General features: G+C 43.3%; 2 protein-coding genes and 1 pseudogene across 8 annotated transcripts in view; 2 read left to right on the top strand and 1 right to left on the bottom strand.

The window, feature by feature from the left end:
* Positions 1–41665, top strand: part of ADCY5 (adenylate cyclase 5) — a 149305-nt gene extending 107640 nt beyond the window's left edge. For 2 of the 4 annotated variants that reach the window (XM_053918441.1, XM_053918439.1), the window contains exons 8-22: positions 755–895; positions 7244–7266; positions 8213–8357; positions 9593–9690; positions 12792–12879; positions 13545–13601; positions 19974–20090; positions 20465–20629; positions 23235–23410; positions 25251–25280; positions 26313–26445; positions 32594–32857; positions 33916–34120; positions 37287–37411; positions 39263–41665. In XM_053918441.1, coding sequence (XP_053774416.1) covers positions 755–895; positions 7244–7266; positions 8213–8357; positions 9593–9690; positions 12792–12879; positions 13545–13601; positions 19974–20090; positions 20465–20629; positions 23235–23410; positions 25251–25280; positions 26313–26445; positions 32594–32857; positions 33916–34120; positions 37287–37411; positions 39263–39391 — 1896 coding nt within the window. In that variant the 3' untranslated portion in view covers positions 39392–41665. Of the gene's footprint in view, positions 1–754; positions 896–7243; positions 7267–8212; positions 8358–9592; positions 9691–12791; positions 12880–13544; positions 13602–19973; positions 20091–20464; positions 20630–23234; positions 23411–25250; positions 25281–26312; positions 26446–27098; positions 27230–32593; positions 32858–33915; positions 34121–37286; positions 37412–39262 lie in introns of those variants that run through there. The other 2 variants (XM_024577927.3, XR_008426152.1) reach the window with 2 other exon arrangements.
* Positions 41666–51361: 9696 nt separating this feature from the next.
* Positions 51362–115156, bottom strand: SEC22A (SEC22 homolog A, vesicle trafficking protein). 4 transcript variants are annotated; one of them, XM_024577946.4, is made up of 7 exons: positions 115076–115156; positions 104153–104353; positions 86298–86461; positions 85032–85226; positions 71281–71396; positions 61581–61646; positions 51362–53302 (listed from the first exon to the last, which is right to left on the bottom strand). In XM_024577946.4, exons 2-7 carry the CDS (start codon positions 104332–104334, stop codon positions 53102–53104), a joined length of 924 nt encoding a protein of 307 aa, XP_024433714.1. In that variant the 5' UTR covers positions 104335–104353; positions 115076–115156; the 3' UTR covers positions 51362–53101. The 4 variants fall into 4 exon arrangements, with proteins under 4 accessions (XP_024433714.1, XP_045041800.1, XP_045041801.1 ...); XM_045185865.3 differs by lacking the exon at positions 115076–115156 and adding an exon at positions 114837–114920; XM_045185866.3 differs by lacking the exon at positions 115076–115156 and adding an exon at positions 114787–114807.
* A 9743-nt stretch (positions 115157–124899) lies between these two features.
* Positions 124900–125616, top strand: LOC112320486 (large ribosomal subunit protein bL34m pseudogene; annotated as a pseudogene).
* The last annotated feature ends 18563 nt before the right edge of the window (positions 125617–144179 follow it).

The raw sequence follows: 144179 nt of genomic DNA, 5'->3' as shown, positions 1-144179 counted from the left end.
GAAACAGACACAGACACAGACAGTGACCCCTCCCCCAGCAGTGTCCCCTGAAGCAGTCTGCGTGCCTAACCCTGCATACTTCCCTTCCCAGGCTCAGGGAGGGAGCTGTGGGGAGGCTGCCTCGGGCCTTTTCAGGGGCTCTCCAAACCTTCAGGGGAGCCTATTTGGATGGATGCATAGACAGGTGGATAGAGAGGTTATGGCTGGCACATGGGTGGCAGCCGGGCCCTGTTGTGCGATTGCACCATGCATGCCAGTCCTTGCATCTCATCTTCCAATGACCCAGGCCTATGGGAGCTGCTTTCTGGGCAGCAGGGCCTGCTCTGCTGCCCGCTCTGCTAGGACATGCCTGTAAGTTGAGTGGAGTTGAGAGAAAATCCCAGGTTTTCTGTCCCTCTGTCACCTGGACATCTACAGACCCAGGTTCTGCCCACCCTTGAGAATTGCATGTGAATAGCAGATGTTCCCAGGCCCATTGCTTTCTCATAGGACCCACCTCATTGTCTTGTTCCGCTGTTCCCACCTGGGCCAGCCAGGGCTAGTGCTGGGGAGTCTGGAGGGATTAGGATGCTTTCTTGGGTGAGCTCTAGGATCTTAGCAGACTTCTGGGCTCCAGGCTCTGCAGCAAAGAGAGGAGCAGCTGCCTTAACCCCTGGGCGTCTGGCCAGGCACCTGGGAGGAATGAGAAACTCCACACTGGGGCCCATCTGGTGGGCCCTGGCCACAGGCTGATGCATCTGTGTTGTTCTCCCAGAAAGAAGAGAAGGCCATGATTGCCAAGATGAATCGCCAGAGAACCAACTCCATTGGGCACAACCCACCACACTGGGGGGCCGAGCGCCCCTTCTACAACCACCTGGGTGGCAACCAGGTGTCCAAGGAGATGAAGCGGATGGTGAGTGCCTGGCAGGGCAGTGTGTGGGCTGCACCCTCCAGGGAGGGCCTTCTGGGAGCATGAGGGCTGGGCTGAGGCCCTGCTGCTGCTGAGGGGATCCGGACAGCCACAGAAGGAACCACCGGAAGTGGGCTTACCCCAACTTTGGACTAGGAGCCAGAGTGCCTGACTACTGGCCCCAGGCTCTCCCCGCGAGCTCCACCATCTCCTGGCATGCCGAATTTGGCTTTGGAACAGAGTAGCGATGCTCCTTCTTCCCTGGTGCAGGCTGGAAGCAGGACCAGCTGGCTGGACCCAGGGTGAGGCCCTGGGGAGCTGGGCAGGCATCAGCTGGTGTCTTCCAGCACCTGTGGCATTTGCCAGGCAGTTGAAGCTCATCCTTTGACTCAGATGTTCAGAAATCATCCCAGTACTTTTTGGCAAGTGCCAAGTGCCAGTCACCTTTGCCCACTGTGCTGAGAAACACACCTGCTAACTCCAGCTGGCTGGTGGGTGCGTGCAGGCTGAATGAGTGGAGGCCGAGGTAGGGGGCTACCCCCATCTCAAGGGACCCTGCCTGCCTCGGGGGACAGATACCCTCAGCGTCCCTGCACACAGCAGGGGCGAGCTAATGCAGAATGTGTTGCCCAGGCCCTCAGTGACGACGTAAGGGAATTGGGGAGGCGGGAAGAAGAGGGATGACAGGAGTCAGGTGACAGCATCTGTGTTTCTTTCCTTTCACCTGAGAGCTCAAGGGCAGCCCGGCTTCCAGGCAGAGCCACCTCCCTGCCAAGGGGCCGGGTGAGGAGCGAGGGTGCAGGGATCAGCATGTGGCTGTGCGCCTCGCACAGAGCAGGGTGCGGGGATGAGTGGGGCGCCGCACTAGGGCCCCTAGCTGGGGGTCTGTGGATCAGACTAGGCTTCAGTTGCAGCAGTAGGGGTTAGAGGCAGACTCCTCAGGCATTCAGTGGACAGAGCCAGGGACCTGAGGGAGGGGACAGCTGTGGACCCAAGCACTCTGCTTCTTGCCAGCTAGCAAGTAGCAGATGACAAGGGTTTAAGGAAAATGTACAGGAAAAACAATGAATCAGGTCCAGACCTCCACTTTCTGATGGTAAAGAATTGACTTGCAGGACACCAAGGTTATGAGGAAGCAGAGTGGGAGAGGCCCAGCCTTACTCCTGAGCTTTGAACTTGGACTTCCACAGTGTTGCCCGGGCCTCCAGTGCCCCCCGCCTTCCTTCCTTCAAGGGCCCTCCCAAGAGCAAAGAGCTGTTGGTGGACCCTTGCTGTTCTCACCCCAGCCCTTTACAAATCTTCTAGAGACTCTGTGCCCACAAGACTGGGGTGGTCCAGAGCGGGTGAGGAGAGGAGAGAGACTGAGAGCAGGGTGGAAACAGTGAGGCTCTCATCCTTGCAGGAAGAAAGAAAGGAACAGGGGAGCAGGAAGACAGGAAGAGGGTAAGCGGGGGTGGGGGGCTGGGGGACGGAGGGGTGCAGGAGACATGGGTGTGGGGAAGGGGGAGACGGGAGGAACAAGGGGGGAAGAATTACCAGCGGGCAGGAAAGGTGCCTGGGGATACTTTCTCTGTTTAAAACCTGTGGAAATTTTTTTCTTTAGTGATATTTGGTATAAGTGGGATCTTTGGTTATTTCAGAGCCTCAGAGGCAGTTTGGACAATAAACATCAGTTTGGCAGGCACGTTAGTCAGTGTTAGGACACGGAACTTGGAAGAATTAGCATCAAGGCCGGACCTGGCCAAGGGCTGTCTCAGGGGAGACTAGCTGCAGGCAAGGCTCCTTCAGGGTGTCGATGGGCTCCCCCATCCCTCAGCTGGGCAGAGTCACCCAAGGGGCCGCATCCAAGTACCCACTCCTGGCGTCCTGGGATGCCCAGGCAGTGTCTGGGCTGGGGATGGGACAGGTCGCAGCTGTCCTCAAGCACACCACCGGCAAGAGGAGAGCTTCGACCCTGCCTGCCACTGAAGACAGCCTGGGTGTGGGGTGGGGTTGGGCATCAATGCAGCAGGTGCTGAGAGCAGTTAGAAAGGTGCTAACTTGTGGTCAGAGGTTTATTTCTTCAAATCTTTTTCTAACTTTCAGTCAGCTTTTAAAACAGCCATGGCCTGCCTTGCTGCTGTGTGTCTAGGCACGAGTGTTGTAATAAGGTCCCTAATTTAGTATTAGCTAATCAGGTGGACGGGGTAAGCGTGGAATGACTTCCGAGAGTCTAACCGGGCCTGGGGAAGCTCTGCATGGTGAGGGGGCGGCGGGCTGGGCCCCAGGGCCCAGGGGAGACGAGCAGCGTCACGGTGTAGTGGCGCAAACCCGAGGCTGTGCCTCGGTGTGGACGGCCATGACCTCTGCTTTTGCTTTGGGTCTGAAGGGGAGGATTCGGGAACCACACAAATCCCTGAGCTGAGCTGCTCCCCAGGAGTGCTGAGGCACAAACCGTAGAAACCCATCTGAGGGTCCCCCTTCCTGCCTGAGGACCCTTGTCCTAAAACTAGTAAGCAGGTCGGGGAACTTGAATCCAGCCTCCTCAATGACTGTCTGCCACGGTTTGTGGACCAAAGGGTTTTCTGACGTGTCAGCTTTCCAGCCCTTGCAGATGGACGCTGAGCTCTCTACACCAACACAGCCCCAAGCGTGCTCAGGGTGGGGCCGGCCCAAACACCAGCCCTAGCAGAAGACCAAGGAGCGCTAGACAGTGAGAAACAGGTTTATTGGAAACGTGTCGGGAGTAGTTTTGACCTGTAGAGAGCAGCGTGGACATAGTGAAGCTCGGTCGTTCTCAGCCCCAGAGTGAAGTCATTGCCAGCCCCTGGGCTGGGATTCGAGGGCTCACCACGTCTCTTCATGTTCCACAGGGAGCTGGCCTGTCCAGGCTCCACTGCCTGCTCACATTTGTGCTCTGAGGTCCTTGGGTGTCCAGCAGGGGCCTGCACCAGATGGAGCTCTCACCCGAGGGTCACCAACTCCTCCAGCCTGGGGCTGGGACAGTGAAGTGGGCTGGGTCTTGCAGCCTGGATGGAAGGCCTGGTGATTCTCAGAGGACGGGAGACAGCTGCTGGGCAGCCTGGGAGGAGCTCAGAGCCCCCAGCTGGGCACTTGGCTGTGCCACTAGAGGCTGCTGAGGCCTCTGGAGCCCTCAGCTCAAGGGGTGAGGGTAGCACAGAGACAGAGCCCCTCGATGCCATTTGGACCCCACGGCACTCTTAGTGCCCAGCAGCTCTAGCTCATGGAGACCAACGTAAATCCTGCTTTTGGTATTTTCAAGCCACGGGAATGAAGAGGGGTGTGTTCATTTGGGGTTTGGGCTTACTCAACATATGCCAGCCTCCCTGTCTGTCCAGCAATGTGTCCCTGCTAGGCCACAGAGGTGAGAGGCTGTCCTCTGGCCTCGTCCTGGCAACCTGAGCCTTACTGGAAACTGCCTGTCCTGGGGCTTCTTGTCACCTCCCCGACGGCCTCCGGGATTCCACCGCTTCCTGTTTCAGGGAACCTCCCTCCATTCCTCCACGCTGTGGACTTTACAGATGAACTTGGATTAGGGCTTTGAGTTTGGCAACCAGTAAGGGACTTTCCCACTCTCACCCCAGCCCAGCGTATGTGAGCATCAGAACAGCAGCCAACCCTGGGGCCCGGGGGCCCCTCGCTCCTGGGTCCCCAACCAGCTCTGGTCTTATAAGAATATATGGGTCCTCAGACACCAGAAAAGCTGTTGTGGGTAACCAGAATTTAATTTTAAGTCAAAACTTGTGAACTCCCAGGAGGTTTTATTCATTTTTTAAAAATATATTTTATTGATTATGCTACTACAGTTGTTTCAATTTTTCTCCCTTTCCCCCCCTCTGCCTGGTACCCCCATTCCCACCAGCATTCCCCACCCCTTAGTTCATGTCCATGGGTCGTACATATGAGTTCTTTGGCTTCTCCATTTCCTATACTTTCTTAACATATCCCTGTTCCATTCTGTTCCTACCAATTCGTACTTCTTAATGCACCTTTCCCCCATTCTCCCCCTTCCCCCTTTAACTGATAACCCTTCAAATAAGCTCCATATCTATGATTCTATTTATGATTCTGTTTCTGTTCTGCTTTTTTGCTCTGTTTGGTTTTTAGATTCAATTGTTGATAGTTGTGAATTTATTGCCACTTTAGTGCTCATAGTTTTGATCTTCTTCTTTTTCTTAAATAAGTCCCTTTAACATTTCATATACTAATGGCTTGGTAATGATGAACTCCTTGAGCCTTACCTTTTCTTGGAAGCACTTTATCTGACCTTCCATTCTAAGTGATAGCTTTGCTGGATAGAGGAATCTAGGTTGTAGGTGCTTGCCTTTCACAACTTTGTTACTTCTTGCCAGCCCCTTCCAGCCTGCAAGGTTTCTTTTGAGAAATCAGCTGATGGTTTTATGGGAACTCCTTTGTAGGTAACTCTGCTTTTCTCTTGTTGCTTTTAAGATTCTCTCTTTATCTTTAACCTTTGGCATTTTAATCACAATGTGTCTTGGTGTGGTCCTCTTTGGGTCCATCTTGTTTGGGACTCTCTGTGCTTCCTGGACTTGTATGTCTATTTTCTTCACCAAATTAGGGAAGTTTTCGATTTCTTGCTGTTTCTCTTCTCCTTCTAGCACCCCTATGATTCAAATGTTGGTACATTTGAAGTTGTTCCTTAGCCTATCCTTATTTTTTTGGATTCTTTTTCCTTCTTGCTGATCTAATGGAATGTACATTTCTTTCTTATGTTCCAAATCATTGATTTGAGTCTCAGCTTCATCCACTCCACTGTTAGTTCCCTGTGAATTTTTCTTTATTTCATTTAGAGTAACCTGCATTTCTGGTTGGGTCTTCTTTATGCTGTTGAAGTACCCAGTGAGCTCCTTGAACATCCTTATAACCAGTGTTTTGAACTCTGCATCTGATAGATTACTTATCTCCATTTTGTTTAGTTCTTTTTTTTGAGTTTTGCTCTGTTCTTTCATTTGGGCCATGTTTCTTTGTCTCCTCATTTTGGCAGCCCCCCTGTGTTTGTTTCTGTGTATTAGGTAGGGCTGCTTTGACTCCCTGTCTTAGAAGTGTGGCCTATTGTAGAAAAGTGCACTGGTGAGTTGAATGGGGTGGAGCCTTAATCGCCAGGGCAGGGCAACGCATGTGAAGCAGATTGATGGGGTCTCCAATATGGTGTTGCCATTCTGTGTCTCTGTGTAAGGGAGGGCTCAGGAAGGGAATAATGCCTCTGCCTTGCCTCTGGAGTTTTGTCCAGGAGGAAGCTGTCCCCTGGCACTTACTCTGATGCTAGACATTTCAGTTTCTCCCCATATGTCACTAGTGCCCTTCCAGCTGCTGCCCCAGTGCTGAAGCCCAGAGGGAGTGAGTCTTCACGTAAGTCCTAAGTTCATTGCAGTCCCTTAAAGAGGAGACTTCTAAGAATCCTGCAGTTTCTTCTGCCACCCCAAACCCCACTGGATTTTACAATCAGAAGTGATGGGGACTTATCTTCCTGGCACTGGAATCCTGGGGTGGGTGGTCTGGTGTGGGGCTGGGATCCCTTGCTCCCGAGGTATCCCTCCTGATTTTTATCCACTGCATCTGGGTTTGGGACCTCCCATCCCACATCTCCGCGTTCAGTGCCTCTCCGCATGTCTCTGCCCCTCCTATCTGTCTGGATGAATGTGGCTTCTTTAATTCCTTGGTTGTCAGACTTCCATACAGCTTGATTTTCTGATGATTCTGGGTGATAGTTGTTTTGTAGTCTCATTGAAATTTCTGCCGTGGTTGTGCGAGGAATCGAGCCATGTTTACCTGTGCCTCCATCTTGACTGGAAGTCCCTCCTAGGAGATTTTATATGTGCTCAGTGGGGGTGAGTGTGTGAGTGGGTGTGTGCATGTGTGTGTGCACATATGTGAAGACTGATCAGCTTAGAGGTTTCTCTTATGAGTAAGTGGCAGAATTGGGAGAGGACCCTTCAAGCCCAGGGCCCAGACAGAAGGGGGGGGAGGTTTGGAGAAAATGACAGGAATTGGGTGTGGGGACAGGAAGAGCTTAGACACATGCGTTTTGCCAATGGATGAAATGACAGCGCAGTGCACTCCCAGCATCGAGCACAGAGCCTGTCCCATAGGAAGGACCCAGCTGTATTCGCTGAAGGAAAGAATGAAGGATGGAAAGAAGAAAGAAAGGGAGGGAGGGAGGAAGGAAGGAAGGACTGAAGGACTATTGAATGACACCCTCCCTTATGTTTAAGCTCCTTGGTGAACTGTAGAGAGGAATGAGCTGCCCCCTTCCCACAGACCCAGCTTTGGAAGCCTCCGTATCCAGTCTTCTCTCTTCTCATAGTCCTCTCCTTTCTTTGTCTCTTGTAGGGCTTCGAAGACCCCAAGGACAAGTGAGTAATGTGCCCTTCATTATTCCTGCTTCCAGGCCTGGGGAATATCTTCAAATCTGCCCCATAGCTTTGTTTCCCCACACTCCGTGGGCGAGGAGCCCACACACGGTCTTGACTGAGAGTGTCTGGAGCCCATGGCAGCTGAGGGATGGGTAGTCCAGGAGCACAGGCTGCCCAGTGGAGTCGCTGGGCCCCAGCATTGCCCATACGTAATCTCCACTCCATGCACACACACAACCCCATGCACACACACTCTGCACACGTGTGTGTACATGCACACACACATGTGCATGCAACTCAGAAAAGTGCAGACCTTGCATAGTGGTCACATGCAGCACCTGCCACATCCCAGTGCCCTGACGGAATGTCCTCCTTCTCCACTTCCCAGTTCTCGGGGACTGTCAGAAACTCCACTCAAGGACTGGGCTTCACCCTAATAAATACGTTTTTCTGTTCAGCACCCAGAGCTCATAAAACCTGCCTCCCGGGGAGCCTGAGCCAGGTTAAAGCGACCAGGTGGCTCACAGGCCCTGCTGCTGAAGTCTCCCCTCCTGATCTCAGCCTTTGTTTCTGGATGATGCTACAGCTGGAGAATAGAGCAGAGACTGTTACCTGTGGGGAGAAAACAATTAAGCCTTCCATAATAACTCATTATTATGATGACGTAGTAATCTATCAATAGAGTCAGAAGAGCCTGTTGTCAGTGGGGCCCTCCAGCCAGCGGGTCTGAGACTTAGGTAATTTTCTACGCATACATGCAGTTGTTAAAGAGGGGGCTTGGGCTCCTGGCCATCCTGGCCTCAGTCTCAGCTTCCCTACCCCTTATGAGGGCTGACCTTGGTCTGGTGCTAGGCCTCTCATGAGGCCCCTGTGCATGGGTAGAGTGACTCTGTATAGGCGCCCCCTGGTGGTCAGTGTGTCTTGAATCTGTGCCTCTTGCTCCCAGGAACGCCCAGGAAAGTGCAAACCCTGAGGATGAAGTGGACGAATTTCTGGGCCGTGCCATTGATGCCAGGAGCATTGACAGGCTGCGGTCGGAGCATGTTCGCAAGTTCCTCTTGACCTTCAGGGAGCCTGACTTAGAGAAGAAGGTACAGCACCCTGGGTGGAAGGAGGCTCCAGGCAGAGCCAGGGCCAGCAGGAGGGAAAGAAGGCAGCAGGCACTGCTTCCTGTCTCCATCACTGTTGGAAGAGCCCTTCTTGTCACCCCCTTCCCCCAGCTCTGATGCTGTACTACCCAGGGGGTGGAGGTTTCAGGGAGCCCTCCTTGTCTGGAAGGGATAAATCTTATCCTCCTTGTGCCTCAGTTTCCTTCACTGGAAAATGGAGATATTCAGCACACCTACCTCAAAGGGTCACAGTGAGGATTAGACAAGTCCGTATATGTAAAACACATAAAACAGTGTCTGACACATAGCATATGTTCAATAAATGTTAGTTGCTATTTGTATTATTTTTGTTGCATTATTATCATTGTTGTCATTAGCAGTGGACAGCCTAGTTACACTGAACCTCAAAGTATTCAAATTGGAAGGGGCAGGGAAAATCTCTTGGTCCTGTCTTCTTTAATTGTGACTGAGAGAGCTAAAACTCAGAGTGGCTGCCGTAGTAGATGTGCTCTGGGCCACCCAGTGAAATAGTGGCAGAGCCGGAACCAGTCCCCCTGGTTCGGGATCTTTTGTTCCATGTCCACAGGGTCTCCCTGGTGTTCGGTTACAATGGGCTCAGTGACCCATGTCATCATCGAGGGAAGCAAACCTAATCAGGAGGGAAAGTAATGGAAGGGAACTTACTCTGTTTACCAGCAGTTATGGAGCTGACGTGGACTGCCTTTTCGGGGTGGCTCCGTGCCAACCCAGCCTCTGCTCAGCAGCTGGTTGGTGTTGTGGGAGGAGCTGGGGCTGGGAGTCAAAACCTTGGAGATGAGCTGTGTGATTTTGGACAAGTCTTGTGACCTCTCTGAGCCCCAGCTCACTCATCTCTGAAGCAGAGACGACAGTGGTCCTATGCTTCCTTCCTGGTGTGCTTGCAAGGTGCACAGTGATGCATGTGGACGGTGCTCGGTGATTTAGCATGATCCTTACGAATCACTCTCTTGGTGATCTGGTCTGCAGAAACTGTCTGGCTTGACCCAATTCAACTCCCTTCCCCACGCCTCGCCTTATGGCAGTTTGGACTGGTTTCTCAAGGCCTAAGGCTGGCACTGGTTCTCGGGTCTGCCACATCCTGGGAGTGGGCTGCCCTGACTCTGTCTGGGATGGAAGGGGCTGGAGCAGACATGGCTGGTTGGTGCCTTTGCCCCCTCACTCTGCCTGTGTCCTCTCAGTACTCCAAGCAGGTGGATGACCGATTCGGTGCCTACGTGGCGTGTGCCTCGCTTGTCTTCCTCTTCATCTGCTTTGTCCAGATCACCATCGTGCCCCAGTAAGTATCCTTCCTCCTGGGGTCCCTCCTCTGGCTACAGGGACTGCGGGGGTGTGAGGGAGGTCATGAAGTGGAGCAAAGGTGGGAATCTAGGCTGAACTTGCTTAACAGGGAGAGAGGTTTCCAAACGTGTCCTCGATGGGACCAGGAAGCTGGGAGTCTGGCCCCTCTGTGACAGGGAGGCCGTGTGCTCGTTCCAGGGTGGAAACTCCTCTCTGGGCACCACCAGGTCGCATGGGAGACTCCTCGTCACTCCATCAGCTCACCATCCCATTGGAATCCACACCTCTGGGCCCATCCAGTCACCCCAAGTCTTCGCCAGGCTCGCTTCTGCGTGACCTTTGGTTCTTGCAAAAAAAAAAATCAACACTTCTTCAAAAGATAGAGGGTTTTTTTGCTACTCTGGATATTTTGAAGAATGGAGTTTAGGTTCTGAAGGCTTGCTCAGAGAGATGCTCCTGAACTCTGTTGATCACTGGCTGTGTCTCTGAGAGAGAACTGCGGCTTCCCAGAGGACCACTCTGAGTGGGCAGAGGCTTCTGCAAGTGCTGTGGTTGTTAGTCATTTGCGGTAGGGTCACATCTAGGCCAGAAAGAACTGCTGCACATGCGTCTGTGTGTGTGCATGTACATACATATGTGTGTGCATACATGTGTATGAGACATCTGTTTAACTTTTTATTATGCAGTATTTCACACATACAGAAAAGCAATTGATGTAATTAATACTCATCCTGTAGATATAACAATTGTTGATATTTTGCTTTTCTTTCTGTTTTTCTTTAAAGCTAATTTTAGACACAAGGACATTTTGTCCCTAAAAACCTCAACATTCACCCCTTTTAATGGAGTTTTCCTTCTTCCCCACCTTGCCTTATCCTCCATCTACAGCCATCTGTACCAAGTCCATGGTCGGATTTCCAGCATGTCCGCTATTCTTAGTCTATCCACGGCCATGGTCTACGCGGGACCCCCTGGGTGCACTTGGTTATGTCTTGGAAGTCTAACTTAATGCAGAAGAGTCTCCTCACCCTAATACCTTCTGGTTTTCACTTTGAAATAATTGTAGATTTATAAAAAAGTTACTAAAGTATTGCAGAGTGTTTATATCTTTCATCCAGTCGCCCTAATGGTGGCCACTTACATGACCCAGGCAGAATAGTCAAACCCAGGAAGCTAACACTGGGATGATCCTCCTAACTACGCTGCAGACCGTGCTCTAATTTCACCAGTGTTGCCCCGAATGGCCTTTCTGTGGCCCAAGAGCCAGTGCAGGGCCCCCACGTTGCATCTGGCGGTTGTATCTCTTAGTCCCTCCACGATCCTCTCTCAGCCTTTACTTGTCTTTCGCAGCCTTGGCATTCAGACGCACACTGGCCAGTTAGTGTGTAGACTGTCTCTCCGTTTGGTTGGTCTCACGTTTTCTCATGAGTAGATTGAGGTTATGTTTTTTGATAAGAGTCCCACAGAAGTGATGTGTCCTGTGGTGCATCATGTCAGGAGGTACATGATGTTGACGTGTCTTATTGCTCAACACCTTCTATTTTTAATGGCACTTACTGTTGAAGAGCTGGCTTTTCCCTTTTACCTGCTGTGACTCTGTCAGGATACCATACCCCAGCAGCCAGCTGTCCCTGGTTACACAGGCCTGTTGCCCCTGCACAGAGGCCATGCAGAGCTGGTAGGACTAGGGGTTCTTATGGGCATAGGACCCCACTCTTTCTGAATTGAAGTGGGGCCACAGTTGTAAGTAAGGACTTTCTGTCCTATTGCCAATAAAAGTGTGGGTGCATAATCCTGCCTCCATGCCCCTTTTCTTTTTCTGCAGTGTGGCTCGAGGGCTGGGTTATCCCACTGCCCTGCTCTGCCTCCAGTGGCTTCATTCCCTCCTCAGGCCACACAGCTCCAAGCTGCGAAGGCACTGACGGAGGTCAGTCTCCAGCCGTCTTCTCTCTATGAGAGCTTAAAAGCTACTTTAAAGGTCTTTCTTTTTTTAAAGGTCTCTGAAGCGATTTCTCTCCCCTTGTTCTATTTGTCTAAGGCAGCTAAATGCTGGCTTCTGGGGGAGCCTGAAACAAAGACCCCATTTGAGTGCTCCCATGGTGGTGTCCCCTACCTTCTCAATTCCTTCATTTGCCTACAACCTGCTAAGAGCAACTGACATCTCCAGGCCACTCCCCCTCCCTGAAAGAGGAGGGATTTCTGTGGCCTCCTGTGGTAAGGGGCAGTGTGCTATGCCTGAGCCCGCCTCTGCCCCTGGAGGGCCAGTGCAAGGTACCAGCAGGAAAGTCACTGGAAGCTCTTTTGTTCAAGGATCCTGGCCCATGATGGATGTTAAGACCACCTGTGTTCTGCCTCTGAAGAGATAGGCAGTGGGAGATATGTGGGGGGGGGGTTCTTTTGAACTGGCTGGAACTAGGGGAGCAAAAACTGAGCAGGACTTGTGGGGCCTGGCAGTGGGAAGGGGACAGGGTTTAGGGACTCTGCCTTCCAAAGGGACATATGACTGCTGTGTCTCAGAGTGACTGATTGACCTGCTGACAGATGCATTCCTATAAATGATGGCTGTTTACCAAATCAGTTTTTAGCCTTCAAAGTTACTTATCAAGCAGGCCATCAGTGGCTACTTGGAGGGAATAAGCAAGTGACTTTTTAAGTGCATCCTTCCAAGCTAAATGAAGAGAGTCAATGGATAACTAAGAACTAAGCAAAATGTTGAGCATGTTTCATCCGGTTCTCCATCCGTTGTTCTGTGGGCTGCTGCTCCCCCAGGAAGGCACAGGCAGGTGGGAAGGGCAGGGGCCAGACTTTCATAGAGCAGGCTCCTGAATCCATTTGCAAGGCTGTGTGAGCCCTCCTGAGTGAGTCAGGGGCTAGAAAACCCTGGGCGGTGGGAGCAGAGGAAACGGAGCAACTTCTGTTTCCTTCCAGGGGCTCTCAGGGCCCTAGCCCTCGAGAACTATGAAGACAGACACTGGCAGCCTGCTTGCAGGGCCAGGCCTGGGAAAAGCTGTCACCCCGCTACCTGGATGTCACTTCACTTCCATCCCTGTCATTTCCACCGGCTCCACCCAGAATTCCCCACCTCCTCTCTTCTTCCAGCTCCGTGTTCATGTTGAGTTTCTACCTGACCTGTTTTGTGTTGCTGACCTTGGTGGTATTTGTGTCCGTGATCTACTCCTGCGTGAAGGTGAGTCTGGTTGACACCTGAGCCCACCTCCTTGCTTGTCCCTGCCTTCTCTTCCTTCCCAGCCCACTGAGAGGGACCCTACCAGCAGCCTAATAACTCTGCTTGGGATCAGGGGTGCATGATGCTGGGTTACAACTCTCGACTGGCATTGGCAGCAAGCTAGGCTGCAGGGGCAGTCAGCCAGTGGAGCTGCATGGGGATGGGCTTGGTGACTGGCCTTTGCAGATCTTTGCAGCAAGAAGATGGTGTCGCTCCCTCTTTGCCTGTCCCCTTGGTATCAGGTGGGATGGAGGAAGGGCACCTAGTTCAATGCCTGGCATGAAGCATTGACATTTGCGGAAAGAACAAGTGTGGAAGGGACCTCTCGAAACCCTCTTCAGTGTTCCCACATGCCCTGGAATGGGCCTCGGGGAGGACTGTAGAGATCACGGCTTTGGGCTGCTCAGCATATAGATGAGGAGGGAGGTCCAGAGTGGTTCAGTGTTTCAGTCAGGGCCACACGGCTAGGACTGTTGACATGAAACCCTATCCTTTGCTTTTCTTTGACATCTTCTTTTGGCCATGCTGTGCCCGCAGCCAGCTGCGTCCTCTTCGGGTCTACCTTAGAAAGTACGCAGGTTCCCATTTGCTTTGTCCACCAAACTTTTCCTCATTTCCTCCCCCAGTGGTTTCAGAATTCTCTGACAGGGCCACCCTGGTCCCGGAAAGCATTCTCTTGGCAGGTAGGTCCAGGGCCTCTCCTGCTCCTGCTGTGACCGTGTCTCTGCTCTTCCCTGACACTCACTCAGAGCCCAGCACCTGGGGTGGGGGGGCAGGGGGGCCGGGCTGTGCCCTCACTCCCCACACACTCTGCAATGGGGACCATGTTCTTCTTCCAGAGGGATTGGACCTTTGTCACATCCAAAGTCCCCTTTTATCTCTTTACCCTCCATGAGGTCCTTCATTAGGTTATTAACTGTGTAATCACCTGATGGTCAAGGTCTTGGTGGAGTGATTGTCAGAACCAGAAGGCCTTGGGAATGAAGGATCTGGTGCGGTGCAGCCCTTCCCCTGAGCAGGTGCAGACGTGGCCACCCAGAGAGGGGCAAGTGGGCTGGGGTCTCTTGGCAAGTTAACCATGTTTGAAGCTGGTGGCTTTGTTGCATCATAGGGGCTAATCCTGGTTCCCTGCCTCTCCACCTGGTTCTTCCTCAAGGCTCTGCATTCAGTCACTTCCTGCCTTTTGATCATTTCTTTCATTGTCAGGCCTCTCCCCAAAGCACCCCATCCTCCAGCCTGCCATTTCCCCAGCGGGCAGTCCTACTTTCTCCACCTCATGGCTGTAAAAGCACACGCGTATTCACAATAGGCAAAAGGTGGAAACAACACGAGTGTCCATCGACAGATGAACAGACAACGCAAAGTGGTACATGCGCACAGTGGAACACTGTCAACCCATAAGAAGGAATGAAGTTCTGATGCATGCTCCGGAATGGACGGGCCTTGAAAACATGATGCTGAGTGAGAGAAGCCAGACACAAAAGGACATACATCATACGATTCCTCTTATATGAAATATCTAGAGTAGGCAAATTCGTAGAGACAGAAAGTAGATTACAGGGCCCCAGGGGCTGGAGAGTGGCATGAGAAGTTATCGCCTGACGGGCACAGAGTGTCTGTTCGGAACGATGAAAGGGTCTCGGACACAGGTAACGGTGATGGTCACACAGCACTGTGCCTGGAATTACTGCCGCGGAATCGTGCACTCACAGGTGATTCCAATGGCACGTTTTATGTTACATGCATTTTACCACCATGAAAAGTCATGAGAACAGAAAGGAAACCTACACCATAGCTAACAGAGCCTCTTAAATATTTTTCCAAACACTCAAAAGAATCATTTCTCTTTTTGAGTTATAAACCGAAGCAGTCATTGTTTGTTTGTCTGAGGCACTCACTTAGTCTGTTCAAATCAGAATCAAAGCTGTATGTAGTCTACAGTTGTTCAACGAGAACCTGGGTTTCCCTTTCCTGTTGGCTGCTTGGGTAAACCTGAGCCACAGCTTGTCTTTGGTTTGTGTTCCCCAGTTTGCATGTGTCTTTTGGGTGGGGGAGGAGTAAAAGGAGAGGGCCCACCCGTCCCCCGACCCCCCACCCCACCCTCACCTCCGCCTCTACCTGCACTGGCCATTTTGAATGAGTATTTTGGTCTAGTGAGTTCTTTATGTCCCTGCCACGGTGATTTATGACCATCATTCCTGCCTCCTTTTGCTTTATAGGGTCTGCCTAGTTTGTAATCAGTGTCACATTCAATAAGCTTCTTCTCTATTCCTTCATCCAGAGCAGAGGTTTTTCTGACAGTTCTGAGGAGGGTTTGCTCAGAGGGAGGCTGGCGGATGGAATGCCCACCTCCCCACCCCCAGGTCAACCCCCCGCCCAGCCACACCCACCAACCAGAGGTGACCGCTTCTTCCCTCTTATATAGAACTTCTGTAAAGAATTTGTTCAGGAAAAAATACCCCATGGCTTACCAAGTCAGAAGCCTGCTGATACACCCTAATACCCACCTTGGGGTCCTGGCCGTGTCCTTCTCTCCTTGCCTCTCGATAAGTAGTCTTCCCAGCATTCATCTACTTTCGGGAGAGTAGACCCCGAGCTGAGAAGTTGTTTGTAGTGTGAGCTCCTCTTGTACTTCATCATTCCCCTTTCCTCTTTCATGTTGCCCACTAACCGTGTGCGCAGTCAGAGGAGGGGTAGTTCTCCCCGCAGCAGCGGTGCAGCAGGACACGGGCCTGTTTCCCAGGCCGCCGCGCCCGCCTGCGGGCAGACTGCCTGAGTGGACTTGATCGCCTTTTCAGGTATCGCCCTGACCCTGGACGAGACTTTTCGGCGTCGTTCTCTTTTCCCTCGGAAAACATTTGCCCTGTACCAGAACTCAGAAAATTTTCATCTTGTTTCCACAGTTTCTCAAAGTCACAGCTGGTGGCTTTTCTATGAGATTCGGCAGTTTCTAAATTACCGCATCTGGTACAGGCTCCACAGAATAAAAGTCAAGAGGTTCTGTCAGACATGTTTTCTGTCTCTATTTTATTTACTTTTCCACTTCTCCCAAACAACTCAGACTTACTTTCTCAAGTTAACACTTTTGAAGAGAGCAAAGTGAAGAAAGTGTAGACTGCATTAGCCGTCTCCTATCTGCCAGGGAGCCGTTCGTGGTCCCTTCTGCCGGAAGGTCCCTTCCTACTCATTGACAGCTGTGATGGCCTTTTCGTCTTGGGTGCGCTCGACCCTTTGCTTACATAGCGTGGTCCAGTTCACACACACAGCCCTCACTTTCTCACCGAGGCTGATCTGGTGCCTTGGTCTTCATCTTGTCCCAAAGTCCTGGTCTTGCTCCAGAGCCCATCAGCTGTCCTCCAGAGGCCCGCTGGTTCTGGATGCCTTGCCCTGAAGACTGCCCCCGAGCACCGCCCTGTGGTGACTCTGTCTTGTCTGAACCCGTGCACAGCACTCCTCCTTTCCTCGGCATCGGTGCTGCCCTGGGCCCCAGAGCCGCTTCTCTTAGAGAAAACCATCCCAAATCCCTGCCATCACACGTGGTCCACAGACTCAGAGAATTTCGGACTGGAAGGGGCCCGAGCAATGAGGCAGCCCAGACACCTGCCTGAGACTGGACTCCCTCTATGATAGCCCTGCCAGGGGTGGGCCAGCCTCTGCTTGACCACTACCAGAGACGGTGAGCTCACTCATATTTCCTGGGCACAGTCCCTCCTTCCCTCTTCACCCAGTTCTGACTGCTCCATTGGTCTCCCTGTAGCTCCTGCCCCATCACCTGTGAAGCAGCCCAGGCCTACCCCTGACAGCGCCTCCACTTTTGCCACCACCACCCAAATGAGTCGAAGAGGGTGGCTCCCTCCTTTCCCCACAGGCTGATCTAGGTCTCTGCCTTTACTGTGGCTGATCAGCACATCCTTACTCAGAAGGCCAGACTCCTTTTCTACAGTTCGGGACTTTGGCCCAGACAGGCCCAGAAGGAGTATTCAGCCACATACTTCTCTGTATGTGTGTTTACCTCCACCATCCTCCAGGCCGCTGGCTGCCTCTGAGCCTGCATCCCACTGACCCCTGGGACTTAAGTGTCTGAGTCCCGGGGACCTGAGACCAGAGCTCTTAGGCTCTGTCTGCTCTGTACCGTCACCAGAAAGCCTCTCCTCTCCCCAGAGCCTAACTGTGGCTAAGCCTCACCTTGCTGGCCGTCCTTACCACCACTCCACCTGGCTGCTGCCCACAGCGTCTGAATTAGGGTCCTACTACTGTACCGGCTCCTCTTAAGGTATCCTCCGTCCTGTGAGGACTTGAGAATTCCCACACTCCCCTCTCCACCAGCCGGCTCGGGCACATTTTGTCTATCAGGGAGAGGGTGTGCTGCTGCCAGGCTCGGGTGCAGTGGCTTCTGAGGCAGGACGTCTAGGCTCCAGATCACAGCTGTGCCACTTTGAACTGTGATTCCTGAACCTCTAAGGTAATTTTTATTGCATCCACTTTGCAGATGGAGAAAATAAGGCCCAGTGAGGTGAACAACGGTGCTTTCCCCAGTTCCTGGCGCTAGAAAGTGGTATGGCTGGGGCTTAAGCCCACAGGCTTCTTGACTCCAGAGCCCACAGTCCTTCCCTTAGGGACACTGCCTTTGGTAATATGTCCAGTCGACCCTGCCAGGCCAGGTGATGAGAGCAGCAGTGTGAAGCCTGGTCAGCTTCTGCCTGCCGTGTTGGGCCTCCGAAATTTTCCTATCTTTTAACATATTTTTCTGAAGTAGGAGCTACTGCTTGTTTATTAGCTCCTTGCCAAAAAAAAACTCTGAAACTTTTTGCCATCGGACTTCATCACCTTCGATCTCCGCAGCACCCAGCTCCACAGCACAGACGGGAGCCCGGGCCCCAGGGAAGCCATCGGTTTGCCTGGAGACTTTCAGAGAGGCCAGGATCACAACTGTCGCTCACCCTGTCATGGTTTATTAATTATGTCCCCACTCCTGTTTTTATACTGAATTGATTTGAATTAATTAGATTGTGAATACACTGGTTTGGATTTTTAAAAATTGATTCCTTCTCTGAGTTCTGATTGTGAGCAAGCATGGAGCACTTGGTTTGCACAGATGCAACATTCTGCCGTGAAAAATGCTCTCCTGGTGAGCTTTTTGATTACAGAGGATGAGAAACTATAAACTGATACCAGGGCAGGATGTCACATCTTCTGGAGACTTCAAAAAGCAATACTTCCTGTGTTTTTGCTCAGATTTCAAAGCTAAGAGTGGGTCTTTTGAAAGGGTGACAAGGAAAATTAGCTTGTAGCAAGCCAGTGCATTAAGAAGCATTCATTTATTAGATGTTAGAACAGCATTCCACATTGGATTTTTTTAAAAAGCCTGCAGTTTTCCTTATGGCCTCTGGGTGGCTCCAGTGGGGCTCCCGGTCCTCGTTGACTAGGCATCCCGTGTGCAAATCCTGCTCCAGTCGTTGGTGATTGTGGAATAATGAAGGAAGCCCTTCAATGGATGGATAGTGTAATCAGAAAACAATTTAAGCAACATGGGTGGTGGGGGGGGATGGAGTGGCAAAATTTGAAGCAGACAAAGATTAGGAACCATCTGTCCCATCATTTCAGAGTGAGATCTTGGTGTTAGTGCCAAAAACACTTTCCCCAGCTATGAAACTGAAAATCCCTTTAATAGGAAGCAAGCACTTTCATTCTTATTAGCAGTATGGCTCTTTAAACCACAAATATTAACTAAGCTTTCTACTGAATTTAACAGCTCACAAAGCACTTTAAAATGCATCGTTTCATTGAGTCTCTGTAGCTGCCCTGGGAGATGCTCTTCCCCACTTACTGGTGAGGGGCCTGAGGTGCAGAGCTGCTTATGACCTCCCCAGGGCTAGGCAGCTGGCAGGAGGCTGAGGAGGGTTTATTTAGATGCAATTCGCATGCCATAAAATCCACTTACTAAAGGTGGATGAAATTATGTCATGCAGTAGCTTTTGGTGTATTCATAAAGTCATGCAGCTGTTGTCACTCTCTCACTCCAGGACATTGTCATCATCCCAGAAAGAAACCCCATGCCTCCTAGCAGTCCCTGCTCATTCCTTGCTTGCCGCGGCCCCTGGCAACCTCTGATCTGCTTTCTGAATTTGCCTGTCTGGGCATTTTGTATAAATGCAATCATACAATAGGTGGCCTTTTGAAATTGGCTTCTTTTACTTTGCATAATATTTTCAAGGTTCGTCCATGTCATATACCATCATGTAACAGTCCTTTATTCCTTTTTATGGCCAAAAAAATATTCATTGTGTGGATATATCCCATTTTGTTTAGCCTTTCATCAAATTGGTGGACATTTGGAAAGTTTCCACTTCCCTGGGTCTGCCAGCTTCTTTTTTAGCCTAGGCTGGTTGGGAGGTGACGAGGTGAGATGTGGTGGACAAGGCCAGCAGCGTCAGACTTGGTGGAGCCCCATCACAGTTACCAGAACCGTAGTGAGTCTTTGAGCCGGCATACGGTTTGTCCAGCTGAAGGAAATGCAGGGAGGGCCAGGTGAGGGAAACGGCAGATCCGTGAGCATCCTGCTGAAAAAGCCTCACTGAGTTCATTTGTCCGTGGCCCGTCCTCCCACTCACATGCTGCGCACCCCTTCCTCCACACACCAGGCCCTCTCCGAACCTCAGACCCACAGCTCCCTTCTTCCGAGAAGTCTTCTGACCCTCTGTGACTCCTCAGCTGCCACCTACTGTCCCTGTGCCCCCATTTGTAACTCTCAGAATTCACATAGTAGGTACAAGCGCTGTGTTCTCTGCTTTCCTGTTTCCCTGTCGGGGTCAAGATAGCATCCTTCCTCCTTCCGTCTTGCTTCCCTCACCTGTGAACTCCCCAGGTAGACCCACACCTGGCTGGCCAGCTGCAGGGTCTGGGCTGCTGTTGGCCTGGAAGCAGTGGCTCGCGTTCCGGAAGGGCCCCGGGTCGCGCTGGCCAGAGACGAAGGTGGACGGGAGACCTGGTTGTGCGACGGTTTGTGGAGTGCCCACTGAATTCTGTGCTGTCTCTCTCCCCACCTCGACCCCCAGCTCTTCCCGGCCCCCCTGCAGACCTTCTCCAGGAAGATCGTGCGGTCCAAGATGAACAGCACCCTGGTTGGGGTGTTCACCATCACCCTGGTGTTCCTGTCGGCTTTTGTCAACATGGTGGGTGGTTCCACCTCCCCAGCCCCATTGGCGAAACCCAGGGGAGCCCAGCACCCCAGGAGCATGGGCTGGGAAGAGAGTCTGGAGTTCTCCCTCCCAGAAATTCTTTGGGCCCCACATCAGGTCTGGGATCAGATTTGACTCCCAAAGCCTCTCAGGACTGGAGGAGCTAGGAAGTACTCTGGAAGTCCCCAGGGGATGCTTAGGAGCCCCGCCCGGGGCGGCAGGCAAACCTCACCAGGTACTCAGCCTCCTCCAGGCTCCTCTCCTGTCCCAGGTCAGAGTCAGGCTGCACCCAAGCCACCTGCTGCCCCGTGGAGATGGGCTGCCCTGGCCTGGCCCCTACAGCTGACCCTCCCCTCCCCCGCCCCCAGTTCCTGTGCAACTCCAAGGACCTGTCCGGCTGCCTGGCAGATGAGCATAACATCAGCGCCAGCCAGGTCAACGCGTGCCACGTGGTGGAGTCGGCTGTCAACTACAGCCTGGGGGATGAGCAGGGCTTCTGCGGCAGTGCCTGGCCCAACTGCAACTTCCCCGAGGTACTGGGCAAGGAGGGGCTGGGTGCAGATGGAGAACCCCCTGCCTCCCCGCTTCTCTGGCCTTGGCTGCTCTGAGGGACAGTCAGGGGCTTCAAGCTCCCTGCTGTCCCAGAACCCTCGTTTCCTCAGTGTCTCTCACTCCACCTGCTAGACACGTGAATGAGGCCAGCCTTCAGTGTAACCGTAACAACAGCACCAGCATAGCTCTGGTTTGTTGGCACTCAGAGAGTGTCAGGCGCTGCGCTAAGTGCTTACATGCAGTTCCTTATGTGGTCCTCTCAACAACCCTGGCATGGAGGTGCTCTTACTACCTCCTCTCTGCGAATAAAACAGGCCCAGAGAGGTCACATAACTTGCCCAAGATCACACAGCATCTGGCCGGTTAGTGCTGTGAACCTGAGGCCCTCCCGCACCCAGCGCTGCCCTGGAGAACCTGGCCGAGCCTCCCTGCCGAGGGCCGGAGAGCAGGCTGGGAGAAAGGGCCTGCCACGAGTTCACCCCTGCAAGGCCTGCGGTTCAGTCACGGTTGGTGCCTTCGCAGACCTGTGCAGCCATTGTTGGAATCTAATTTTAGAACATTTTCATCATCCCCAAGAAGAAATCGTGTACCTCTTGCTTATACGGTTTAAGAAGTAGCACTGAGAACCCTTAGAAAGCAACTTGAATTAAATGCCTGTGGCGTGTGGGCTGCTTCCTTCACCTTGCCTGGGGAGCAGCTTTCAAGGGAGCAGCAGGCCAGGCTGCCAACCAAGGGCAACCATCCCATGCACCAGGCGGTTCCCACACCCCAGTTCCCCGCCAGGGGCTCACATGAAACCTGTAATGTGATGGCAGTTTTGCCTTTTTCTGGGGAGAGGGTCCAAGCTTTCATCCAATTCCCAAAGGGGCTGTGCCTGTCAAGGGGCCTCTCCCCACTGGCCCTGGGAGGGAGCCTGGTCTGCCTTGCCTGCCCAGACAGGGCCAAGGAAACCCTGAGCAGTGGGACTCTGCCAAAGCTTCCCAGACCAGTGCTCCCCTCCACCTGTGCCTGGGCCAGGCAGGCAGCCTGGGTGGGCAGGCCTAGGCCTCGCAGGCACCACCCTGCACTCCCTGCCTCTGCTCCCTCTCACATCTGGCCAGGAGTCCACAGGAGCTGCTGCGTGAGGGCTATTTGCTGGGAAGCAGAAGCTGTGTTTGGTCTCATGTGTGTCCCTTGGTGGTTGTTCCACGGAAGAAGTGGGGTGGCGGGGAGATGGCAGTAGCAGAGCCTGTTCCAGGCTCTCATTTGCAGGAGTTGGGTGGTCCAGCTGTCAGCCTTCAGTCCTCCCCAGCCTGCTTACCCTTGCTGGCTGCCAGGCTCTAGGGCCAACCCCACCCCACAGTGTTGTTCGATTCACAAACCCTGAGGCCCTTGGGGGACCCCAGCTTTCAGCCTTAGCCTCCTTGTTGTCTGGGCTCTGGGTCTGAATGGGAAGCCAGGCTGGCTCTGGGCCCTTCCCATCCTCCAAGAATGGGCTTATTGTCCTAGGGGCTGAATTAACTGAGCCTTCCCTGCTCCTTCTTCTTCCCCTATTCCTGGTGGTGGCTTGAGGCTGGTCCCAACCCTTTCCAATCACCGGGGTCCTCCGCAGTCCCTCTCTGGATTCATGAGGGCCTGAGGGGTCAGTCAGGAAGCCCAAGCTGGGGGCTACCCCACTGCCAGCCACTGCCATCTGGCCTCCAGCCCAAGGCAGCGGCAGTGAGTAGTGAGTCCCAATGCCTGACTCAAACGATGATGCCAAATTTAAAAGAACAAAATAATAGGTGCTGGCGTGTTGAGGACTAGCACTAGAGACAGCAGGCAGGAGGTGGGCTCTGAGACTACCTGGTTCAGCCCCCGGCTGTCCGAGAAACTGAGGCCCAGAGACCAGAAGAGACTTCCCCAGAGGAAGTCATTCGGGGCCACCGTCCCTCACCGGAAGCCTCCCAGGTCAGATTATTTTGGACTTCGGAACTTTTCAGCTTCTAAAAGGTGACCTGACACCCCCAATGCATCGTGAGTAGCAGCTGGTAATGAGAACACAGGGCAATATTTCTGCAGCAAAGTGTGTGAATGGTCACAGGAAGCAGGATGGAGATGATCGTTAGCAACACATCAGTTGGGTCACGTGGTGCCACCACATCGGTTATGAAACATTGTCACTTTTCAGAAATCTCGATTTAAAGTTGTGGATCAGAGGTTTAGGGCCTGTGCTCTCCCCAGTTAGTGAGGGCGCAGGGCACTGCTTCATCTCATATGATCGTCACTGCAAGCCCACGAGCTAGGACAGGGAAATGGAGGCTTAGAGAGGTTGCATACGTGGCCCAAGTCGCACAAATAGTCCATAATGAATCAGGTCGTCACTCAAGTCAACTTGAGCCTGGAGCTGTGCTCTAACCATCAGGATCACAGCCAGGACCCGTCAAGCTCAGCCTGGAGTCCCACCTCCTGGTTCCTAATCAGGGCCCTTTGCATCATATCACAAGTCTGCATCTGCAGAGATATCCCCAGACCAGGCTTCACCTGAGTCCAGCTGGATGGAGGCTGGGAGGCAGGTGGGCGGGGCCCGGGGAGGGGGCGGTCCCTGAAGCCTGCTGTCTCCCACAGTACTTCACCTACAGCGTGCTGCTCAGCCTGCTGGCCTGCTCCGTGTTCCTGCAGATCAGCTGCATCGGGAAGCTGGCGCTCATGCTGGCCATCGAGCTCATCTACGTGCTCATCGTCGAGGTGCCCAGTGTGACACTCTTTGACAATGCCGACCTTCTGGTCACCGCCAATGCCATGTAGGTGGCACCCTCCCCAGGCCCCCACTGGGCCTGGAGCATTGCAGAGAGGTGGGAAGAGCAGGAGGCTGGGGCCCCGGGCTGAGGGGAGTTTGCAAGGGGAGTGTCCTGTTGCCCCCAGCTCTAACCTCCTGGGCAAAGTACCGCAGGCTTGGTTCTCCCTTTCTCCCTTTTCCAGGGTGGGGGTGGCCTCAGGGTGACTAGGCTCACTGTCCCTCTGCCTCTAGCTTTCGACTGAGTCCTGACCTCAGTCCTCAGTTCATTGCCAGGACAGCCTCTCAAGAGCTGTTTTCACCTGACTCCACCTGCCTGTGGCACCCCAGGCCCAGAGGGGTCAAGGTGCCACAGGGTTGGACGTTGAGGTCTGTAGGGGCGGAGGAACGGCCTTTGTGGTTCACAGCCTGTGTCTCACCAAGTGCCAGGCACCTGGACACACGTTGTGACTTTTCGTCCGCACAGCACCCAGCAGAGTCAGCAGCCGCAGAGGGAGGCTCCTGCCCGGGGGTGGGGGGGTGGGGTGGGGTGGGGTGGGGGGGTGGGGGGGTGGGAGTGTGGGTCCCAAAGTGCGCAGGCGGCAGGCCTGGGCCTGAGCCGGTGGCCGTCTGGCTGGCAGTCGGCCTGGTCACAGAGCGACAGGTGTCAGATCCGTGAGGGCCGAGGCCTCTCACTTTGGGTCAGTTTGAGTTTTGGTCTCGGCCTCGGATGTACATTTGGCTGTTCTCCCCCGAACCTCACGATTTTCCCAGTAAAATAGGGCCAGTAACACCCATGGCAGTGTCCTGTATGCAGAGTGCCTGCCAGAGCACGCTTTTCTTCCCTCCCCCCTCCCCCGCCCCCCGCCAGTGTGCACATCAGGAGGTACAGAAATGCAAGGGACCAGTCCCCTGAGGAAATAGGGCAAACTGTGCGTTCTCTGAGTCAGAGGAAGGGATCCATCCACTCCGAGGTCTTTGCCGTGGGCCTGCCATGTTTCAGGCACTGAGTTAGGCAGTGAGGTATGGGCGCTTTCTTGTGAAGAGAGCGTCACCTGAGAAAATGAAAGTGTGATGAAGGATATAAGTCAGATTCAAGTAAGAACTTCTCAGCAACTGTGCGGGGCTGCGGGCAGATGACAGGGAGACACGGTCACACTGGGAGCCGTGTGGGCTGCAGTCCTGCGAGGCCCGGGAGAGGGAGGTGGTCCGGGCCTCTCTGCCCTCTTGGTCAGGGTGGGAGCTGGATGGCCTCTTCTTTCTTACCTGCTCCTCCCCCACCCCTCCACTCTCCTCCTGCTGAAGTAGCAACAGAGAAAGGAGGTCATTTCTGGGCTTGGAGACCCTGCCTTGGCTCGAGGGCTATACTGTCCAATAGATGAATAATGCAAACCACATTGGTGATTCAAAATTTTCTAGTAGCTGTGTTAACAAGGCAACACAGGCAATAGTCACCAACTTGCGCTCAGTACTACTTTAAAGCTCAGTAGCCATATCTACCCTACTTGGACAGTGCAGGTATAAGTCTTCCTCCTTCTCTGGATGGCAACAAAGGGCCGGGGCGGGAGAGGTGGCCATGCTGGGGCCGGGGGCCCCGGTAAGGCCCGGGTAATTTATGGTCACGATGACCAGGTGCTAGGTGGTGCTGGGATTTCTGCGAGCCTCCCATCCTGAGAGTTTCCTTGGATCAGGAGGGGCCCTGGGGGTCGGCAGGGTGTGCGTGTGAAGGAGCAGCAGCAGCAGCAGCGGCAGTATTGGACTGGGGAGGTTAGAACAGGATGGAGGACAGCAGGGTGGGGGGCAGAGCAGGCACTGGAGCTGCTGATGCAGAGGAGCGGCCATGAACAGCTTTCCCCTCTCGTTCACAGCGACGTCAGCAACAATGGGACCTCCCAGTGGTGAGTCGATGCTGTTCTCTGAGCTGTCTGGTACCGCCTCTCCCTGCTCTTGGCTCGGAGCAGCCAGGGCCAGCACAGAGGTGGCTGGGCAGTGGTGCCCAGGTGGGAGGTGGCTTTGTGGCAAGGTGGGCAGTGAAGGAGGAGGCTGGAGGGGGTGAGGAGGCCCTCCCCTCCCAGGTACCAAGGGAGCCTCATTGGGAGATGCCCTCCTTTTTTTTATGATCCCCACCGCCCCAAGGTGATCTGTAGCCTAGGGGGCCAGGGTCCTCAGGACCCGCAGGTCATTCCACAGGCCTCATATTAAAGCATTTAGCCTTAAGCTCTTCTCCAGGAGTAAGTACCTGACCCCAGGCCCAGGAGAGCAGGAAGCGGTGCCCCTCCCCCCAGGAGAGGAGCAGGGGGAGGCCCGCAGGATGTGGGTTAGGCCCTAGTGGAGCTGCATTCAAGGTTTGGGCTCTTTGCTGGGACAGGGAGCAGGGTTTGGAATAGCTGCTTTTATTAAGAGTGTTTATTTGAAACATTAACAGAAATATAATTAGATAATAACACCCACCACTTTTGGAGTTCCTACTGTTTGTCAGGCAGCAGGGATTTTGTGTATAGTATCTTTCACTTTTCCCACATATTTGAAATGTGGGCATTGTTATTTCTCTTTATAGCTTAGGAAACCGAGGTTCAGAGAGGCTAAGAGACCTGTCCAAGGTTGCCTAGAGATGGCCAGTGCGGCCTGCCTTGCTCCCTTGTGACTGTGCCCACAGCCCCTGTCTTGCCCACTGAGAAAGAACTGGGACGTCCACTCACCCTTTTACAAGGGCCTCATTCACCCTCTGGGGACCAGAGGGACACTCCCCAGTGAGGGGAGGAAGGCGTCAGGAGCGGAGCAATGGCTGGGCAGGGGCTGAGATGGGGCTTCCAGTCAAGGAGGCTTCCAGGACGAGGTGCAGCTCAGGCGGGTCAGCAAAGGGGTGCATGGGAGGAAGACAAAAGGCCTGAGGGGGCCTCGGTGCCAGGGCATCTGCCTCCCGCCTGCAGCCCCGAACACGCGACCAAGGTGGCGCTGAAGGTGGTGACGCCCATCATCATCTCAGTCTTCGTGCTGGCCCTGTACCTGCACGCCCAGCAGGTGGAGTCCACCGCCCGCCTCGACTTCCTCTGGAAACTGCAGGTGAGTGGCCCTGGGGCTGGAACTAGGGTGGTGGAGGCACACAGGCCTCACGGCACTTGGGCATGAGCAAGCCCCCCACCAGGCTGGGCTGGGCCTTAGTTCTGCAGTGACTGGGTATCCTGCTCAGGCCTTGTCTCAACAGACCAGCGCCCCACACCCCAGCAGGTCTTCTCTCCTCAGAGCTTATTCCAGACGGACCCACCCTCGACAGTGCTGGACTTTGATGGGCCCAGGAGATGTGCTCCTAAGTCACGAATACTGTGTGCAGGGTCAGGGACAAGGGGAGGTGTGGACAGGCCCAGTTTGTGTGGGAGCAACAAGGTGCCAGGAGGCCGGGAGGGGAAGAGGGGAAGGAGGGAACTGGAGCACACAGCCCCAGTGTCTCAGAGGCCTGTGTGCAGGAGCCTGGCCAGGCGCAGGACCTGGCACTACAGGCTTCTGAAGAGGGCTCGACGTGACCAGGAATGGCCTGAAGATTTCTCCAGGGCAGGATGGCTGGAAGGGGGCATTGACGACCGCTGACAGGAATCCCAGCCAAGGGGCTGTGTCCTGGCCCTGGTGACAGGTGTCTCAGGAAGGAGCTGGGGCCACAGCTCTGACCCGTGCTGGGTGCCCAAGTGGGGCTGAAATCCAGCCATTGCCCTGCTCTCCAGGCTTCAGGCCCTGTACCCTGGGATATCCACCTGAAGGAGAGGATGCCTGTGGCCCTGGTTACCTGGTAGACCACCTCAAAATGTCCAGGAGAGGGCGCCCAAGGGCACTCACCGTGAAACTCCTGGTCTAGGTAGGCAGCCTCGGACTGTTCCAGCCCAGCTTCTTACAGGACATAGTTTAGCTCAGCTCTGGCTCTTTGTCTCCCTGGCCCTGCCCCTATGTCTAGACTGTTTCTCCAGCTCGTCTGCAACTAGCTTAGGCTTCCTCTATCCTCAGCTTCTTATTGATGCTGAGATTAAAGTCTTCAGGCTGGGGCAGGAGGCCTTGCAATTTCACTGGGTGCCAAGTGAAGATGAGGGCATCTGGTTGCCCCGCTGTTGGGTGTTTTACATGAGGTCTGGTTGCTCCTGATGTCTCCAGTGGGGACCCCCTGAGGCTGGAGGGACATGCTTTCTGTGGAAATGCCCTGTAGAAGTCCTGGGTGGGGAGGGACCTCAGTGACGTCCAGTGTGAGGCTGCACTGCCTCTTCCCTGCTGCCTCCGAGCCTCCTCCCTCTCACATGCCCCTCTCCGTTGGGAAAACCCTCTCCTAGGGGCTCTGTGGGACCTGGGGGTGATGTTGCAACACCCTCTAGAAAGGGTGAACCTGCCACTCAGCCTCTCTGTGACCTGCTGCAGCCCCTTCACCCCCATGCAGCCTCGTCTTCGTCCAGCGCCTGAGTGCACAGGGTCGTGCTGGGGCTGCCTGCTGAGCAGAGCAGTCTGAAGCTTCCCCACAGCCCCTCACCTTCCCCCCGGGGCTCAGGCCACAGCAGCTTCCTCTCAGCCCCCAGCCAGGTGCTGCCTTCGGAGCTTGAAGGTGAAGATTTGGGTGAATTGCAAAGTAGGTGCCTGTCTCTTCCAGAGAGCTGAAGCCTCTCATCTCTCAGGTGGGTGTAACCCTCCCCGACCTGGAACAGCCAGAGCTGTGGGGTCTCTCCCCTGCTGCAGGAAGGGGCGCTTGGCCTCCTCCAGGGCCCCGTGTCCGAGGCCCCGCACATATGTGCCGTTCCCATTCCCTCCAGCATCCTGGACCGGACAGGGGCCCGGCCCCCAGTGGTGCTGAGGGCTTGGAGGGGCTTGGAGACCAAGTTGCTCCTCAGCGTGTCTTCAGCCCCAGAGACACTGGTGGTGTTAGTGTTCCTCTCCACCGGTGGCCGCACACACAGGTGATTCTACTTACCTTTTCTCCCTTGACCTCCTCCCTCCCCATGCTTATGCTCACCCACGACTTTTACCTTCCTTTTGGGGGGGGGGGAAGTTCTAAAAATAACTTAAAACCTACAGAAAAGTTACAAGAACAGTATAAAGAACTCCAGCAGTTGCTGCGCCAGATTCCCCAACCTGTTTTCCGCATTTGCTCAACTGTCCTGTTCCCACCTGTCCGACCTGATGCCCCATCACAATTGAATTTTCCAGTGTCTACCTTTGAAAAGCAAGGATCCCCCCCATCACCATCCTCAACCCCCAGTCAGGAAATCAACACTAGTGCGGCACTGTCCCAGCGCCCACAGAGCCCGTTCGGGATTTTCCAATAGTCCCAGTTCTAACCCAGGATTCTATCGGGTTATACTTAAAAAAAAAAAAAAAGAAAAGAAAAGTAGGCCTGGCTGGTGTGGGTAAGCAGATTGAGCACCAGCCTGTGAACCAAAGGGTCACTGGTTTGATTCCCAGTCAGGTAACATTCCTGGGTTGCCGCCCGGTCCCCAGTGCGGGGTGCACTAGAGGCAACCACATATTGATGTTTCCCTCCCTCTCTTTCTCCCTCCCTTCCCCTCTGTCTAAAAATAAATAAAATTAACAAAAAAAATCTTTAAAAAATTTAAGGAATTCAGTTTTTAAGATAGAAAGTTTAGTGAATATAGGCATTTTTTTAAAAAAAGATTTTACTTATTTATTTTAGAGATGGGAAGGGAGGGAGAAAGGGAGAGCAACATGGATGAGAGAATCATCAGTCCATTGCCTGTCATGCCCCATCCAGGACCTGACTCCCGACCAGCTGAGCCACGCCGGTCAGGGCCGGTTTTACTCGGCACGAGTTGTGTCTTCTCAGTCTTTCCTTGCCTCTCAGTCCTTTCCAGTCCTAAAGAGATCCACTTGTGTGACCCTCAGCCTAGGCCAGGCTCAGGTCACACCTTCGTGGAGGAAAACCGTGGAAATGACACGGTTTCTCAGTGCATCACACTTGAGGATCCACTCGTCAACCCGTTCCATCCCTGGTGACATTGACCTTGGTCACCCGCTCAGTGGGCGCCTGCCAGATTCTCCACTGTCAGCTCTCCAACTTCCCCTTTGCATTCAGTAGGCATTTTGTGGAAAGACAACCCGCCATCACACCAGTACTCCGGGGCTCCGCAACATCCACCCAGCAGTGTGGGCACCGTGGCTGAGCCCTGCCCGCCTCGAGCTCACGCATGCCCGGCACTCCTTCCACGTTTGGTAACTGGGGTTCTACTGAAAGGAAGAGCCTCCTTCCACCCACTTGATTCATTGTTATGATAGCAATGAATCATAAATTCCTGTCAAATTCCATGGGTTTTAATGCCGCGTCACCCTAGGTTTGTGAGTCCCTGCAAGGCGGCTTCTGTGTTCCAACATGTCTCCCTCCTTCTTTGAGCGTCTGCTCACTTTCTGGCACAAGGCTGTGTCCTGGGCTCTTCCTGTGCGTTCCCTGCTCCAGCCCAGGAATCAGCGATTTCTTCAAAGAGCCCCCGTTTTGTTTTGGTTTTTACTGGAGAATGGTATTTAGAAACCAAGGTCAGGGCGCTCGTGTGTTCACTGTTTTAGGTCCCCTCAATGCACAAAGCTCGGAAATGCATGTGTGTATGTGAGCTTACAAATAAACACAGGAGGACACACAGAGACCACTCCAGTATCTCTCTGCTGATATTTAAAACCACGAGTTCATAGCAGTGCCTCCGTGTCCAGTGCAACACCTCAGGCTTCTTCCTAGCCTTCCCCCTCCATGCTTGCAAATGCCCTCTCTGGCAGTGAGGAACCGAGCTCCTACATCTGTCATACAATGACCATTTGCTCAATGGAACTAACCTCCCACCCCCTCCAGCCCCACTCTCTGCCCCCATGCCCTCTCCCCTCTCCACCACCCTGCTCCATGTGGTGGGCATGCCTCAGGCGGCTCCTTTCCTCTGATCACTTCGCTTCCTCAGGCACAAGGGAGGGAAGGAAAGGAAGGTTGGGAAGGAAGTGGCTGGAGCCCCTCCCACTTTGAGAACAGTTAAGAAGGCTCGTGCGCAAGGGTGTGAGTGTGTGGGGAGCGTGCCTCTACTCACTAGGTGTGTCAGCCTCTTTTCCCTGTAGCTGCCCGCAGGCTCATGATGCCTCCGTGCCCCTCCATTTCCCGTCCTGCTCTGAGGCTTTGGGGAGTGGGGATGACATCACACAAATACCAATAAGCAAATACCTGAATGCAGGCCTTTGGGGCCATCGGCCTGCCCCACAGCCCATTTTGCTGTTGGGCCTGTGGTTGTGGTGGGTGGGCAGGTGCTGACAGGGAAGTGGGAGGCCTGGGCCCTTAGCTCCCCTGACGCCTCTGCAAGAGAACTCTTCTCCACAAGCCCCCTCCTGGCAGAAGTACTGGTCTTGGGTACTCTTGTCCCCCTCCCACAGCTCTGACTTTATTAGGACCAGCAAGAGGCTGTGGACCCTGAGCCTTCCTGCCTGGCCAGAGTCCAGCCCTAAAAGCATCTGGCTGTGTTGGCAGCTGTCCAACGTGTCTTGGGGCTGAATCCCCCACTGTGGCAGAAGCACTTGGCTAGGGCCTGGGGGTTACCTCTGTTCCCATCGGTAGTCCCTTTCCCAGCATCCCTGCCCCCCAGACTACACTGCCACCCTGCCTGACACTTGGGTCGGGTGCTCTCTGGGAAGGGTATGTGTTGTATATCTGCCCCCTGCTGGGCTGGAATGCTCCTGAGGCGCCAGGCATGTGGTCTCAGCAGGCAGGAGGAGCCACACAGTGGTCAGCCTGGAGCATTTTTAGTGGCAGTTAGGCCAGCTGGGTCCTCTCCCTGGGACAGCCTGCGAGGAGTTCCAGGTTTCCCACTCCAGTCGACTCCCACTGGCACACCTGTTCCAGAGCTAAGAGCAGGTGGCTCTGATTTATGGGAAGGGACGTGGTTAAAGTGTCCCACTTCATAGGAACAAAGGTCACCTGGGCTGGAAGGCTGGGGCAGGAGGATAGCACATGCCCACTGCATCCACCTGCCACCTGAGGGTCCAGGAGCTTTTTCCTCAGGCGCAACCCCCATCCTTGTGGCCACATATCCAGCGGCTCCAGGAGTGGAGGGCTGTGGTCCTCTCACCTCAGGGGCAAGGCTCAGCCTCCAAGCCTTGGGGTCCCTGAGCTTTCCGCCTTTCTTGCTGGACCCAGGTCCTGTGGCCTTGGGTGGGTGTGCCTATTCCTTCCCCACAGCCCACCATAGCACACCAGGGGGGCCAGGGCCCTGAGAAGTAGCCCTGGCCCTTTTGGAGGTCCTAGTTCCAGTTGAATAGAAAGGCCTCCACACCTCCACACTTAGTTACGGAAGGCCCAAGCACTCTGGCTAGATCTTTCAAACAGCCCTGGTTAGTGATCTTTTCCCAGCCACTGACCAACACGGTCACTCCCAGTTAAAGGGGCCATTTTTTTGCTGTCAAGGGGGAGGAAGCTGGCAGACTCCACTTTGTACCCCTCGGTCCCGTGGATGCTCTGATCAGTGGCTCCTTGCTCCCCTCGGTGCGCAACCTGTGGGTCCCCATGGGCTCTTGGCCTGATGGGTCTGCATGGTCCCTTTAACCTGGAGGGCGAGTAACAACAAACCCCGACTGCCCAGATCCAGGACCCAAACTGGGGGAAAACCTAAGTCAGAGGTGCATCCCTGCCCTGCCCTGGGTGGCTCCTTGGGGCACCTGTACCTCCTGGCCCTGCCTGGCTGCATCAGCCCCTGGGCGAGTCTGCTCTCAGGACTGGGGAGGTTGGCCCTGGGGTCATTCTGTGACAGTGATCCTTAGCAAACTGCCTTTCCGAGTGCATGTCCCGCTACCAAGAGGAAACTGGAGAGTTGAGGAGTGCTGGGGCAGCTGGAGGGCTGCTCTGAGCATGGTTTGGACCTTCCCTCTAACCTACTGCCTCATTCGAGTCTGGGGCGGACAGGATGTTTCGGCCTCTCCTCTGGGTCCTGCTCCCACTCCGGGGCTCCCTGCCTCAGGACCAGCCCCCTCATACGTGTCACTTTCCAAGAGGCAGGTGGGAGGAGCTACTTACAAATCTCTCTTTTCTGATGGTCAAAGCAGTAGCTGCTCTTTATAGAAAAAGTGGACATAGAGGCAGCAAAGAGAGGCGAGAAAGCTGGGTGTGTGTTGAAATCTTAGGCACAGACTGGCATTTGGGCAGATCACATTCTTTTTCCCTAAGAGTGCGTCTCTTGTCCCCTCCCTCTGACCGGGTGCTCTGTCCCAGGCCACGGAGGAGAAAGAGGAGATGGAGGAGCTGCAGGCCTACAACCGGCGGCTGCTGCACAACATCCTGCCCAAAGACGTGGCCGCCCACTTCCTGGCCCGCGAGCGGCGCAACGACGAGCTCTACTACCAGTCGTGTGAGTGCGTGGCTGTCATGTTCGCCTCCATCGCCAACTTCTCCGAGTTCTATGTGGAGCTGGAGGCCAACAACGAGGGTGTCGAGTGCCTTCGGCTTCTCAACGAGATCATCGCCGACTTCGATGAGGTGCAGTGTGGGCTGAGGGGCCCTTGGGTCCCTGAAGTGGGAGGGATGTAAAGAGACCCAATGCCCCCGTCAGCTATGAATGGTGATGTCAGGAGCCCTGCTCATGGTGTCCCAGGACCCATCGTAGGCACATTGCATGCATTTCCTCCCCTATCCTCATGTTATAGATGAGGAAACAGGCCCACAGATGTGAAGTGTCTTGCCTAAGGTCACTGCCAGTAAGTGGCAGGGCTGGGGCTTCAGTCCACCCTGTTTGAATTTGCAGCCTGTGCACCTGCACTGCTCACTGATACTCTGCCCGGCTGACTTGCCAACCACTCCCATCATCCACCATTCCTCTCGTGTCATCCGGGGCTGGACAGAGCCCCAGGTGGAGGGAAGAGGCGGGACAGAGATGCAAAGCCCTAATCATCAGAGGCAGAAACAAGCCCATTTCTTTATTTGTGTATCACCCTTGATGAGCAGCTAGTGTTGCCAGGTGCTGGGGATACTATGCCCAGTAGGGCAGCCTCGACCCTGGAAGCCCACCGTATAGTGAGCGTGAGGGACATTCCCACTGGGAACCTGGGCCTGAGGCATGGGAAGGAGAGGGAGGATGGAGGGAGACCCCGCAGTGACGGAAACAGCCCTGGACTCCCGGGGCAGTGGGGTAACTGGAGTCGGCTGAAATGGGTCTGGGCAGGCTTTTGGCAGGTCCTGGAGATGGGAGAAGGGTGTCCCACTGGACAAAGATGAGATTTCCTGGGAGGGATGGGGACATGAGCCAGTGAAGGGGGAGATGGCCACCAGACCTTGTTGGGAGCAAGAGACTCAGAGGTGACTGCTGACCTGACCCCAGGGCTCCTGCTGTGGGGTGGGCCAGTAGCACACAGCCCCTCCGCAGCCGTGTGCTGGAGGAGGCCTCATTCCGTCAGGGAGCACTGGGGCTTTGCATCGAGTTGGTGATAGAGATGGGCCCACTGTGCAAATTGAGGAGACGCAAGGGGCCACTCCCTGCTGCACTCCCTGCAGACCTCAGTGCCCCAGACTAGGGGGTGACCGGGTTTGGCCTTCTTCAGATCATCAGCGAGGATCGGTTTAGGCAGTTGGAAAAGATCAAGACCATCGGCAGCACCTACATGGCCGCTTCCGGCCTTAATGATTCCACCTACGACAAGGTGGGCAAGACCCACATCAAAGCTCTGGCCGACTTTGCCATGAAGCTGATGGACCAAATGAAGTACATCAATGAGCACTCCTTCAACAACTTCCAGATGAAGATTGGTGAGCTCGCTTGGGAGGGCTGAGGGCTTGTAGCGGATCCCCCCACCCTCCCCCACTTCTGCATTAGTGACCTGGGGCCAAGCAGAGGCTGACACCACAGCGCATCCCTACCCAAGGGGGTGGGATGGGCACCCATCACTCAAAGCGTGCCCCTCCTGGAGCCTTGAGGTGCCTCCCCTGCACATTGGTGTGCGGGTCCCATGCACAGGACACCCTTTTCCTGAGTTCCCACCTCACCCACTCGTTGGGAAGGCCTGGTTGAACCCAGGCTGTGCCTGCCGGAAAGGCCTTATCGGGGATGCGGTGTGCCTAGGACGAAGGGCCTTCTGGGGGCTGCCTCGTGGGCATGGCAGTCCTGTTTATTTCAAGTAATACTGGCTTAGCGGCAGTACTTTATTTAAAAGTGTTCCAAATTCATTCAGTAAAAATGAAAAGAGTAAAATGAAACATATCCATTTTAAATGTATTATTATTTTATTTTTTATTTTTAGAAAGAGGGGAAGGGAGGGAGAAAGAGAGGGAGAGAAACATCGATGTGAGAGAGAAACGTCAATCAGTTGCTTCTCACATGTGCCCCAACCGGGAACCGAACCCTTTCCCTTTGCAGGACCACACCCAACCAACTGAGCCACACCAATCAGGGCGGAATACTTACCCATTTTAGATACAAATTGAATGAACATGGTACAAGTCATTCTATTTACAAAGTTATGGAACTGTTGAACATAATTCTACAAAATCGTTAGCAAAGTAGAATGAATATAGTGAGATATTTTAAAAAACTAAACATGAAAACGATCATGTAGTATTGACAAGAAATGACCATGTTTGAGCGTTTTAAGAGAGTGGTCTTAGAAAAGCAAGTGGGCAGCAGAAGTTCACTGCTGCGCTCCAAGTGGTGTGCGTGTGTGAGCACAGTCTCCCAGGTGCTGCGAAAGCTTTTCTGCCGGCACAAATTGGGGGAAGAAAAGTGCGTATGTGGTCAGTCAAGCCCTTGCGTCTTCCCTGGACTCCCTGTCAATGCCTCAGCCTCTGGGGACGTCGCTGGGGGCTCTGCAGACGCCCAGGGTGGTGCTGCTGCAGGAGGGAGGGGCAGGGACGGTCTGTTTCACAGTCAGGGCCCTGTTCTACTTGCTCAGAAAATCTCTGATCCAACCCCTAGATCATTTTTTCCTCTTTTTCTATTTAATTTTGTTGTTTTATTGCCCCAACCTTGTATTCCGACAAGTTGCGGCTCGATGGAAGAGCTGAAAGGCTAGCACAGTGAAACTGCGTGCTCAACGGCAGAGTCACGCGTTCGCTCCCCGCGCTGTAGCCCCAGGGTGATTTCCGGATGGGGACTCTGAATGTGTTGCTCCATAAAGTTCAAGGTGTTTCTGCAGTTCGTTTTGTTCTTAGCATATGTCTTGTCAGGGATGTGCAGGCTTGCAGTGTGAGTTATCTTGGCAGTAGAAATTTGCTTTGTTGAGTGTTGCTGCCCTTCTCTATTTACTTATTTTCTCAATCACAGTTTACTTTCAATGCATTTTGTATTGGTTTTAGGCGTGGAGCATAGTGGTTAGATAACCACATACTTTACAGAGTGTTCCCCTGGATATGTCCGGTCCCCGCCTGGCACCGCACGGGCATAGTTACTACAATGCTGTTGATGCTTTCTCTGCTGTAACTACCAACCGGTCCTTCTCAACCCCTTCACCTTGTTCACCCAGCCCCGGCGCCTCCCCTCTCTGCCCTCCTCCACTGGAGGACGGCAGAGGTAAAGAGGGCTTGCTGAGAGAGCGGACCTTCCTTCCATTCAAAACGCTAATGCTTTATCAACTCTCTGGGTATGTCTGTCTTAAGCCATAAATGATTCAGATTTCAAAGTTTTTGAAAAAGGAACAGTAATTCACCCACAAAAATACTGGTATTTCAATTCTCAAAATTAGCACATTAGATCAAAATATTGGGTTACTAATCATCAATATTGTGATCATTGGCAGCCATGGGAGACCTTTCATCTTGGCTGAGTGTCGGGAGTTGGGCTCTCTCCGAAGGAGCTGCTGTGTCGGTCTGGGGGCCCAGGCCCGGTGGCCTTGGCCCGGTTCTCATTCTGCCCCAGCTGCTAGAACGCCCAGACCACAGCCAGATGGAGGTCTGCCTCACCTCACGCCCAGCCTACATTTCTGTGTTAACTTCACTCTTGGCTTTGTGAAATCACCATTCTTAATTTCCCTGCACCCCATCTTTTCCACCTACATTGATTTGTGTTTTTGTAAGTGGCGTCCGACTCCTTCATCAGACCAGGACTGGAGACTAGGTGGCAGGCAGATAAGGAGCTGAGCGGGCAGTTGGGAGCCTTGTGTGGCAAAGCCCTTCCTCCAGACTCTGAATATCTTCACTGAGGAGCGTGGCTTTTGGCCGGTGGGTTAGACAGTCCAGCCTGGAAATAGCACACGAGGTAAAAAGCTACATGTGGTGGTCTGGCAGAACTAAAGAGGAAGATCATGGAGGGAAGAACTTTGAGGACTGATGACATTTCTGAGTAAGTGAGTGGCCTGATGAGCTTATTTGGGAGCTTCTGCTGTGTTTGTGGTCTTACCTCTCTCACACAAGAATCAGTTAAGCAACAATGAGGTTTAATGAGGCCCAGCATAAGATAGACAGCTAGTGAAATGGGGAGCGCCCTGGGGCATGGAGACACGGCAGAGAATGTCTAGAGAATGGCAGTTGGGCAGATGTGTCAGGGAAGGACTGCGCCTGGAGGGAAGGAGGGAGGACACTCAGATGGAGAACAGGTACAGCGAGGGCTCAGAGGTGCTGTTGCCCTGGTAAGTCTGGGCAGATATGCTGGGAGCAGGACAGAGAGCCAGTGCCCGGTGGTATCCTTGCACTGGCTCAGAGGCCCAGGGTAGGATTACTTGGAGAGGCAGGAGGTGGTGGGGTAGGAGCTAGGTTCTGAGAACGAGAAGGTGGTGCCCCTGAAAAAACAGAGCGATGAGGAAGAAAAGGGCAAGTTCTGGCACGTGAAAACAAGTTCTGGTTCTGATAGTGAAAACATAAATGCCACTGAGCGAGGGGTGGTTAAAGAAAGGCATCGGGTGACACCTTGTGTGGAGGGCGGAATGCCAGCGAGGGCCAGCGTCGGTCCGAGTCCTGAAGGGCATGCTGACTTTTGTCCCCCCAGGGCTCAACATCGGCCCCGTGGTGGCCGGGGTGATCGGCGCCCGCAAGCCTCAGTACGACATCTGGGGCAACACGGTGAATGTGGCCAGCCGCATGGACAGCACCGGTGTGCCTGACCGCATCCAGGTGAGTGCAGGAGCGTCCACCTCCCACCTCCCTCACATCAGGGCCTCTGTCTGGTGCTTAGTGGTCTTTGGGGCAGCACCCATCCAGTTTCCAGCAGAATTTCTGCAGCCGAATTTTAGGATGATTGGGAGTTAGCGCTGCTGTCTTGGAAGCTTGGAGAACTTGATTCATTTCAGGCTTTCAGTACCTTGGACAGCCCCCCCCCCCCCCCCCCCCCCAGTCCTGTGCAGAGCCGAGTACTGGCCACAGGAGGAATTAGAAGGTATAGCGGGAGGCTGGCTGCCTGTGCCGAGCCAGGAGTGCTAATGCCACAGCCCAGGCACATAGAGGGACACGAAGATGACCACAGGGCGAAGGGTCTTGCCAAATGGAGCCCCCAGCACTCAGGGCCTGGCTCAGGAGAACCAGAAAAGGCCACTGGCCCTTGGGAGGGTGCCTCCACCGCCCCAGCGGCCACGGGGCCTAGCCAGAGAACCTAGACTTTTTCTCCTCCCTGCACTCCCTGTGAGCTGGTGCTTGTAGTTCCCAGGCATGCCACTCTTCAGCTGCTTTTCTTTGTTTTTCTTGGGCCCTCCTTGATTCTTTCTGCTCCAGTCTGACAACAGAGAGGCCCTGGACTGGGCTCTAGTCCTGCACCCCGCCATGCCCCAGATTCCCCGTGAGCTATGGATGGGTCACTTAGCTTCCCTGGCCTCAGTTTTCCAAATGCTATTGGTGCTTTTTTATGGCCTTTTGCTCACACTGACACCACCCAAATACCCCCTAACTTCTCTCCCCTGTGGGGTCTCTGAACAAAGGGCTTGGCCCTGAGCATGGCTGTGGCCAGCGCAGCCCAGCCTGGCTGCCTTGTGGGTGCTGTCTGAGGGGCCTGGCCAGATGGCCTCTCACCTCCATCCCTGTGCCGAAGGGAGAAGGGACAGCAGGATGGGGAGCGGGGCTCATGAGGGCGGACGAGGAGACGTGTGCTTGCAGAGCTCCCGACCTCGCCCACGGCAGGTGTGAGGGCTGCTGTCAGCAACCACAGGGCCTCACCGCTGACGGAATACACTTACGAGCCTCCCAGCAGCCTACCCAGGGATTCCTGCCCCTTGCCCCCTGGCCTGGGGAGGACACGCAGCAGGTGCTGGAGGAGGGCTAGCAGCACTCAGAAATGGCTCTTGGGTGGCCTTGTGAGGCATTTTTCCACACCGCCACTCCCGTCACCCCTGCTTTTTTCTCCCTCACCCTGCACAAGTGTAGTGTGATCACTGAAGCCACTTGTAAGTGCTCCTCTTTGTTCCAAAAGCAGAAGGACAGACAGACAGGCAGCACACTGTGGAGCTCTGCCACTTGTTAGCTGTGTGACCTCAGGCAGGCGACTTAGATTTTTCGAGCCTGAGGTCGTGGTGCCTGTAGATGAGATAAGCAGTGGTTCTCAAACTCTGTGGTGAAAAACCATGGAGTGCAGCCTTGGTGGGCGCACTGGTCACAGGAACGGTCAGATTGCTGGGAGAGCAGGTCTGCACTAATTCGCCGGGGGGAGGAGAGAGGGCTCCAGCAAGGAATGGAGGTCCTGAGAAAAGGAATGTATTTATTGCACTTCTCTTGTGGCGGTAGGGCGGTGGCCATGCTTTGAGTAGCATGGAAATAGCACGTGTGAGGTGCTCGCCATGCTGCCTGGCGCGGAGCAGGTGCTGTTGTCCTCATCACTGAGGCACGTTCATGGACAAGCAGTTGTCCATCCCCGAGAACCTCAGCGGGAAGATGCCCCCCACCCTTCTGTGTCAAAGGCAGCCAGGCAGCTCTGCCCGATGGTAGATTCACGGCTCAGGTCACTGATGGCCTGTCTTCTCTCCTCCTTTGCTTCCTCAGGTCACAACAGACATGTACCAGGTGCTGGCTGCCAACACCTACCAGCTGGAGTGCCGGGGTGTGGTCAAGGTCAAGGGCAAAGGCGAGATGATGACCTACTTCCTCAATGGAGGGCCCCCACTCAGTTAGTAGCTGCCAGTCAGATGCCAGGCAGCCCGGCCTCCAGAGAAATGGAAATGGCTTCTGTGTGTGCCAAGCAGGCAGGTGGAAGCCCACGCTCCAGCCCAGGGGGCCGCGCCGATGAGATTTTCCATTTTGACTCCAGAAGCAGCTTCTGCCCTTGTGGGCGGGCAGCAGCCCCAGGCCCTGGGGTGCCAGTGTCCTGCGAGCATCAAGCTGACCAAAGACGTTTCCCTCTGTAGGGGACTCTGCTAGACTGGCCCCGAATCTTGAGTTTTGTAACGGGTGCTGCTGCTGTGCGGGTGGGAAGGAGCTCGGTGGCCACCCAGCGCTTGAGAGCAGGGCTGAGGGAGACCCTCGGGCTCGAGGTGGCGAGGCAGTGACTCTGGCTGGGGGGAGCCCAAGGGCCATGAGGGGCCTGCTTTTCCATGTGAGCCTTTAAACTTCAGACAGATGAAGTTCAAACCCCACTCCTCAGAGGGAGCTCTCTGGCAGGAGTGCTGGCTTTGGAAGGACTGTGGCTTCCTCACAGCACCCCCACACCTACACACACAGACAGCGCCGCTGCGAGGGACAGAGCTAATTGCCAGGGGGAGGAGAGAGGACTCAAGCAAGGAGTGGAGGTCCTGAGGAAAGGAATATATTTATTGAATAAAACACAAGTTTCTGTGCCCTTCCGTAGACTGTGCTAGTTGTGCGTGTGTAAGAGACCCACGAGCAACTGAGGAAGCTGCCGGGGAGGGGGAGGGGTCCCAAATTGTCTTTTTGTATTTTTTATTTTGTATTATTGAAAACCTTGGCGATCTAACAAATATACCAAATTCTATATTTTGTAAACCCTCTGTACTGGAACACGGCTGCTCACGGTGGGGCGTGTGTGCTCATTTGTACTGTGCGCGCATCGATGTGTGCTCTGGAGCATGTGTTTCCGCGGTGGGGCCGGCCTCCTCCAGGATGCCTGTCCCCTCACTCCAGACTCGGCAGCTTTGGGCTTTCCCAGGTCCAACCAGAGCAGTGGGTTGGACCTTCCGGGGTGCCGCATGTTCAGATGAAGTAGGAAGAGGCACAGACACATCACCCACACTCCCTCACTCTGCACACACAGACGCACACCCCACTTCCCCTAAGTAAGATACACACAGAATGATAAGAAGGGAACGAAAAGCTGCTTTCTCATCTTGGGCTGAGTCAGAACCAAGGAAAGCAGCCTCAACCTGCAGCAACAGGGAGTGTGGCCACCGTCCACCCTTCCACTCTCCGAGGGGTCAGCCGTGTGGGGCCTGCGGAGAGAGCTGAGGGTGGCGCCTGGTGCCCAGCCAGCAGAGGGTGGGAGGAAGCCTGCCTGGCTGTCTCAGTTGGCCAAGGTGGCCCTCTCTGGAGCTGATCCCTTACACCTGGGGACATAATGTGGCTCCCTCAGGTTCAGGGGATGGGGGGTGACTTTGCCCTGCAAAAGCAGAGTAAAGGGTGGCGCCCAGCTAGCAGAAATTTTGATTTGTCTGGTTTTTGTTTTTTGAGAAGGGGACAGTTAAATGTGGCGAGGAATAAACTTCTATTTTTATACCCAATGAGGGAGGCATTTGGAAAATGATGTAGTACCAGAGATGTGTTCAAACAGAACCCTTGGGGCCTGCACCCAGACCTTTTCATCGCTGCTCAGGGCAGAACTACCCGCACCTCCAACACAAGGCCGGGGGAGGTGAGGCAGCAGCTGTGCCAGCTGCTGAAACGTGACTCAGATGCCCACCTGCACCGCCTGTCACTGGACACCAGCACCAGCCCCCCCCCACCCCCCCACAGCACACACACCATCCGTCCCACTTGGAGCACAGCTCTGGGAAGCAAGGCCTAGGGACCTGAAACTGCCAGCCTGAGTCCGTCCGCGCTTTCGCTGTTCCGCTCTGAGTCCTACAGGGGCCCTCTCACCCTTGGGGGGCTGGCTTTCTCCACATATTGTTCTCCAGTCCCCTGCCCATCACCCACCCCCATCACCCGCCAGTGGTGCTGTGTTCGTTTTGCTTCCAACCTGAGTAACGTGTGTGCCTCGGTCCTCCCGTGTTCCCCGCCCCCCATTGTGTGACCCCCCACCGGCCTCATGGGGGCTCATCCTCCCCTCCCAGCAGTGACTGGTGACGACGTGCAGTGCTAGCTCTTCATTCCCTCTAAGGGGTGTGCACTCTTTTTATTCCTGCTCTTGCAAAACGGATACGATTATGATTTCCCATGGAAATTGAAGTCTATTTAAGTAATTTAACTATTAAACACTTTCACTGGTAATGCATCCTGGTCTGATTTGCTGCTTGGGCCCGGGGCCTAGTTCCAGTCTGAAGAACAGGGCAGTCAGCCCTTGGCTGAGTGATGGACAGGGAGCTGTGGAGGGCAGGGACCTCCTCTGAGTGGGGGGGCAGCACATGGAGGTGGGGAGGGTGCCAGCTGAAGAGCATAGTCATCGTGGTCGCCAGGTGGGAGGACACTGGGGACCTGGGTGAGAGCCAGCTCACTGGGCTGGGGGGCAGATGTCTGGGTGCAGAGGCTGAACAATGAGGGGATGAGGACAGGGAGCCGGAGTGAAGAGGACAGGGATGGAGGAGGATGGAGCCAGAAAACATCCAGGGTCTGGGGGAGGCTGTTTTAAAACAGGTGAGCCAAACATGTTTCTATGTGAAGGGAAAGGAAGTTGGAAACAGGAGTGCACACGGAGGACCTGAGAGGACTGAAGGAGGTGGGAGGGGAGGAGATGTAGGCTGGAGTGAGCGACAGCGACCACTCGTTGAGTGCTCTCTGCCAGATGCTGGGGCGAGCACCACACAAGCATCGCATCCCATCTTCCCGGCTGCCTCATCCCACCTACGGAGTGGGCACAGAGATCGAGTTACCTCATTTTGCCATGTATAATGCACACATTTTTGCCCAAATTTTTGAGGGAAAAATAAGGATGCACATTATACATGGGTAGTACTAATTCCATATCTATATAAATGTTCTAAATTCATTTATGCTTATGCATTAAAAGTGTAACTCTAGAAAGCAGTAATGATATCCATATGCAAAATAATACCCTGGAATATGATCATTGGTTTTGTTTCTAAATACACATAAATAAATAATTGAATTAAAAAGTAAAAAAAAAAAGATTTTTTTTCCTGAAAGTTTGGGCCAAAAACATGGGTGCATATGGTCCACGGGAGCGCATTATACACAGCAAAATACGGTATTTGTCTAAGGCCAACCAGCTGGTGATTAACAGAGATGCGCTTCAAAGCAAGCCTGTTTGCTAACCCCATGCAGGTGACTTCCTGCCTGCCCCAGCACTGCCCCCTCACCCCAGAGGAAGGGCAGGAGGGAGGAAGGCGTAGGACCCTTTTCAGCAGTTCCTGCCCGCTGCACCCGTCACAGGCAGCATTCAGGAAACGAGACGGAGAGGGCCTTGGTCAAATTAGGTTTAACAAAGGTATGAATGAAGGAGCCTCTGAAAACGGCATCACCGGCTTCATTGCAGCAGTAGCCACATGGGGACATAGATGTGGCAGTCTTAGGCACAGGCAGGCCCCCTGCTCCAGAGAATGGACATCATTAGGACTTCAAATGTGCGTGGCGAAGGATGTACTTGTGTAGAGCTTGTGTTTAACTCAGAATTTTTCCAGGCTGCAGTATGTCAGTTAGGAAAGGAGACTAAATGATAAGGCAGGCCAAACTTTAGGGGCCAATCGGCCTAAGTGGGAACCTCAGCTCCTGAAGAGCTCCCACCCTGCCGTGGCCAGTGGAGACCAAACCGCCAGGAAACCACACGTACATGCACACCAGAACGCCAGAGGGGCACCACTCAGAACCTTTCTCGGCCCATCCATCCCCATCCCCAATGGGCTAATCCCAGAGAACAGGTTTCTTCCTTAGAGAGTTACGCTTTTTTTCCAAATGCATATCCATACCTACAATGTTAATTAGAAAAGATGCCATTGATGTGTGGGGTGAGGGTGAACACCTCTTCAATGTTCGCTGACAGCAAAGACCACTGAAACCAAGACCAGACTCCAGACAGCATGGTGGTGACTTGATTGTAGGAAGGAGTCAGTGGCAGGTTAGTGGGGGGCCCAGTGAGCCCCAGCACATGGGGGGGGGCTGGAACTGAGTATTCACCTGGCAGCTGTGTTAAAGACTTTCAAAGTTACAAACACAGTTACAGCGCTTTTTCAAAAGTACGTATCACCTGAGTGGCATGTAGTTAAATCAGCAGAAAATGAGGTTCCGGAGCCTGGACAGGATGCTGAGCCCCTATCGGGGCAGGTCAGGAAAGCACTTGGGCAGTGGGGTGTACAGTGTTCAAAAGTGGGCTGAGCAGACTCTGTGCCACCTCAGTGAGAGAACGACAACAGCAGGGAAGAGCCCTGAAAACCCACAGCTTCTGAATTTGTCTACATCAAAACAACTCCACCCTGAAGAGAATAAACACAGTACATGTCATCTCCAGAAGGAAGGGACTGAGAAGGCTGGGCCATGATGGCTGTGGCAAGCACCACTTCGGAAAGGCGTCAGGAGGAGAGTTGGCAGGGCTGGGGAGGGCACAGCAGACCAGAGACTACCATCTCCCGACCCCAACCATTCGGATGAACGGTTGAAGAGCTTCCACATACACTTTCTCATTCATGCTGCCGCCCCTCCCCAGGCCTAGGAGGCAGGGGGAGAAAGGTCTGGTGCATCCCCTGCGGCTGCCCTGATCCTCAGGGACAAAAGCTGTGGCCCCAGCCCACAGGCACTACTGCCCAGTGTGCCCATCTGGCGCTGACAACCTTGGCAGACAGGAGAGAGGGCTCACCACTCCTCAAGGTTGACAGTAGATGAAATGAGATCCAACTATGACAGTACTAGAGTTTTTCTTACTCTTCTAGATTTTCAAAAAAGCCCTCTGGTGGTGTTTCTCCTCTTGGTCTTGAAAAATATCTTTGCTGTCCTCTTGCCTATCTTTCCTTCCCACCTGCAGGGTCACTGCTACTCAGGACAGACACAGGAACAAAGCCCAGTGAGGCGGCTGGAATGGCTAATCTCCAAGGTCTCCTCCTCTGCGGGCTTCTCTGGTTCTGAGTATTCACGTAACTCTTCATCTGATCTTCAAGTGCCACACACACCACATGTATGGCGCACACAGAAACCATTGAGTTAGGATTTTAAGACTTTAGAGCCAGAGGCAGAGAGACCAATGAGATGAAAGCATTGTGCCATGAGCGATCTGTGGGAAGACTGCCTCCAAAACAGGTTGGGGATGGCTCTGTCCTCCTGCAGACACCAAGCCAGTAGCCACAGTTGCCACACATGACAGCTTTCCTAGTAAGAGCCGCTATCCACAGAGAGGGGAGGGGTGGGTGGAGATCAGTGTGGGCTCACAGGGCAAGCAGAGGGTGAGAAAGACAGGGGATGGGGGGAAAGGACTGTAACAAACAGGAAAGTAGGCATCCTGTCCCCCGCTGGCCTGCCTGCCCCAAGCCTCACCTGCGCATCTGTTCCCAGTGAGTGGAGCTGAGCCGCCCCTCACTTGGTGAGCACACATGCACCCCTAAGGCCCCTTCCATACTGCTGGTCTATTAGACCCATGAATTTAAAGAATTCTGACTGGAATCCATTAGGGACCTCATCACTTTTTTTCCCCTCAGCCAATTTCTAATTTAGGCCTGCCTGGAACCTCTGGTTTGTCAGCATATCTGCTTATTTTAACTTGGACTATTTTCCAATTTTGCAAAATTTGCTTCTCTGCTTTGACTTTGTCAGTTAGCTAGAATGGTACTTCCCTGGCTCACATGGAATTTTTTCAGGGAGGGGGTGGGGAGGAGTGCATTTGCTTCAGATTAATCTTTTTGTTTCCATTTTTAAAAGTAATTTTATTGATTATGCTATTACAATTTTCCCATTTTTTCCCCTTTATGCTCCCTCCACCCTGCACCCTCCAGCATTCCCCACCCCCCACCTTAGTTCATGTCCATGGGTTGTACATGTAAGTTCTTTAAATTCTCTGTTTCCTATATCATACTTAACCTCTCCCTGCCTATTTTATGCCTACCAGTTATGCTTATTCCCTGTACCTTCCCCCCCCATTCTTCCCCACCCCTTCCCCATTGAAAACCTTCCATGTGATGTCCATTTCTCTAAATCTGTTCCTCTTCTAGTTGTTTGCTTAGTTTTTGTTTTCGTTTTTTTTAGGTTCAGTTGTTGATAGTTGTGAGTTTGAAATATTTTGCTTTATTTTGCTTTGGATAGCCTTCATTTCTTCCTTCATTTTGCGACCAAGCTCAATCAGTTCTGTGAGCATCCTAATTACAGTGTTTTGAACTTGAATCACATAGGTTGGCTATCTCCTCATTGCTTAGCCTTTTCTGGTTTTTTTATGTTCTTTCATTTGGGCCATATTTCTTTGTCTCCATGCACCTGTTATGTTGTAAGGGGGCGGGGTCTTAGGTATTCTCCAGGGCAGGGCAACCCTCTTTGCTGCGTTGTGGTGCTACCTGTGGGGAGGGTCCAGAGAGGGAACAATGCAGCTGGCTTGGTTGGCTCTAGCCCCACATTCCAATGTAGGCCTGTGTGAGACTGGGAGTTTCTCCTGCCATGGCAGCCCTGCTGTAGTTTACAGCTGGCTGTGAGTCTTAGTTTCCCATTCAGCCAGCCCTGCCTTGCTCGCACAGTCTGCCTTGCCATGGGTCTTCTCTGACTGTCTCCCTCCTACCAGTCATGACTGTTTCTTTAATTCCCTGGTTGTAGGAGACCCATGCAGTTTGATTTTCTGGCACTTCTGGTTGTTTATTGTTTTTAGATTGGTTCTGACCCTCCTTTTGGTTGTGTGAGGAAGGGAAGATTTTCTACCTACGCCTCCATCTTGGCCGGAACTCCTGCTTCAGATTAATTTTTTGAAAGCCATGCTGCATCTGTGCTTTTTAAGAGTATTGAGCTCTCACCATCCCCAGCATCCACATACTTCCAATTTTTGAGTTGAAGGCTGCTGGCTGCCTTCCCCACTCGACAACCCATAATGCACCAGCCACATATGCGTGTGCACATGTGCACACACACTCACACTCATGGGGGTCCTGACAGAGTGGTGGGCACTCGGATGGCTGCCACCCAAGACTGCCCGATAGATCAGGTTAGAACGTTAAAAGGATGATGGGACCATACGGGATCAGGTGAGGTTCCCAGAGGCATCCTCCCCATTCAACAGTGGTCCGGTGCTGGGAGGCTGGGGTCCTGAAGAGCAGTTCATCACTTCCATGTTGTGTGACACTGGTTAACTTAATCCTGTTTCCTTACCTTGAGTGGATTTTTTAAAAAGGTTTTATTTATTTTTAGACAGAGGGGAAGAAGAGATGGAGAGAAACATTGGTGTGTGGTTGCCTCTCCCACGCGCCCCTACTGGGGACCTGGCCCACAACCAGGCATGGGCCCTGACTGGGAATCAAACCAGCAACCCTTGGGTTTGCAGGCCGGCACTCAAACCACTTAGCCACACCAACCAGGACTCAAGTAGATTTTGTTAAACTCACAAACCTTCTATATGCAAAACACCTGATATGGAGCAGGCATGTGGCCAGTGTGAGTCCCTCAATTCCCTTCTCCTCCCCTCTAGTGTCCTCAGTGCCCTGCCCAGAAGTCTGCGCAAAGAGCCTGTGGCCTGGGTACCTGTCTGCTAGATATTTCAAGAGGATCCTCACCAGTTTAGGCACTTTCTGAAAAGCTCTGTGCAATGACTTACTATACTTGGGGCATTTGCAATTAAAATGACTCTTATTACATTGAAAGGAATAGCAATGCTACCAGAAATACCCTAGCCCGGTAGTAAATGCAGTCCTCACACTCACTGTGCCAGCCTCTATTCTAAGTGCTTTGTATTTGACTCGTTTAATTCTCCTACAACCCTCTGCCCACGGCACTGTGAGTACCTGCACCTTATGGTGAAGAAGTTGAGGCACAGAGGTCACGTGATATGACTTGCTGATGTCACAATGCCAGCAAAAGGGAAAGTCAGAGTCTGCCTCCAAGCTCATAATCACTATTTGACATTGCAAATAGTTACCTTCTGTGTTTTGTTTTAATGTTTTCAGATGTATGGACCAATTAAAGCAGAATTTCCATGAAATCATTTCATATCAAAGAACCCATCTATTCTGGACTTCAGCTAGAAAAAGTAAATGCTTATAACACATGAATCACCAATGAAGCTTTAACGTTCTATATCAAGAATCATTAATTCATGAGTTAGTTTTACTATAAAGACTAAACTGTGTACCTTCTTGCCTTAAAATCTGAGACACACTCAGAGTTCACCATACCTCTTGGGCCATCTATCCTGTCACGGCCACAGATGCAGGAAGTTTAGGAAATTATTTCGTTCAGTTTAGGACACCTCCAGTGCAGGAGTTAGCACTGACCTGATCTCTTTCATAAGAGAAATTGTACATATCTCAACACATATGCCTTACATGTTTTAACGCATTTCCATGTTGCCCAGCTTGATATTACATGGTGGTTAAGAGCATGAGTTCTGAGTAAGACCGATCTGGACTGAAATCCTGGTGCCACCACACAGGCTAGATGGTGGCTGTGGCCAAGTTGCTTAACTGCTTTAGGCCTCAGCTGCTTCGTCTAGGAAACAGAAAAAGCCTCCACGAACCCCTTCTGTGGGTATGACACGCTTACGTGCACAGAGCCACTCCCTTCGCACCGGCTCCATCTGCTCGCACTGCTGCGGTAGCAGTTGGACGTCCCACACACACAGTTTTCATTCTGAAAGTCTCCGTGACGTAGAAAAATGAGCACCAACTTTTGAATCATTTAAACCTGAATCCCAGGTTTGAATGTGAGTCTTTGTTTCCCCAAGTGAGCATGGGAGCTGCCCCGCCTTCCTGCCATTAGGATGAGCTGTGTAGAAGGACCCAGCACAGGCCCACAAAAGGTGCTAACAAGCATTCTTATCATCATTCCTAGGACTGGGGGAATTTAAAGTGAGAGAGCAAAGTAGTGTTTGTTCACATTTAGGCAAAGTCCCTGACAACCTCCCACAAAGAAAAGCATGGGCACAAACTAGACGAGCGACCAAAGCAGCGCTGGGGAAGGTCTGCCAGGTGACACGGGAAATGGGGAACAGGACTCCACTTTCTGTCGGCTGGAGCCTAAACATGCGTTCTGCTGGGCAATGCTCGAATCGCTGGGTTCTGGGATGCGGGATGCGGGGAAAAGGGCAAATGGGAGCTGTGGGCAAGGCTGGGCTGGAAATACCATTTGTTGCCAAGGAAGCATCACAAACAATTTGTAAGAAGAGGGTACTGATTTCAGGAACACTCTGAGAACTAAGCCTGCTCTCTATCTGAGCTCCCTACAGCCTCCAACTGTGCTGAGACTATTCTCCACCAGCATCGCCAATGCAGACGGCGATGTACACACACACACGTCAACACCATTCTCTGCTGACAAGCAAGGGGGATACAAACCACACGGCTTCCAGCCAGGCCTCGCTTCCACGCTGTGATCTCATCTGCTAAGGAGAGTCACCCAGAAAGTTTGGCCACTCAAAGAAGAGATATTACGAGAGGGGTAGCCACACATACTGCTTCTTTTTGAAAGCTCAAATGCTCAAACAGGAGGCAGCAACATGCCAGCATTCAATGCTGTTCCAGAACATTGATGAAGACATCAGCCCCTCTAACCCTAATCAGTAATACCAGCAGAGTTAAATCCTCAGCTGATATAGCCTTTATACATAAACTCATTTATAACTCTTGGAGTTGGAGGGGTTTCTTTTAACTTTTAGCCAAGATTATTACTAAAGCCAGTGAAAACCAAAAATCGGGTTCAATTTTACTACAGCACTTTTAGGTAGAGAGACTCTATTTCCTTAGAGACAATAAAGCAGAAAAATACAAAAAAAAAAAAGGCTTGACCATAGACAGAGAATGCAGCCCTGAAGAGTAACCTATAATTTGTGGTAAGGCTAATTGTTCAATTTGGTCTGAAAGGTGGCTGCTTTTGAAATAATTTATTTTCACATGCTAACTCTAACTCTTAAAGTAAACAAAAAGTCTGTTAAAGTAACAAGTAGGTAAAGACACACACACACACACACACACACACACTTTCTGTCTCTTGGAAATCTAGCAGCTCAGAGTGGGTCCTTGGATTACTTAGTAAACGTTCTGGGGGAGGGAGGGGAAGGGAGGGAGAGGGACTGCCTTTCTGGGGGACAGCTGACGTCAGAAGGAAGCACATGTGTGACAGGAGGTTAAGGCTCATGTAATAAATCTGGTCTCTGTGGAACATGACAAACCAGGACTCCAGTGAGATTCCAGATATGGCCTCAGAGAAAAGGAACCAAGCATTTCTCCAGACTGGATTCCACTGTGAAAAAGATAATCAGAGGATAGCGCAGTCTCCAGACATTTGTCTCGAGTGCATTTTCAAGCTCTAACATGATACTTGTTCTTAGCTTAGGATAAGAATTCTTACTTATGAGAACAAAATCCTCTATTAGCCACACACACACACTCTGAAATGAAAGCCTCAGAAAGTTGGTACAAGCTGAGGATCCAGGACACAAACATAACATGCAAATGTGCATAAACAACTGAGGATTTTGTTCATTTTAGCATTTCATTGGATCGCCAAGTGTGAACTTCTTACCAGAACTCATCAGGAAGCAGGGTCCCCCGAGGAACTAGTAGCTCTGATGTACACTTGGAGCAATGGAAACTTGTTTCCCTTCTAGCCTTGGCTTCTGGGAAGTTCGAGTCAAATTTCGGTATCTGATAACAGCAACGTGTTCACCCTTCCTTCCATTTTCATTGGTCTTGATTCTCTCCCCTTTCTATTCTTATTTTATTACCATTATTTTGTATATCTTCTCCTGGTATGCTGCTTTGAATTCTTTTAGGAAAGAGGCCAGGTATAAATACATTTCAAATACAGACCAAAAAGAAACAAGCAAATATTGCAATTACTTTTAGGATATAAAAGAAAGTATCTTTGCTTTTACAACACACCTTAATCAAAAAGCAGTATTTCGGGACTCCCTTCAGATAATGAATACCTAGATTTGACAGTAACAGCCCTTTGCTCATTAAGTCCCCAATTCCCTGATTTCACCAAGAGCAGGCATATTCCCTGAATATACAATAATTTTAGTTTCTTCATTAGTTTCCATTAGAGCTCTTGGCTGAGATTAGTAGTTGAGTGTAGCTCAGAGACCCTAAGTAAATCACTAACAACTGATTACTTAGTTTCCTGCTTCATAACAGGAGGGCAGCTACTATTTCCTCTGTACCACAAAACTCGTTACCATTAAGTAAATGCAGACTTGCTCTTAGAAGTGAAAGTGTGGTACAAATGCTATACACTATTATCATACACATTAGAGGCCTAAGTGATTCTTTCTCAAGAGTGTAAGGACTTCTTTTCACCCATGGCAGAAACGTCTTTCCAAATTCGTAGTTTCTTTGCTAACAACAATAAGACAGAGGCAGGGAAGTTATACACGGGCTCAGAGATGCAGGCACCAAATAATGAAAGAAAGCATTTCTATGCATAAAAGATTATTTATACCTGTTTTCACTGTTTTTACATTGAGATGCAAACATCCTCTTATCCAAAATAGCTGGTGAAAAAACAAAACAAAAAACAAGTTAAGCCTTTAAAGATGCTGGTGAGTTTTCAAGGGTCCTTGCTGAATGAATTCAAATATCAAATATTATAAATCAATAATCCAATGATAAGGAGAACCAAATGAACCAAACTGAGCTATAAAATATCAATATACATAGCAAAATCACAATTAACCAGAATGCTCCAACTTCCTTTAAAGTGACTATTTAAAACTAGTCTTGTTTTAACCACTAGTTTAGAAAAACCTTTCTAAACGGTTTAAAAAAAAACCATTTCACTTTCCTGGCCCAGTCAGTACAAAATGACAAACCCAACTCAATTTTATTTTGATGATTTTGGATCATGCGGTATGTGGGGGCATCTCTCAGAACATACATAATTTCTGTGCCATTTTGTTAGAGGAGGAAAATTAGAGTGAATTGGAGTTTCTTGTTTTAAGTAAATCCCTGATATCATTAGCTCTTTGTCTTCCTTTTGCCTCATTCTCCTAAAAAGAGAGTGAAGTAAAAGACCTCTAGTTATGCAGGTGCAGACACAGCTACATAACTATAACGACGTGGGCAAACACGGCAGTTCAGTGACTTTGTCTCTGCACTAGTTCTTCTACTTAATAAATATGCCGAATAACATGAATTACATGTAATGGGTCCACTGTTTTTCTGGAATTTTAGTACCTTATGGATTCCTTGTTTGGAATCTTTTCTTTAAAAAGCAAAAGAAAGTCACTCAGGAAGATGACTTCCAAAACCAGGGAAGTTGTAGATTTTGCTAATGGAATCAAACTGTTCTTCCTATATTAACTTATAACTCCTTCAATAATTTTTATAATGTTATCAAAAGCAAGTAAGTTCTCTAAGATACTAGGTGCTTACCTCCCCAACACCATAAAATAATGAGTTGCTGAGAAAAAAGCCACCTTCTGATTGCTCGGTACAGTTCAGTGTTTCCATGGTGCAAGGTCCCTACCCCTGGGGACACACAAGGTGACTGTAGGTGGCCCACAACACTGCACTAAGTGATACTGAACCACAGTGAGAATGCCATTCCCCTGACAATTCTCTTTCATCCTCCTGACAGTTTCACAGAGAGCGCCCACTGCGGTGCTGGGTGACCTGTCTCTCACTGCAACGCAGAAAGGGCAGGCCTCTCAGACTCAGAGCTTCGGCAGGCATTAGCATCTAGCTAGAATTTAGTTAACATTTTTTTTTTGTTTTATTTATTTTGTAGTTCTTTTATTTATGGGAAACTGATCCTGGTTTTCCACTTGGAGTAGTTTAAAATTTTAATTTTAAAATTAAAAAAAATATTAAGTATATAATGGTACATGTAATATTCAAATGATTGAAATTTTGGAAACAATGGCTATAGTCTAACAAATCGTATTTTTAAAAAGAGATTTCAAAAGAAACTACCAACATAATCTAGAATGGAAATATACGTCACTGTATTTTCAATACTTGTGCTGTTCCAGGGATGAGCTCACCACAGCCTCTCCTACAATCAGGTGATTCCCAGAGTTAAAATTCAAGCAAAAATATAAAATACAAAACAACCAATTCCACACCATCCTGGACTTCATAAACTCATAATACTATATATGTGCAAATAATCTTATATGTAGCAAGTCATTTGTTTGAAACATAAAGTTTCCAATTTACTGTGGCATCTTTTTATTTGGTCTATACTAATGCCTCACAAAGGCAAATCCAGGTTGTAGAGTTCCTGCTTGGTCCGCAAAACATTGATATATATTTTGATTGAACTCTTCAGCAAGGATTCAGGACTGGAACACTGGCCAGTGTTCCAATGGCGTCTGACCATTCTCGCACTGTTACAGCTCTGCAGACTGGTCTTCTCCTCCTCCTCTGAATAATCATCTCATGGCCAACATTCTTCTGAGAGGAGTTTGCCCAGCAGGTATTGCATGCTCACAGGCATGCCTTGCTGACTTAAAACAAAAAGTGCAGTTGGAGAGAAGGAAAGCAGAGCTTCTTGTTTGTGGTGAACAGGTTCTCCATCACAGTGGCAGTTAAGATATCCTCCTTCCTTTTTCTCCCAAAGCCAAGGCAGTACGTCTGAAGGATGGTGTCAGACATCATAATCAGGAGCCTTACCCTGGGCTTGCCTTAGCCAGATCTGTAGTGTAACAAATGCTCCCACGGTCACGTGAAAGAAAAGCTGCCAGAGGTTGCGAAGTTCATAGAGATACATGTTGCATAGACAGATTAAGCCAAAAGTCAAAAAAGATTTGGCATTCCGCCAGCCAGTGTAGTAGACAAGTAAATAACACTGTTCAAAATATAAAATGAAAGATGATTAGGATTACAAGAAAAGAAATAGATTTCTAATAAAACTGTAGAAACAGGCCACAGAGTAAAAATAATGAAAGTGGAATAAGGGGATTTTTCATCTACAGATAAAATAATGTAACAACAAGGCATTCGGCTAAGAAAGGGAAATAGATTTTTTCCTTTTATGTCTTTCATTTTTCAAAAGAAAAAGCATTTTGTATCATATTTAAAAGGGAGGAATAACTGGATAACTCCCTTGCAAACAGGCTGGACAGATTCCTCATGGTGACGGTGATGGGCAACTAAGAAGCATTCTCAGGACCCCAGGGGAATCCGCCTTTCATTCTCACCCCAGCCAAGTTCAAAAAGCTCAAATAAGCCATTTAGCAAAATAGACTTGTATATAACCTGAATCTGAGTATTACTGAAATCAACAAATATTTACTAATTCCCCCCACTCAATGTAAGGAATTAAGCTAGGAGGATATGAGTGAACATTCGAGGGAGAATTCATTCAAGGGCTATTTACTGAGGGCCTGCTATAAGTCAGGCATTGTTCTTTAGCTTTAAGTAAACAAAAAAAGCCCTCGTTCACATGGAGCTTACATTCTAGGAGACAGCAAAAGATTATAAACATTTTATACATATAATATCAAATATTTACATCTTGAAAAAGATAAAAGATAAAAAAATGGGATAGAGAATGCAATGAGTGCCATTTTAGAAGATACAGTAAAGAAAGTCCTCCCCACCCCACCCCAAATCCTGGCATTCACCTTCTCCTGCTTTATTTTTTCTCCCATACTATAAACATACTTTAAAAATATGCCCATTTTGTCATCTATATTCTTCCTTCATGAAAGGAGAGATTTTTTTACTGTCTTGGTTACTCATTTATCTCCAGTGCCCAGAACAGTGCCTCGCACATAAATGCTCATTAAAAATTTGTTGAATGAATAACCTGTTTTCTAGAAGATATTTAAAATTCACTATCTAGAGTTCCGGCCAAGATGGAGGCATAGGTGGAAACCCTTCGCTTCCTCGCACAACCAAAAGGAGGATAACAACCAATCTAAAATCAATTAACAACCAGAAGTGCCAGAAAATCAAACTAGATGGAACTCCTACAACCAAGGAATTAAAGAAACAGTCAACCAGACCAACCAGACTGAAAAGACAGCCGGAGGGAGAGAACCCACAGCAAGGCAGTGGACCATGGGCAGGGCTGGCTGAGAGAACCCCTGGCAAGGCGGCAGACTGTGCGAGCAGGGCTGGCTGAAGGGGAACTGAGACTCGGAGCTGACTGTGGTCTACAGCAGGGGTGTCCGCAGTGGGAGGGAGAAACTCCTAGTCTCACATTGTTCCCTCTCTGGCCCCTCCCCCACAGGCAGCACTGAGGCACAGCACAGCAAGGAGGGTTGCCCTGCCCTGGTGAATACCTAAGGGTCCGCCCCCTTGCAACTTATCAGGTGCGCCAAGACAAAGAAATATGGCCCAAATGAAAGAACAGAGCAAAACTTCAGAAAGCGAACGAAGTGATGAGGAGATAAGCCAACCTATCTGATGGGAAATTTAAAGCCCTGGTAATCAAAATGCTCCCAGAACTCACTGAGCTTGGTAGAAAAATGAAAACAAATGAAAGACACCCAAAGTGAAATAAAGCAAAATATTCAGGGAACCAAGAGTGACATGAAGGAAACCAGGACTCACATCAATGATTTGGAACAAAAGGGAGAAATAAACATCCAACTAGAACAGAATGAAGAAACAAGAATTCAAAAAAATGAAGAGAGGCTTAGGAACCTTTGGGACAACTTTAAACATTCCAATATCCGAATTATAGGGGTGCCAGAAGGAGAAGAACAAGAGCAAGAAATTAAAAACTTATTTGAACAAATAATGAAGGAAAACTTCCCCAATCTGGCTAAGAAAATAGACTTCCAGGAAGTCCAGGAAGCCCAGACAGTCTTAAAGGCACATCATCATTAAGTTACCTAAGATTAAAGATAAGGAAAGAATCTTAAAAGCAGCAAGAGGAAAGGAGACAGTTATTTACAAAGGAGTACCCATAAGAATATCAGCTGATTTCTCAGAAGAAACTTTACAGGCAAGAAGGTGCTGGAAAGAAGTATTTGAAGTCATGAAGGGCAAGGATCTACATCCAAGATTACTGTATCCAGCAAAGCTATCATTTAGAATGGAAGGGCAGATAAAGTGCTTCCCAGATAAGTCAAGTTAAAGGAGTTCATCATCACCAAGCCCTTATTATATGAAATATTCAAGGGACTTATCTAAGAAATTGAAGAAGTTCAAAAACTACGAACAGTAAAATGACAACAAACTCACAACTATCAATAAATGAACCATAAAAAAAAAAAAAGAACAAAAACAAGACTAAGCAAACAACTAGAACAGGAACACAATCAAATAAATGGACATCACATGGCAAGTTTTCAGTGGGGAGGGGGAAGGGAGGAAGAGGGGGGAAAAGGTACAGGGAAGAAGCATAATTGCATAAAGACAGGGAGAAGTCAAAAATGGTATAGGAAACAGAGCACTCAACTTACATGTACAACCCATGGACATGAACTAAGGTAGTGGGGGATGCTGGAGTGTTGGTGGATGCAGGGCGGAGAGGGGATAAAGGGGGAAAAATTGGGAAAACTGTAATAGCATAATCAATAAAATATACTTAAATAAAATAAATAAAAATTCACTACCTGGTAAATACAGGAATTACATGTGATCACAAAGTCTTAATAAAGAAGCAGAAGTCTCTCTGTGAATTCAGGCTTCAGCACAGGAAGGGTATTGCGACAATGCAGAAAGACTGTGGAAATGTTCTGTTTAATGTGTTTAATTCTTATAGAAATTAGGACTCCGCTTACTTAAAAAGAAGACTGCTATCCAAGCAAAATGAATTGGAAGCACTTGCTTTACCTAAGTAATGTGCAGTGTATAAAAATAGTTGAAAACATAACTTTTTCTTTGAAATTATTCTAAACTTAGAGAAAGTTTGCAAAAATATTGGAGTTCCTATATGCCCTTCACCCTGTTCCCCCCATGTCCTCTTCTTACACAGCCACAGTATACTCACCCCCCAGGGTGTGAGTGTGATACAACCTTATTAACTGATCTACAGACTTTATTCAAATTTTGCCAGTAGTCCCACTATGGCCTGTTTTCTGGTCCAGAATCCAGCCCAGAATTCCATGTTGCATTTACTTGTCATGTCTCCTCAGATCTGTAATAACTCCTTCAGTCTTTGCTTTTTATGACCTTAACACTCTTGAACAGTATCAATCAACTATTTTGTAGAATATCCCTTAATTTCGGTTTGTCTGATATTTTCTCAAGAGTGAAGTGGTATGCAATTTTGGCAAGAGTACCACTAGCCCCGGCTAGTGTGGCTCAGCTTGTTGTGGCATTGTCCTGGAAGGGCATAGGCCTAGCTTGTGGGTTCATTTGGTCCCCAGTTCAGGCACATGCAGGAGACAACCAATCTATGCTTTTCTCTCGAATCAATGTTTCTCTCTCTCCCTCCCTCCCTCTCTAAAAAGCAATGACAAAATATCCTCTGGTGAGGATAAAAAAAGAAGAAAAAAAGAATGCTACTATAATGATAAGTAATATATCCTATTATTGGTGATGCTAACTCTGATCTTTTGGTAAGGTGGTATCTAATAGGCAACCACACACTGATGGTTCTCTCCCTCACTTTTTCCCTCCCTTCCTCTCTCTCTAAAAATTAATAAATACAATCTTTGAAGAAATAAATTGAGTTAAATGAAAATGAATATACAACATATCAAAATTTATGGGACACAGGTTATGAAGTGCTAATAGGGAGATTTAGAACACTAAATGTATATATTACAAAAGAGGAAATTCCCCAGTCATCTAAGTCCCCATCTCAAAAGCTAGAAAAAAAGCCAAATAAACCCAAAGCAAGTAAGAGAAAGGAAATAATAAGGGTAAGAGAAGAAATCAATAAAATTGAAAACAGGATAAAAACTATAAAACAAAGAACAGGTTCTTGGAAATGATTAATAAAATTAACAAGTAAGACTGACAAAAAGAGAAGATACAAATTACCAATATGAGGAATGAAACAGAGCATCACTACAGATTGATCCTACAGGCGCCAAAAGGACAGTCCGGGGACACTCTGGCCACTCTGCAAACAAATCTGCTAACAGATGAAATGGACCACTACCTCATAAAGCACATCCACACCACCATAATTCCCCCATTACGAAACACACAATTTGAGTAGCTCTAAAACTATTAAGAAAATGGAACTTAATACAGAGTATATAGCAACAATAATCAAACTATCTGGGACTGGCAGAGAGACAGACACATAGATATACAGGACAGAATACTGAGCCCCAAAATAGACTCACACAAATATGCCCAACTGATGTTTGACAAACATGCAAAAGCAATTCAGTGGAGAAAAAATAGCCTTTTCAACAAATGATGCTAGAGCAATTGGCCAGCTATCCACAGGCAAAAAACCAAACAAACAAAAAACCCCCAAACTCAATCCCACCCAAGTCTCACATCTTATACAAATCTTTATTCAAAATGGATCATGAACTTAAATGTAAAATATAAAACTATAATACTTTTAGGAAAAAAAACCCAGGAGATAATCTTCAGGATCTGGAGGCAGGCAAAGAGTTTTTAGAATTGACAAGCAACAGGATCCATATAAGGAAAAACTAACATAATGAATTCTATCAAAATTTAAAGCTTTTGCTCTGCAAAAGTCCGAGTTGAGAGGATGAAAAGATAAGCTACAGACTAGGAGAAGTTATCTACAAGCTACGTACCTGGCACATGGCAAATGTCTAGAATACATAAAGAATTCTCAAACTTGACAGTAAAACAAACAATCCAACCAGAAATAGGCAAGCGATGCGAACAGACATTTCACCCACGAGGATATTCAGATGACAAAGTAAGCACACAAAACGACGTTCAACCTCATTAGTCATTAGATTAAGTGCAAAATAAAACAATAATGAGGTATCACAATATACCTATCAGAATGGCTAAAATAAAAAACAGTGACAACACCAAATTCTGAAGAGCACAAGGATAAATCGGATCTCCTGCACAGGCTGGTGGGAAAGGAAAATGGTATGCCACCCTGGAAAAGTTTGTCTGTCTCTTAAAAGAATTAAGCGTGCAACCACCACATGACCAGCAACGGCTGTACTTATCTCAGAGAAATGAAGACTTATGTTCACACAAAAGATATATATATGTATGTGAGTGTTGACAGCAGACGAAACATGGTTTGACTTTGGGTGGTGGGCACACAGATCTTGTATCATAGAAATGTACACCTGAAACCTATATGATACTATTAACCAATGTCACCCCAATACATTTAACAAAGAAAAAAGAATGTTTATAGCAGCTTTATTTATAATAGCCAAAAATTGGAAAGAATTCAGATGTCCTTCAATGGATGAATGAATAACTGTGCTACATACATACTATGCAATCTATTAGCAACAACTAGAAACAAACCATTAATATATGCAGCAACCCGGATAAATCTCCAAAGAATTATGCTGAGTAAAAAAATGCCAGTCACAAGAGGTTACATGCTGCATGGTTCCATTTACTTAAAATGAGATTACTGAAGTGGAGAACACAGTAGGGGTCGCCAGAGAGAGTAAGGGGCAGAGGGACGTGGGTGTGACTATAAAGGGAGACAGGAAGGGTCCTTGGGATAGGAATGTTCCATATCTTCACTGCATCAACATCAACATCCTGGTTGTGATAAGAAGTTTAATAATAGGAAAACTTTACATATGCATACTTGTTGGCAACTTACTTTATAAACAGTTAAAAATACACAATATATGCACACACATACAAAGTGTTGCAAAATGTTTATAATAGGTGACTCTAGGTATACCAGTCTTTCAATTTTTCTGTAAATGTGCAAGTTTTCAAAATAAAATGATGAGGGGAAAGGAATAGTCTCTAGTTTCTATTTCCTTTGGTTTCCTACTTAAAGTGATATATAGCAAGATTACTCCTACCTGCCTGAGTTCTGTGCTTCTACAAGGACATACAGCCTAGAGAAAAAGGCAACACAGCATGTGGTAGTGGCCTCTGAGGTCAGATCTAAAGGCGATTAAAAATATCCTGATGACTGTAAGTACAGCATGTTATATGGTAACACACAACCACTTAAGTCTTACTGTGAAAAACCAGCATATTTGGCAAGCATACAGTTTCATGCCTGTCGATATGAAGAAAACTGGTTTTCTACTTTTGTTTTTAAAGCATGACTATGTTTACTTTTCTCAAGTAAAAGAGCACCTAAGTGACACTGCTTCTCCGTGGGGCGACTCTTAGAAACACCTTCCCTTGTTCTGGGGGATGTGACGAGGTGTGCCTACCTATAGGCAACAGCACCGGCGCTGGGGTTGCATAGACCCGGGTTCAAGTCACTGACTGGCCACAAGAACTGTGTAGGCCTCAGTGAAAAATCATGATGATAGTAAGATGAGTGTGGGACTTTGTGAGAATAAAATGGTACAAGAAATGTGAAGGGCTTAGTATACATAAAGTAGAGTTCAATACGTTTTGCTATTATTCTTAGCACTTAAATTATTTTATTAAGATAAAACAGTCAAAAGCGTATTTTTCAAAAATAATTATGGAATTATTTTACAGTTAATATTTATCTCACATTTTAGAATAATTAGGTTGTAACATTATAAAAATTATACAAATGTAGAAATTATGCTTAGAGACAGCAAGTGGAATGAACACAATATTTAAAATCAGAAGCCCTGGCTGGTGTGGCTCAGTGGATTGAGTGCTGGCCTGCGAACCAAAGGGTCCCCTGTTCAATTCCCAGTCAGGGCACATGCCTGGGTTGCAGGCCAGGTCCCCAGTAGGGGGTGTGCAAGAGGCAACTACACATTGATGTTTCTCACCCTCTCTTTCTCCTTCCCTTCCCCTCTTTTTTAAAATACATAAATAAAATCTTTAAAAATAAAAAATAAAATCAGAAGACTCAGAGTTAAGTCCTGACTCCACCACTCACTTACTAGCTATGTGACCTCAAGGTAATAACGAAGCTGCCTCAGGTTTCTCATTTTAAAAAACGAGGTAACATTCCCTGTGTGGCAGGACTGTAGAGATAAAAGTTTAGAAAATCTACACAAGAATACTTCATAAAATTAAAGCACTGTGACATTAACAAATACAAATTTTCACATTTCCTACATGAAATGTCATTCATTATAATTAAATTTGTCAAATTTAATAGAAAACTATTTTCTGAAGATAAGTGATTAAGAAAAATCAGGGGATTATAAAAAAAGTGGGGTCACTGGAACTAAAATTTTTAATGCATCTTTACATAAAAGTCAAATAGTTAATATCCAAAATATTTCCTTAAAGATGTCTACTGAATTTTAGGTGGCCTTATATTTACAGTCTTGAGTCTTTCTAACATTCTTTGTATGCAAACCAGAGAAATGTGTTACTTGTAAAAGTTTGATAAGAAGAGCTTGTTTGCTCTCATATGTTTTAGCAAAGACATTTTGTGGTTTGGGTAACTGGCATAGTTACCCCATTCCTCCCTCCAAACCTGTACCTCCTCTCTTCTTGGAAATATGAGTACCCACCTCCCTATCACCGGGTACAAAACCGCCTCCCTCCTTACGTCTCACATCTATTCTGTCAAGTCTCAGCAGTCTTCCTTCTCAGTGTCCTTCCCCTCACACACATCCCTAGCTGCCATCACCTCTCATTACCTTCTGTCTGAAGTCATGGAATCACCTCCCAACTAATTTCCTTGCTTCCAATCTCCCTGCTCTGACAATCCATCCTATCATCACTGCCGAAATCCGGCCTTTGCTATTCCCTGTTCAAAGACTTTCCTAAAACTACAAAATCCTCAGCCTGGTGTGTAAGCAGAGTTTGGATGCCGAATGATCAACCAGTCACCAAAAAATTTAGAAGTAATCTTTACTGCTATAGGCAAATGGCACGGACCACCGAAGCCCAGCACAGGACAGGGTTAACATTAAGTTCAGTGGGATCTATGTCCACTCAAAATGGAGAGGTAGGTCACAAAGCTAACAGAGGTTCAAACTAAAAGGAAGGCAAAAAAAAAAAAAAACCCAACTTAGACATTATTTTTATTTATTTAAAGTATATAAGCAATTATTAAAATTGATACTACAAACAAACAATAATGGGAAAGTGTTTCTTAAAACTAGGAGAGAACTTACCTGGTAAAGGCAGGCTGCTGTTCCAAGGAAAAATGCAATGATGTAATTAAAATCTTCACCATCACTCTGCAAAAACAAAATTAAAAATTACTTTTCGTCTGGTGGAAGCCCATTTTCAAAAACAATCCAGTGGAATAGGATATGAAAACGCTGATGCACAAACGGTCAAAATTGTCACAAAGTGGTATACAAAAGTTCTCAAGAGTCCTAAGAGGGAGCCATAAAATATCGTAAGGTCCAAGGAGTGTGAGGTAGAGGAAAACCACCAGTGTTTCTCCATGTTTTGGCCTGCAGGTCAATTTCATTTTACCTAAGCAAAGATGACAATCAATAGGAAAAAGTTTCCATATAAAAGTCTCTCCTCTCTACTGAAGAAATCAGATAAAAATATACAACACCCCAGCACCCTATACAGCTAGTCTTGCTCATGAGGGTCATTACTTAACCCAAATAAATATTGACACGTTTTACTATTTAGGAAGCATATCATCGAACTGTCCAATACAGTAATTTGACAAAATTTAAAAAAAAGAAAGAAAGAAATCATGAAAAGCTACTGCCCACTAGAGTGTGCTAAATCCCAATGAGAAAAATCAGTCACGCTTGCTGTGCCGGAAAAACAGCCACCCAGAGGAAAAACAGAGATATCTCAAGCACTGAACATTCCTTCTAAAAGAAAACTAACAGAAACATGTAACAGCACATGCTTTTCTATTCCTTTTTGATTCTTCTTAAATGTCTATAGTTACTACTTCTTTCAATGTTTTCACGAAGTAGAATGCAAGGCCTAGGAAGGAGCATAAATTTGCCCCTTACTGCCGAAAAAATACCTTTAATACAATGAACACTTCCACAAGACATGAGAGCACCCTTCATGACCATGTCTTCACGAAATGATATAAGGAGAAAATTCCTTTTCCGTTTGCTGTTGGGGAACAGAACTGACTGTAACGCAGAGGGAGAGTGGCTTATCCCAGAGAGATGATCTTAAAATAGGAGCCATTAGCCTGTCTGGGATGCTTAGGGACTGTTCAACCCCAGAGTCAGGGAAGACCAACGTGAAACCTCCACTTTAATAATTCTAAGCTTTAAATACAGGGTGGGGCAGAGGTAGGCTTATAGTTGTGAGTACATGAAAGTTCATTCTTGTGTTATTTATTAATTATTGTATTATTTTCCATGTGAGCAACTGTAAACCTACTTTTACCCCACCCTGTAAGTTCTGCTTGATTATTTTTCTTAATCCTTTACTTTTTCAATGATCTTTTATCTGATTATAAAAATTTATCTTCGTTGTAGAGAATTTGGAAAAAAGATTGTTTTTAAGGCCAGCAGAGGCCATCAACTCTTTCTTAAACCCTCCCCCCACAGAGCTGGCAAACTGGTGCCATATCTGAGACTCCATCAATCTGGCTAACACTATTAAGCCCACTTGGGAGATCCCTAGAGACTCTGCCCCACCCAATTTACAGGCCCACCCAACCTGCTTTTCCAAATGAATGACTGGTCTCGGCTCAGGCTCCCACCTCCCAAATTCCCAAATTCTATCAAACAAGGAACACTTGGCCCCAGTGAGCCCCAGGCACAGCACTAGCAGCAGCCAGCTGAGACACACTGCTTGGCCTCACTTGGGAATCTCCAAGCCCAGCACAAGTAGCAGCCTTCTCAGATTGCTTTGTAGCTCAGGCAGGGTGGCCCTGGGCAGAGCACACTATGGGGCTGACCTTGGCCTACACCACCCAGGAAACCCCAGAGTCTGTGCATCCACTGGACAGCTACAGATCACGTCGGAGCACCACCACCTACCCTGCCCCCGCACAGCTGCTCCTCCACAGAGGGCAGAGGTTGGTGGCAAGTGGTCACAGCCAATCCTTGCAGCTGACTGGCCTGGGAAAATCCCTCCCATTGACCTGCCAACAGCAACCAAGGCTCAACTACAAGAGGAGGGTGTACTGAGCCCACAGGAAAGGCACACCTCAAGTACCCAGCTTGGATGATAGGAGAGGCTGTGTGACTGGACCCTACAGGGCACCTACTACATTGGGCCACAGCAGCAAGACATGCACTCGAAGCAGCTCTACCTAATGCATAGAAACAAACACAGGGAGCCTGCCTAAAGAAGCAGACAAAGAAATATGGCCCAAATGAAAGAACAGCTCAGAACTCCAGAAAAAGAGCTAAACAATAGGGAGATAAGCAATCTCTCAGATGCAGAGTTCAAAACATTGGTTATAAGGATGCTCAAGGAACTTAGTGAGGACCTCAAAGGCATAAAAAAGATCCGGTTAGAAACAAAGGATACACTAATTGAAATAAATGACAATTTACAGGGAAACAACAGTAGAGTGGATGAAGCCAAGAATCAAATCAATGATTTTGAACATAAGGAAGCAAAAACACCCAGTCAGAACAATGAGAAGAAGAAAGAATCCAAAAAATGAGGACAGTGTAAGCAGCCTCTGGGACAACTTCAAGAGTTCCAACATTCGCATCATAGAGGTACCAGAAGGAGGAGAGAAAGAGCAATAAATTGGAAATCTATTTGAAAAAATAATGAAAGAATACTTCCCTAATTTGGTGAAGGAAATAGACATGCAAGTCCAGGAAGCAGAGAGAGTCCCAAACAAGATGGATGCAAAGAGGCCCACTCCAAGACACATCATTAAAAAAATGCCAAAGGTTAAAGATAAAGAGAGAATCTTAAAAGCAGCAAGAGAAAAGCAGTTAGATACCTACAAAGGAGTTCCCATAAGACCATCAGCTGATTTCTCAAAAGAAACTGTGCAGGCTAGAAGGGATTGGCAAGAAATATTCAAAGTCATGAAAAGCAGGGAAGGTTGCTCTACTCAGCAAAGCTGTCATTTAGAATCGAGGGCAGATAAAGAGCTTCCCAGACAAGAAAAAACTAAAGGAGTCCATCATCACCAAACCTTTCTTATAAGAAATGTTAAAGGGACTTATTCAAGAAAAAGACAATTGACCCTGGCCTGTGTGGCTCAGTGGATTGAGCGCTGGCCTGTGAACCAAAAGGTCACTGGTTTGATTCCCAGTCAGGGCACATGCCTGGGCTGCAGGCCAGGTTTCCCAGTTGGGACAGGTGAGAGGTAACTGATCAACGTTATCTCCCTCTCTCACACATTGATGTTTCTTTTCATCCCTTCCATTTTCTCTAAAAAATAAATAAAATGTTTTGAAATAAAAAGATCAAAACTACGAACATTGAAATGGCAATAAATACCTATTTATCTACAATTAAATCTAAAAAACAAATTAAGCAAACAAGAACAGAGATAGAATCATGGATACGGGGAGGGTTTTGATGTTTGCCAGATGGAAGGAGAGTGGGGGAGTATGGATGAACAGGCAAGAGGATTAAGAAGTACAAATAGGTAGTTCCAGAATAGCCATGGGATGTAAAGTACAGTACAGGAAATAGAGTAGTCAAAGAACTTACAGGCATGACGGGTAGACATGAACAATGGTGTGGGGATTGCCTGAGGGAGTGGGGGGTGTTGGGTGGGTGAGGGCAAAGGGGGAAAAATGGAAACAACTGTAATAGCATAATCAGTAACATATAATTAAAAGAAAACAATTCTAAGGGAACAACACAACCAGGTGTCCCTAGTTTCCAGATAGCTAAACATTCCATATGGACCAATTTACAGTTTCTTGGCTCAAGAGAAAGAAGCACTACTAGAGTAAATTTACTGTAGGACAACAGTGAAAAAGAAAGAATTCTATATCAAATATCAAAAAGACACATCTTCAAAGATATAAGCATCCAGACTGTCCCAAAATTATAAATGATCTACTAATAAGACCACTCCCCTGTCCATAATTTATCCCATGCTCCTTTCACACCCCACCACCACAATTTTAACACAAAAAACCTTGAAGCTTCTAGGAAACTGTGGATTTTAAGATAGAGTCAGGAAGAAACTACAAAAATAGAAAAAAATAGAAAAAATAGAAAAAATACTCAGGATCTCCTTACCCCTCACAAAAATATTTACCTTTACTCTGCCTGAAATTTTCATTACTTGAAAATCTATTAAGTTGGTTTGACAAAAGTTGTCTTATTCCTGCTTACACAACAGGTGCTAATAAATATTTATTTTCATTATTTAAAATCTGAATAATATATTCATATGGTTCAAAAATAAAAATAACATATAAGTTATATCATGAAGATTCTCATTTCCATTCTGCTTACCATCTGTACAGTTCCCATCACATTTATTAGTTTCTTATCTTTCCAGAGATTATTTATGCAAATTAATGTAAATTAAAATAAGCTGTTATTTTTCCAGTCCATCTTTGGTGGGCGTAGTTGGGAACTGGTAGGTGCAGGGTCGGAGGACCTGGTCCCTCTTCTGTCACTGGCTTTCTCAGTGTGGCTACCGTATGATTACACATCTGACCCTGAAACATGAATCAGATTCTTGAACCTACGTTCCCTTCTGACTGGGGCTCTGAGTCCCCTACCTGAGTCCCTTACCTGGAGGCTCAGCACCTCCATGAGAAGAGAAAGCCTGATCCACTGTTTCATAGGAGCTGGCTGGATTCAACAAGCTACATGTACTTCACCTGCTAAAAGCAAAGGCACGCCTGAGGAAAAATCAAATCCTGGAGAATGCTTCCCTTTTGTGGTCTTTGTTTCGATGCCGGTATGTGCTCTGTGAGTGTGTATTTAATTAATACATTTTTATCTTTGGTGCAGTTTTAGGTTTACAGAAACTTAAGCAGTAGAGTCTTACATACTTGCTTTTTCCCCTGCTCAGGTTCCTGTTATTAACATCTTGCACTAATATGGTGTTTGCTCTGTGTTGTACATTCTTAGGTTTTGAGAAATGTGTAACGACACCACTACATAACGTACAGAATAGTTTCACTGCCCTAAAAGTCCCATGTTCCCACTAGTCATCCTTCCTCCCTCCTTCCCAAGCCCTGGCAACCAGTCATCTTTTTACTCACTGTCCCTATAGTTTTATGTTTTCCGGAATGTCATATAGTTGGAATGTATAGCATGTAGTTTCAAGACTGGCTTTTTTCATTAAGCAATATAAATTCAAGGTTTAGCCACGTCTTTTTTATGGCTTGATTGCTCATTTGTTTTCATTACTGAATAATATTCCATTGTACAGATTGGCACAGTTTGTTTATCCATTCACCTTGAGATTTCATAGATGCTTCCAGTTTTTTGAAATTATGAATAAAGCTGATATACACATTCATGTGCAGGTTTTTGTGTAGATACAAGTTTTCCACTCATTTGGGTAAATATACTGAGGAGCATGATTTCTGGATCGCATGGTAAGGCTGTGTTTAGCTTTGTGAGAAACAGCCCAACTGTCTCCTGAAGTGACTACCATTTTGCATTCCCATCAGCAATGGATGAAGAGGTCCTACTGTTCTATATGCTCATCAGCACTTGGTGTTGTCAAGTTGTGGGTTTTTTTTTTTTTGACCATTCTAATAGATGTTTAGTGATATCTTAATATTTTTAAAATTTATTTATTTATTTTTATTCAGTTACAATTGTCTGCATTTTCTCCCCATCCCTCCACCCCACCCCAGCCAGTCCCACCTCCCTCCCCCACCTCTACTCTCCCCCTTGATTTTGTCCTTGTGTCCTTTATAGTGATATCTTAATATTTTAATTTGTAATTCCTTAATGACCTATGATGTGACCATCTTTTCCTATCGTTTCGTAAGGTGCCTGTTTAGTTCTTTTGCCAAGTTCTTTTTTAATTGGGTTGTTTGTTTTCTTGAGTTTTAAGAGCTCTTTGTATGTTTTGAATATAAGACCTTTGTCAGATGTATTCTCCAAATATTTTCTTCTAGTCTATGGCTTATCTTTTCAGTTTCTAAATGTCCTTCATACAGCAGAAGTTTTTCAATTAAGCCTAATTCACCAGTTTTTCTTTCATAAATCATGCTTTTGGTGTTGTATCTAAAAATTCATCACCAAACTGAAGGTTGCACAGGTTTTTTCTATTATCTTTTATAATTTTTATAGTTTCATGTTTTACATTTAGGTCTGTGATCCATTTTGAGTTAAACATTTTTTGTGGAAGTTGTAAGATCTGTGATTAGATTCATGTTTTTGCATGTGGATGCTCAGCTGTTCCAGCACCATCTGTTGAAAAGAACATCCTTTCTCCATTGAATTGCTTTGCTTCTTTGTCAAGCACAGTCGACCATATTTGTGAGGGTATATTTCTGGGCTCTGTACTGTATTCCACTGATCTATCTGTCTATTGTTTTTCCAATACCACACATCTTAATTATTATACCTTAACAGTTAAGTCTTTAAGTTGGGTAGTATGTCTTCTTTCTTTTTCTTCAGTATTGCATTGGCTATCCTGGGTCTTCTGCCTCTCCAATAAACTCTGGAATCACTTTGTCAATATCCACAAAATAACTGCTGGGATTTTGATTAGAATTGTGTTGAATCTATAGATCAACTTGGGAAGAACTAACATCTTGACAATATTGAATCTTCCTATCCATGAACATAGAATATCTCTCCATTTATTTAGAGCTTCCTTGATTTCTTTTATTAGAGTTTTATAGTTTTCCTCATATAGATCTTGAATATATTTTGTTAGGTTTATTCTTAAGTGCCTGAATTTTGGGAGTGCCAGGATAAATGATATTATTTGAATATCAAATTTCAATCATTCCTTGCTGAAATATAGGAAAGCAATTGACTTTTGTACATTAACTTTGGATCCTGTGACCTTACTAATCACTTATGAATTCCAGGAATTGATCCTTTGGGATTTTCTGTGTAGACAATCATACCATCTGTGAATAAAGACAGTTGGTATTTCTTTCTTCCCAATATTTATATCTTTTGCTCTCTTGACTAATTGCACTAACTAGGTCGTCCAGTACAATGTTGAATAGGAATGGTGACAGGTGACATCCTTGTGCCCAATCTTAGGGAGAAAGCATCTAGCTTCTCATCAAATATGATGTTAGTTCAGGATTTCTGAGATTTTTTTTATCAAGTAGAGGAGAAGTTCCCCTTTATTCCTAGTTTCCTGTGAGTTCATGCGGGTGTTTGATTTTGTCAAATGCTTTTTCTGCATCTACTGATGTGATCATATGATTTTTCTTTAGCCTACTGATGCGATGGATTACATTAACTAACTTTCAAGTGTTGAAGCAGCCTTGCATACGAGAATAAATCCCACTTGGTTATGGAGTATAATTCTTTTTATACACCACTGGATTTAATTTGCTGATATTTTGTTGGGGATTTTTGCATTAATGTTCATAAGATATTGGTCTGTGATGTCTTTTTAAAATGTAAATAGTCTAAGAAATTTCAGAGCTACTAGTCAGCTACAGGTGGTGGTTAGTTTAATCGGATTACAGGCATACCTTGGAGATATTTATTGTGGGTTCTGTTCCAGAACACTGCAACAAAGTTCACAATACAACCATTTGTAATTTTTTTGCTGACAGAGGGTCTTGCCTTCAGTTTGTAAATAAATCTGTGAAGTGCAATAAAATAAGGTATGCCTGTATTGTTCTTCTGAAACCTAAAAACCAGCTGTAATGAGTCAAAGACATCACTGTTCAGAGGGAGAACATGAAACTCTTAAGAATCGAGGCATGCATTAGTCAGGTGTAGCAGCTCAAAAGCATGAAAAGCTGCAGTTTATACCACTTCCCTTAGTCTTAAAGTTGTAAATCAGAAGAAGAAGAAAAGCAGCAGCCCAGGAAGAAGAGAAATAAGATATCTGAGTGCCTAAAAGAAATGATCTTCTTTAACATGTTTTGTGATATATGATAGCACTGTCTGGTTTTTAACTTAAAAGTAATGCGGTCTAAGCCTCAGGTTTCACAACTTACACACCCTCTTCTGAGTCAGGAAAGGTAAGGGTCTGTGGCTTTTCTGAAAGCTTTTTTCAACCCAGAGCTTTTCCCAATTCTTATGTATTAATTTGCTAATTTCAAACAACCAATTTTTTTAACCAGAACATTTTAACCTTAAAGTACCACCTTCACACCTTTTACCAACTCTAAATACTAATTACACCATTATTTATTTAATACATTTCATAAATTTGACTTTTTATTAAAATTATCTTGAAAGGAAGGTTTTACGTCTCTATCATTAATAGAAACTAGTATCCCTTACCAAACAGGTACTACATATTAATATACATTAAATACATTAATTCTTAAAATTAAAAATGTTCACCCCTCTATCATCTACAGCAGCAATTTTCAACTGGTGTGCTACAAGAATTTTTAAAACATGCAGTACCTATTAATGGGGCACTGACCTCTTTTCCCTTAATTATCAAATTTAAAAATAACAAGAGCCAACATAAGGATAGCCATACATTATGAATGAATCAAAATTATATGTATGTTTTTCTCAGATCAGCAAAACATATTTTTTGGGTGTGCTGCAGAATTTTAGTAACTAGTTTATGTGTGCCATGAAATGAAAAAGGTTGAAAATCACTGATCTACAGTCACCTATCATATAACTAGTGGTAAATGTGTCCCATGTTTCAAGAAATACTCATCAAATCCACCCCTTCTCCTTTAGTTGATGAACAATGAAACTGAGGACCAGAAAGCAAGGTGAGCCATTCAAAGTCACAGAGTTAATCAGTAGCTGAGCTGGAAGCCAATGCTCTCTTTCTCTTCCACAAACACTACTGTTCTTTCCACCACATAAAGTTTGCTTTTTAAGCAAAAGAGTTGTCTTATTTATTAGTTTTTTCAGTCTGCAGTCTCCAAATTGCCTTTGTTTCTTTTTTGGCAGGTTGACTAACTGGCTCCAAATTGAACTCCTACTGGAGTACAGCTGATCTGGCTACAGAATGAGGGCAAGAATACCAAGAAACAGGGGAAAAAAGGCATACAATTGTAATTGAATAACAATTAAAAAAAAAAAAAAGGAATACCAAGAAACAATATCCAGCAGTCCTGTGCCTAAAATGAAAAAGGAGCTTTACGTGAAGGTCCAGGACGGTTGGAAGAGGAATTGGGAAATAATGAGATGCTCCCCTCCTTCCCCCACTCAAGGGACAGCACAGCTTCCTGGAACCTGTGATGTCCTCTGCAATGGGCTTCACAGAGCTGAGAACATTCAGAGGGTACTCAGAATGGTACTCTCTGAGTGTTTCCCAAGCGAACAGCAATTTAAAACAGAATATAAAGCGTGCGGAGTGGGTTTTTAGAATTTAATGCTGACTCCCCCAAAGAGAGATCTAATTTACAATGTGGAAGTATCAGAAAGTCTTCAGAGAAAGTGAGTATTAACAAAGGAAAGGAAGGCTGTACACTCTGAAATGTGCTAAACTTCTGCACTCTGTATATGTGGCACTTGGCTTTATTCGTGGGCTTCTTTGCCTCCCAAATTCAACTCTAAGCTCTGAGACTGCAGGGCCTATGTCAGACATTATCTTAATGTCCCCAGGGTACCCATAAACAGTGCCTCTTGTGGGATAGATAGTAAATATGTGTTAATTGAGGCGGTCAACTAGAAATCAGTGGGATTTTTTTTTTTGAAGTGTTTTTACAGGAAGGGGAGACTAAGGCATATATAAAGAATGCCAAATCTGGGCACACACTGTAGGTTGAACTAATAATCAAACCAAATCAATTCTGTGTAACAAGCAGATTCAACAGACACTAGTCACCTGAAATTGCAAAAATAGTACGGTACCTGCAGGAGACTTTCTATGGCATGAAATCCTCGAATTAAATTCAGAGCTCCACATAAAAGACTAAGGATAAATGCCACAATCCCTGAGAGGGTTGCTGGTTCCAGTCGCTGGTGAGCTGGAAAATAAAAGAAATGGTTAGAAATGATCGTCATCATCTGATGTCAATACCTAAACTTAGGTAAAATGAAATTCATTGCTCACTTTAAATAGTCAAATATAGGTAATCTTCATAAAATTATCTAATGATATATCTTAGTAATTAACTATTTTTTAAAATGCAAAATGTCTAACAACATGCCAGCTTCATTCCCAAACTCAGGTTATATTAACTAATTTTTCTCTACATTTTTAATGAAGACATCAAACTTGCATTTGGGATACATACTGCTAAGGAGTGCTCACATCAGGCAGTAAATCAGGTAGAAAAAGCCTTACTGCCTAAATATGTCAACCATTTGCAAGTAGTTGCAAAGATTTGCAAAGGTGACTTTGATTGCAAATTCATTGCATAATTTCTACTTTTCCTGAAAATGCTTAAGAAACATTTTAAAGGACAAACATAGGTTGCTCTTAAGCAAAGCTCTCCCTTTTTTGGGTTCCAGGACTATACCAGAAGATATATATGAAAGCTCATATATACAGTTGATTCTTGAACAACACAGATTTAAACTGTGTGGGTCCACTTACACGTGGATTTTTTTTCAATAAATACATACAGTACTTCAACTATATTTTCTCTTCCTTATGATTTTCTCAATAACATCTTTCTCTAGCTTAATGTAAGAATACATAATACATGTAACATAAAAAATCAACTGTTTATTATTCAACTGTTTATGTTATCAGTAAGGTTTCCAGTCAATGGTGGTCTATTAGTAGTTAAGTTTTGGGGGAGTTAAAACTTTACACGGATTTCTGACTGCACAGGGGTCGGCAGCCTGTGCTGTCCAAGGGTCAGCTGCAATCACCAATCTGAATTCCACAATAAAATGCAGTCTTACAGCTGTGAAGCACCTGGTCTCCGAAGACCATTTGAAGATACAAATGATACAACACTGGTTGAAGAAGCGGCCAGTTTATCCGTATAAACACATTTCCATATCGCTCAGGGCTTCAATACTGTGAAGCATTTAGTTATACAATAGCTTCCCTTCATCATCATCTTGCACTTAACACAATTAACAATACAGTCTAAATGAAAACCCAAAACTAAATATATAATCATATAGATCTCAAAAAAGAGACAGATGGAAAGAGAAGACAACAGAACTACATTTTGACCATTTTGTTTAAATCACTGAAGTGTAAAAGCTCTAACAATGAAGTTAATGAGGTGGAACACTGATATAAGGAAGGGCTTAAATCTTTGCAACTTACATTCAGCCATTTCAGCAGAAAAGCTTCCCTAAATAGTTCATAAAAACACAAAACCCACACATCACAAAAAAGTATTTATTCCTCAAGTTCAGCAGAGAACGCTAATATGGGGTAACATTTTTTAAAATTTCTTCCATACCCACGCTAACTGCGTGGTCTCCCAATCAATGTTCTTGAGATTCTAATATGGAAACAAAAAATTAAATGCCTTCATAAAGTGCTGATAATCAAATTTTGTATCAGTAAAGAAAAATATCTCACAATTTAAAAATCTATCCAACTAGTCTACTAATTACTCATGTTACTCATGTTTTGCATCCCTCTTCCATCCCTCCCCACAGTCCCCTCAGTAATAAGGAAGAAGTGGCCTTTAATAAAAAAAGAAATCCTCAATATGGGCCTCAAGCATAAAACCACCTGACAGCTGAATAGATTACATAATCACACTTCTGCGGTATACAAAACAAGTTTACCTTGCAAAAATGCCCAAGTAATATTCAGCATTATAACTTAAAAAAACGTTAGCATTTTATGGTCATTTTTCTTGAATGGAAAAATATTACCATTTTAATGTGTTGATCAATATCTATTTAAGAAATAAATAATATGTGTATATAAGTTAAATATTTATTGTTTCTAACACTTGCCCCTTGGCTTTGGAGCACTCTCTATATAATGATAGTATACCATTTATGAATCAATTATTTCAAAATGACCAAAAATATTTTCAAAGGCATGAAGGAAAGTGGCAAACCTCCTTTAACAAGGTCAAGGTATGCATTATGCTGAAGGACAGGCTGGAGCTGTGCCAAATTCTCAAGTGGAGATTCCCTCTCAGCCTACCCCCTTCCCAACTTGTGGGAATGATCACCAGAGAACACCTATCTGCCTACAAAATGAAGGTGACACTCCTTAAGACAATTTCTCAGTTATAACAAACTGAATGAGAAATTTAATCACATTTTTAATGTATTATATTTTATGTGCTATCTTTTCCCAGTAAAATGGATATTAGATCCATTGTTATTCACAAATGCTTACTTCACAGTTCAATTTGGTACCATGATAGTCACCATTAGGAACAGAGTGGCTTTGGAGCAATAACAAATGAGAGACAACGTAGAAAAAGTATCTGCTGACTCCAAAGCATTGTCACTTGGTCAGTTTTTGCTAACACTGTGTTCTGCTATAGGGCCTTTATTTAATTAGTCTCTTTGGGCCCAACAGTCATTTTAATTTTGTCACAAAACAATTTTGTGACAAAATTATTTTTTTTCTCAGAATATACCAATGACTAATGAAGATTTACAGAAGTTCCTAAAGAAGTAAGAGTAAGCCCCTTGGAACCAAAGGACTATTGGTTATAGTGAATTAATATACAGGGCCCAGCAAAAAAAAAATACCCCTTTTTTATTACAAAATCTTTTATTATAAAATCATAAGCAAGTAATTCTGTAACATAACAATATCACATTCAAACATACCATATTACATTTTAGGTGACATGTTCAAATTAAAACTATAAATTATTACACCCATATTATTACCCTATCAACCACACTCAAGCAGGTGTTACTTCTGCCGACACTGTATTTATTCAACAAATACTTTTTGGCATAATTCTATGTAAGATGCTGTGCTTTAGAACATATGAAAAATTAATTACACAATCTGTCCCCAAGGCACTTCTCATCTTTTAAGGGGAAGTGGACAGACAGATAAGCATATGAAAGTAATAAGTATTCTAAACAAAAAGAGTTAAGGAATTCTGAACAGGAAAGATAACTAGGGAGAAAGCAGTGACACTGTGGTAGAGAACTAGTGAAGAACTTTGAAGACGAATAAAATTTAGACAAGTACAAACGAGAAAAACTGCATTCCATGCAGAGAAAAAGAACACAAACATGGAGATGGAGATGAGAGAAGCAAATATTAACAGCATCTACTACTACTATTACTGCCTCTACTGCTCCTGCTAACAGTGGCTCTTCTCAGTATGCCAGGCACTGTCAGGCACCAAGTGCTTTCTATATACAATCTCATTTCATCCTTCCAAAAACCCAATGAAGACTTCCAGCCAAGATGGAGGTGTAAGTAGATACACTTTGCCTCCTCGCACAACCAAAAGAAGGTCAACAACAAATTTAAAAACAAAAAATAACCAGAACCGCCAAAAAATTGAACTGTATGGAAATTCAACAACTAAGGAGTTAAAGAAGAAATACTCATCCAGACCAGTAAAGGAGCAGAGAGGGGCAGCTGGGGTGGAGAGGATGTGCGGCAAGGATGGAGGACCAGGTGGGCGAGGTGACCCCTGGCAGTCCCACATTTCTGCGAGGATAAACTGGGAGGAACAACTGGGGAGCTAGACAGACCACAAAACCCAGGGTTCCAGCATGGGGGAAATGAAGCAACAAAACCTCTGACTGAAAACCCTGTGGGGGTTTCAGTGGTGGAAGAAACTCCCAGCCTCACAGGAGAGTTGGTTGGAGAGACCCACAGGGTCCTAGAATGTACACAAATCCCCACACACCCAGGAATCAGCACCAGAAGGGCCCAATTTGCTTGAGTAGTGAGGGAAATGACTTCAAGCAGGGCAAGAGCCAAGCAAGAAGCATTGTCCCCTCTCAAACCCCTCCCCCGCAGACAGTGCCACAACGCAGCAAGGAGGGTTGCCCCCACCCCCAGTGTATACCTAAGGCTCCACCCTTTACTACATAACAGGTGCACCGAGACAAAGAAATATGGCCCAAATGAAAGAATAGCTCAAAACTCCAGAAAAAGAACGAAGCGACAAGGAGATAGACAACCTGTCAGATGTAGAGTTCAAAACACTAGTAATCAGGATGCTCAAAGAAGTGGTTGAATTTGGCTGCAAAATAAAGGATGAAATGAAGGATACACAAAGTGAAATAAAGGAAAATATACAGGGAACCAACAGTGAAGGGAAGCAAACCGGGACTCAAATCAACGATTTGGAACAAAACGAAGAAATAAATACCCAACCAGAACAAAATGAAGAAACGAGAATTTAAAAAAGTTAGGAGGCTTAGGAACCTCTGGGACAATTTAAGCGCTCCAACATCCGAATCATAGGGGTGCCCGAAGGAGAAGAGGAAGAGCAAGAAATTGGAAACTTACTTGAGCAAATAATGAAGAAAAACTTCCCTAACTTGGCGAAGGAAATAGACTTCCAGGAAGTCCAGGAAGCCCAGAGAGTCCCAAAGAAGTTGGACTCAAGGAGGAACACACCAAGGCACATCTTAATTAAGTTACCCACAATTAAAGATAAGGAGAGAATCTTAAAAGCAGCAAGAGGAAAGGAGAGAGTTACCTACAAAAGAGTTCCCATAAGACTATGAGCTGATTTCTCAAAAGAAACTTTACAGGCAAGAAGGGGCTGGAAAGAAGTATTCCAAGTCATGAAAGCCAAGGACCTACATCCAAGATTACTGTATCCAGCAAAGCTATCATTTAGAATGGAAGGGCAAATAAAGTGCTTCCCAGATAAGGTCAAGTTAAAGGAGTTCATCATCACCAAGCCCATATTACATGAAATGTTAAAGAGACGTATCTTAGAAAAAGAAGAAGATCAAAAACTATGAACAGTAAAAGGACAACAAACTCACAACTCTCAACAATTGAACCTAAAAAACAAAAACAAAAACTAAGCAAACAACTAGAACAGGAATAGAATCAAAGAAATGGAGATCACATGGAGGGGTATAAGTGGGGAGATGGAGGGGGAGAATGGTGTGGGGGAAGGTAGAGGGAATAAGAATCATAATTGGTAGGCATAAAATAGACGGGGGGAGGTTAAGAATAGTATAGGAAATAGAGAAGCCAAAGAACTTATATGTACGACCCATGGACATGAACTAAGGGAGAAGAGGGGGAAATGCTGGAGGGTGAGGGTGTTGCAGGGTGGAGGGGCGATAAAGGGGAAAAATAAATGGGGACAATTGTAATAGCATAATCAAAAAAATATACTTAAAAATAAAACATTGAATGAAATAAAAAAGAAGCTTGAAAATACATAAAAATGATAGACCTAATACAAGATATAAATTCATAAATATAGTCAAAGATTTCAATAACCCTATAACAATAATTGGCAGTAGACAAAAAAATCAAAAAGGATATAAAAGGTGACTTGAACCATATCAACCAACTTAATCTAAGTGACAGAATACATATTCTTTTCAAATGAATACAGAAAATGACTAAAGATAGATCATATTCTGGGGAAATAAAACAAATCTCAATAAATGTAAAATAATTAAAATCATATAAAATTTGTTATCTGGCCACAATGGAATTAAATGAGAAATCAATAACAAAAATATTTGGAAAATCTCTAAATATTTAAAAGTATTTAACATATTTGCAAATAATCTAGGGATCACTAAAAGAAATCAAAAGTAAAATTAAAAAGCATTTTGAACAAATGAGAGTAAAAATACAATATGTTAAAATTCTTGAAATGTAGTTAAAGCAGTATTTAAAGGGAGATAATATACTACTAAATGTCTGTATTAGAAAAGGTGTTCTCAAATTCTACCTTAAGAATCTAGAAAAAGAAGAACAAATTAAATCCTATGTAAGCAGACAATAGGAAACAACAAGATCGAAACATAAATCAATGAAATAAAAAATTAAAACAATAAAGTCAATGAAAGGGAAAGCTGGTTTTTTAAGAAAATCAATGAAAATGATAAACTCTAAAAAGACTGATTAGAAGAAAAATGCAAGGGAAAAAAATGAGAATGGTGACATAATGACAATGCTATAAATATTAAAGGAATATGGAAATATTAACTTTATGCCAAAGATTAAGTAACTTAGGTGAAATGAACAAATTCCTTTGATTCCTTAAAAGAAACAAACTGCTACTAAAACTCACTTGAGAATAAACAGGTAACCTGAATAACCCTAAATCCATCAAAGAAATTGATTTGTAGTTAAAAAACTTTCCCACAAAGAAAACTAGAGGCTTGAAAGTCTTCACTGTACTAAATGTTTAGAGAAGAAATGAAAATTTTACAGAAACATTTCCCCAAAATTGAAGAAGTAATACCTCCCAACTTATTCTATGATGCCAGCTTTATTCTGAGAGCAAAACTAGTCAAAAACATTACAAAAAACAGGAAAACTACAAATTAATTCCCTCATAAACACAGATGCAAAATATCTTAACAAAACTTTAGTAAATTGGATCTGACAATATATAAAAAGGATAATACATCATGATCAAGTGGGGTTTATTACAGAAGTGCAAGATTAGTTAAATGTTTGAAAAGCAATCAAAGTAATTTACCCTATAAAGCTTTCAAAAGGAAAAATGATACAATCATATCAATAAATGCAGACAAAACATTTGACAGAATACGACTTACATTCTTGATAAAAATTGCTCATCAATCTGGGAATATAAGGGCATTTCCTCTAATTGATTAAAAAAAAAAGCACCTACATAAACCCTAAGTTAACATCATATTTAACTGTGAAAGACTGAACGCTTTCTCTGCTAAGATCAGAATCAGGAACAATGGGAGGAGGATATCTACTTTTGCCACTTCACTCTTTCAAGATATTTTTGTTAAGCACAGAATTCTACATTTGCAGTTATTTTCTTTTTTTCCTTTAGAGGATATCATCGAGTTGTCCTCTGGCTTCCATGGTTTTAATGAGAGGGAGGGGAAAGGAGAGGAGGGGAGAGGGGAGGAGGGCAGGGGAGAAAGAGAGGGAGGAGAGGGAGGGGCAGGAGGGGAGAGAAGAGGTAGGGTGGGAAGAGATTGATTCTAGTACATTGTTGGTGAGGCAGACTGGTGAGGCCACTGTGGAAAACAGTATGGAATTTCCTCAGAAAACTAAAAGTGGAACTGCCCTTTGACCCAGCAATTCCGCTGCTGGGATTATACCCTAAGAACCCTGAAACACCAATCCAAAAGAACCTGTGCACCCCAATGTTCATAGCAGCACAATTTACAGTAGCCAAGTACTGGAAGCAACCTAAGTGCCCATCAGCAAATGAATGGATCCAAAAACTATGGTACATTTACACAATGGAATTCTACGCAGCAGAGAGAAAGAAGGAGCTTATACCCTTTGCAACAGCATGGATGGAACTGGAGAGCATTATGCTAAGTGAAATAAGCCAGGCGGTGAGGGACAAATACCATATGATCTCACCTTTAACTGGAACATAATCAACAAAAGAAAAAAGCAAACAAAATATAACCAGAGACATTGAAATTAAGAACAATGTAACAATAGCCAGAGGGGAATGGAGAGGGGATAGTGGGGAGAGGGGTTTCCAGGAGCTACTATAAAGGACACAAGGACAAAATCAAGGGGGAGGGTATAGGTGGGGGAGGGAGGTGGGACTGGCTGGGGTGGGGTGGAGGGATGGGGAGAAAATGCAGACAGTTGTAAATGAATAACAATAAAAAACAAGAGAGAGAGCGATTGATTCTGATGGTTTGTGTTCATATAGTTTAGTCTCTTCCAGTGCCTGGTTATTTATCATTGTTTGCCAAAGATTCTATTTTCAAAATCTTGTTGTAGACTTAATTTGAAGCTATGAGACTATTTCTTCCAGGAGAGAGATTTGCCTCTTCCAGGATCTTTGGAGCATAACACTGTGGAATCAGCTCAATTCAATTTTAGAGACCGTGATTCAAAACTAAGCTGCACTCCCAATAAAAGTCTGTCTGCTGCATATTCCTGTCTACTCACATTCCTAGAGTACAGACATCCAACATCCTAACCCAAAGCTGGGAGGGAGGGTTTCTCATAAGGTTTGCCACCTTGGAGGGCCCTGCTCTCTAATCCCTGTCTCCCTAGTCTTCCGAAGCTGTCAGCTGGTCGCTCTAGAACTGGTATAAGCCCCAAAGGAAAAAATTGCTCCAAACACTGGGCTCATCCCCCTGGGCCTGCACCTTCCTCTGTATTCCAGTAATATTTTAGTTATCAAAGACTTCAGGAAGGTTACATTTTAGATCAATTTCTACATTATAGAAGTGGGGGGAGGGAGGTGGGACCTATATATATATATATATATATATATATAGGTGATGTCAATATATATCGACCTATATATTCTGTAGAATATCATACATTCCATTCATCTTTTCTACAAGTATTCCGTGGGACTACTGGTCTAAATTAACTACTCCATCACTACTGGAAGTAGTCTTCAAAGTAATTAACGCCCTGTTTACTAGTGATTTTAAAAGCTGGAATATAATCCACATACAATAAATTTCACCTTTTGAAGTACATAATTCAGAAGTTTTTTGTATATTCACAGAGTTTTGAACCATCATAATCATGTAATTCCACATTTTCATTACTCCAAAAAGAAACCTCATAACCAATAGTAGCAGTCACTGCCTCTTTCCTCCACCCCTCCAACTCCTCTTAGCCACTACTCTATTTTTGGTATCTATAGATTTGCCTATTCTGGACACTTTGTAAAAATGCAACTTTAAATATGTGTCCTTTTCTATATGTTTCTCTCACATAGCACAGTTTTTAAGGTTCATACACATTGTACCATGTATCAGTAATTTATTCCTTTTTATTGCTTAATAATATCCACTGCATGGAATACTACATTTTTATTCATTCATCAGCGATGGAACATTTGGGTGTTTTCACTTTTTAGTTGCTATGAATAATGCTATAAACACTCATGTACACATTTTTGTTTAGACATACATTTTTAATTCTCTGGATTATGTACTTAGGAGTAGAATTGCTGGGTCATATGGTAACCCCATGCTTACCTCTTTGAGGAACTTCCATTCTATTTTCCAGAGCAGGTGCATTACTTTACAGACCCATTAGCAACATATGAGAGTTCTAATTTCTCCACATCCTTACTAACACTTGTTATTGCCTGTATTTTTTTTTATCATAGCCATCCTAGTGGGTGTAAAGTAGTATCTTTTTATCATTTTCTTTTGCATTTCACTAATGACTATGAATGTTGACCACATTTTCGTGTGCTAATTAGCCAGTTACACATTTTCTTTGTAGAATCGTCTATTCAAATCCTTTTCCCTTTTTAAAATCGGGTTATTTGCTTATTATTGTTCAGTTTTATATATTCTGGATACAAGTCCCTTAGAAGATACATAATTTGCAAATATTTTCTGTGTCTGTGGATTGTCTTTTCAATTTCTTAATTGTGTCTTTTGAAGAACAAAGACTTTATTGATTGATTTGAGATAGAAAGGAGAGAGAGACACAGAGAGAGAAACATCAGTTTGTTGTTCCACTTTTTTATGTATTCACTGGTTAATTCTTGTATGTGCCCTGACCGAGGATTGAACACACAGCCGTGGCCTATGAGGATGACATTCTAACCAACTGAGCTACCTGGCCAGGGGAGAAGAAAGATTTTTAATTTTGGTGATTTTTTTACCTTATCTATTTTTTATTTTTTCACTGTGCTTTTGGTGTTAAGTTAAAAAAATTGCCTAATACAAAATCACAATGATTTATACCTTTGTTTCCTTCTAAGAGTTTTACAGTTTTAGCTGTTAAATTTAGGTCCTTGATCCATTTTGAGTTAGTTTGTAGATAGTCTGCGAAGTACGAGTCCAACTTCATTCTTTTGTATATGAATATTTATTTGTCTCAGCATCATTTGTTGAAAGACCATTCTTTCACTGTTGTGTCGGTGTCCTTGTTAAAAATATATTGACCGTAATGCAAAGGTTTATTTCTGTATTCTCAATTCTATACTGTTGATCTTACACTATCCTTAAACCAGAACCATATAGTCAAAGAATCAGCTTTTGATTTCATTGATTTTTCTCTAGTGATTTTCTTCTTTATATTTTATTTTCATTTATTTCTGCTCTAATCTTTATTATGTCCCTTCTTCTTTTTGTTTTAGGTTTAATTTGTTTTTCATTCCCTAGTATCTTTAGGTGGAAGGCTATTTATTAGACATTTTTTATTTTTTAATATAGGTATATTATAGCTATAAATTTTCCTCTAAGCACAGCTATTGTACTTAGATGTGTTGCCTCTTTATCTTTGTTCATCTAAAAGTATAAATTCCCCCTTTGATTTCTTCTCTGACCCATTCATTATTTAGAATTGTATTACTTAATTTATACATATTTGTGAGTTTCCCAAATTTTTATTAATTTCTAATTTCATCCCATTGTTGTTACAGAACTTACTTTGGATAATTTCTATCCCATTAAATTTATGAAGTTTTTTTATAGCTCAGCATAAGATTTATTCTGGAGAGTTTTCCATGTACACTGTAGAAGAATGTATTTTCCATTGTTGGATGGAGTGTAATGCTGTTTTGTTAGTTTATGCTGTGGTTCAAATCTTCTATTTTCTTGTTTATCTTCTGCCTAGATCTATTGATTATTTAGGGTATTTGACTTTACCTATTACTCTGTAATCATCTATTTCTCCCTTCATTTTTACAGGTTTTGCTTCATGTATTTTGAGGTCTGTTCATATATATATATATATATATATATATATATATATATATATATATATGCTTATAATTTTATACCTTAATGGACTGACTGTTTTATCATTATGAAATGTCCTTCTTTGTCTCTAGTAGCAATTTTTGTCTTGAAGTTCATTTTGTCTGTTATCACATAGCTCTAGTTCTCTTTTAGGTGCTGTTATATCATACTATATCTTTTTCTTCCTTTGGCTTTCAATCTAATTGTATCTTTGAACTTTGTTTTGTTTTAATCCACTCTTACAATCTCTGGCTTTTGATTGGAATGATTCATCCATTCATATTTCATAAATGTATTCACATATATTATTGTTATAGTGGATTTACATCTGCTTATTTTTATATGTCACATGCCCTTTTTTGCTCTATTCTTCCTTTATTATCATTGCATTAAGTGAATATTTTATATTTCAGCCTTTTAATTTCTTTAATTATTTTTCACTGCATTTTGAGTTATTTGCTTAGCAGCTGCTGTAGGCCTCACCATACACGTCTTATAAGAAACAGCTTCAGATTTGTACTAACTTAATTCCAGTGAGCTGTAGAAACATTGCTCCTATGTAGCTGAATTGCCTCACTCTCCCTTTTGTGGCATTGTTGTTACAGAAATTACTCTTATAAATGTCACAAACCCAAAATACATTATTATAATTATTACTTTACATAATTTTCTGTCTTTTAAAGAATTTAAGAGTACAACAATTATATTTTCATTGGTTTGTTAACATTTTCATTTCTGGCTTTATTTGTTCCTGTGAATTCAAATTACCACCTGGAGTATTTCCTTCACCCAGTGCAGCTTTGCTCCCACCCATCTCCTTTGTGCTGTTATTAGAAAATATATTTCATTTCTATATGCCATAGGCCCAACAACACATTACACACATTATCTTATACATTGCTTTTTAAAAGAAAAATGTACTTTTACTATCTTTTACAATTACCTTCATCATTGCTCTTTGATTTTTTTTTTCTTTTCTTTTCTTTTTTCTTTTTTTGGTGTGGATTCAAATTATAGTCTGGGTCACTTGCTTTCAGTCTGAAGAACTTCCTTTAGTGTCTCTTATAGGCGAATCTGACAGCAACAAATTCTCTCATCCTCTGCTTATCTGTAAATGTCTTTATTTTACATCCAGTTTTGAAAGATACAGGATTCTTGGTTGAAAGGTTTTCTCCCCCTTTGAGTATTTTGAACATATTCTTCCACTACCTTTAGGTCTACCATTGTGGAGAAGCCACTTGTTATTCTTTTGGGCGCTTTCTTGTAAGTGGTGAGTTGTTTGATGCTTTCAAGGTTTTCTCCTTATTTTTACCTTTCTGAATTTTTGTATGATTCATCTATTTGTAGGTCTCTTGCATATATTTATAGTTAAATGAGCTTCCTAGAGAAGTAGGTTAATGTTTTGAGTAAATTTGGGAACTTTTTAGCAATTATTTCTTCAAATATTTGTGCTTCTTTCTCTTCTTCTGGTTCTCCCATCATGCATATGTGAGTGTGCTTAATAGTGTTCCATATTTTTCTGAGGTTCTGTTCTTTTAGTCTCTGTTTTTTGGATTGCATAACCTCTATTGATCTATCTTCAAGTTTCTTTTGCCAGTTCAAATCTTCTATTGAGCCCCACTAGTGAATTTTTCATTTCAGTTGTATTTTTCAATTCCAGAATTTCCATTTGGTTCTTCTTTATATTTTCTGTCTCTTTATGTTTTCTATTCAATGCACTCTCATTGTCATACTGTCCTTAATTTTTAAATCATAGTTTTCTTTAGTTCTATGAAAATAATTAAAATGGCTACTATGAAGTCTTTGTTAAATCTGACATCTGGTCACTGTCATAGGCAGCTCCTAGTGCCTGCTTTTCCTGCTTGCTGTAAGTATTATACTTTTCCTTTGCATGTCCTGTAATTTTTTTGTTGGAAACTGGACAGTTAGGTAACATTGTAAAAACTCTAGGTACTTGTCCATTTCCTCTCCTCCAGGGCTTGTGATTCTTATTTCCTTGTTTACTTGTTTCCTAACTGGCTGGATTATTTTAGTGAAATTTGTTTCCCCTTTTCTCCCATAATTTGTATTAAACCAAATGTGAAATGTTGTGATCAGTCTTGAATGCCACATTTGAAGAATACTAACAAATAAAAGATATACAAAGCTTCCAGGATAGGGAGGGTTTCAACATGTCATAAACAAACAGCTAAAGGAACTGAAGATATTTTATATGAAGCTGACCAGACTAACAGGATAGAAAGGACACAGAGTTGCTGACTTCAAAGTTCTGAAGAGAAGAAGGTAGAGGTCACAGAATACAGACAAACAGATAAACATTATAGACAACAGACTTTAGCTCAAATATAAGGAAGAATTTTTTAAACAAGCAATTCAACTATGGCATGAGCTCCCCTATAAAATAATGAGGATTCCATTTTTAAGCAGAAGTTTACAAACTGTCACAACTATGTTCCTTGTTTGGGAAGGGAGGTATTAGTAGATGAGCACATTTTCTGTGACAGTCAAAAAACTGGGCCTTGGATATAGCCAGCCATTTTGATATAATGCAAAGTACTTCATATGCCTATGAACATATATTACAAATAAAGTACCATTCATTTCCAGAAACAGATATTTACAGAAAACGTTCTTAAATGTTTACCTACGAAACAGTTCCTCTGAGATTGCTATCTTAAAGTATTTTCCTGCTTAGTCATATGTCTGGTAGATTACTACATAAACTACTGAGAGAAAGGATTACTTTGAACTTCTACGTTCTCTCATGTATTTGCTTTAAAATACTAAAGTAATTCACTTTCAAGAGTTCCTCAATTCTTACACAAATTTTTAAAATAAAATAACTGAGACCCAGAACTCACCAGAAGAAATCTTACCAGCACCTTTACAGTCAACAGAAAATGCAGATGTGACTCCATTGGCCGACCCCAGTTCACACATGGAAATTTGATAAGGGGGTCTCAGCTTGATTTCCATCTGCATGTCAGACAGATTTATCTTTGTTGAAAGAGACCTGGGATTATTATATCGCTGCTTGGTCCTCTGAATGAAGTTATCTATGTAAAATAAAAAATAAATTTCCTTGCAGTCATTTATTAATTAGATAATTTGAGAGCGTTAGGTTTACAGATAATAAATTTTACAGATAAAGTGTTTGCTATTCCAAACCGTTCAATTGTCATGGAGTGCTCTGATATTATTTCTGTTTTAATGGTTACCATATCATGAAGTTATACTGTAGAAATTAATAATTGCAAGTATATAATGATTTAAAATTACATGACTGTGAGAATATTTCTACCATTATACCCACTTCAAGGACTTACTTTGAACTTCTACAACAAAATAATAACAGCTTTAATCTTTAAACCAGAATCTTATTTTTTATAGGGATTCATATATCATAAAATAGTGTCTGTATTTATCAGTTGTAATTATATAAAAACATATATTGTAAATTGCATATTCTTATAAACCCATTTTCTTATTGCTTACACCATTAGAATGTATATTTAAAAAGTAAATTTAATGAAGTTAAAGGTATATCCTAAGTAATCTTCCAATTTTATTTTCACCGTTTATAGTCTGCTGTTTTTTGTAAATGAAGTTTTATCAGAATATAACTACAATCAGTCATTTCTGTATTGTCTATGGCTGCTTTCCAGCTATAATGGCAGGGCTCAGTAGTTGTGGCAGAGAACATATGGTGCTTAAAGCCTAAAATATGTACTATATGGTCCTTTCCAGCAAGTGTTTGCCAACCACTTCCTATATTAAGCAGACTATAAAAGATCATCACATAAACACAAAATTCTGAATCTCTGGCTTATCTCATTGAAAAACTATCCCCTGGGATTAATTCTTTGTGTCAATAATGACAATCCCCTCCACAGCTGATAATGACAATCCCCTCCACAGCTGAAACACAATATTTTCTAATATGCACCTAAATGAAGACATTGCCATAATTTATAGACCATTTGCCAAATTAGTCCATCAAAAGCAAGGTAGCAGAATTTTCTGAGTATTCCCTTGTCCCCTCCCTCCCTCCCACCGAAGTTAGATAAAAAATAGCTTATAACTGGCTGGAGCCAGGATAAGGAAAAGGAAAAAAATCAGGCCCTTACCAAATTCAATGAAACAGTACGGTCTGACAGCTGTGTTTGTCTTCATCATGTTATACGTAGTAATGAACTCTTTCTGCAGCTCATCCAGGAAAGAGAAGGCCAGAACATTTGGGTAATTTTCAGTGCACAACATCATGTAGCTCACTCCCAGAGAGCTAATAAAACTACAGTGTAAAAAACATTGGTTTTAAAATTTCAAAGTAAATCAAGGTAATTTGTTGCTTCAAAAGACTGGTCCTATTACATCATAAATTGCTGCTACAGTGGAAATGAAGATACTAACATTATATAGTCCAGCAAAAAAATTAAAGAAACTAAAATATAATATTATTTTCAGTTGTGGTTTAAAACAATAGACAAAAAAAGAAGAAAGAAATGTATCTACAGGAACACAAACCATGGTTCTAACACTTCAGTTATTTATTACTTGGGGTAGAAAGCAGTGGACTAAAATATAGAAATATGTAAGAGTTACAGATAGCTAAACGTTTAACCCCTCTACCTAGTGGAACTTAATTCTGTTTGCATCAAGAACTCTATAGAATCTGATGAAAGTTAAGCCCTGACTGGTGTGGCTCAGTGTATTGAGTGCCAGCCTGTGAAAGAGTCACCAGTTCAATTTCCAGTCAGACCACATGCCTGGGTTGCAGACCAGGTCCCCAGTAGGGGGCATATGAGAGGCAACCACACATTGATGTTTCTCTCTCTCTCTTTCTCCCTCTCTTCCCCTCTGTCTAAAGAGAAATAAATAAAATCTTAAATAAAAAAAAAGAAGAAAGTTATAGACTCTCTCCCCAGAAAGATGGTCAAACAACACAGAACTTGGCACACATTCTCAGAGTGGTTACTGATCTCCTGAAGTCATCCACTAAACCCAGAATCAAATCGTCTACTTCACATAGTAATGAATTATGAACTACAGTGGGAAAGACAGAGAAATTTATGAGTTCATTACAACAACAAATGCGAGGGTTCAGGGAAAAGGAGAACAACTGCTTACAGCAGAGTGCTGAGTGCAAACGGCTAAATGCAGAGGTAGTCCTATGGACAGAAAAATCAGCTTTTTGCAGCCAACACAGTGAAGATTGGACTCAGCAATGACAGTCAATGTATGCTAAATCTAGGTGAAAATTTTGGTGAGGAAAAGGAAATTTTGCATGGTTTTAAATGTCTTCCCATGGACTGCTTATTGGTTGCAAAGGAAAAATATTATACAGTAGAAACTAGACAACATCTTGACCAAGTACTCTAACATGACTGTGAGGGGCAGGCAGATGGACTTCCTGTGTCTCAGAATGAGATATTCTCAGAATGATGTATCAGTTATGTAGTATTCTGGACAAGAATGCATAATCTGAATCTAATCATGAAGAAACATAAGAATAAGCATTCTCTTTTTTAAATCTCAATGTTGTAAAAAAGAAATAAGGGATGTGGAAATGGTTCTGATTGAAAGAAGCTAAAGAAACACAACTAAATATAATAATACCTAACCCTAATCTAGACCTTGTGCCAGAGGAGGAGGTAAAAAGGCTATAAAGGATATTCCTGGGTCAAGTGACAAAAATGGAAAACAGGCAGACTGGAAAAAAGTATAGTATTGACATTAAATTTACTAGAGCTAATAACTATGTTATAGTTAAGTAAAAGAATGTCTCATAATTGTAGAAAATATACTTTGAAGTAGGGAGGAATAAAGGGCCATGTTATTTGTAAGTTTCTCTCAAATGGTTCAGAAAAAAATAAATCCAATAAATAGGTAAATAAGTAAAACGATAAAGCAAATGAAGTAAAATGTTAACAAAAGGTAAGCCTGAGAACAGGTATTATTTGTATTTTTCATCTTTTTATAAGTTTGCTGTAAGTTTGAAATTTATTTCTAAATAATAAGTTAAAATGCAGAACAAAAAACTTCTACTTTAAGCACTGAAATATTTAACCATGTTCTATTAAAAAAAAACTTTTTAAAATAAAGTATATATCCCCCTATAATAGGCCGAGCATGGGACACAAATTAACCCTTCCCAATGAGTCACTTAAACATTTTTTTAAAGGACTGTCAACACAGCCAGTCTCGATCGAGGGCAGCAAACACAGCATATTGGCTGTAAGTCCTCTCTACCACAGCAATCTTTAGTGGCAAACTCTGATCCATATCAGAGTTTGGAGTCCCCTCTGCCCTTTCTTTCTCTAACAACGTGGAAGCAGAATTTATTAATTTAGGATATATGTATATTCACGATTCAAATTTTAAAAGAACGAAAAATGAAAGAAAACACTGTACTCAAAGTGTCTTATCCTCTCCACTGCCCACAGATACCCAGTTCTCTGTCCCCCAAACAACTAATGTTATTAATTTCTTATGTATTCTTTTGGTAAGAGTTTGTGCATATGCAAATATCTTCCTACCATCCTTCCTTCCTACTCTCCCTCCCCTCCCTCTTTCTTTCTTCAAAGACCATCCCAGCCAGCCAAGTGATGTGGGGTTGGCACCTATTAATCATCAATTACTAATTGTGTGGCATATACTTCTGGTGAAATTGTGCTGATCTTATGCTTCTGGAATAAACTAGAATTCCGTTCTGAAGTGCCACTTAATATATACTCATTTGATGCAATATTTTACACAATTTGTGACACATCAGGTCACAAAATTAGCTTAGTGAATTACATACTCACTTAAAGCCAAAAGACTATAACAGAAAATATTGGGATACATATCATTTCATAAAACTTTTGTTTTAGTTTCCTATTTGTATATAGGTAGTGTTCACAAAGTAAAATGTATCTCTTATGAGTCATAGACATAAAAGTTCAGCTATGACATACTACATTTTTCTATAAGACTAATAACTAAATTAAAGACCAAACAATGTTTTTTCCAAGTAATTTTTCTCTTTCCAAAACCAAATTTTCACTATCATTTTTAAAATTCTGACATGTCACCAGCATTCAAATATACCCAGCAATAACTTGAATTGGGATAGAACATAATTGGTGATTGGTTTCCACACAATAGGAACTCCCAAGTGGCTAGCTAGGAGTTATTTCATTGTCCTCCAATAACATGACTGAAGCTTTTGGACTCCACTCTTTGTATTAGGGTAGGATTTTTACTATATTTCCATATTAATAACAGAGTGAACCAAAGGAACCTATATGACAGTTGATCCCAAATGATTTCTTTGCTTGCACTAAATTTAACTAGAGAATTATATGTGAAATAAAGGAAACCCTATGTTTTTAAGATCTTATGTTAGCATTCTCAAGGAATGTTTACTCCAAAGTCTTACTCCAAATTTTACTATAATTGCATGATATTCTGAAAAGGGTATAAAGTGTTCTATAATCTTAATGGCTTTTCACAGTGAATTTAGCCTTACAATGCTGTCTTTATTTGAAATGCAAAGTCAGTTTTCCAAAAGTGTATATAGTTCAGTTGATTTACCTTTGTTATCAAAAGAATTCTGCTTTTTCAGCTCTCACTGGGACAGACCAAAAGACTCTCAACCATTGTGAGGACCATTCATATGAAATAGTCTAAAGTCACTACATGTATGCCAGTTTGTACATGCTTTATAGCCTGTCCATAAAGTTCATTTAGCTCACATTTTAAGGACAATCTGGTCATTATCCTTCTACCTTGAAGAGGGAGGAGTAGTAGTAATAGCAACAGGCAAGTACAGTTAACTGACCACTTAGTGTGAACAAGGCCTTTTCCTAAGTACTTTACATATGTTATTTAATTTCACACCCACAATAAAAGGGTATTGTTATCTCTACTTTATAGATGAAGAACCAGAGGCTTAGTAATTTAGCCAAGGCCACACACTGTTAAGCAGACCTGGGACAAACTTAGCTCTAAGACTAAAACCACGTTCACTCCACAACATCAACTTCCCTATGGTATAGATAAACCAATTATGTCCCAACTCACCAACATTTTCTTTTAGCTTTTCTAAGCCACAAATCAATCTCTATTTTTCTCTCCAAATTAAAAGTAATGGAACTTGAGGATTTTGGAATTTGTATCAGAACGTCTGGGAAGCACTGCCATCTTCTCCACTTCCTCTTATACAGCTCCATTCCTCCCTTTCCGCACTGCAGCCACACCAGTCTTGTTTTAGATTCTAAGGATACCAACCCACTCCAGTCTTCCAACTCCCAATTTGAGAAGCTTCACGAAGTCTGTGTTTCCCACTTGCGATGCTCCCAACCCCACCTCTACCATGACCCAGTTCTGACCTGCTTTACTCCAATTCATCCTTCAGTTCTCAGACTTACAGCCCTCCCAGAGCACACAATCTAAAGTGATCCCACCCCCATGGTTATATCACAGCAGCTGTTATTTTTCTTCATGTAGCTAACCCCGTTTGTGATTATATATATATGTGTTTATTTGTTGTAATGTCTCACTAAAATCTACACTCCATGAGAGCAGGGATGATTTCTGTATGGTTTACCACTGTTTTCTTAGCACCTACAATACTTTGTGTCTAGGACAAAATAAGCATTCAATAAATTGGTGAATAAATGAGTACAAAGATGGCATCATTCATTCACTCATTTGTACACTCATCTGTTGAGTATGTTGTGCACAAATAATTGTTCAACACAACAGTATCTACACACATCAAAAGCTCAATAAATACTTGCCTAAATGACAGAATAGAACCTCACCTGTACTTCCTGTCAGTGTTCCCAGAGGCTGTACAGTTCAGGCCAGTCAGCTTTCAACATTCCTACTTTAAAGAGAGGAATATTCTCAGGGACCATGTAGAATTACTCACCTCTGCAGTGAATCCCCCCAGGTGGCTATGCAGGTCTAACAGGTACGTTTGCTCTCTTCTTAACACAGCCATTACTAATCCTCACCACCCACATCCCCCAAAAGTCCTCTTCTCTCCATGTTGGGCACAAGTTGTAATTCGTTTTCTTCCTACTTTGTTCTAACTTCTTTTTTCTTTTTCATTTCCCTTCCACTTCTAGGCTTTGGTGCCAATGGGGTCTGGTTTTATAGGTATTCCCTTTCTTCTGGCCAAGGAATTTACCCAACCTCATTTTATCTTTGGTTCCTAATTTCTTTAGGGCCTTCCAGGATCAAGCATGTCTTGAATAGGTAAGGCTGGCAGACACTCAAATTCCAGATAAGGATATTGACCCCCTCCTTTTTTCTACCTAAAAAAATTTTTTTTATTGATTATGCTATTACAGTTTTCCCAATTTTTCTACCTTTATCCCCCCTCCACCCTGCCTCCCCAAACCTCCAGCATCCCCCACACTTAGTTCATGTCGATGGGTCGTACACATAAGGTCTTTGAGTTCTGTTTCCTACACCATTTTTGACCTCTCCCCGTTTACTTCAAGCCTACCAATTATGCTTCTTCCTTGTACCTTTTCCCCTCATTCCTCCCTTCCCAATCCCCACTGAAATCCCTGTGATGTTCATTTCTCTCATTCTGTTCCTATTCTAGTTGTTTGCTTAGTTTTTGCTTTTGTTGTTTTTCTTTTCTTTTAGGCTCATTTGTTGATTGTTGTGAGTTTGTTGTCCTTTCACTGTTCGTAGTTTTGATCTTCTTTTTCTTAGATAAGTCCCTTTAACATTTCATATAATACGGGCTTGCTGATGATGAACTTTAACTTGACCTTATCTGAGAAGCACTTTATCTGCCCTTCCATTGTAAATGATAGCTTTGCTGGATAGATTAATCTTGGATGTAGGTCCTTGCCCCTCACGATTTCAAATACTTCTTTCCAGCCCCTTCTTGCCTGCAAGGTTTCTTTGGAGAAATCAGCTGATAGCCTTATGGGAACTCCTTTGTAGGTAACTGTCTCCTTTTCTCTTGCTTCTTTTAGGATTCTCTCCTTATCTTTAATCTTGGGTAACTTAATGATGATGTGCCTTGGTGTGTTCCTCTTTGGGTCCAACTTCTTTGGGACTCTTTGGGCTTCCTGGGCTTCCTGGACTTCCTGGAAATCTATTTCCTTCACCAGATTTGGGAAGTTTTCCTTCATTATTTGTTCAAATAAGTTTTTAATTTCTTGCTCTTCCTCTTCTCCTTCTGACACCCCTATAACTCAGATATTGGAACGTTTCAGGTTGCCCCAGAGGTTTGTGAGGCTTTCTCTACTTTTTTGAATTCTTGTTTCTTCATTCTGCTCCGGTTGGATGTTTATTTTTCCCTTTTGTTTCAGATTGTTGACTTGAGTCCTGGTTTCCTTCCTGTCACTGTTGGTTCCCTGAATATTTTGCTTTATTTCATTTTGGGTATCTTTCATTTGTTTTTTCATTTTTTGACCAAGGTCAATGAATTCTGTGAGCATTTTGATTACCAGGGCTTTAAATTCTCCATCAGATAGATTGGCTACGTCCTCATCATTTAGCTCTCTTTCTGAAGCTTTGCTCTGTCCTTTCTTTTGGGCCACATTTCTTTGTCTTGGCGCACCTGATAAGCTGTAAGGGGGCGGGGCCTTTGGTATTCACGCAGGCAGGGTAAACATCGCAGGCAGGGTAAACACCGTTGCTGCCCTGTGGAGCTACCTCTGGGGGAGGGGCCACAGAGGGAACAATGCAGCTGGCTTGCTCATCTCTAGCACACTTTCGGACAGACTCTCATGTGAGACTGGGAGTTTCTTTCACTGCAGCAACCCGTGTCACCTGAGTCTCAGTTTCCCCTTAAGTCAGCCCCGCCCACACAGCCCACAGCCTAGCTGCAGCCAGCCCCACCCATCCTGTCTACCACCTCGCAGCAATTTTTCTCTGCCAGCTAGCCTCCATGTCCCGCCCCCCGACCAGTCTGGTTCTGATTGATTTTTTTCTTTAATTCCTTGGTTGTTGGAGTTCCATGCAGTTTGATTATCTGGCGCTTCTGGTTGTTTATTGATTTTAGATTAGTTGTTATCCTCCTTTTGGTTGTGCGAAGAAGTGAAGGGTTTCTACATATGCCCCCATCTTGGCCGGAACTTGGAGATTACCCTTTCAATCACTTTGTTGAAAAGCTAATTCTATCATGTATCTGAGTCGGTCATACCTCAGGTGATATCGAAAGTCCAGCAAAATGAATAACTGGTTTTAAAAATTAAACTTTCTCTGGTATCTAATTTTATTTAAAAACTGTCAAAGACATTTTACATATCATCAATTAAAATGGACATTATTAGCCTTCCGGCCACGATAGAGACATAGGTAGATACACTGTGCCTCCTCGCACAACAAAAAGAAGGACAACAAATTTAAAAACAAAAAATAATCAGAACTGCCAGAAAACCAAATCCTATGGAAGTCTGAGAACCAAGGAGCTAAAGAAGAAACATTCATCCAGACCGGAAAGTGGGGCGGAGATGGGCAGCCAGGGCAGAGAGGACACCTGGCAAGGCAGTGGATGGAGGGCCGGGTGGGTGAGGCAACTGCTAGCAGTCCCACATTTGCATGTGAATAAACCGGGAAAAACAACTGGGGAGTGAGACAGACTGCGCAACCCAGGGTTCCAGCACAGGGAAAGAAAGCCTCAAAACCTCTGGCTGTAAAAAACCTATAGGGGTTGAGGCAGCAGGAGAAACTCCCAGCCTCACAGGAGAGTTGGTTGGAGAGACCCACATGGTCCTAGAATGTACACAAATCTATCCACCCACAAATCAGCACCAGAGGGCCCAAGCTGCTTGTGAATAGTGGGGAAAATGACTGAAAGCAGGGTGAGAGCCAAGAAAGTGGCATTGTTCCATCTCAGACCCCACCCCTCAGACAGCGCTGATACAAAATGATGTGGGTTGCCCCCACCTTGGCAAACACCTAAGGCTCAGCTCCTTACTAAGTTACAGGTGCATCAAGACTAAGAAATGTGGCCCAAATGAAAGAACAGCTCAAAACTCCAAAAACAGAACTAAGTGATGAAGAGATAGCCAACCTATCAGATGCAGAGTTCAAAACACTGTTAATCAGGATGCTCACAGAAAAGGTTGAGTATGGTTGCAAAATAGAGAAAAAAGTGAAAGCTAACGAAAAGTGAAATAAAGGACAATATACAGAGAACCAACAGTGACGGGAAGGAAACTGGGACTCAGTTCAATGGTTTAGAGCAGAAGGACAAAATAAACATTCAACCAGAATAAAGAAAAAGAATTCAAAAAATGAGGAGAGGCTTAGAAACGTTTGGGACAACTTTAAACATTCCAACATCTGAATCATAGGGGTGCCAGAAGGAGAAGAGGAAGAGCAATAAATTGAAAACTTATTTGAAAAAATAATGGAGAACTTCCTAAATCTGGCAAAGGAAATAGACTTCCAGGAAGTCCAGGAAGCTCAGAGAGTCCCAAAGAAGTTGGACCCAAGGAAGCACACACCAAGACACATCATAATCAAATTATCCAAGATTAAAGAGAAGGAGAGAATTTTAAAAGCAGCAAGAGAAAAGGAGACAGTTACCTACAAAGAAGTTCCCATAAGACTACGAGCTGATTTCTCAAAAGAAACCTACAGGCAAGAAGGGGCTGGAAAGAAGTATTTGAAATCCTGAGGGGCAAGGACCTACATCCAAGATTACTCTATCCAGCAAAGCTATCATTTAGAATGGAAGGGCAGATAAAGTGCTTCCCAGATAAGGTCAAGTTAAAGGAGTTCATCATCACCAAGCCCGTATTATATGAAATGTTAAAGGGACATATCTTAGAAAAAGAAGAAGATCAAAAACTATGAACAGTAAAAGGACAACAAACTCACAACTATCAACAACTAAACCTTAAAAACAAACAAACAAAAAACTAACTAAGCAAATGACTAGAACAAGAACAGAATCAAAGAAATGGAGATCACATAGAGGGTTATCAGAAGGGAGAGGGGACATGGCGGAGGGGTGGGAAGGTACAGGGAAGAAGAAGCATAAATGGTAGGTATAAAACAGACGGGGAGGTTAAGAATAGTATAGGAAATGGAGAAGCCAAAGAACTTACATGTAGGAACCATAGACCTGAACTAAGGTGTGGGAGTGCTGGTGGGAGAGGTGTAGAGCAGAGAGGAATAAAGGGGAGAAAAGAATGGGACAACTGTAATAGCATAATAAATAAAATATACTTAAAAAAACAGGCATTATTAGGAAAATTCAGGCCTGCTGCACCAAACTAAGTAAGTAGTGAAAGCAATGATATTCGCCACAGCAAATAACAGATCACTAAACATATGTCTAGCATTCCACTCTAGAGACTCTGATGTCAAAGGCAAAGTCCCTGACTGCCCGGCACATGCAATATGGTACTGGGAATGCACTTAAAACAATGATATACAAAACGAGATATGGAAACAAAACTACATTTTGTAGCACACCGAATGACAAAGTATATAGCAAACTATACATTGAGACAGTAATAATTAATATTTGCATGACATACAATTTTCATTATGCAATTGTTGTATTACACATAGAAAATATGCTTATCCTTTGTAGCCACACTTGCCCAGTGAATAGCTTTCCTGTGTGAAGAGAAGCACTCCAGTAGGACATACCATCTATCTCTAATCTACTGTTAAAATTGCTAAGCATAAGAAAAATATTATTTTCAAAATAGAACATTCTACTGTGTTTACAGTAGATATTTTATCTCTAAAATAAAGCACTTCAATCTTTAAATATGAAAAAGTTTGACATTATGAAAGTGAGTATACCTTATGGATTTTTTAAAAATCTAAACCAAATATGTCTTATAGGAAACAAGGCAAAAACGAGATTGTGCCATCAATGCAACAGACACGAAGGAGGTAAGAACCAGAAAGAGAACTCAGTAATACTGTGTGCCCGCCACGTGCAGCATTCTACCAGAAACTTTGTATTTTCTCACTTCTTCCTCTTATGTGGCCAACTTTCAATTACCCTCCAATGGTGAAGAGCTAAATCATGAATAAGTAATCCCATGAATAAAGACTCATGTTAGTCAAAATCTTAACTTTATTAAATAAGAAAATATATATTAATATGCAATATTCCAGGTGATAGCAACTTAAAACAGGAAGCTAAAGAATAAGATGATTTTAAGTGTCCAAAGGTGATTATACCATCAGAGCCTTGGATAAAATACAAAGGAAGTAAAATTTACCTTTGACATCCTTTACTTCCTTTTCTGCAGTCAGTCTATCTCCTGATTCACTCTCTCCCCATTAACATCCTCACACCACAAAGAAGGTAGATCCTTGCTTTTTTAGATAATCAATCATAGGTAATCCCTAATTTATTTATTGGTTAGAATTCCAGAAGTTCATGTACCTAGAAATCATTTTCCCATAGAAACTGTATTTTAAGAGTAATTAGGTTCCAAGACCAGTTCAAAAATCCTAATTAATATACAAAGGGGGAACCCCCTCCAGAAAAGGAATTTATTTTTTAAAAAATTGTGTATTTATTCTTATATGTTTAAACTTCAGTCACCTTCAAAATACTCTCCATTTGATGCAATACACCTATCGAGAAGTTTTTTCCCACTGCTCAAAACAGTTTTTGAACTTGTCAATTTTGATGCCTTTTAGTGTTTCTGCCATTCTTTATTTTACCTCTTCCACACTGGCAAAACATTTCCCTTTGAGGACTTTTTTCATCCGCAGAAACAAAAAAAAGTTGCTTGGGGCAAGATCAGGTGAATAAGGATGGTGGGGCATGGGGGTCATGCCATTTTTGGTCAAAAACTGAACACTCAGCTCGGCCGGGCAGGTGTGCTCATGAATCACCCATCATTGAACGGGCGAATGTGTTGAAAGAGTCTTCAAAAAAAAATTCGCGGAAGACAAACACAGCCTCCCACAATAACGCCAGCTGATAGATGGTGAAGATGGGTTTCCAGAATACTTTACCTAGTGAGGGAAGCCTGTAATACAAGGGGTCTGCCCTCCATAAGGTAATTCCAGTTTTTTGGGGGTCCCCCTTGTAAATGGTAAAGCTGAAAGCTGAATGGTTTTCTACAACAAACAGTAAAATACTAATACTAATACTAATGACAGACCTAGGTAGGCCTAGGAGGAATGGAAAATCACCAGGCAAGAAAACTGTACCATGGGAACCTACAGCCTGGGAAAATGCCTGCTGACCCTACCCAGGACAAACAGATGCCCGGCTAAGATTGGGGTCTGGGGTCAGTCTATCCAGCATAAGGGGATACAGCTTTAACTTGAGCCTAAAAAGATGTATCAAGAACATGGTCAGCAGAAATGGCACCCAGCAACCAGCTCTAGCCAATCAGACTCTGACACCCCAACCAGTTACCCTTCGCAGGGTTCTGTACTTAAAAACCCTGCCCTAAGAACAACCGAGAGTCTTAACCTCCCTTGGTTGGCTCCCCAATCTCCCTAGGTTGACTGCACTTTCTCCACTTTCCCCCATGAGTCCCAGCCTCCCTAGGTTGGCTCCACTTTCCCTCTTATTCCCTGCTAATAAACCCTGCTCCTTAGCTTGCTGCATCCATCTGGTTTCTTGAGTGACTCCGACCTAACAACTAATACTATGATCCTAGTAATGAGACAAAACAGGAAAGTAGGAATCACAGGTTATTTTCTCCCCCCAGATGGTATGATAGCTATGGTGGATTTTATACCCCTGCCATGTTCCCCCACCCTTCTGCCAAACACCTAGTCTCCAGTGAGACTGCTGTCTCATCAATTAGACTTCATGCACACCCTGTTCCTTGTTATTTCTCAACCAAGAAAAAAAGAGGAGGGGTAGTTTCACTTAATTCTTTTCCCTGGTTAATTTTTATCTCCATAAAAATGAGAAAAATTAGGAGAATTAGGAATGTTCCCTGTCAAAAAAGAGGCAACATTTTTACCAGAGAATAATGTGAATGCTGAAGACAAAAACTGTGGTTCAGATATACTATTTATTAGTTTTGTGAATCTGAACAAGTTTCTTTATATCCCTAAGGCTTGATTTCCTCCTCTATAAAACAGGGGTGGTAGTACTACAATGGCTACCTGCCCAGCATCCTTTCTCTCCTTCCCTTTGGGAAATTATCTCAAACCCACTACCTATTCTATGTGACTTTGGCAAAGCTGCCCATCAAATGTGACCCAGGACCCAACTCTGAGTACCTCAGCCCTCTGACCACAATGTTACTTTAGAATGGACCACAACACAGCAAGGCCAATCAAGTCCTTTCCTGAAACATGAAAGGAGAAGGGTTGCTCAGCAGTAATGAAGTAAGCCTGGAGCTGCCTGTACAGTGTTGTTCAGTACATGGAGAATACCCATCTGCAAAAGGAAGGAGACTGGAAAGATGAGAGAAAGATCCCTAGTAGGAACATCTCAGTCCCTGACTCCAGCTAACTCAGAAGCCCTTCACAATACACCCCACCTTTTTTTGTTTTGCTTAAGCTACTATGAGTTGTGTTTCTGTCTTTAGCAATGAGAAAGAGTTTTGTTTATTAGCCATTCACAGAGCTGGTGTGATATTTCATGATAATATAAGTACAGTGCCTGACAATTGGAGGTACTGTGTCATTGTTGAAGTTCTTACTCCTGTAATCAAAAAATAACATCAAAGAGTGAAAGAAATGCACTAGAAGACACTAAAATGAAAAGGTAGGTAAGCCTAAAATAGTCTTTCTGGTTGGAGGGAGCAGTTTGGTGACAGATATGGAGAAAGTGAATCCTCAGGTAAGGAGAGAATCTATGAAGCTCACAACCATTATCACGCTTCAAATGAATTCGTAGTGAAAAAACTAAGGAACTTTATTTCTTCAACTAAAATTCACAAGTATGATTGGCCTTCCAAAGAGGTCTATGTTTTCATAATATCGGTGTCTCAATGTTTAAAGAGAACTTGATTTTTAAACCTCCAAAACCAGTCAATGTTTTAAGATCTCATCTGATGCAACTTGGTTTTCCTATGGTTCATAATTATTGCTTTAGTCATTGTTATTTCCTAAGTAGTGACATATGTTTATATATTAAACATTTATGACAATTTAAGGAAAGTATCCTTTAACTTCTGAAACAGACGAATTTCTTAAAATTTTATACAGAAAGAATTGTAGTATCACTATCTAATGTGAAAAGGAAGCACAAGACTGAATTATGCACACACATCCCGACCCAAATCAAGGAGCCGAGGTGAAGAATTTTGGAGAGAATGAAGACTTAATTCCATGGTACTCTGAACCCCACCAATCACTCCAAGACAACCACCCCGCAGTGAGCAGCTACTATGAAATGTGCAGACAGACAAGGTGCCACACAAGCCATGGTGCACAATGTACTCCATTAGCTGAACTGAAGTATCTGTCACTACAATCTACCTTGTCTTCCAAATGGCTGATTTGATCCTCTGCTTCATCTAATCTGTTTATTCTTTCCAGTGTATTATTTATTTCAGATATTACATTCTTTATTTTTGACTGGTCCTTTTTTACGGTTTCTATGTATTTTTTTCATGCTGCTGGGAATCCTTATAATCATTGCTCTAAACTCAATATCAGATAAATTGCTTGCCTCCATTTCATTTAGTTCTTCTCCTGAGGAATTCTCTTGGTCTTTCATTTGGGGCCTGTTTCTCTGTCTTCCCATTTTGGCTGCTTCTTTGTGTTTGTTTCTGTTTACTGGGTAGACCTGCAAGACTCTGGTGCAGTCCTGTATCAGTCACTGCCTGTGACTGGCCCTGTATATCCCATTTGTAGCTATCAGTGATCCATAGCTTGTGGCTCCCTTTGCTGGAGCTGGGTGTGTGCAGAAAGAACCAGGCTGCATACCAAGGGTGACTTTACCAAGGCTGACTTGTAACAGCACCAACCCTGGGCAGGGTCAGCTAATGTCTGAAAGCTCCCAGATATTCACTTTCATTGTGTAGGCTTTCTGTTAGGTTTAATCAATGAAAAGTGTCTGCAGCTGTACTCCTCAGCAGCCTGGCTTAAGCTCCACAGGGTGAGGCAAGAAAGATTCCTGCTGGTGGAGCTATTGCTTCCCCCCAGGCTGATGCCACATGGAGAGGAGTGCTCTGCCTGAGAAACGTGGCTTCTGCAGTATGGGGAATGACGCAGAACCAGGATCCTGGCCGCTGGTCCTTCAGCTCTCTCCGCAGAGCCACCAAGCCTAGACTCTCCTCACGTGGCTCTAGTCTGCTCTGCCCTCCTTCTGCCAGGCTCAGGGTCAGTGGCTACAAACGAAATTTTGTGTTAGGCCTTTCGGAGACCCTATGCATCTCCAGCCATCCCTCCCTGGAGGGCAGAAACCCCACTGTTTTTCACAGTTGGACGTTATTTGGGTTCCTTTCCCAGTTCTGGTGCTCTCGGCTGGGGGACTCAGCTTGGGGTTTAGACTCTACACTTCTCAGGTGGAACCCCTCCAGCTGCTGAAATATCCCTCCAAACTTCAGCTGCAGCCTGTTCACAGCCCTGCCAGCCCTCTTGCACCTCCATACTCCCTACCAGTCTCCATGTGGTGATGTGGTTTCTTTCCTAAATCCTGGGTTATAAGGCTCCTCTCCAGCCAGTGTTCAGGTGGTTATTCAGGATGGTTTTTCTATCTTTTAGTTGTAATTCCAGTTTTGTTCTGGGAGGAGGTTAGTGTAGCTTCCACCTACTCTGCCACCATCTTGGATCCCCCATCACTACAATCTGATAAAGTTCACCATTTTCTCAATACACAGGGAGAGAAAATTAAAGGAATTTTCTCAATTTTAAATGTTACTCTCCTATTTTTTTTTCCCAAAACTATGGTCTTCTTCTATCCTTTCAACCAGAATCTAATGTGATTGAGTACCTAATTACATGTTATCTAGTTGGTTATTTTGTTTTGGTTCTTAGTAGTATTCTACAAAAAGCACCTCAATTTTTATACAAATTTGGAAACCACAATGCTAAAAGGGAAACAAAAAATAATATAAGCCAAGGCAGATCAATTATCTCATTGAGTTAAAATGCATAAAGAAATGCTATAGAAATAAAAAATAAAAATAAGGAAAAAGTGATGAAAAAGTCAAACACATTCCACAGGCAATCTGTGAAAGAAGTGAGATCATTAGAGAAATGGTAGTGATGATGTAAAAGGTGATTCAAATGAGGAAGGCTCTAAACCAGGCTTTGAAGGAAAGGAAAACAGTTAGAAACAGGAATAGGAGAGCACACTGCAGCCTGGTGCCAGTTTCAGGCAGTGCTATAAAACTACTACTAGCATTGTGATTTTTTCTGGTAAATTCATGCTGGTTCAAAAAAGAGGTGTCACATGAAAATTTTAAATAAGTCAAGTAACATACGAGAGTTCCCAATTTTATATATTCAGTTTAAATTTCTCATATACCATTCAAAACCTCAATAAACTAGAAACCAAACAAAACTTCTAATCAATGATAGAAAACATATAAAATCTAGGCTTCTGTCAGAAAGTAGAACTAAAAATCCTCTGTTGTTCAATCCTTTTTTTAAACTTGGCTACAAAAATAACAAAAAGAGAGGCTTTTCTGAGCATGGTTCTCACAGCCATGGAACCTTTTTATTCCTTAATACACTTCTAAATTGTTTTCTTACATCAGGCCAGACTAGACCTCTGATGTTTCATCCCCCTCTTAAACTTTCTTATAAAATTACTTGTTTCATTATGCCATTTACTTACGCTAAAAAATATTATAAGAAAAATCATAAAAAGCTCGTTGTTATGGCTGCCAAAAGGATGCTTGCCAAATGCTGTCCCTTTTTCTGTACATCAGATCTCAGTAAGATGAAAAGCAGTGTTTTGACTTAACGGACACTGTGAAGCCTGTAAATGATCCATTATCCCCCTTATTCTGGCTATAAGGTAGCTCAAAGCAATTTTTTAAACAATTTTATTTATTTATTCTTAATAAGAGAGAGTAAGAAGAGGGAGAAGGAGAGGGAGAGAAACATCAATGTGTGGTTGCCTCCTGGGCACCCGCAACTGGGGACCTGGCATGCAACCCAGGCATATGCTCTGACTGGGAATTGAACCAGCAACCCTTTGGTTTGCAGGCCGGCACTCAATCCACTGAGCCACACCAGCCAGGGCTCAAAGCAATTTTTTCTAGCCCTTTCTAATAAATGAATGGACTATAAATAAAAAATAAATTTTTATATCTCCAAATGGAAATGTTTGTATCTCTAAGCAAAAATGTTACTTCAGTGTACTATTCTCCTATCTTTAGTTTTGTCCTTCATATGATTCTCTTACCTGTAGACTTGAATTATTTTATTTTTGTAAATGGAATTCACAACAGTTAAACAGAATTAGAGGTGTGTTAAAAATGGGACTACATTCTACTCTACTTTTAAGAGAATAAGGTAGAGAAACAGAAAACATTTGCAAAAACAAAATTCTGTGCGTGTGTTTTTTTAAGTCCAGCATATCTGCCAGAATTAATATACTACATAAAAGCCAATCTTCTATAATGTTGATATCTGTCTATAGCATTATACAATAACAGTAACTAAAACTCAGAATGACCTACAAAACTAAAAGAGCCTCTGACTTTTAAATAAAATATGAAAATATTTCAAGTTTATTCCTCCAAAATCATAGGAGTAGGCTAAGGCATCATTTCAGATATACTCACCATTACCACCACCATTTTGTAGTTAAACTCTCAGAAAACCCAGCTAAAAGTAACAGCTCATTATCTTGTCATTATTCAGGTGATCTGAGCAATTACGAACATTCTCCAAGGTTCTGTTCTGGGCCTCTCAGAAACACAGTGGGCATTTCTACTCTCAGTTTCCACTTCTATATGAATGACTCCAAAATCTCTGTCTCACCTCACTGGACTGCCTTCCCATATCCTTAATTAAATGCTCAAAATGGAGCTTCATTAGCTTGCTCTCCTTCCTCACCCTTACCCCCTGGTATAAGCAACCCTTTCCAAAGACCTCATTCTGTCCAATTCCAAGGTTTTCAGTCATCTGTGTTCCTTCTTTCTCCTCTTCTCTGGTATTCCTTTTTATCAGGTTTAACTATTTCCTCCTCTGATGTGTCTCTCTGGTTGGCATTTTCTTTCTTTCTTTCTTTCTTTTTTTTTTTTTTTTAAACCAAGTCACTTCCCTCAAACCTGCAGTAACAGCTTCCTATAACCTATTACATCAAAATGACCTTTCGTTTGTGGGACAACACTCAACCAACTGAGCCATGCCTGTCAGGACTCAGATATGTCATCTTATAAGTTGATCACTAGGTATTTATGATGTTCTTACATGACCAGGCAAACTCTAATGGAAAATATAAAAAATCTCACATTATACCTGCCTTCAGAAAATTTAAGTTTACATTCTAGTGAGAGGTGATAGCATTCATCGCTATTTACTATATATAAAGAAAGTGAAACTGGGCAATAGGACAGAGAGCGACTTTATGGTGGTCAAAGGTCTCTCTAAGAGCAGAGACCTAAACGGTGAGAAAGAAGGCAGTGATATAAAGGATACTATGGATGAAGAACAAGGCAGACCCAACAGCCAGTGCATATGGCCTTCAGTATAGATCAAGGTTGCAGGTTCAATTCTCGGTCAGGGCACATGACTGGGTTGCAGGCCGGGTCCCCGGTTGGGGTGCATGCAAGAGGCAACTTATTGATGTTTCTCTTTCCCACAGATGTTTCTCTCCCTCTCTTTCTCCCTCCTTTCCCCTCTCTTTAAAAACAAATAAAAATAAAATCTTAAAAAAAAAGCTGGCATATCTCAGATCCTCAAAACTGTAAATTTTTCTAAAGCCAGATATAAAAAGCGTGATGAAATGATGACTACCATTTACTGTAAGTTCAGAATCACATGAATCTTGACTCAAACACGTTCCTAAACTAAACAAACACAAATTTCTATTGTAACCACTTATACTTCTTTAAAATGACTACCACTAAGCAAGTGATTTTCATAAAGCAAACTAAAGTCTTACTTAATGTTGTAATGTCCACTTTTCAGGGTACATCTGTCAGGAAACTGAGCAAGCTTCCTTGAGAGCGTTTTAAAATACTTCCTGCACTCCTGCACGCCGGTGCCTTGTTCATGGTCAGTAGAAGCAGAAAGCGGCAGTCCATCTCTGACACGAATGACTGAGGCAGATAAAATCACAGACATTTCAACTGAAAGGGAAGACCTAAAACAAAATGAAAAACTTGGGTTAGATAAAAAAATTAAAGCCGAAGCTGATAAAGAGTGCAAAATTTTCAACTCACTAATAATCAAAGGTATACTAGTTAAAATGACTATGCTTTCCTTAACAAATTAGCTTTAATAAAAATAATACTTGCTTCTTTCTAGCATTTTCATAAATATATGTGGAAGCAAATACTGGAATAAACACCATTCTCAAAACAACTGGGCAATATTCAGCAGAATTTAATAATATTTATGCTCTTTGAGCATGAAAAATTTAAATATTATAAATCTTATCCTAGGTAATCACAAAATTTTAAACAGAAAGACATCCTTTCACAGAAATAACTAAAAACCTAAATATCCAATAACAGGAGAAGAGTTAAATAAATTACAGTACACCCATATAACTGAATATAGTGCAGAAACTAAATGTTTGTGAAAAATAGTTTAATAATGTGGTAAAATGCTTATCTGTTGGGCAGTAAAAAAAAAAGGCAGGATAAAAACTACAAATGTTGTTTTCCATAAGGACAAAGAAAAGGAAAAAGGGAGGGATAAGTGAAAAAAAAGATACAGGATGGAAATATATCAAAATTAGAATAATGCTTATCTCCAGGAAACAGTATCATGGATGATTATCATTTTATAATTTCCTAAATTTTCATAGTATTTCACAATGAGCACATCTTACTTTTAGAACCAGAAAAAATATTATTTAAAATAAATCTGGGCTGGCAGCACAGCAGCAGTGTAGGAGAATCTTTCTCACACTTCCTCCCAAAACCAAACTGGAAATAACAATAAAGAAGGGAACAGCCAACTGATAAAAACAACTGAAGACTACCTGAAAGAGAGACTTGGCCAAGGATGGGCAGAAACCACCTCAAGACCGCAAGGAAGGGTAGGGACTAGAGAGGGGATGGGCCCAGACTGCAGAGTTCTGAGGGTGTGGCAAGGCTGTGGGAACTTCCCCCTGAGAGGAGTGAAGCCTAGACCCCAGATCTGGCTCTCAAGCAGGGGGTGCCAGTGCCAAGAGCAGCTGCCCACTTACCATCCAGCAGTGAAAGGCCACCAGGATTTGTCTGCTGGGGAAAAAGAAAGTCCGCTGGAGACAAAGCCACTATTTTTTTTTTTTCTTAAAAAGGGCCAAAGCACAGGGGTTTTTTATTCGCAGCAACTCAGCTTGGGCTCCAGTGAAGGGAGGGCAGTGCAGACTGGAGTTGCCCAAGGGCAGACCGGAGGGGTGGCATTGGAGAGAGCCATGGGGAAGAGGCTGCAGAGATTTTTGTGCTGGGTCACCACACTTCGAAACCACAGCAGCCATCTTTCTTAAGAAGAGCAAGGCCCTCCCAGGGAAAATACAATTACCCCACACCAGTTGATACTGCTCGCCCCACTCTCTGGAATCCTGCCCAACCCAACCTGCACCTTTTGTTTGTGTCTATTTCTTCCCCAATCCTGCATCTTAAGCCTTGCTAAGGAGACAGCAACATACACAGACTCAAGGGGTGTCAGAGACTAGCTTTAGGGTGTAGCCATTCCATACACTTTGCCAGCACCAGCCTCCCCCTCATGGGAGACCCACAGAAATACCTTCCTGTTTTCCAGCAGAACTAAACTCCGGGCTATGGAGGTCCCACATGCTTGCCTAGTGTAGGCTCTGCCCTAGTGACCTCAGGTAAATAATATGGGACAGATTAAGACCTGTGACTCAGGGGTAGGAGAACACACACATCATCTTCCCCAAAGTCTGAACGGCATCTCCCATGGAAGATCCAGGGGTCCCACCACTGCTGATTCCGCCAGAAGCCCTCTCAGAAACAGTCAGGCCAGCGACTGATCTAAGATTGACAGAAAGCCAACAAGCAGAGGCAGGCAGAGGCAGATCCTGTGGTGCATTGGGATGTTTGCTCACCCAACCTTGGGTCCAGTGCTGGCCCATCCAATGCACTGCCAAGCCCCAAGGAAACAGCTACAAACTGTGGACTACTGGTAGCTTCAAACAGGCTGCGGGAGCTAGACACGGACGGCACCTGACATCAGTTTACACCAACTTCAGACAACATGGGAGCTGTATCCAAAGGGAGAACCAAGCAGGCAGGCACTAAACTCAGCTGAGACAAATTCCATGTTGTTCTTTTCCATTATTTTCATTATTTTTTTCTTTTTATAGCCTTTTTATTATTTTCTTCTATTTTTGTTTCTCTATTATCTTGCACAACTCTTATTTACTCTTACCTTTTCCTACTGCATTTTTTCTGCTTCTTTCCTTTTTGTATTTTTGTTATACTTTCTCTTTCTTTGTCCATTTCCCCATTTTCCTCTTTCTATTCCTTATTCTTATTATTTCTTTTCCTTCTCTCATAATCACTTTTCTCTCCAATGGTCTGCTCTTGTTTTTTTATTTTACTATTTTATTTCTCTTTCCACTTTTATTAGTCTTTGCTCTTTTGACATTGATTGTGCTGCTGTTTGGGGGATTTTTTTGGCTTGTTTTGGTTTTGTTTTTTGTGTTGTTTTGGTTTTTTCTGTCATCCCCACTACACAGCATACAAGATGTGGTGGGGGGGAGGGGTGAGCCTCTCAGCCAGGCAGCTGGAGAGAAAATCCCACCAATGAACAGGCCAACAACAACCAAGACCCAAATACAACAGGAGAAACCCCTTAACCCACACAAGAGACAATTCTAGAGCACCCAGCTCAGGATATCAAGGAGGCTGCACCACTGGGTCTCACAGGACTGTTAACACAAAGGCCACCCCAAGAAGACGGGGAGTCAAAGCAGGTCTATCTAATACATGGAAACAAATCAAGAGACAGCTAAAATGGTGAGACAAAGAAACAAAACAACCTCCAAAAGAAAAATAAGGAGAAATCCTCACAAAAAGAGCTCAATGAAATTGAGGCAAGCAATTTATCACAGAGTTCAAAGTAATAGGTATAAGGATGACCAAGGAACTCAGCGAGAACTACAAGGAACTCAGTGGGAACTACATCAGCATGAAAAAGAACATAGAAACTATGAATAAAAACCAGCTGGAAATAAAGAATACAAAATCTGAAATGAGGAATAAAAAGAAGGAAATAAAAGCAGGCTAGATAAGGCAGAGGAGTGAATCAGATATCTGGAAGACAGGTAGGAAACAACACCCAGTCAGAGCAATAAAAAGAAAAAAGACTTAACAAGAACAAGAATAGTTTAAGAGAGCTAAGGGGACTTTAATCAAGATGGTGGCATAAGCAAACCCAGCTCACCACCTCACACAACCACATCAAATTACACCTGAATTATACACTAACCATCAATCAGAACCATCAGAAATCAAGTTGAATCAAAGTCTGACAACTACAGAATTAAAGAGGTACACCCATCCAGACTGGTAGGAGGGCCGTAGAGGCAGAATGGGCTGGTCCCGCACCCACATGTGGAGGGATATCTCTAGAGTGAGGACTTTCAGTCCCACACCACACCCACAGGCCTGGGTTCCAGTGACAGGAAGATAGGTCCCCATAACTTCTGGCTGCAAAAAACAGTGGGTCAAAGTCAGTGGAAGAAACTTCTGGAGCCCCAAGCAGTTCCTCTTAAAGAACTCACACATGGATTACTCAGACTCACTCCCTCTGAGCTTCAGCCCTGGGGGAGCAACATGAAAGGCACCAGAAGTGTACAGGGAGGAACTGAAGTGCCTGACATCAAGGCAAGAGCTGAGGGACAGCTTCCTCCCAGACAGAAAGATGAGCAGAAGCCATGGTTCCTTTTCGGAACCCTCTCCCCAGAGCCACAGAGTTGGCAGGCGGGTACTATATATGAGACTTCATCAACTTGGATAACAATGTTTGCCCCACACTGGAGATTCCTGAGACTCCATCCTACCCAACTTAAAGGCCCACTCAAGCTGTTAACAGTGACTTTTCCATACGAATGGCTGCCAGTCTCATGGCTCATGTTTCATCTTCCATCTTGGCTCATGTTTCACAGCCTCCTAAATCCTCTCAATAAGCAACAGCCAGTTTCATCAAGACCCCACTGCTGTACTTCTTGCTCAATGGCCCCAGACCCGGGACTAGGAGCAGCCAGATTAGATTCACAGCTTGGCTTCACCTGGGAATCTCCAAGCCTGGCACAGTAGTAACCATCACAGATTGCTTTACAGCCCAGGCAGGGAGGCAACAGGCAGAACACAGGTAGTGGCTGACCTTGGCCTGAACCACCTAGGAAACCCAGGTGTATGTGCACCCAGTGGACAGCTACAGAAAACATTGGAACACCACCACCCTGCCCCTGTGCAGGTAATCCTCTACAGAGGGTAGATGTGGGAGGTCAGTCTTTGCAGTTGACTGGCCTGGGTAAATCCCTTCCATTGATCTGCCAACAGCAATCAAGGCTCAATTACAAGAGGAGGGTATACTCAGCCCACATGGAGTGCACCTTGAGTACCCAGTTTGGGTGATAGGAGAGGCTGTGCCACTGGACCCTACAAGGCATCTACTCTATTAGGCCATGCTCTCAAGACAGGGAGTCATAGCAGCTCTCCCTAACACATAGAAACAAACATAAGGAGCCTGCCAAAATGAGAAGATAAAGAAACATGGTCCAAGTGAGAGAACAGACAAACACACCACAAAAGTACTATACAAAAGGGAGATAAGCAATCTATCAGACGCAGAGTTCAAAACACTGGTTGTAAGGAAGCTCAAGGAACTTAGTGAGGACCTCAACAGCCTAAAAAAGATCTGGTTAGAAACAAAGGATACACTAATTGAAATAAACGACAATTTACAGGGAAACAACAGTAGAGTGAACGAAGCCAAGATTCAAATTGATGACTTGGAACATAAGGAAACAAAAATAAGCAATCAGAAAAACAAGAAGGAAAAAAGAACCCCCCAAAACAAGGATAGTGTAAGCAGCCTCTGGGACAACTTAAAGAGTTCCAGCATTTGCATCATAGAGGTGCCAGAAGGAGGAGAGAAAGAGCAATAAATTGGAAATCTATTTGAAAAAATAATGAAATAATACTTCCCTAATTTGGTGAAGGAAATAGACATGCAAGTCCAGGAAGCAGAGAGAGTCCCAAACAAGATGGATGCAAAGAGGCCCACTCCAAGACACATCATTAAAAAAATGCCAAAGGTTAAAGATAAAGAGAGAATCTTAAAAGCAGCAAGAGAAAAGCAGTTAGGTACCTGCAAAGGAGTTCCCATAAGACCATCAGCTGATTTCTCAAAAGAAACTGTGCAGGCTAGAAGGGATTGGCAAGAAATATTCAAAGTCATGAAAAGTAGGGACTTACAGCCAAGGTTGCTCTACTTAGCAAAGCTATCATTTAGAATCAAAGGGCAGATAAAGAGCTTCCCAGACAAGAAAAAAACTAAAGGAGTTCATCATCACCAAGCCTTTCTTATAAGAAATGTCAAAGGGACTTATTTAAGAAAATCAACACTATGAACAATAAATATGTATCTATCAACAATTGACTCTAAAAATCAAACGAAGCAAACAAGAACAGAGATGGAATCATGGATTCAGAGAGCATTTTGATGGTCGCTAGAAGGGAGGGAGGTATGGGGGAATGGGTGAAGAGCTGAGGGGATTAAGAAGTATAAATAGGTAGTTACAGAATAGCCATGGGAAGTAAAGTACAGTATAGGAAATGGAGTAGCCAAAGAACTTACATTCATGAACCATGGACATGAACAATAGTGTGGGAATTGCCTGAGGGAGTAGGAGGTGCTGGGTGGTAGAGAGGGGCAAAAAGGGAAAAATTCAGACAATTGTAATAGCATAATCAATAAAATATAATTTAAAAAATAACAGAGCTTAGGGACAACATTAAATGTAATGATATCTGTATCATAGGGATACCAGAAGGAGAAGAAAGTGAGTAAGGGATAGAAAACCAATTTGAAGTAATAATGACAGAAAACTCCCCTAACCTAATGAAGGAGAAAGTCACGCAAGTTTGGGAAGCACACAGAGCATGGAATTTCCTCAAAAAATTAAAAATGGAACTGCCTTTTGATCCAGTGATTCTACAGCTGGGAATATACCCTAAGAATCTCAAAACACCAATTCAAAAGAATATATGCACCCCTATGTTCATAGCAGCATTATTTATAATAGCCAAGATTTGGAAACAGCCTAAGTGCCCATCAGTAGATGAGTGAACTAAAAAACTGTGGTACATTTACACAATGGAATACTACACAGCAGTAAAAAAAAAAAAAAAAAAAAAAAAGAATTCTTACCTTTTGCAACAGCATGGATGTAACTGGAAAGACTATTATGCTTAGTGAAATAAGCCAGTCAGTGAAAGACAAATACCATATGATCTAACCTATAAGTGGAATCTAATGAACAAACTGACAAACAAAATGAACTGATGAACAAAAGGGAATCAGGGGCAGGCTGACAGCTGCAAGAGGGGGGAGAGAAGATGAGGACTGATTGAAAGGTAAAGGGATTAGTCAAAGAACATACATGGATGACCCATGAACATGGATAATGGTTGGCGTGGGGACTGACTGTGGGAGTAGGGGCAGGCTGGGTGTAGGGTGGCAAAGGGTGAAAAATCAGGACAACTGTAATAGCATAAATAATATTTAAAAAAATAAAAAGCATAAAATGAAACATAAATAATTCTGAAAGCTAAAGGAATTACTGGTTTTAATACTATCCTCAATCATTTTACCAGAAAGTAAATCATAATGGCCTCTCTTATTAGATTCTGATCATGCTTTACAAAAATAGGTAAAAGAACTACACTGGCCTGGGTCTGAAAGAAATCAACTGAACAGTCAAACTTTGATTAAAAAAAATATACTAGTTTTCAAATTTTAGCTTATATAAAAATCATTGGAAGTTTGGTTAGGAATGCTGATTTCTGGGCCAACCTCCAAAAAAATTCTGATCCACTGACTGTGGAATGGGACTTGAGAATCTTTCATTTTTAGCAAATTCCCCAGATAATTACTATGCAACTGTCTAAGGATTATACTTTGAAAAACACTGAATTAAAACATGTTCAGAGTGACATTAAGTAGTAACTGTTTTCTGTCAGGCCATCAGAACACAAGGCCCTAAATGCTTCTTTTTCACTAGTAATTGGTAAAAATAGAAAATTCTGAAAACAATTTCATATGCTTTTTCGTGATATTATATCTCAGAGACTAAATTAATCCTTACCTGCCCAGTTCAGCTATGTCAATTTTTCTTCTTCCAAAAATGAAAAATTGAGTTAGTAATATATCAAAAAATGCCACAGAAAACTGGTACCAAGTTTGGAAATCAGTGGTGCCTAGTTTTCACTGCCGTGTAGAGCCAAAATCTGACTGTCCATTCATGATGGCGACTGGCAATAAAAATTAATCCAAATAATAATGCTAATGCATTCAATTTACTCCCCACTTTTCCTGTTTTCATGAGGAAATGACAGGAATAGCTAGGTATTAATGTTAATAGTCTTTAATATTTTTGTCCTCTATTTACTTAAAAGGAAAAAACCTCAGCAGGAATCAAATTAGCCTTTACCATAATGGATTCTTTGACCAAAGTTCCAACATGACATATCCAAATCATTTTTTTCCCTATTCGATCAGTTTCTTTCCTCTTCTAAAAGCAGTAGCAAGAGAAAGCTGGAATTCCTCAAGGGATAAAAGCTATATTATAATCCTCTTTTTAAAATTGTTGCCGTTGTATTTATTAAACCACAGTTGAAACATTTAGCCTACGAAAGTGGGAAAATATGTTACTTCACACCTTATGTATTGATTATGTAAATATAAAACTCTGTCTTTACAGAAATATACTGCAACACAAGGTCTACTCTGTGAATTAAAATGAGGGAAGGGTTGTGGCCCATAGTTTCCAAACGTCCATATACTTCGTATTTAAAAGTAAACTGCCTGATCTTTCTAGGATCCCAAAAGAAATATTAGAAATTATCTTTACTAGAGGGTGCCAACTTCCATGTACTCTTCAAAGATACTCCTTTCTTCATGACTTGAAAGACAAAAAGATTTATACTTCCTAAAACATACTGAGAAAAGAACTTTGTGGGGTAATGACTGTGGTCCCAAGGTAACAGCAAGGCAATCTCTCAAAAAGTAATAAATGAAACTCAATGTATAAGTACACTTTCTATTTTCTAGCAACATGCTTTCATAAATGTCTTTTTTAAGACAAAAACATTCATGTTGGGTTAATTACTCATATTTTGTTTTAGTTCATTATTTCCCAAACTTCAGTCATCCAAGCACCACTTTCAGAATTACTGTATCTGTACTCCACCTGTATTATCTAATATGTCGTTCATTTAACTTATTTTTTGCCCTACCCTTAGTGATAGTATCTATATTATATTCTTCTCCTAATTTAACAAAATTATCTGATGGTACCAAAATTTGGTCAACACTACCTCAGTGCATATTATTTTATTAAAAGTGCCAACAGTCATCTGTGAGAATTGGGAAGGGTGTATTTGGAGAGAAAGCTGTACTAACTGTGATGGCACAGGGTGGGGGCAAGATTGAGTGAAAAGGGGAGCTCTTTACACAGCCATAGGTTAGGAAGAAGGCACCTGGGAAACAGTTTGAAGAACAAAAGCAGAACGGGTACCAAGGACAACCAGAATTTATTTTGCAGTTTTCTTCCCCAACACATGCAACCTCTCCAGCAGCCTTTGACACTCCTATTAAAGGTGCTTGCACTGAGCAGTTGTTAAGACCTCAGGCTCTAGAGTACATTATCCTCACATCTAGGAACAGGCACCCCGACACATGCACAAGTGTGCCAGTCCCAACATTTGTGTAGCACCTCATAGTTTACAAACACTGGGTAGGTATAACCATTTTGCAGATGAGGAAATGAAGGCTCCCTTTCTCAGTCACACTGCTAATATAGGACAGAACTGGTGCTTGAACCCAAGTTTCTTGTATCTCCACTTTACTGGGCTACACCAGTCTCCAAAAACCAACAAAAGACAAGAACCTAGTTCAGAAACTATCTAGGTACTAATTTTGAAATAATAATAAAACACCAGCTTACATTTTCTTTAAGAGGCAATATAGTAGTTAACAGATTGCCTGGGCTCAAAATCTGGCTCCACCATGTACTAACCGAGCCTTTCTGTACTCAATTTCCTCACCCATAAACTGTGGCTACTGTGTGTCTCATAGGGTTATTTTAAAGATGCCAATAGTATCTACCTTACAGGAACATGTACAGGACCTGAAGCACTGCCTTGCAGCCTAAAGTACAATATTGTTTGCTATTATTATTTATTAACTGCCCTCTATATCCCAGGCACTCACTGTACATGCATTAATTACCTCATGTAAGCCTCCCAATAACCTGTGAGATAGGTATAATCAATTCCATTTTACTTTGAGGAAATTCAAACTCAAAAAATTATTTATTCAATCCCTAAATTGGCAAGTGACAGATTTAAACTCAGGCCTAACTTTAACCACCCTCTGAGGCATCACCTCTCAACATAACCAAGCTTCTTACTCAACTGCATGGAAAGGAAAGTCACAGGCACACCGCCTCCCCCCTATCCCCGCCCTTTGATAAAAGCTCGGCTTCTTTTATGTACCAATATAAAATATACTTAGATTTTTAAAAATCAGTTTTAGACCAAAAGAAGCACTAAACTGAGATTATGGGTTCTCTACATAGGAAATGCCCAGAGGTTCCATTATAACTTAGGGTATGGTCACAGACGTCAAATCCAATTACTGAACTACAACCTTCACATACCTGAAATTGTGGTACTATTTAAGTACCTACTGCCTAATTCCTTATAATCTCAGCACATGAGCAAATACCAGTAACGTGGAATGTGATTCAGGGAGTTTTAGAAATGGCTGTTCCACCTGTCAGCTGGGATCCCAGCATCTCTGGTCTAATGGCTGCCACTTTAGCCCTGGGCTTTGCCTTGGCAGAACAGGCATAGGAAGGAGGGGTTCTCAAGCTAGCCAACCACCCACGGACAGATGACCCAGAACACCGTGGCGCGCCCAAACATTCCAAAGCTGCTTTCACTGGCAGAGAGGGTCAAGCCAGCTGGGGCTTGGCCTCCTATTTTGAAGACCTCTTCCATCTGTCAAGCCAATTGATCAGGTCTCTCTGCCATATTGTTCCCAAAGTGCCATTAACAGGGCCTGATGAGGTTTCCGACAGCCGACAAGGGCAACTCTCTAAGCTCAAGGCTCATTCAATCTCCACAAAACGCAAAGTTCGCCACTAGTTCAAATTCCACCCCGCCTAGAAGATACCGAAAATGTGACATCAAGTTCTCTGGGGCACCTAAGCAGCCTAGGTGGATCACAGTGTTTCTGAGACCTGGGCGCCAGGGAATGTTCTCCGTTGCTGACTGCCCAGAGCGACTGTCCCTCCCAGTCGGTCCCTCTGACCCGGCTGCCCCATACCCATGGGAGGCCAGCCGAGGAGCAACTGCCGCCCGCGCGGCCCCACAGACCCGGCAAGTGGAAGGGGACGAAGTCCTCGCAATCCCGCTCCGCCCGAGTTCCGTGGTTCCATCAACACCCAGCTCCCGCCCCCAAGGTTCGGGCTTGGCTCCTGTCCTGGAATAGGTCTGCAGACTCGAGGGCTAGGGGCCAGGGCCGTAGCGGGAGGCCGAGTGAGCTAAGCGACCGGCCTGGGGTTCGAGCGACCCCAAGAGGAAAGAAACGAGGACTGGGCAAGGCCGGTCCGTACCTGTGGAGCCGGGACCCGCCGCTCTGAGTCGCGTAACACGCAGTGCATTGTGGGACCAGCCCAGCGTCCGACGTGGCTGCCGCCCAGGATCAAGCCCCGCCCCCATTCTCTGGGCTCGCCCAGGCCAATCGGGTTCTGTGGGGAGGACACAGTGTCCCGTCCCCTCCCGGGGCGAGGTAGGCCCGCCCACTCCAGGAGAAATTGGCAGTTTTTCACGCACGTGCGCCAAGAGACTGCTAACTCCGTGCTGACAGAGTATGCTGTCCCTCATGAATAAGACGAATCTCCTGCCTGCCGCCTGCCAATTGATGTTTCTTTCTCACATGTTTCTCTCCCTCTCTCTTTCTCCCGCCCTTCCCCTTTCTCTAAAACTAAATAAATAAAATCTTTAAAAAAGAAGTAAAGAGTGAATATTGAATATTTGGTATAGGTTTAAGGACAGACTTCGTGAGACAATTAAATAAAAATTACTGGGGAACTATAAGCTGAACAACTACTAGAGCTTGAACAGAGTCAGGAAACATTCAGTTTTTGACCAACTGGAATAGAGAAACCTTATTAAACACCTGGAGCATTTTGTAGAGAGATCTCAGAAAGGCCACGTTTGAGAAATGTTATTTTAAAAGTAAGAGGCCGAAGTGAGAGGCAACAAGCATTTATTTGACAATAAAAAAAAAAAAAAGAATCGGAAAGCACTGGTTCAGGCAGAAACCCAAATAGCGTTCCAATTAAAAGGCAAAGGGGTATTTATGAGAAAGGAGAGCGATCACTGGTACATCAGTAGGAAGAAGGCATTTCTATTGGTGCCAATAAGCTAAAGTAGTTAATTTTTCAGTCTTGTCATAGTATCTGCTTTCTCGTTATCTTTGCAAACAGTTCCTTCGGACACAATGCTGTCTTAGGCGCAGGCCAAAGGTTGTGTTGCCCTGTTTCAACAGCATTCCAAAGGTTTGAGGCATAAGATGTGCAAGGCAGTTCCTCTGGATGACAATTCTGACTCCATTTTGAAGTGGCTCCACTTATATTATTTTTTAGTTAAATTTATTGGGGGTGACATTGCTCAATAAGATTATATAGGTTTCAAGCATACAAGTCTATAATACATCATCTGTATATTGCATCGTATGCCCACCATCCAGAGTCAAATCTTCTTCCATCACGATTTATTTGACCCTCTTTACCCCCACCCTCCTTTCTCTGGTAACCACCTTACTGTTGTCTGTGTCTGTGAGTTTTTGTTTGTATTTCTTGTTTGTTCATTTGTAGCTTCCAGTTTTATATTCCACATGAGTGAAATCGCATGGTTTTTAACTTTTTCTGCCTGACTTATTTTGCTTAGCATCATATTCTCAAAATCGATCCATGTTGTTGCAAATGGCAGTATTTCATCTTTTCTTGTGGCTGAGTAGTATTGCACTGTATATATGCACCACATCTTCTCTATCCAGTCCTCTAACAAAGGACACTGAAGTTGTTTCCTTGTCTTGGCCACTGTGAATAATGCTGCAATGAACACAAAGGTGCATATATCTTTGCAAATAAATGTTTTCAAATTTTTCAGGTTACAGAGATAAGGCTAAAGTAGCTTAAGAGTGAAGGCCATTCTAGCCCCTCCCAAACAAAGCTGGAAAAGGCTTGTCTGCAAGTAAATTAACTGCTCGCTTGAATGAAACTTAATATTTAAAGAAAGACAACAAAATCCAGGTACTAAACTATGTGATGTCCACAATGTCCAGTATTCAATTAAAAAATTACTATACAGGGTGGGACAAAGGTAGGTTTACCGCTATGAGCACATGAAACACGGAGTTTATTCTTGTACTTTTATTTATTAATGATTGTACTATTTTCCCTATGAACAACTGTAAATCTGCTTTTGTCCCACCCTGTATATGTGAAGAAGCAGGAAATGTAAACCATAAACAGGAGAAGAATCAGTCAAGAACAGACTCAGAAATGACATAGATGATGAAATTAGCAGATAAGGACTTTTAAAACAGCAATTTTATATATAGTCAAGATTTAAAGGAAAACATAAGTATAATGAAAGAAATGGAAAACATAAAAAGAACTGAATAAATCTTCTAGATTTGACCCTAGATTGTTTTAGCTTCTAGATTAGCATTTAAGGAAGTTGTGAGAAGGAAATTCAAAGAAAGAATTAACTGAAACTCTCCCAAAAGATTGTCAGCCTGGTACCCTGTTAAAATTATAGATAATATTCAGGCTATGGGAAGGAATTTGGGGATCATTAATTATTTGAATTTATGATACCTGGAAAGGAGTTTTGTCCAGGTGTCAAAGCTTAAGTTGTCTTTCAAAGGCTCTCCAGATACAACCTGGGCCAGTGCCCTATAGGTCAAGCCATGGAGGCAGCCCTAACATCATATCCTAGGAAGGTTGGATGGTCCCCACCTTCCACCAGGCTCTTACCCCCCTTCTTTCCATCTAACCCCTTCCTCTGTGTGCAGTAGGTGATCTTCCACCTGCAGGTGGAATACTGATCCAGGAGAATATTGATGAGAGCTGTTTAACTGGAGAATTGAATCATGTCAAGGAGTTCATAGAAAGAGACCCCACGTTGCTCTCAGGTATGGCCTGTGGTCACCCCAGTTTCCACTCTGCCTCCCCTCAGTCAGCCAGGCCATAGAGACCTGATCTAGACCCTGCTCTCTCTTCTGGCCCTGTCCCATTTCCTTCCAGATTCAACTGGGACCGTAGCATATTAGTGAGTTGAATACGAGGACATCAGGTAATTTAAAAGAAGTTATTGATGAAGCAAGTGCTTATAGGGGCCTTGGAGGGGTTCTGCTGGTTGAGGGTGAGTTGTGGGGGAAGGAGCCTCACCCTAAAGCAGTTAGACACATTTTTCTCCTTATCCCTCAATTTTCTGGGTCTATTTTAAATATATTTTTCAGACTATAAGACGCAGCCCGCCCCCTGCCCAAATTTGGGAGGAAAATGGGATTGCGTCTTATAGTCCGAATGTAGCTTGGCCCGGGGGGGGGGGGGGGGGGGGGGGGGGGCCGCGCGGTGGCGGTGGAATGGGTATTTTTTTCTTATTTTCCTCCTCAAAAACCTAGCTATGTCTCATGGTCCTGTGTGTCTTATAGTCCAAAAAATAGAGTAGGTCTAACTCTTGGCCTTTTCCTACTGTCTGCTGAGTATATCGTTATCCATGGGGAGCAAAGAAGACAGATTGGTTTTTTTTTCTAAGTTTGTGTTTCATGACAACACATGGCGAGGTGTAAAAAACAACACTCCTCCTATTTCCTCTTTTTTCATACAGAGACCCATGTCATGGCAGGTTCTGGCTGGGTGGTAATGACTGCTGTGGGTGTCAGCTCCCAAACTAGAATGATCTTTATCCTTTTGGCACCAGTGAAGGAAAGGAGAAGGAGAAAATCCCATACTGACTTACACTCTCACCAAGTGTGCCTTTCCCCATACCATCACCAAAGTTGGACTTGTGTAATTAGACTATTTAACTTTTTTTCCAATTTGAAAAGTGAAAAAAAGTTACCTCATTGTTTAGTTTGCAATTTTTTATATTATTAGTGTGGATGATAATTGTTTTGTATGTTACTTGGTCAAATGTGTTTCATCTTTTGTAAATTGCTCATTCATCTGTCTCTTTGGCTAAACAATGTATGAGTACTATCAGTTTGGTGAAACTCTATATTTAAAAGAAGCTTCTTCAAATATTACAAACTCTATTAACCAAGGGTAAAATGTTTGAGGCTTAACAAGGATTCTCATTTCCCAGACTACTGTTTTGAACATTAGCCTGTTTGGATCCAAAATCCAATAATCTCTTTAATGTTCTCCCTTTAAAAAAATAGACTTGCATTCCATTCTTGCCAGACAGTCATATTATCATAATCTTCCAGGTGGAGAGTCAGAGCACGAAGTGTGGTACTTAGTTAAAGTCACAACATGATTCACTGGCAGACAGAGACCTCAACTCCACCATTACATCTTATGTTTCAATTATGTGCCCCACACTTTCCTTCTCCAATTCACTCCCAACCAGTCTCATTTACTGGAATAAAAAGGCAGTTAGTATTCATAGGTTTTATCCAAAAACATAAATATGTAAGTCATGAAAGAATAAAGTGATCACCCATAAGCTAGAAATTATTTCTTGTTCCTGTTTATAAATGATGTTTTAATTAGTATATACTTTTTGGCTAAAGAAAAAAATAACTTAGAAATAATTTTCCCTTCAGCCAAAATTTAGTGAGAAATATGTTTTAGTACAGTGATGCTTGCACAGAGAGAGAAACCTCAGTGTGACATTGCTGCTAGGGTTTAAGAAAGACCAAGGTAAGCTACAAGGAAAGGATTTTAAACTTTTATTATAGGAAAGGATTTAGGTGGGGGAAGTTCTCCAAATCCAAAATACAGTTAGTTTTCCTAACTGCTATAAATATATCCATCATTTCTTTGCCACCCCATATGGCAGTGACCTTGTAGGATACATGGAGTGAAGAGAAAAGCCTATTTCAGAAATGAGGAGTTGGCTGTGTGGAGAGAGGAGGAAGCAAAGACCAGGGGAGCCACCGAGATTGGAGACAGGGCTACACAAGCAGGACAAGAGAAGATGTGCAGAAACCATAGGGGTCTATTGGGAAAACAATGTTGGAGAGGTCAAGTTTCTCCATAGGCTAGGCAAATAGCCACAAGAGACAGAAAGCCTTGGCTTCTCCCACTTGGTGGGAAACCAGCCTGCTTAAGCCTTGAGGCTAGCTGTGAGTTACTGGCAAACTCTGGGCTGGAGGTACAGGAGCAGAGGGCAGGCACCACATTTGGAGATGCATTAACTGACCCAGCTAGGCAACCATATTAGAGACTAAGTTGTAGGGTATTTTGCTTGGCACACACAACTTAACCTTTCAGTTTAAGTTTTTGACTGAGATTCCTGCAAGCATTAATCTATCAAATTACATGATCCATTCCCACTTGGCCACAGCTGATTCGATCATCTGACCAAAGGAGCTGGCCAGCAACCAGTCAGACTCTCTGAATTTGACCTAAAAAACACAAAGAATGAGTTGGACAGAGGCTGTGTGCGTGGAGCTGCAAGGTCATGTGGAAGGTAGACTAGAGAGTCCATGAAGTGCCCTACATGGCAAATGGAATTAATCATCGGAACATGGCCTTGAGTTCAACGTGTTATAACCCTGGGTCAGATGGGAAGTTTGAATCAGGCTGAGGCAGCAGCTTGAAAATGCACCTTCCTGGGGAAGCTCAGAAAATGAACAATTTCTGAACACCTACAAAGAGACCATTGGATGTTATATAGGATTATATCATTTAATTCTCACAACCCTAATATTTAGGTATAAAAAAATCTGAAGCTCCAAGAGGTTAACTAAACTGCTTAAGATCTCAAAACTAAAAAGAGACACAATTGGTAATCAAAGTCAGGCCACTTTTCTTTTGGGCATCTTGTCTCCCAGGGACTAAAATACCAGCAGCCACCAATTGCGGCCCCTATCCATCTTGGGCAGCGTGAAGGTTAACGTTATGGGTTAACTTGGCTGGGCCACAGTGTTTACTAGCTGGTCAAACATTATTCTGGATGTTGCTGGATGAGATTAACATTAAAATCTGTGAACTTTGAGAAAAGAAGTTCGTCCTTCATGATGTGGGTGAGCCTCATCTAATCAGTAGAAGGTCTAAATAGAACAAAAACTGGCCTCCTTTGAGCAAAAAGGAATTCTTCCAGCAGGTGGCCCTCGGACTTAAAGTGAACTGCAGCATTGGCTCTTCCCTGCTGGCCTGCTGGCCCACACACCAGACTTTGGACTTGCCAGCCTCTATAATCCTATGAGCCAATTACTTAAATCTCAATTTCTCTCTCTCTCTCTCTCTCTCTCTCTCCACACACACACACACACACACACACACACACATCCTATTGGTTCTGTATCTGTGCAATCCTGACTAATACAGGCAGTGATGGATAACTACTACTGGATTCTCTTTTTAGTCTAGATGAGTTAGGACCATTACTTCTAACATCTTGGGCTCATAGAAAAGAGCATTCAAAACCACGAAATAAGATATGTTACAAAGCTCCTTTCCCTTGTATATTAAGTCTTATTAGATTCCATTTTACAGAGTGACTTTCCTGACCTTGTCTTCAGATTCCAGTTTAGCTCAGTGTTTTAATCCTGGGAATATATAAATTCACCAGAATATTACTTGTCATACTTTAACACCAGCAATAATAAGTACTGATTCTGAACCTATATCCTTCCGCACAATCGCAAATCTCCATAACCTCTATCCAAAGACAAATGTCACTGACACCTGTAAGTGCCAGAGAGGAGAGGTTCATTTGAAAACTTTTATTGGCTGTAATTTGTTTGAAGTTGGTGAACAGAATCACAAATCAACCTAAAGGTGTGCTCCAATAGTCTTCACTAAGATAGAAAATTGTTGGAAAGATGTGGGGAGGGCGAGCCAAAGTTGAAACCTCAGATCATTCAATTACATGTATTCTATTTTGAAACATTTTCTCATTTCTGGCAACCAGTAACTATTTTGAGGGAAAAGTGAAGATTGTATTTATTAAAATTATATTGTGAGCCTTGTGACAAATGACAATGATATAATTTAGACCACAAATGCCCATGTTTTAATAAAATAAAATTGGCAATAATAACAAATTTTGAAATATATTTTGAAATAACAAGGCATACTTATCAATAACCAATGGGGTAAAGGAAAAATTACAACAGAAAGTATGGCCGTTAAAATTGTACAACGAAAATACTACATATGAAAGCTGGAGTGATGCAGTCAAACAGAGGCAGGAACATAAGCGTATACTTACGACTGCTTCTGTTAGAACACATGACAGGCGGCAAATTAATGAGAAAAGAATTTAATGCAAGAAGTTAGAAAAAGAGTAGTAGAATGAACTAAAAAAGTGGAAGAAAATAATGAAAATAAAAGCAGAAATTATGAGAATAAAAAACAAAGAATGATGAACAAAATCAAAACGCATTCTTTGAAAGGCTAGTAAAAAAGACAAAGCTTCTCGTAGTCCTGATCAAAGGGGAAAACGGAGCAAGAAAGAGCACAAATGAATAATATTATTGATAAAAAAGGTGATGTAACGATAAACCCAGTAGAGATTTCAAAACGTATTGAAGAATAATACAAATTAGTATCATGTGAATCATTCCAAAAACATAGTTGAAATGGAAAACTTTTGAGGAAAATTAGCAAAATTGTCTAGAAAAGGAATAGAAAACCAATAACTAATGAAGAAATTGAATCAATGATCAAAAATTAACACCAAAAAAGGCATCAAATCTGGATTTTTAAAAGACTTTCTATTTTGACATCATCTTAGATTTACAGAGAAGTTGCAAAAATAGTACAGAATTCCTGTATAAACTTCACCCAGGTTCCCCTAATGTTAATTTATATCACTGCAGTACAATAATCAAAACCAAGAAATTAACATTGGTGCAGTAAGTAAAACACTACAGACTTAATGAATTTTAGTAGTTTTTCCACAAATGGTTTTCTGTTTTGGGATTCAACCCAGGATCCCTCATCACATTTAGTTATTACATATGCTTAGCCTCTTCCATCTGTGGCATTTCCTCACTCTTTTCTTGTCTTCCCTGGCCTTGATACTTTTGAAAAGTACTGTTATTTTGTAAAATGTCCCTCAATTAGGGTGTGACTGGCACTTTCTTGATTAGGTTGAGCTTACACATTTTTGGCAATAATATGCCAGAAATCATGTTCCATGCATTGAGGGGTATGAGATGTCAATATGTCTTATTCTTGGTGACTTATTGCTTATTTCTGCTGGGACAACCGTGGCCCTTAAAGCCTGCTTGATGGCTACAGGATGTGGCACTTATCACTTGCCCTCGTTCTGGGAAGAAGGGAACCTTGTGGTTGCAGCAATGCCCGTATCCAGGCTCTGCCAGGACCAGAGTTCCTCCTTGGCCTAACCTTCCTATCATGTGTGAAGTCCATGCCCAAGTTTCAGTTTCTTCTCAGGATCAGGCCCATGACTGTGATGCACTCCTGACCTTCAGCATCCCCACTGCTCTTGAAGACATCTTTCCCTTCAACTGAGCCTGGAGTCTGGCTCTGTCAGAACCCCACACAGACTTGGATTTTTGAAAAGCGCCTTCTTGCTCATTGCCTTTTTTCCTGGCATAAATTAACTGTAAAAAGTGTCCCATCCTTTTTCTCAATTTTCTTTCTGCTCATTCTGTGTCAGGAATTTGTGGGGTCTTGCTTAAAAGAGCCTCTGCTCTGAACTGGGCAGGCTGGATCTTCCTTCTGGCCTGGGAGGTCCCCATTTCTGCCTGCTCTTCTCCTTGCTCACTCTAATAGAGCTCTCAGAGACCTCTCTCTCTTTCCCTGGGGTTAAATACTTGTCCTGGCTCTTTACTGGGGCCAGCATCTCAGAGACAGTGTTCCTACTGCCCCAGGCAGCTCCCTCTTGCCTCCATATGGACACCCCGCACCTGGGAAGCTGCCATGTCCCCATTGAGCACACTTTGCACATGGGCCAGTGGGACCTGAGAAGTATCTGAGTAACAGGAAAACCTATAACTGGTTCTGTAGCTTTATTTCAAATTTGATCTTCAAACTGCTAGCAAGCTGCTCTGTAAGGCATGGCAACCAACATTCCTTGTGGTGGGGGGCATTCCTGGGTCATTGCATAGATATCCATTTTACTCTGAGGCGTTCCCAGTTCACTGGCTCTAGGACCATCTCTTGATTGTAGCTGAGGAGCTTGGCCTTGATTATTTCCCTGGACTCTTTGACCCCTGGAGGAATTGCTCAATTCATCTCCCACAGCCTTTTCCTCACATGGAAACTCAGCATAAGAAGGAGCTACCTTCTTAGTCAGGCTTAGGGGAGCAATGCCTGGTATTGTTAGGACAGAAGAGGCCAATCAATAGGGGTTCTATGGACATGAACTCCATGAGACAATATTCGGTGGGACTGGAACTGACTCAGACTGAGTCATAGTTAAAGTAATATACATTGGGGGTCAGATGACAGGGAAGGGTCCAGTGACAGAAAGTGAGATCAAATTGGTGAAGAAGATTTAGGCCATGAGCATGCTCCAAGGGCAGGGAAGAAAAGGCAAATTAATGGTAAATTAATGAGCAAAGGTCATTAAAATTGTCCATTAAGAATGGGGGATCCAACAGAATAAAATGATTTGGTCGCAGGGAAGTGGCCAAAGATAAGGTAAAAGGAAGGAAGGAAAGAAAGACGGTGGTTGGGATTGGTGGCAAAAGGAGCTATGGTGGCAGAGAGAGGCCTGTATTGAGTGGGAAGAAAAAGAAAGTTGGAGGAGGTAGGTCTAGCTGTAGAGAAGATCCTGGTGACAAAGATGAAAAGGCTGGAGATGGAGGTTAAAAAAGTATAAGTGGAAAGTAAAATGAGCCCTGTGGCAAGGAGGCTTTTGAGGCAGAGGAAATAAGGACATAGGTAGGAGTGGAAAGGGTAGAGGAGCAATGGCAGCGCGGTGTTGGTGAGAAGGTGGGACAGGTGAAGGGAGTGAGAGGAGAGTGAAGTTAGGGTGCAGTGAGAGAAGAGAGACAGTGAGTGTGAAGAGGCCAGAGCTGAGATGGGTGCAACACCCAGAAGCTCAGATAGGCCAGTGTTCTAGAGGACTCACACACAGGGGATGCACACTGTTTGTTCAGAGGGTGTGGTGAGAACCTGGGTTCCAGGGTAAACAGGGCACATCACAGGGACAGTGGAGGCAAGGGAGACCAGAGGGAGCATCCCTTCACACTCAGCGTCACATTCAAGCAGAGACCATGACAATGGCTGTCCTCAGAATGATCAGCAGTGCAATGTGAGTGAATTAGCACCACACACATTCACACAAAAAGAAATTTCCAAAAAAAGGAAGTTACAAAATGATACTAAGGGTATGATATCTTTTATATAAAGCTGATAATCTGCAAAGCAATACTATTGTTTTGGATGCATGTATGAGTAGTAAATGCATAGACTAACATAAACATGATAAACACAAAATTCAGGATAATGGTGACTTAGGGATGGAAGAATGGAGGGGAATGGATCAAGCAGGTGCTTTCAATTGTATAAGGTCTTAAGCTGAAGAATGGACAGAGTAATGCTCTTTACATTATTTTAATGCTTTTTAAATATCTGAAATAAATTCTTTTTTAAAGAAGAAATTTGGATGGGTTTTGGAATAGCTGGCACGGGTGACAGCGTGATCTGCGGCTCTCTTGAGCATACCCCCAAGCTGCCTTTTGTGTCCGGTCAGTAGTTCGGTGGCAATACAGGGTGTCAGGTGGCTCCAGCCCCAGGCCTTTTTGGGGTTGCCACACCTAGGACTCCCCACCATCCAGCCAAGCAGAGGCAAGGTGCGCAGGAATGAGTACCAGCTGAGCAACATCAGGCAGATGCACAAGCGAGGCTGGATCAAGCACTTGGGCACGCCAGCCGGTGTCCAGGTAATCCTTTACCACCTGCTCAAGGGCTGCAAAACACTGAGCTATTGAGCACGACACTGCCAATGGGACCTCCCACCACAATCATGTAGGCATTTTCCTGGCTGCAGCTGTTTTAGTGGGGAGTTTGGATGACACAAACATAAGTGCTCCTCCAACTGTGAGATTTGCCCAGAGGCAGAAGTCTGGGGTTGGACTGGAAGGGGGAGTAGGAAGTCAGACCTTGCCTAGTCCCATTTTTATGCTTTTAATTAGGAAGGATTTCCAACATACAGCACAGTCCATGGAATACTACAGTGAACCTCGAGTACCTACCCATTTCTGACAACTAATTACCCACAACCAGTCTTGCCCCTTCCTGTGTTTTTTTGAAGCAAATCTCAGTTACCTAGTTATTTTTTCTGTAAATTTTAAGAATGTATCTCTCCAAGATAAGGGCACTGAAACTATAATCACAAAACTTTTCACACCTAAAAAAAGCCAATAATTTCTTAATATTGTTAAATGTCTAAATTTCCAAAAAAATAAAATAAGAAATTTGGAGGCATATAGTCTATTGTATTGTTCTATTTTTCTGGATTTTGAGGTTTTTTCAAATTAATAAAATTGCATATTTTAATATAAACTCTACATGCATAACTTCCCCTCTTTTGTCCCCTGTATTGCATTATTCAAATGAACTGAAGTAAAGATAGCATAAAGCAGTGATAGTATTTCAAAATTAGTGAACCACAGCCCACTCTGCTGAGAACCTGAGTTCTGATAGGTTTGGTTCATTCTGGAGTATTAAATGGATTTAATTATTTATGAGCCAAGTGTCATAAGGGTCCATGATCCTTAAAAGAATTAATCACATTTCAAAGGGCATTCAAAACCATATAAATGTAATAAAGTTGCATAGTCTAATCATCAGCATGTTATCTGAAAGTCTGTGGAGGAAGTGCTCTATTTAACATTCCAGAAACTAGCTCAGACTTTTGCATCACACTTTGTACAATGTCATGTAATGCTCATGAAGAAGCAAAGATTTTATGTACATGTACATACACACACACTCCGGCATAACACATATTTCATAAGGATACATGCATATTTAGCAACATATATCAAAAACATCAGTGGATGGCTTATCTGGGAGAGTAAATACAGGAGACTGTTCTGCATGGTGTGGGCCCAGCTCCCACTCAGAAAGGCCAGTGGAGAGCGAGCCCACAGGACCCACGCCCACAGATAGGTTCTCCCATGGGGAATGAGGCCTGCATTGTACCTTGGCTGCTATGAGGCTTGCTTTTGCTAAAATTCCCCTACCCTGAATTGAGGCAGCAAACGTTTACTGCATATCTTTAAAGTAACTTCCTATAATCTATCCTAAACCTTCCAAGGACAAATGTAACCAGTTTAACCACTTTTCCTTTTACATTTGAAAATATCCTTCCTTTCTGATGTAATTAGCAACATCCTCTCCTTTGTTTTCTGTAACTGCTTAAAGCAAACCTGTGCATAGCAAATGAGGATCATCCTCAATGTAATGTGCCCAGAAAAGCAATAAAAAAGCCTGTCAAGGCAAGGGTCAAGGCGCTTGCCTCTTGAGAGAGTGGCTGTGCTGCCCCTTTTCCTCCACAGGACTCGGTAGTCCGTGTGAATTTGTCTCGTCTCAGCCACAACACACGGATCCCATGGGCCAGGATCCGCATCAAGTAAAGATGAACAGGTAGAAATAAAATAAAATGATATAAAACCAGAGAGGGGCCTAACATGGACTAATAATGAGAATTTACAATAATCAAGGAGTAAAATTAACCCAACTCTCAACACTTGATTTTAACCACCACCACCACCAAAACCTGGTCCCTTGTCTTTGAGGTGCTTTTAAATTAGAGGGAAAAATGATTTTGTAATATAAATGTGATAGCTTGTAAGGTGCTAGGAACTTCTGGAACCCTGGCAAAGGGTACAGTGTGAAAATTTCTCAACTCATGAGTTTATTTGTCTTAATGCATTAGTAATTTGATTACTAAACATTTTTTTCCAAAAGGGGAAAAAGAATATTATAACATCCATTGGAAGTATCATTTTTCATGAATTCAGCTCTTTTGAACTATTGCATTTGGCTACAAATAAAAAACCAAGGCATGCAGCTTGCGGAGAAGCTTGGGTAGATAAGAGCCCTCTTTCATGTTGGAATGAAAAAAAAATTTTAAAGCAAAAATCCAAGTGATGCTACATGTAACACATAAGGACACAGGCTACAAAGACATCTGATCCTAGTTACATTACTGAAAGTGAAATATATATATACACTAAAATTATTCACAGTTAATATGATGTAATATCAACTTTCTTACAAAAGAATTCAGGGATTTCTTATAAAATACAGTTGTTTAGAAAAGACAGGACAGGCTTAATCCAATAAAGGTTTACTTATCATTCCTGTCACAGTTTGGAGCTTTGGGCATTTCTTCAGCAGCTCCTCTCCAGAGAGGACTCAGGGATCTTGGTTCCTTCTTCTACAATGCAGAGCATCCAAGGAAAGAGAGAGCTGGGCAATCATACGGATGTTTTAAGAGCCAAACTGAAGGTGGCTTATCTGGCTCCCCAACATTTCACTGGGTAGAAGCCAGCCATGGAGTCCACAAGATTAACAGCAAGGAGGCTTGGTTAAAAGGCTTGCAGTCTTTTCCAGTGCTCAAGATCAGCAAACAAAATGAGGAACACACCAAACAATTGGCATCAGGAAAATTATTAAAGAAATAAAAAATTTCTACCTTTTGGCACTCCAGCAGAAGATGGCCACCAGTTAGGTGGAAGCTGAGTCTACTTGCTCTTGCCCTCAACTTGGTTACTTGGCTGATCTTCCAATAAATAAAGTGAACATTCAATGAAATCTTAGCTAATAGGAAGTTTGGAATCCAAGGGGTACAGAGGACACTTCACAATGGGCTTATAAAGGACATGGTGGGGTTTGTGACTCCCAGTCAGCCAGCCAGAGGGGAGAACCCACCAAGAATGAACCAAAAATAATCAAAGCCCAAGTAAAAGAGAGCCCACATCAACTGAAGAAAGGGCAACCCTAGAACATCCAGATCAAGATATCGAAGACATTGCACCACTGAGTCCCACAGAACTCCTACCACAGAAGTCCCCCACATGAAGACAGGGAGTCAAAGTAGACCAATTTAATACGTAAAATTAAAAGTCACCTAAAATGGGGAGACAAAGAAATAAGCCCCAATCAAAAGGAAAGGAGGAATCCCCAGAAAAAGAGCTAAATGAAATTGAGACAAGCAATTTGTCAGACATAGAATTCAAAATAATGGTTATAAGGATGCTCAAGGAACTCAGTGAGAACTACAAAGAACTTTATGAAAGGTACAAGGAACTTAGGGGGAACTACAGCAGCATGAAAAAAGGACAAACTATTAATAAGAACCAGAAAGAAATGAAGAGTACAATATCTGAAGTGAAAAATACACTAGAAGGAATTACAAGCAGGCTAGATGAAGCAGATCACCAAATCAGTGAGCTGGAAGACAATGTAGAAAGAAAGACCCAGGCAGAGCAACAAAATGTAAAAAGACTCAAAAAGAACAAGGATTGTTTCAGGGAGTTTCAAGAAAACATGAAACATAACAACATTCACATCATAGCAATATCAGAAGGAAAAGAAAAGGAGCAAGGGCTAGAAAACCTGTTTGAAAAAATACTGACAGAAAATTTCCTTAAGTTGGTGAGGGGAAAAGTCATGCAATTTCAGAAAGCACAGAGAGTTCCAACCAAGATGAATCCAAAGAGGTCTGCTCCAAGACTGCATCATAATTAAAATGGCAAAATTTAAAGACAAAGGGAGAATCTTAAAGGCAGCAAGGGAGAAACAGCTAGTAACATATAAGAAACCCCCAATAAGACTATTATCTGATTTCTCAACAGAAACACTACAAGCCAGAAGGGATTGGCACAAAATATTCCAGGTGATGAAAAACAAGGACCTACAATCAAGACTACTCTATCCAGCAAGGTTCTCATTTAAAATGGAAGATGAAATAAAGAGCTTTCCAGACAAAAGAAGGCTAAAAGAGTACATCTCCACCAAGCTAGCACTGAAAGACATGCTAAATGGACTGTTATAAAAAGGAGGGTGGGGGAAGGAACACAAGTATGGAAAAATGGCAAGGAATAAGCACCTACCAATAATAACTTTAAACATAAATAGATTAAATGCTCCTATCAAAAGACATAGGATAGCTGAAATGATAAGAAAACACAACCCACATATATACTGTCTATAAGAGACCACCTCAGAACAAAAGATTTATACAGGTTGAAAGGGAAGGGATGGAATAAAAAATTCCAAGCAAATAACACAGAAAGAAAGCTGGGGTAGCAATACTTAGACAAAACAAACTTCAAAACAAAGGTCATAAAAAGGGACAAAGAAGGTCACTACATAATACTTAAGGGAGTAGTCCAACAGGAGGCTATAACCCTTGTAAACATGTATGCACCCAACATAGGATCACCTAAATGTATACAGAAAATCTTGGAGAACTTCAAGAAAGATACTGACAACAACACAATCATAGGGACTTTTAACACCACACTGTCAACAATGAATAGATCTTCTAAACAAAGAATCAACAAGGATGTTGTGGCACTGAATTACACTCTAGATTAAATAGACTTAATTGATATATGCAAACCTTTCACACCAAAGAAGCAGAATATACATACACTCTTTTCAAATGCACATGGAACATTTTCAAAGATAGACCACATGATAGGACACAAAACAAGCCTCAACAAATTCAAGGAAATTGAAGTTATATCAGGATGTGCTCAGATCACAATGGATTAAAACTGGACACCAAACTCAAAGAAGAAACTAAAAAATATTCAAATACATGGTGACTGAAAACATGTTATTAATTAATGAATGGGTCAATAATGAAATCAAGGAAGAAAGCAAAAAATATCAAGAAACAAAAGAAAATGAACACAGGACAACCCAAAACCTATGGGACACAGCAAAGGCAATACTGAAAGGGACATTCATAGCAATACAGGCCTACCTAAAGAAGATAGAAAAATCTCAAACAACCTAACCCTATATCTACAAGAACTATAGGAACAATAACAAACAAGGCCCAGAGCAAGTAGAAGGAAGGAAATAATCAAGATCAGAGCAGAATTAAATGACATAGAGACTAAAAGAACAATCAAAGGATCAATAATCCAGGAGCTGTTTCTTTGAAAAGATAAACAAAGTCAAAAAGCTTTTAACCAGACTCATCAAGAAAAAAAGGGAGAGGACCCAAATAAATAAAATCACAATTTATTTAGAGGAGACATTACAACTGATACTACCAAAATCCAAAGGATTGTAAAAAGTTACTATGAACAACTATATACCAAGAAATTGGACAACCTGGTCAAAATGGATAAATTTCTAAAAACATACAATCTTTCAAAACTGAAACAAGAAGAAGCAGAAAGCCTGAATAGACCAATAACAACTAGTTAAACTGAAGCAGTAATCAAAATACTCTCAGCACACAAAAGCCCTGGACCAGATGGCACCACAGGTGAATTTCACCAAACATGTAAGGAAGAACTAACCCCTATCCTTGTCAGACTATTCCAAAAAATTCAAGAAGAGGTAAGACTCTGCAACTCTTTTTACAAGGCCTATATCATCCTAATTCCAAAACCAGGTAAAGACACAACAAAAAAAAGAAAACTATAGGGCAATAATTCTAATGAACATAGATGTTAAAATCCTCAACAAAATATTGGTAATCTAGATTCAGAAATACATTAAAAAGATCATACACCATGATCAAGTGGGATTCATCTCAGGGATGCAAGGATGGTACAATATTCACAAATCAATAAATGTAATACACCACATAAACAAAATGAAGGACAAAAATCATATGATCGTATCAATAGACGCAGAAAAAGTATTTGATAAAATCCAGCACCTATTTATGATAAAAACACTCAGCAAAGTGGGAATAGAGGGGGCATACCTCAACATAATAAAAACTATATATGAGAAACCTACATTCAACATTACACTCAAAGGGCAAAAAATAAGAGCTTTCTCCTTAAGCTCAGGAATAAGACAAGGGTGTCCACTTTCAACACTCTTATTAACATAGGACTGGAAGTTCTAGCCACAGCGATCAGACAAGAAAAAGAAATAAAAGGCATCCAAATTGGAAAAGAGGAAGTAAAACTTTCATTATTTGCAGATGACATGATAGTGTACATAGAAAAGCCTATAGTCTCCACCTAAAAAACTACTCAACCTAATTTGGCAAAATAGCAGGATACAAAGTCAATATTCAGAAATTGAAGGCATTTTTATACACCAACAATGAAATATCAGAAAGAGAAAGTAAGAAAAAATATTCCATTTACTACACCAACAAGAAAAGTAAAGTACCTAGGAATAAATTTAACCAAGGAGGTCAATAAGCTGTACTCAGAAACCTATAGAACACTGAAGAAAGAAATTAAGGAAGATACAAATAAATAGAAGCATATACCGTTTTCGTGGATTGGAAGAATTAATGAACATCATTAAAATGTCCATACTACCCAAAACAATCTATACATTCAATGCAATCCCTGTTAAAATACCAATTGCAAATTTCACATATCTAGAACAAATATTTCAAAAATGTATATAGAACTAAAAAAGATCTTGAATAGCCCCAGAATCTTGAGAAAGAAGAACAAAGTAGGAGGGGTCACAATACCTGATATCAAATTATACTACAAGGCCACTGTAATCAAACAGTCTACTACTGGCATAAGAACAGACACATAGATCAATGGAAAAGAACAGAGAGGCCAGAAATAAACCCAAGTTCTATGGTCAATTAATATTTGACAAAGGGGACACGAGCATACACTGGAGTAAAAATAGCCTCTTCAATAAATGTAAGAACTGCACTGGTACATGCCAAAAAATGAAGCTAGGCCACCAACTTACATCATATATCAGAATAAACTCAAAATGGATAAAAGACTTTAATATATGTTGTGACACTATGAAAGTCCTAGAGAAAAACATGGGCAGGAAAATTTCAGATATCCCACATAGCAATATTTTTTGCCGATATAACTTCTAGGACAAGGGAAATAAAAGAGAAAATAAACAAATGGGACTACATCAAATTAAAAAGCTTCTGCATTGCTAAAGAAACCATCATCAAAATGAAAAGGGAATTGACAGTATGGGAGAATGTATTTGCCAATGATACATCAGACAATGGTTTGATCTCCAAAATATATAAGGAACACATATGACTCAACACCAGGAAGCCAAACAATCCAATTAAAAAATGAGCAAAGGACCTGAAGAGACACTTCTCCAAGGTGGGCATAGAGTTGGCTCATAGACATACAAAAAAATGCTCAACATCATTAGCTTCAGAGAGGTGCAAATTAAAACCACAATGAGATACCACTTCACACCAGTCAGAATGGCCATGATAAACAAATCAAGAAATAACAAGTGCTGGCAAGGTTATGGAGAAAAGGGAACCCTAGTGCATTGTTGGTGGGAATGCAGACTGGTGCAGCCACTGTGGAAAACAGTATGGAATTTCCTCAGAAAAACTAAAAATGGAACTGCCTTTTCATCCAGAGATTCTGCTTCTGGGAATATACCCTAAGAATCTAGATTTACCAGTTCAAAAGAGCTTAGGCACCCTTACATTCATAGCAGTGCTATTTACAATAGACAAGTGCGTACCCATCAGTAAATGAGTGAGTGGATCAAAAAACTGTAGTACTTTACACCATGGAATACTACACAGCAAACAGAAAGAAGGAACTCCTACCTTTTGCAACAGCATGGATGGAACTGGAGAATATTATGCTAAGCTAAATATTTGTCTGTGAAAGACAAATACCATATGATATCACCTATAAAAGGATTTCAATGAACAGAACAGAACCACAGTCATGGAAACACGGAAGCAGTGATCAGAGGGGAGGGAGAGGAGGATAATGATGAAAAGAAGGGGAAGGGGCTAGTCAAAGAATATGTAAGAATGACCCATGGACTGGACCACAGTGTGGGAATTGACTGTGGAAGCAGAGAGTGAGATGGTTAGAGGAGGACAATGAGGAAAAATTGTGACAACTGTAATAGAATAACAACAAATATGTTTTTTAAATTGCCTAAAATGTTTAAACTTTTAAAATGTTTAAAAATTGCGACAATAGACAAATGTAAACTGATAAGACAACTAATCCTGATCTTCAGATTGATTTTGACAGAAAATCTAAATGTAAAAAATCAAAAGTTCAGCCTAATTTTCTGCTTGTTGTGCAAAAGCTCAGTAACAGGGTTTGTAGAATTTATGATTCTCTTGCTGGGGCAGATCTAATAGTGATGGATCAACTTCACATTCCATTAAGGTCCATTACTCCTCATCTCTCAAAATGTAATGTTTCAACCCAATATAATTTCATTTAGTAGAAAAAATTCAAAATCCAATCATTTATTTGCATGTCAATTTTAAAAAGAAGAAAGAAAAGGCACAAATTGATCGTATATAGTGGCAAAACTGGGGAAAATACTCTATCATTGCCTGGCTTTGCTCTGGTTTCCACAAAGATCAGAGAAAAAAACAAACAAACAAACAGTATTAGGAATTCAAAATACCCAGATACTGAAAACAAAAAACAAAAACAAAAGCAAACAAAAACAGCTTCTCTAAGCATGTTCTGCAAAAGCACTGTGAGTTGGGGAGGTGCCCACCTTACCCTCCGCACTTATAACTGACAAACCTGCAGGGAGAGGGCCTTCCAATCAAGAATGGTGGTTCTCAGCCTTTTTTTTTTTTTTTTTTGCATTAAGGATTCCTTACTGCTACTGCCATGGGTACTAATACCAGTATTATTGTTGCTCCTATCACTGACTTGCATTTATTGAGCTTGCCATGCACCACCCACTGTACTCTACACTTAACAAACTTTCTAAATCAATGCTCAACACAACCCAACATGGTGAATTCATCATGAGGTCCTTTGTGCAAAAGAAGAAAATAAAACTCAGAGAGGTCAGGTGACTTATCTGAGGTCACACAAGTTAATAGCATCCTGGATCAAGGACAGTGACACAGGTCAGCAACAGAGCTCTGTCAGCAACAGAGCTCTCAAGTGCTTCGCAGCTCTGTCTAACTGGCTCTTATATGATATATCACAGTAATTATTGATACCCTTTATTAGACAATGTCCATTATGAATACTGGTTAACATAAAAAAATAGGAAGCAGGTGAAAATCACTTGTCATTCTAATATTGAGAGGTAGTCATTATTAATTTTTTGTTGTTTTCTTCAAGCCCCTTTTTCATACCCTTGGATCAAAATAGAGGAGTTTTTATTGTTAATTGCTTTATTGAAATCTACTTCACATAACATTTCACCCTCCTAAAGCATATGGATTCAGCATCTTTTAATATCTGCACAGAGTTGTGCAATTATACTACCATCTAATTCTAGAATACTTTCATTACTCCAAAAAGAAGGCTCATATCCATTACCCCACCTTCCTACCTCCCAGCTCTTGTCCCTATAGATTTACCAATTTTGAACACTTAATATATAGTAAATAAAATCATAGAATATGTGTTCTTTTGTGACAAGCTTCTTTCACTTAATATAATGTTTTCAAACTTTATCTACGGTGCAGCATGTGTCAGAACTTCATCTTATTGAATAATATTTCATAGTATGTATATACTACTTTTTGTTTATCTATTCATTTGCTTCCACTTGTTGGCCATTATATATAATGCTGCTTTGAATATTCAGTTTTTTTGTGTTTTCATTTCTCCTAGGAGTAGAATTGTTAACTCATATGAAAACTCTATATTTAACTTTTTGATGTACTTCCAAACTGTTTTCCAAAGTAGGTTCATCATTTAACACTTCCACCGCAGTGAATGAGGGTTTGGAATGCTCCACATCCTCACCAACACTGGTTGTTGTCTGTCTTTGATTATAGCCAACCTGGTGGGTGTGAGGTATATCTCACTATGGTTTTTATTTGCATTTCCCTAATGACTAATGATGTTGAACATCTTTTCTTGTGTTTGTCAGCCATTTACATGTCTTTTTTTTGGGGGGGGGATCTATTTAACTCCTGTGTCCATTTTAAAAATTGGGTTGTTTTTTTACTGTTGACATATAAGAAAGTTTAGGAAACACTTTACTTATCAGATATCTGACTTGCAAATATTTTCCCTCATTGTATGGATTATTTCACTTTCTCGATGGTGTCCTTTAGAGAACAAAAGTTTTTCATTTTGATGAAGTCCAACTTATCTATTTTTGTTACTTGTGCTTTTGATGTCACATGTACAAAGTTCAAGCCTTATTTTTAATAAAAATATTTCAACAGAATTATAACAGGTAAAACATCTTTTATCCAGATTTTTTACATCATATTTCATCACAACCATTTTCATCTGTAATTTACTTAAAAATTTTTCCCAAAATTTTACTTTAAGGTTTGTGCTGTCTAGTTATCTAGCCTTTAGACATATAGTGGGATTTGAGAAGATGCTGGAAAAATATTGAAAAAAATCCCTAACTTGCAAAACTCCTATTCAAAAATTTAATACATGTTCTTTTTAAAGATATATAATCACATTACAAAAAAATAGAAGGTAGAGGAAAGAAAAAGTACCCATACTCTCACCACTCTAACAGCTCCATCATTATTATTCTAATGTATTTACTACTGGTACTCTTTTTAGCATGTTTTTGAAGAATTACAATCATACAGTGCATAAAATTTGCATTCCACTGTTAAAATTTAACATACCATAAGATTTCCTCCATCTTTCTCCCTAGTTTTCATACCTATTATTTTTACCAGCTTTAGAATATATCAAATAAATGTACTATGATTTACAAAACTATTTTTATTAGATATTTGGCATTTTTCAGAGAACTCGCTTCTTTTTAAATTTTTTTCCTGCTATGAATAATGCATAGATAAATATTTTCTTGCTTAGAGCTGTTTCCATGCCTGGGGTTATTTCCTTCAGATACATTCCTAGAATTGGCATTGCTAAATTTAAAGTTATAGTTTTTTGATAAGTTGATCCAAGATGGTGACAGAATATGTGGAAGCTACACTAACCTCCTCCCAGGTCCAAACTAGAATTACAACTAAATTATAGAAAAATCATCTTGAATAACCAACTGAACACTAGCTGGAGAAAAGTCTTATAACCAAGGACTTATGGAAGAAACCATGGCACCACATTGAGACTGGCAGGAAAGTGAAAGCACAAGATGGCTGGCTGTGCTCCAAAAAGCAATAGCTGAGGTACCAGAGGGATATTTCAGTGGCTGGGAATTCCCCCTGAGAAGTATGGAGTCTAAAGCATAAGCTGAGTTCCACAGCCTAGAGCACCAGAACTGGGAAAGAAATCCAAATAACATATGGTTGTGAAAAGCAGCAGGGTTTCTGTCTGCCAGGAAGAGACAGCTACAGCCAACTAAAGAAGCAGAGAACCTCTTAAAGGGCCAAACACAGAATTTTGTTTGCAGTCAATGACCCTGGACTCCAGCAGAGGAAGGGCAGAGTGGACTAAAGCCACATGAGGAGAGTCTGGAGTTGGTGGCTCTATGGAAAGAGCTGAAGAGCCAGCCACCAGGATTCCCATGCTGAGTCATCCCCATACTGCAGAAGCCACCTTTCTTGGGCAGAACATTCCCCTCCATGTGGCATCAGCCTGCGGGGAAGCAACAACCTCACCAGCAGGAATCTCTTTTGTCCTACCCTGTGGAGCTTAAGCTGGCTGCTGGGGAGTACAGCTGGAGGCACTTTCATTGATTAAGCCTAACAGAAAGCCTTCAGATGAAGGCAGATCTCTGGGAGCTTTGAGACGTTAGCTGACCCTGCCCAGGGCTGGTGCTAGTAAACGCCAGCCTTGGCTCACAGCTTGATTCTTTCTGCACACACACAAGTCCAGCAGAGGGAGCCACAAGCTATGAATCGCTGACAGGTGCAAACAGGTTGCACAGGGCCAGTCACAGGCAGTTCTGACATAGTACTGCATCAAAGTCTGTGCAGATCTACCTTATAGAAACAAACAAAAAATAGCAGCCAAAATGGGAAGACAAAGAAACAAGCCCCAAAAGAAAGAACAAGAGAATTCCTCAGGAGAAGAACTAAATGGAGGCAAACAATTGATCAGATATAGAGTTTAGAGCAACGATTATAAGGATCCTAAACAGCATGAAAAAATACATAGAAGCCATAAAAAAGGACCAGTCAGAAATAAAGAATATAATATCTGAAATAAATAACACAATGTAAAGAATAAACAATAGGTTATAGAAGCAGAGTGTCGAATCAGAGATTTAGAAGACAAGAGGGGGGGAAAAAACACCCAGGCAAAGCAGCAAAAAGAGAAAAATAATTTAGAAAATGAGGAGAGTTTTTAAAAACCTTTATGACAACATGAAGTGTAACAACATACACATCATGGGGATACTAAGGAGAAGAGAGTGAGCAAAGGATCAAGAACCTATTTGAAGAAATAATGACCATAATCTTACCTAACCTGGTGAAGGAAAAAGACACACAAGTCCAGGAAGCACAAATTCCAAACATGATGGGTCCAAAGAAGCCAACATCAAGACACATGGCAAACCTTAAAGACAAGGAGAGAATCTTAAAAGCCACAAGTGAAAAGCAGTTAATTAACTACAAGGGAGCTCCCATTAGAATGTCATCTGATTTCTCAACAGAAACATTTATTTAAGTCCAAATGGGATTAGCATGAAATATTCAAGGTGATGAATAGCAAGGACCTACAACCAAGGCTACCCAGCAAGGCTATAATTTAAAATAGAAGAATATGAAATAAAAAGCTTCCCAGACAAGGAAAAGCTAAAGGAGTTTGTTAACATCAAACCAGTATCACAACAAATATTAAAGTACTTGCCTTAAAAAAAAAAGAAAAGGAAAGAAACAGAGAAAATAGTTTTAAAAAATAAAATAGGAATAAATAAGTATCAATCAATAATCACCTTGAATGTAAATGGCTCAAATGCTCCAGTCAAAAGTCATAGAGAAGCTGAATGGATAAGAAAACAAGACCCATATACATGCTGTCTCCAAGAGACTCACTTCAGAATGAAAGATACACACAGACTAAAAGTAAAGGGATGGAAAAAAGATATTTCATGCAAATGAAAAGAAAAAAAAAGCTGGGGTAACAATAGTTGTATCTGACAAAATAGACTTTAAAACCAAGACTATATAAGAGGCAAAGAAGGACCCTACATAATGATAAGGGGTACAATCCAACAAGAGGATAAAAACCTAGTAAACATTTATGTACCCAACATAGGAGCATCTAAATATGTAAAGCAAATCTTGATGGACAGAAACAGAGAGATTGACAGGGGATTTTAACACCGAACTGACTTTAATAGATAGATCTTCCAGACAGGAAATTGACAAGGAGACAGTGGCCTTAAATGACACACTAGATCAAATGGATTTAACTGATATCTTCGGAGCATTTCACCGCAAAGTGCAGAATATACATTCTTTTCAAGTGCACATAGAAAGTTTTCCAGGACAAACCACATGTTATGACACAAAACAAGTCTCAAAACATTTAAGAACATTGAAATCATATCAAGCATCTTCTATGATCATAATGTTATGAAACTAGAAATCAATCACAAGAAAAAAAATTGAAAAATACACAAAGACAATGAAGCTACATAGCATGTTATTAAAAAATGAATGGGTCAACAATGAGATCAAGGAATAAATCAAAAGATAACTTGAAACAAATGAAAAATGGGAACACAACAACCAAAAATGTGTGGGATACAGGGAAAGCAATCCTGAGAGGAGAATTCATAGTATTACAGGCCTATCTCGAGAAACAAGAAAAAGCTCAAATAAACAATCAAACTTGACACTTAAAGGAGCTCAAAAAAGAACAAATAAAGCCCAAAGTGAGAAGAAAGGAAATAATAAAGATCAGAGCAGAAATAAATGAAATAGAGCCTAAAAAAAAACCAATACAAGTGTTCAATGAATCCAAGACCTGGTTATTTGAAAAGATAAATAAGTATGATAAACCTTTAACCAGACTCATTGAGAAAAAAAGGGAGAGTACCCAAATAAATAAAATCAGAAATAAAAGGGGAAATAACAACTGACACCAAAGAAATGCAAAGGATTGTGAGAAAATATGAACAACTACATTCCAACAAACTGGACAATGTGGACAAAATGGATTAAGTCTTAGAAACATACAATCTTCCAAACTAAATCAAGAAGAATCAGAGCATCTGAATAGACAGACTACACCTAAGAAATTGAAGCAGTAATAAAAAAAAAATCCCAACAAACAAGAGCCCTGGACCATATGGCTTCACAGGATTTTTACCAAACATTCCGAGAAGAACAAACACCTCTCCTTCTGAAACTATTCCAAAAAAAATCAGGAGGATGGAAGACTCCAAAGCTCATTTTACAAGGCCAGCATTATCCTACTTCCAAAATCAGACAAAAGAAAATTATAGACCAATATCTCTGATGGACATAGATGCTAAAATCCTCAATAGAATATCAGCAAACTGAATACTGCAATGCATCAAAAAGATTATACATTGTGATCAAGTGAGATATATTCCAGGGATGCAAAGTTGGTACAACATTTGCAAATCAATAAATGTAATACATCACATAAACAAAATCAAGGATAAAACCACATGACTTTATGAATAGATGCAGAAAAAGCATTTGATAAAATCCAGCACCCATTTATGATAAAAACTCTCAGCAAAGTGGTAATTAAGGGAACATACCTAAGCATGATAAAGGTCATATATGACAAACCCAGTGCCATCATACTCAATGGTCAAAACTACGAGCATTCCCCTTAAAACCAGAAACAAAACAGGACAAAACAGGGATGTACATTTTCACATCTCTTATTCAACACTGTACTGGAAGTCCTAGCCACAGCAATCAGACAAGAAGAAGAAATAAAAGACATCCAAATTGGAAAGAAAGAAATAAAAGTTTCACTATTTGCAATGACATGATTCTGTACATAGAGAATTCTAAAGATTCTACCAAGAAACTACTAGAGCAGATACATGAATTCAGTAGAGAAGCAGGGTATAAAATTAACACAGAAATCAGTTGCATTCTTATGCCAATAATGAATTATCAGAAAGGGAAAATAAGAATACTACTCCATTCACAATTCCTTCAAAAAGAATAAAATATCTAGGAATAAATCTAACCAAGGAGGTAAAATACCTGTCTTTGGAAAATTATAAGACACTGAAGAAAGAAATTGAAGAAGATACAAATAAGTGGAAGCACATATCATGTTCATGGATAGGAAAAATTAACATCATTAAAATGTCCATACTACCCAAAGCAATCTATAGATTCAACACAATTCCTATCAAGATACCAATGACATATTTTACAGAACTAAAACAAATTATTTCAAAGACTCATATGGAACCACTAAAGGCTCTGAATAGCAACAACTATCTTGATAAATAAAAACAAAATTGGAGGAATCATGCTACCTAATATCAACTATACTATGAGGCCATAGTAATCAAAACAGCATAGTACTGGCATAAAAACAAGCACATAGATCAATGGAACAGAAGAGAGACCCAAGAAATAAACCCATGCCTTCATAATCAATTATATTGAATATGACAGAGGAAGCAAGCACATAAGATGGACTAAAGGTAGTCTGTTCAATAAATGGTATTGGGAAAATTGGACAGATATATGCAGAAAAATGAAACCAGACCACCTTCTTATGCCACACACAAGAATAAATTGAGGAAGAGATAGCCAACCTATCGGATGCACAGTTCAAAACTCTGGTTATCAAGATGCTCACAGAATTGGTTGAATCTGTTCGAAGAACAGATGAAAAAATGAAGCCTATGCTAAGAGAAACAAAGGAAAATGTACAGGGAACCAATAGTGATGCGAAGGAAACTGGGACTCAAATCAATGGTGTGGACCAGAAGGAAGAAAGAAACATCCAACCAGAAAAGAATGAAGAAACAAGAACTTGGAAAAATGAGGAGAGGCTTAGGAACCTCCAGGACATCTTGAAACGTTCCAACATCCGAATTATAGGGGTGCCAGAAGGAGAAGAGGAAGAACAAAAAATTGAAAACTTATTTGAACAAATAATGGAGAACTTCCCCAGTCTGGCAAAGGAAATAGACTTCCGGGAAGTCCAGGAAGCTCAGAGAGTCCCAAAGAAGCTGGACCCAAGGAGGACCACACCAAGGCACATCATAATTACATTACCTAAGATTACACAGAAGGAGAGAATACAACTCAACACCAGGAAGATAAACAACCCAATTAAAAATGTGCAATGGGGTGGAGGGATGGGGAGAAAAGGCATACAATTGTAATTGAATAACAATAAAAATTTAAAAAAAATAGGCAAAGGACCTGAATAGACACCTCTCCAAGGAGGACATACAGATGGCCCATAGACATATGAAAAAATGCTCAACATCACTAGAGATGCAAATCACAGAGATGCAAATTCAACCCAATGAGACATCACCTCACACTTGCCAAAATGGCTATCATCAATAAATCAACAGACAAGTGCTGGCCAGGATGTGGAGAAAGGCGAACACTCTTGCACTGTTGATGGGAATGCAGATTGGTGCACCCATGTGGAAAGCAGTATGGAGTTACCTCAAAAAATTTAAAATGTAACTGCTTTTTGACCCAGTGATTCCACTTCTGGGATTATACCCTAAGAATCTTGAAACACCAATTCAAAAGAATATATGCACCGCTATGTTCATAGCTGCTGTATTTATGATAGCCAAGATTTGGAAGCAGCCTAAGTGCCCATTGATCGGTGACTGGATTAAAAAGTGGTGGTACATTTATACAATGGAATACTACACAGCAGGAATTCTTACCTTCTGGGACAGCATGGATGAAACTGGAGAGTATTATGCTAAGTGAAATAAGCCAGTCGGTGAAAAACAAATACCATATGATTTCACATATAAAAGGAATGTAATGAAAAAAAAAGAACAAGAGGCATTGAATCATAGAATAAACTGACAGCTGTAAGAGGGGAGGTGGGAGGTGAGGACTGATTGAAAGAAGGGGAAGGGTTTAGTCAAAGAAAATATATGAATGACCCATGGACGTGGACAACAGTGTGGGGACTGTTTATGAGAGTTGGTGGCAGGCTGGGTGGAGGGGGGCAAAGGAGCAAATTTGGGACAACTGTAATACCAAAACAATAAAATATTTTAAAAAAACAATAATATGAGTGGGTAAAAGAAAAATCCAAAGTTGTGTGGTAAGTAAATGAATGTCATATTGTAAACTTCTGATGGGCTCTTTTAAAAAATCAATGAAGAAAACATGTCTTCTGTAATGCCCTGAATTCTTTACATCTCCAGTTTTTAAAGAGAAGCATCTGAATTGGGATATTCATGACTTGACTCAATTGTGCATTAATTCCAGTTGGTGATGATTGACCATAACTGCAAGCAACAGGACACATTCTTGTGGTCCCTGAGGACTACCTGGGTAATGAAACAATAATAATTAGGACATGTGAGTCTACCTTCTCACTGTGAAACAGAATGCCAAATAGAAGTAGTTAGTATTCATGGAGAGCAGCATGAATAATCAGGTAAAACAAAGTACTTAGTGAAAGCACAAAAACAGTGAGAGGTCCTTTAACGTTTATTTTTGTACCACAATAAAATAAAAATGTGGGTTAGTTTTAAAATTCATAGCTTAGCTAAAGGAACTCCCTGGGACTTATTACCTGAAATAAAATTACTTTAAAGACAGAAGTAAAGATTGCATTATAAAATGGAAAGTTTTCAAAGTTCCTTTGTGCTAGAATACACATCAAAATGTGAAAATGCTTTAATTAGAGATAATTAAAATAATAGGCATTATTTTAATAGGCATAATAATAGGCATTAGAGACATTTAAAATAACTACATACTAAAAGATGTCTACAAATGAAGGGAACTTAGCAATAAAATTGTAACATGAGCAATATCAAGACATAATAATACTTTATCTAAATGAATTTTTTAAAACTATATTTTCATCCTACTTGCCCTTCTGCCTAGTGGGGAAAAATCTCAGGAATATACAGACTCTGATTCAGCAGGTACAGAAGAAATTTACTGGAGTTGCTCCTCTATGACAAATTTATAAATATAAATTATCATTACAATAAAATTTGAATGTCACCGATCCCTAAAATACAAATTTATACTCATATATCTATAAATAGAGATAGCTACATAGTTGATATATGACAAGTCTTACTGTGTCTTTCACATTAATAATTAATTTAAAAGGAAATAAAACTGGAAAGTCCCACCTATGAAGAGATGTTTAGATTAATAATAACATGAAATGCAAAGCGGCCCTGGCTGGGTAGTTCAGTTGGTTAGAGTGTTGTCCCAATATGTCAAAGGCGTGGGTTTGATCCCCCAGTCAGGGCACATACAAGAATCAACCTATACATGCATAAGTAAATGGAACAACAA

Source organism: Desmodus rotundus, chromosome 2 (assembly GCF_022682495.2).
Source record: "Desmodus rotundus isolate HL8 chromosome 2, HLdesRot8A.1, whole genome shotgun sequence".
Taxonomy (NCBI): domain Eukaryota; kingdom Metazoa; phylum Chordata; class Mammalia; order Chiroptera; family Phyllostomidae; genus Desmodus; species Desmodus rotundus.
The sequence above is the reverse complement of the archived record's forward strand: the minus strand, read 5'-3'. Positions and strand labels throughout refer to the sequence as shown.

What these genes read in the sequence shown, in the direction of transcription:
- SEC22A (XM_045185865.3), bottom strand. Translation starts at nt 114,898, where the DNA reads ATGGAACCACGGAACTCGGGCGGAGCGGGATTGCGAGGACTTCGTCCC. An exon ending in GTACTGTTTCATTGAATTTG is followed by an intron (nt 85,227 to 86,297) that starts GTAAGGGCCTGA and finishes TATTTTACATAG; the next exon opens with ATAACTTCATTCAGAGGACC. An exon ending in CAGCAGCCTGCCTTTACCAG is followed by an intron (nt 53,303 to 61,580) that starts GTAAGTTCTCTC and finishes TATTTTGAACAG; the next exon opens with TGTTATTTACTTGTCTACTA.